This window comes from Notothenia rossii (assembly GCF_949606895.1).
Source record: "Notothenia rossii genome assembly, chromosome: 9".
NCBI classification, from domain to species: domain Eukaryota; kingdom Metazoa; phylum Chordata; class Actinopteri; order Perciformes; family Nototheniidae; genus Notothenia; species Notothenia rossii.
Window position 1 is genome coordinate 2,747,737 of NC_136907.1, and position 144,179 is coordinate 2,891,915.

Genomic DNA, 144,179 nt, shown 5'->3' on the forward strand with positions numbered 1-144,179 from the left:
CAAAAGCTATGATTATTAATCAAGTTATTTTAATTCTGACTGGTCCTCATTGAAGACGTGGAAGCTGCACAGTCATTGCTGATTGAACACTATTTATTAGCCGTTTTCATTTTCTCTTTATCAGACCGACTGTCACAAGTCAAGCTCGGCTGAGATTAGACATTTTTGCTAAACTTGCATTAAGGTTTTTTGGTGCAAATGGAAAATATACATGCCTACAGATAATTTAGTTATTTTCCCAGCTATTTTAGTGGTTCAAATGTGGACTGGAAGCATTAAAAGATCAATAAATGCTGCTAAAATAAACTAGTGAGTGTGTATAATGTATTTTTAGATATCTGCTGGGTGTGCCTGCTACTGATCAGCATCTCTCTTCACTTCAGATGAGGCGACTCCTATAAAAAAACCTCAGACAGCCGATGGTTTCTTACCATCATAACAAGTGCAGTATGTTTTCAAGATGAAAGATATGATAGGCTAGGTGTGCACTTTGATGTGGCTCAAACTGATGCAACACAATGTGTGGTGGGGGTCATGTTAGTCCATAAAGGATGTGCTGCAGTGCATTCACGCCCTAAAAACGCAACTTAGCTATTCTGAAAAAGATCCTACAGCATGCATACATTCATCACATCAGCTTATAGCAACAAACCCCAGCAGCTATTACCCTGCATACAAAGTCTATCTGTTGCTATTACATATTGATTCTTTAAATGGTGCAGGCTCTATATGAGAAGGGTACATATCTGGACCTTTCAGGGAGCTACAGACAATGAGAGTGCAAGACATTGGTTGAAGGGAAACCTGCGTGTGCACTTTGCTGCATTTGCATTTACAGTCACCGCCGTTAGTTTAGCGGTGGTGACGTGAAGTCATGTGACCGTGCTGTAGTTCCTTTATAGCCTAACGTTAGCTTTTTACTTCATATCAATCATGAAGTGGTGTTAACATGTGGAGATTATCCTGCTGAACAAAACTTGTAGGTATCATAAATGTTAGTTTGCCACAGAGATTATTTTCTGCAATAATCCAAAATCCATTGAAAAGGTCCTATTGCTTTTTGCTAACTTCGTGGTCGGCCTACAAAAATACGCCATCACTGCACCACATATCCCGGGAACAAAGACAAACTAGACGATAACATATCAAAATGTTATAGTTGCTGGCTTTGTGGAATGGACAAAGATGTAAACCCTCTGGTGTGAACTTTAATCACTCAATATGTTTTTCCATGTTCCTTTTTTTTTGTCCATTTCTATACTTTACAGGGTTTTTCTAGAAAAATATAGTAAGAGGGCGCCAACATCAAAATGACAGCCCCGCCCACTTTCCAGCAAAAATAATGCATCAGAGGAAGCAGAAGATAATAGTGTCTTCATGTCTTGAAGCTGCGGAGTCATATATTGGGTTACCTCAAACAACAAATAAATCTACCGTTACCGTTTCTTTACTTCCTCTCCAGCAAAAAGGAGAGTAAAAGAAACTCAGAAATCTCAGTGTCAGCCTGCTGCCTCCATCCATCCCATATTTATTCTACGTAAAAACCAAGCTGTCTCTGCCGTCCATCTGACACAGTAATTATACTGTTTTTGGCCCAACAGAAATATTGTTTTCTGGCATCACTTTGACATTTAACAGAGAAAATCTGCATCTTTGGACAAAACCCTGCTTTATCTGTAACAACGTAAATTCTCCCACTGTTGGACGATTACATGAATTCTGCTACAACACAGAATCAAACCTTAAAACAAGATGTTGAAGAGGAATGTCACTAATTGGGAATGCACCAAAAACCAGATGGAGATCTCTCTCAAACTAGAGTCTCTATTACTTGTTGGTCAGGTTAATTGAATACAAAAGTGCTTGGTGGGGCGGCTGGCTAGCATTAGCTCGATTTGAGAATTCATTTTTCGAACTCTGTTGCACGTTGCACAAAATATCAGAGGTGGAAGAAGTACTCATATACTGTAACTTAAGTAAAAGTAAAGTACTAATGACAAAAAAATACTACAAGTAACACTCATGCATTCAAAATCATACTCAATCAGAAAAAAAAGGAATATTGGCATCAAAATATACTTGTAGTACCAAAAGTAGACATTATGCAGAATAGTTTAACCTATAATAGTATAAATTAATTTATTAGTTCATTTAAATTGTGTATTTATAATTTAAATGGGCAAAGTAGCTAGTGATTACACCTGTAAAATTAATGCAGTAGAGTAAGGTATAAAGAAGGATACCTTTATTCTACTTAATCTACATGTATATAGATTTCTGCATGTATATAATGTTTGATGTACAAAAATACAAACAAATAATGAAAAAACAAAGAAGCATTGAAAAAAAGACATGAAAGAAAAACCACTATAAACACTTGTATTTTTTATAATAATAATAATTAAAAAATGAAATGAAATAAAGAAACACTTGAACAAATAATTACATTTATTAATGCAGTTGAATGGTGTGACGCGTGTCGGTAAAGAAAGGCTCGCTAGCCAGTTAGCACCTGAGCTAGTTAGCAATCGAGCTAACATTAGCCAACTGTCTCTAGAAATGAACGACTGGCTTTAGCTCACCAGCTACCACCAGCTAACCCCGGGCCATGCGACAAAAGCAAGCCAAGCAAAACGGCACTTCCCTTTGTGAGACGACACCAATCAATTATAACATTTTTATGATTCATTCTGCTAAAGAAACCTCCGCCATTTTGTGCCTGTGAAGTGTTTTAGCTTCGTCTCCAACTGATTATTCTTTATTATTCTCGGACTCACCGTCATATCTCTCCGCTTGCTCAGCCAGTTTCGCCTGGTACACATGGTTCTCTCTGTCCGCCATGGTGGTGCTGGGGGACGGGGGGAAGTCCTGCAGGAAAGGGTTATTCTGGGCAGAAAGAGAGACACTGGAGGCGGTTCAGCAGCTCCTGAACTGAAGACCCACCGGTGGATCTGCCGTAAAGATGGCGACGCTCCTTCATCCGGGTACCCACGCACCGGTAGTTTTTTCTTTCTTTTTTTGATCTGTTTATCATATTAATAATGTATGTATCATGTGTTGAACAAAAACGTCAACATTAGGGGTGGATATATAAAGTAATACAAAAGAACATACAATAAATACATGCAAATACAGTTAATATTTCATATTTTCACGCAACTGTCTTTTTTTTAAATATTTTATTCGAGAACATTTTATGAACACCATATTGTTTGCAGTGATGTAAATTATGATTATGATTATGATAACTATTTATTTTTATTCTTGCAGCGGTGTAACTAAATCGATTGTTAACGGAGATTTCCGGTTGGGCGTCTTGCCTTCAAAATAAAAGCACGATCAAAAATCACACCCAAACAAGTACGACTCACTTGTGCTGTAAAGTAAAGTACATTTACTCAAGTACTGTACTTCAGTTCAATGTTGAGTTACTTGTACTTTACTTGAGTATTTCAATTCAGAAGTTTACTGTAAGCAACCCTGTAGCAACCCGGAAATGCCCCGGCCATTGAAGCAGATTTTTATGAATGTCCTTAGTGGCCAAACGGTGGTACTACAACTCCCGTGACGTAATTTTGGCCCAAAAAGACGTTTTCCCGTTGACTTTCATTGGGGAAAGAGACGTCTGTAAATCAGTGGATAGTTGGTTTTGGGATTAATAAACTACCCAGCACGAACACATTAATAGCCCTTGTTTAAATATTTAGGGTGTAATAGGTGTAAAATGCACTAAAAGCTGAATCCAGAGGTATTTTCTCTCTCCATTCATCTGACTGACAGAGAGCGGGAGATTGGAAGCGGGGCTTAAGGGAAAACTGTACTGCGCATGCTCTGTGGGCCCACATACGGGTACGTTCTGAATCTACAGTAGTTTCATTTTGTGCTTCATGCGCCACTGAGAAGCTCTCATAGGGATGGACGGAGCTGTTCTCTTTTAACATTCATAATACACACCTTCCTGCCAAGTCCAGAAATAAACCTCTCTCCAGTTTCCCCCCATTTTAGAAAGGGACACAGCAACAATGCCTTATTAGATGCCCAAATTGTACAGACAATCCCATAAATTGCAGTGTACTAGTGCGGATAATGGCAAATGTCTATGTACCTTTAAATACAAATGCATTTAATAGAGACATCTTGCCTCAAGACGTGAAATTAAGCCATCATTTACACCGTTATGATTTCAAACTGAGGAAGTAATTTAATCACATTTAATACAGGAGTACTTTCAAAATAAAGTGATTTTAAGGGTTTCTTATTTCAAATGGCTTGAAAGATATTGCATATGATATATAGTTACAGTAAATGAGAAAAATGTACTTTACATGATATTAAATGTACAGAATACACATGTTGCATTCAATAATTTAACACACCAGTGATGAAAAGCCCACAATGACAATTTGGTATATTTTTATTGACTAGGTATATTTACACATTACATGCTACAGAAAATAAAAAAGGTACATTTTAACTTCAAACAATATATTTTCATAACACTTTTGACACATTGTACAATCTCTCTTATTTTGAAAATCCTATTCTGCTTGTTCCGGTCCTCTTCAAAGTGAGGGTGACATGGCACAAAAATATATATTCAATGCAAAAACAAAAACATTATTTGGCTTGACGAGACTCTTGAGCTGTAGAGGGGATAAGGTGCACATCGAAGGATCATCAGTGGTATTTAAAAATACAATTAAAGTATTCATTGGTCTTTAATTAACCGCAGCGGTGCAGCCAAGTTACAATAATGCCATGACTCTAAAAGGAGAATATTTTATCAAAAAAGGCAACGATTACTGATGCAATACCAGATGAACACTTTGCATAAAGGCATTATAAGAAATACATAAAAACAGAAAGAAAAGTTGTTTTAATTTCCAAATGACGCTGACACTTTTACATAGCAGTTTCATTTATTTCCTTAAACACTTGCAATACAAGAGGAGAGGAGTGGGGGGAGAGGAGTTGGTGGAGGGGAGAGGAGTGAGAGGAGAGGAGTGGGGGGAGAGGAGAGGAATGGGGAGAGTTTGTGGGAAAAACCACAAGTGAAATATATATCACTCCATTTCCATTTGATGTAAATTATGCAGAAAATGTACAGTTTTTGTTTGATTTCTGGATGCTTAAACGATTCTAAACATAACGTCATGTTTTGGGACACCAGATTTCTTCCATTTCATCCTAAATCTGCAGCAGCACACTTCATAATTATTAGACTGTGGTCATGTAGTGTCAACTGGTCACCTTTAAACCATAATGCATTCACACATATCAGACTTTTATCGGCACATTAACAGCTGAAAACCCATGATTTCATTATGTTGTACTGCCTTAGCAAATAAACATGGAATATTGGGAATTAGAAACGATTGCATGTGTTTATTAATACACACAGGGCTGTAAATAACCCACAGATGAGACCCCAAATACTTAATTAACATAACAACACAGTAATAAAAATATGGCATTAATGAAGCGTACAAAAAATAATTTCCTTAAATTTGGAGGGAAACTTTCACAATTTATAAACACACTGTAAACATATTAGATTTCATTATATCCGAGGTCAGATTGCAGACATTTCGTTATGTGTGTTATTCAGATTTCATCACAATTCTGTTTTCTATGGAATTAAAAATAACAGCAAAATTGAACTAAAACATATCAGTTGTATATAAAAAAAAAAAATACAGCTGGGGCAATTTACAGGGGACATGAAGCACACCAGAGGAATTCAAATGAATAAATGTGCCGTTGATTGCATGATGCATAGATAATATATACTGTCATATACAGTCATTCACACTGGCTCAAATGGGCTTTTAACCCAAAATGGAGCTTGGCAGGGTGTCACAAAAACATTTGATGATGTAAACTACTTTACATATGAGTGGATGTTATGCATAAGCATTGTTTACACGTCTGACCCCCAGGACTTTGTGAACGGTTGATTTAGAAACGAGGATAAAAGGGATTTCATTTTGTTAATTTAAACGGAAACAATACTGACATATCCAAAGGACAGGGAATTCTACAGAAGAGGATAAGGAACACATGAGGAAGACATTTTGATATCGGACCAGCAATTGTAATTATTTTTAAAAAGTCGTAATTCTGAGAAAAAAAGTCGTAATTCTACGAAAAAAAGTTGGATTCTACGAAGAAAGTCGAGATTCTGGGTAAAAAGTTAGAATTCTACGAAGAAAGTCGAGATTCTGGGTAAAAAGTTGACGTTCTACAAAGAAAGTCGGGATTCTGGGTAAAAAGTTAGAATTCTACGAAGAAAGTCGAGATTCTGGGTAAAAAGTTGACGTTCTACAAAGAAAGTCGGAATTCTAAGAATAAAGTCGGAATTATGAAGAAAAAAAAAAGTCGGAATTCTAAGAAAAAAAAGTCGGAATTCTAAGAAGAAAGTCGGAATCAAGAGAAGAAGAAAAAGCCGGAATTATGCGCAAAAGTCAGGGTTCTAAGAAAGAAGTCGGAATTCTGAGCAAAAAAAACGTAATTCGGAGGAAAAAAAGTCGGAACTCTAAAAAAAAAAAGAAAAACTGAATTATCAGCAAAAAAGTTTTCGGAATTCTGAGAAAAATCTGAGCAACAGTCGGAATTTTCTGTATATCTCAGAACTCTGACTTGTTTCTCAGATCAGATTTTTTGTGGCGCTCGTCCTCTTCTGTAAAATCCCTGCTCAAATCTCATCTTTTTCAACACGAGTCATGAGGTCGAGAGGATGTGACTCTGAAGATCCTCCCAAAAAAACGTATGTTCTGCTGAAGTTACTCACTCATTACGTTCCTACTGTAGTTTATTGCACCGTAGGAAACGTGATACACACGAAACCACCGGATGATCCTCTTTCTTACTAAACCGTTGCTGTCATTGTGTTTTTCCAGCCGCATAATGACACCAGATACATTGAAATAAAACACACTTCAATAAAAAGTAGTGATTATTAATGTCTTAATGTGTGGCAATTAGAGGAAATACCTCCTTATTGGGACATAAAAACATGGAGAAGCAGGTCAACATTAACAAGAGGAAGGCGAAGAGTTGGTATTCGCTCATTTTGCATTAAACAAACATGACATTAAGGAGAACCACATTCCTACAGTTATAGACCATTTCAAAAGTATGTTATCGTGGATTAAGATGATCACGGCACAAGAAGTGACATAAAGTGGCCGTTTCACCAGGAATACAAAAAGAAATGCAGAAGCGTTTAGCGTTTTCAAAGTGGAGTGACAATGTCATAAAAAACCCCGCTGGAAGACAAAAATAAAATCCCTCGACCTTCCTCCTCCTCCTCCTCCTCGTCTAAAAACAGCCTCAAAGCGTATTCTTGTTCGTTTAAAGTCGTCCACGTTGGCGCTGAATAGTGTTTCACAAGAATATAATAACAGGTGAACAGTCTCTGGTAACAAAATCAAATATAAAGGAAAAGGGAAAGTACAGTATTTAGCATGTAAGGTGTGTGTGTATATATATATATAGTCAATTCTATCGTAATATTTTCCACTTTTAGTACAAAAAAAGAGGACTTCGTTCGTAGTGTGGGATGTAAATGAGTCGGTGGAGTTTCCATCGGGAAAAGTCTTTCACTCCGAGGTTTCACAGGAACTTGAGTCATGATTCTGTGAGGAGATTTGTCTCTTGATGGTTTCCCTTCTGTGTGAATCAGTGGGTGGAGATACAGGAAAACACAGGAAGGGAAGAAGAAGTGTGTGTTCAATACTTGGCTGGAGGGTGTGGAAACTATACGGTTCGACTGATATCGGTGACTGACGCTAAATACTGCACATTTTGTTTTAACTATTTTCCATGCTTATATTCACTCTTATATCCTTTTATTCCAATCATAACAGTTGTTTCACCGTTAGCAGCTTCTGTTAGCATCTTACCTCCTGTTCACACAACTTTAAAGGGTGGTGTTGGGATGTCGTATTTTTGTAGCCGACCCTGAAGGCAGCATCTCCCTGGTTCCCTTTAGGAATAATCAATGGGATTTCTCCATGTGATTTTGGATTATTGCAGAAATAATCTATTTTTTGGCATTTATTCTCTGTATGGAGCTTCAATACAGGGTTGGTCGTATAAAGCCGTTTTGAAATAATATTATATTAAAAAAAATATTTTAACGTACTGGCCGATCTGGATTTAGAAAGGAAACATTGTTAATACAAATATATTTAATTATGAGTGTTTTAAATCGAGACTGGACCTTGTCTCATATAAATGATGTCCAATGGGTAGATTAAAAATAGGCATCTTGTGCGGTAAAATTGCTGCGTTTAATTCCCGTTTTAATGTTTAATTGGAAGTAGTTTTATTTTTCTCTCGACTTAGAAGCTAACTGCTAACATTAAGCTAAGCTAGGCTAATTTCGCAACTGACAATAACCGTGTTTTTCTTTCAAAAATTCAACATTAGAAATAAATACTAAACCAATAAATGCTTCATTAAATGTATTTGATGTCATATTTCGTAGGAAGTATTCAAGTAGGCAGAGGGCAGTGTGCAATGCTAAGCTAACATATGCTAACCGATATCAGTCTCACCTTAGTGTAAACTCTTCAAAACGACACGTCACGTCGTGTGTTAGATGTTTCCCGAGCGTGACATAAGAATGGTGTGTGTGTGTGTGTGTGTGTTAATGTGTGTGTGTGTGTGTTTCTCAGCTCTCGTCCTCGGGGTTGTTTAGTTCCAGCAGTCGGACGTGTGTGAAAGGGAAATGGCCTCGCTTGCCTTTACACTCTCCCTCCCACTGACCGTTCACGTTGATCTTGGTCACTTTCACCATGTCTCCCACCTGTGGGACAAAATAAAAGAGATAAGTCCACGGGTACGATGAGGGTTGTACAATAATCCCAAGATTCAAATGTCTTATCATATGCACAGAAGCTACAGTGTTGAAATGGCAATGAAATTCTTCTGACCTGAGCTCCTCCAACAATGCAACATATATAATAAAATAAAAAGTAGTGCAAGAAGTCTCGATACATGTAAATAGAATATGTACAAGACCAGAATATGAAATGCTTTTTATGTGATTCTTCCTCTCAGTTCATGCGAGAGGAACCTATCGCCCACAGTAAGAACTATATTGACGTTAAATGGATTGACCCCACTGCCACTGCCACACACACACTTTTGATTGACAGGCAGGAACATTGTGGACTGGTTGATCGTGCAGTGTCAATGACAGAAAGGTCATCAGACATCATGCAGCTGATGATCACACAGATCAAAAGGATCTATACCACACAGATATTTGTTGATAAGTCTGTAGAATACTATTTGTAGAGCCGGATATCTCTGCAGCTCAACAATAGATTATTCAAAATAATATTAACACATATTTTGGATTACATTTAGTTAATTGTGCATCCATACATGCTGTGACTACCTAAATTAGGATGACAGCTAACAAGAAACTGCATCAAGTGTTCCATCTTTACCGGCAGCAGTAATAAATGTAGTTTTTGAGTTGTGTGTTTTTGGCACGTTAAGCCCATAACCCACCATATAGTTGACTTTGTTCAATGAGTGTGTGTGATGTGGACACACTGTCTTTATATCACCGTTAGACCAACAACATTAACCACCACTATTGTTGGAGTTTACCGACTAAATAAACAAACACTGTTTATGTTTCTGTTCCATGAGAAAGCGTTGGACTTGGCGCTCCACTGCTAATGAATGTACAATGATACACTTACATATATCCACTGGGCCGTAAACAGAGTGCGTTCATAGAGAGGATCTCTATAGTGCCATCTCCACAGAGTGTGTTCATGTGTACAGCTTTCTAAAGACACTGTGTGTGTGTGTGTGTGTGTGTGTGTGTGTGTGTGTGTGTGTGTGTGTGTGTGTGTGTGTGTGTGTGTGTGTGTGTGTGTGTGTGTGTGTGTGTGTGTGTGTGTGTGTGTGTGTGTGTGTGTGTGTGTGTGTGTGTGTGTGTGTGTGTGTGTTCACATGCATGAGTAAGCCATTAACAACCGGGACAATCTACACTGAGAACCACAAACAAAAAACAGAGGATAGAATGGTGCAGGGAAGCTATATTTTAGCATCTTCATGGTTCCCACCACCAACAGCCAATGGGATTTCACCACCGCTAAGCTAAAGGCGTCTAATGTTGGGCTATAAAGGAACTACAGCACGGTCACATGACTTCACGTCACCACCGCTAAGCTAAAGGGGGCTAATGTTGGTCTATAAAGGAACTACAGCACGGTCACATGACTTCACGTCACCACCGCTAAGCTAAAGGGGGCTAATGTTGGGCTATAAAGGAACTACAGCACGGTGACATGACTTCACGTCACCACCGCTAAGCTAAAGGGGGCTAATGTTGGGCTATAAAGGAACTACAGCACGGTCACATGACTTCACGTCCCCACCGCTAAGCTAAAGGGGGCTAATGTTGGTCTATAAAGGAACTACAGCACGGTCACATGACTTCACGTCACCACCGCTAAGCTAAAGGTGGCTAATGTTGGGCTATAAAGGAACTACAGCACGGTCACATGACTTCACGTCACCACCTCTAAGCTAAAGGGGGCTAATGTTGGGCTATAAAGGAACTACAGCACGGTCACATGACTTCACGTCACCACCGCTAAGCTAAAGGAGGCTAATGTTCGACGTGATGACGTTTAGTCGTCTCATTTAGACACTTGTTAGCAACCGTCGATGCCGACTCATTACGGAGTTTAGGACTCATTCCTGCACTACACTATACAGTACCTACTAAATATGTCATCCAAGCTGGGCAGTAAGACAGACATAAACAGAAACACGTAAAAAAAAAGTGTCTATGAGACACTAAAAAATATAACATTAAAAAAGAAAAAAAGACTACCTCCAAAGAGAGCGCCGTCTTGTCGTAGGCGTTGGGAACTCTCTTCTGGATCGCTCTGGCGAAAACGGGTCCGTTCTGTAGATTGGGCAGCTGAGCGTTCACCACGGGCTGAGCGTATGGCCCCGGTTCCCCCACAGGGTTTCCTGAAGGGGCCCCCGATGGATCTGTGGGGCCTGAAACCCCTCCAGCAGCACCAGTAACTGGACTGGAACCAGTAGGTGAGGCGGGTCGGTACTTTTCAACGTACGGGACTGGAATCATCCCGGCACGACCTTCCTACGAATCAATACGATAAGAAGCACTTTATTGATCCCAATTTGGGAAATGTTTGTGTTGCAGCAGCATAAAAAGACGTGGCATTGTACAATAAAAATTAAAAGAAATAAACAAGAAAGTAGAAAATATACAAAATGGAGAGGATAGCATCATCCGTCACAAACTGGAACTATTGGATGGGGAAAGTGGACGGATGTCGTAAAACCTCATAGGACAGATTTTATTTTTACAAACGTATGTCCTGATTGCTTTTTGTACTGTTTTTAAGGCATTTCGGACAGACAAACTTAAGATGTACAATCGCTGTGTCTTGAAAAAACACTGTAATTGTTTGTTGCCAAATGTCAATAAAAAATATATAGATTTTTTTTTTAATAATAATAGATTACATTTGTATAGCGCCTTTCAAGGGACCCAAGGCCGCTTTACATGGTGAACAAACAAACAAATAAACAAACAAACAAACAAACAAACAAACGGGGCAAATAATAAAGTAAAGGGAAAGTAGAAAATATACAAAGTACGGACCACGGACCATTTTGAATCGGCATTCAGCTAATCAAAAGAGTATAATGAAATATGGCCCCCAAATGAAAGTTGTGCTCGTCTTAAAATGTAGTTCTTAAATATAAATGTAAGAATACATCACACGGTAGTATTCATGTGTTAATGAGACCACTTTTCAAATAAATTCAGTCAATTAAAGTTGGAAACATTCTCTAACAAATCTTAGTTGATAAGCAAAAAGCCCAATAACTTATTTCCTTAACAAGCTTTAAATAAACCTTTCCTATTTCTCCTTATTATAATCACTCTGAGGCGTGTTTTTAGGGATGAGCTGCCAACACTCACAAGCATCATGTAGCTGCATTTGATTGATTTTGCTAACTTAGAACTGAACTGATGAGGCGATATACCTCGAGTGAGCGGCCCAGCCCTCGCATATTTTTCTGTATGTGGCCCTCTGTGAAAAACGTTTGGACCCCCCTGATGTAGAGAAAGTAGAAAATATACCTGGTTCGCTGCGTTCCACCATTGCTCTTCAGGTTTTTCCAGAACTCTCAAGATGTCGCCTTTTTTGAAAGGAAGATCCTCGTCATCGTTTCCGGGGAAATCGAAAAGCGCCCGGACGAACTCGGCCTCGTCGGACTGAACGGGAGGGCCGGCCGACGCGCTGACGAACCCCGTGTGTTTGGATTTGTTTATGGGCTCTATGAGCGTGGTGGTGTCCAGATAGTGGATTTTGTAAAACTCCAGCAGGGCGGGAAGAGCCTCGAACTCCTGGTCGCCGATCCGAAACCGAGGAGGAGCCAAGCCTGGTGGAAGAGAGGGGGATTAGTTTTAAGTTTAAAAGGCTTTATTGTCATTTGCTCAGCAGCTCCAGTGTAGATATGACATATTCGACCTCATGGCAAACAAGCAGCTAGAGTGTAAATATTTAAAAGTCTTGTTAGATTCAAGGCTTTATTGTCATTTGCACATTAGCTAATGTTTTGAGATGTGCAGTTGAGATTGTTGTAGCATTCAATCAGGAGGTAGTGCAGATGGGTAAACCGAAGTCCACCTTAAAAAAAAAATCACATTTCCTGTTTTTTCTTTTCACATAATCTGAAGAAATCAGAATCAGAATCTCTTTATTAATCCGAGGGAATTTAGAATTTGGTAAAATGCTAACTCATACATGGGTTTAGGACTTAATCCTGCACCTAGTTATAACAGTAAATACTAAATAATGCTGGACAGTAGGGCTGTCCCGAATACCATTTTTCGGGCTCCGGATATTCGGTAGTAATCAGCAGCGAATATTCGACCCGCGGGGGGGGTAATAGCAGTAATCAGCAGCGAACCGCTTCAACACATGTATTTCAGTTTTATTCACGGCATTCATTTTTGTTATTCTACAGTATTGTTGTTTTATAGTTATTTGTATAATGTAACCCAATTTGTGTTCTTTGAAATTGAAAAGGATATCGCATTGTGTGTTTGTTTCTTTCGTTGCAGTTGTATATGTCTTAAGTGTAATTTGGCTTGGCTTCCTATTTTGTATGGACATGCTTTTATTTTGAAGGAGAGTTAGGACTGTTGACAGGAAGTTGTTGTTGCTATGGAAACAACGTGACAGAGATTAACGGAGAAAAGTAATATCTACATATAAAGACGGAGAAAGTAAACGACAACATTCAGTGTTAGCACCCCCCGAAGAGGCACAAGCTCTTACGTTGATATTGGAGATTTCAATAAAGTCAAGTTTTTTTTTAAACGAAAAAACAAACAAAACGAATACCCGAATAACGAAATTGAAACCCGAATAGTACTCGAACGAATATTCGGGTACCACCCTACTGGACAGTAAGAAGGACACAACAAAAAAGGTGACTTGTAGACAAGGGAACCAGCAGGGCTAAAATGCTGACTCATTCCCAGGTTTAGAACTCATTCTTGCACTACGGCGCTATAACATTAAATGCTAGAAATGGCTTCCCAGAAGGACATTAAGAAAGGCAAAAACATGTTGAAAAAAAACTAAGGAACCGGCAGTGTCTTTCCTCTTGAAATACTCAGGATAATAAAAGCCTAACTTAGTAGAAAGGCTAGTGAACTTGCCAAAGACCACATAACAAAGTCTCTACAGGATGACAGAAATAGATATACCACAGGATTACCCAATCCAATCAATAATAACAATCAATAGAGTGACATGAGGCCACAGCATTTTCAAGCGAATTTCAAACACTAGATAGTTTTAGCCAACATGTTCAAGCAGGAAATTTGCATTTGATTCGAGTGCCGGTTAGTTTGTCTGTTTGTTTTTCAGCAGGATTACAGAAAAAACACTGGCCATGATTTCCTTGTTGGAAGGGTGTTTCGATTAAGAAACCATTACATGTTCTATCAGACGAGTGGAAACACAGCATTGGTGGAGGTTTGTACTCCCTTCTAGTTTCACATGTTGGAACTATATCCTCTTCTAGTTTAAACAACAGCTAACACAACTGGGTAATGCTCCTCCCTGTCATGGCTCACAATGGATGATTTACTCATAAAAAAGGTAAACATGACCCATACGAGTTTGAGCCCCAGAGGTAAAAGCAGCAGACCTCGGGATCAAAAACATTCCTGAAACACCAATCTTCTCAATCACCTTCCAGTTGTGACAGCTCAGCCTGCCCAGTCCCATTCAATCCCTAAAGCATGTACCTTCCTACTTATTTGTATTCACTATGTTATCTGTTTAATTGTGTTGCATTGTTGGAGGAGCCTGTGACCTCACATTTTTATTGACATATCTACACTGTAGCTATGTACACATGACAATAAAATCCTTGAATCTACTGCTTGCATGAGGACAAGACACCGCCTCAAAACTACATCAGGAGAAGGTATAGTTCATAAAGTGGAATTTGAATTGTTTCTTGATAGTTAGCAAGTTAATTAGAAAACATACCTTTAAATGTGTTCTACACCTGGGGGATAAATGTATTTGACAGGCTGTGTCCATGTGTAAAATGTGTGTTTTAATGGTCTAATAACAGTGTAGCATGGGTATAATAAGGATATAACAATGGAGTAATATGGCTGTGATAACTGTTACAGTGGTGTAATATGGGTGTTGTGTAAAAAAATAGCAATTCATTAATGTAAATCAATGTGACGTCACAGACTGACACGGAAGTTGTAGTACCGCAGTTTGGCCACTATACTACAATTTACATCAACGTCCGGCGCACTCCCATGGAAAAACTACACCAGACTCCATTTAAAAAGTAACCCATGTAACTTAACGGCACTATAACAGAAAAGTTACCATACATATTTAGTTCATAGTGGTACTCGTGGCTTCCTCTTAAACGGTTACTTTAATCGGCTTCATAAAAATACCAACATTTAGTTTCAGTAAAGAGTAATAGCACTATATACTCTCCTTTTCTAACAGTAGCTTGCCAGTTACCGGTCAGAAAACACCACGGTGGGCGGGAACAACCACATGTTAAAGTTGTCATGTTTGGCCAAAATAGTGAGTATTATTACATGATATATAAGCCGATGTTGAGAATATATTCCTACAACATACAGATTTAAAAATAAATCGGAAAAAGACTCCGATTTATTTCAGATTTCCCAAAAACACGTTAAATCAGGTCATTCATAAAGGGGGGTTGGCGGTTGGAAGATAACGCAGCTAAATCAAAGCTGTTCAAAATGGAAAAACACTATTAGGAGTCTTTACTGAAATAGTTTGCTTTATAATTACAACCCGATGTTAAGAATACAATCCAAAAACACATATATATCTTAATTCCCCCTTAAAAAGAGTACGATTGTCTTCAGATTTCCTAAGAACACGTTAAATTAGGCATTTCATAAAGGCAGTTTGGCGGTTGGAAGATCAATCAAAGCATTCCACTGTTAAAAACGGAAATCAGGTGTGTTTTAGTGAAATCCCTTGCTATAAATAAACTGAACAGTTACCTGATCCAGACTGCCGGTTGTTGCTGATGCTGTTGATGATATAATGGGACACTTTTGAGTTTTCAGACACGGACAGGACGTAATCCCCCGGACTGGTGATGGATTCCCGGACTAAAAACACGCCATGCCGGCCTCCCTGGAGCAGAGAAACGGCTTCCTGCCTGCTCAATCTGCCCCAAAACCAGCTCCCACGGTCCTCAGCGTCAAAGTTACCCGCCATGACTGTGAAAATCCCCACCGAGGCTTTTAAGGCCTTTTATTCCTTATTCCTTCTTTTTGCAACCAGTGCTTTTTATTCACAGAATGGATGACATGCAGTAAAATTCGTCCGCGAGCAGGATTCGAACCCGGGTCCTGCTCAGCCTATAAATCCGAAACTCATGCAAAAACTTTCGTGGATTAACCAGCTTCCTCCTGGAAAAACAAGAATATACACAACACCAAAACTTCCAGGAGTAATGTATGATGTCGCTGTTAGTTGGTGGGACTTCTGCTGTATCCACAAACACGTTAAAAAGAGTCAGAAATGAAGTCAAAACTAAAGTGCAACTACAAACTCCGGGACTGAAATGGCGGATCTGGGGAAAAGTTGACCTCATCTACCGGAAGGGATGCATGGTCAATGGGAAGCGGTGCGTTCAAGCTCCCTAAAAAAACTCCGTAAATACGACTTAACGATTCTTCCACTACTTTTACATTACAACCCCTTTACAGTGCCGAGTGCTGACACTCATTATTTATTCAGTATGCCTTTCAACACGTATTCGTACTACTTACAACATAAACACATTAAATAAAATCATAAGGAATGACTCAAGCAGTGCGCTATTTCAAAATTACAACTTTAATTTGCTTCGGGTTAATATTAAACTTTGAAGCTGTGAATGCATATTGGAAAACTCCGTAGATACGAATGAACGAATCGGACATTCCTAAACAAATTAAGCATTTTTTTTACTTAGAGTTACAACAATATTGCACCACTATTAAAAATAAGAGGGTAACTAAAACCAAATGTCAATTTGATAAATATTCTACTACTTTATTTAAAAAATAAATCAATTTAAATCTACAGTTTTTTTTGTTTTTCCTTTTCTTTCAAATACCACATTGTTTTGAGTCATTCCTTAGGATTTAATGTTATTAGCAGGACAAATATGGCGTGAAAATCCTACTAAATAAACAATAACTGTAAGGACTGTTCAATACTCTAAACCAGCGGTTCCCAACCTCTAGGCCGCGGCCCACTAGTGATCCGCGAAGGCATTGCAAGTGGCCCGCCACTTTTTTTTTTGTTACAGGCTAAAGACACAAACATGGACATAACAAAAACATATGGGAGATAACATTCCCATCTCAGACAACAACAAAACTAAATCAGGAGAAATAAAGATACAGTCAGGAGGATCACTTCAACATTTCACAAACAAAAATAGGTTGACAACCAAAAACCACCAAAAACACAACATGGCATATGTATTGCTCCTTTAATCCCACTCTTCGTTAGAGTCATTATTTCCCATTTCATGGTGTGATGAGCCTCAGAATTTTTGTGGCAATAATTTTTTCCAAAATAAATTGTATTTTGAATCTACTCTTCAAACACCTTCAATTAAGATTACTCCTTGATTGAGTTTAAAAATATATATTTTAGCCAGAAGAAGAGTTGTATTTATTAACTGTGTGCGGTCTTCTATAAACCCAAATAAAATATTAAAGGGTGTAAATGTAAATTCAATATTTGCCGCCAAATAATTTGCAAAACATTATGATTTGTGTGGAAACTTTTTCATTATTAAGATTTGTTTCCCTCCGTATTGTTTATGGTTGAATGTGGGCCGCAGACATTTTTTGTGGGCCCTGAGTTGAAAAAGGTTAGGAACCGCTGCTCTAAGCCGTTTATGTCATGCTTATAACATTTAAATCCTAAGGAATGACTCAAAACAATGTGGTATTTTTTAAGTTACCACTTTAATTTACCACCTGGTTAATAATATTCTCTTAAGCCTAAACATTCACAGACATTGCATTTTGTGAGTACAAGCTAAATTATTGTCTTAACCTGTTAAGCCCCAAGGTTCCCGGTTTTTTTTTCTGTGTCTCAGGGGATCTTAATATTTAAGAACCTATTAATGTGTTATACCAGATTAACGGAAATAATCTCAGCTAACTGACGATATAAACAATTTTTACCAAAACAAAACACAAGTCTCATAAGAAGCATCTAAATGACCCCTTAGCGAAAAATGCTAACAGACATTGGCACAGAACTCAAGATAAAAGTATCCTTATTACTTATCGTAGCTGCACATACAATATATCCTATTAAAACTGAGGTTCCACAGATTATTTAGGTATATAGTATCATCACTGAGTGATCCGAAATTGCTACAGGGGAAGCAAACACAGACATCACAACATGTACCTTTACGGAGCTTCGAGGGAGATCGTCTCACCGTAGCTGTCAATCTGATCAATGGCATTAAAACGAGAAAAAACGCGGCTGAATCGGTTAATCCATAGGTTGATAACGTTTCTGGGCAATAATTTTAATTATTTATAATCCATAATTCCATTTTTATGTAAAAATCGGAGTGCAAAAGTTAGCTGCTAATGGTAGCTGCTTCCGGTCTAGGCTATGCGGCAGTCTAACACACACACATGTCCAAATAAGGACTTTGTGGGAGGTCCCCTCGATTCCATTGGCTCTGACGGATAGAAAGAGATGTCACCCCCTGTCGACAGGGGGGACGGGGGGTGCTAGTGAATTAATTTCAGTTTTCCGCACTCGCCTCGTTGCGGGGAAATTATACAAATGACTAGTCCGCCCCTGAACATTTCTATTCAAACGTTATTATTAATAATAATTTAAAGAAAAAAATTATTTAAAAAAATAATCAATTTTTTTTAATACATTTTTTATTTTTGTATTTTCCATTTTTATTTTATAATCATCTCGTGACCCCCACTCGGGGTCTCACGACGACCCCCACTTTGGGAACCCCTGTACTAACCCATCATCCAAGTTTAGTTTTCACTATAAGTACAAAATAAAAAATTTGGGACGGACACTAGTTTTTTACCATTACTTTGAGAAAAAAGATTATTAATTTAATCCTTTTAGAAGGGAAGATATGGTCATTTGTTCTGGGAATGTCATTTTCGAGCCTGAAACCTGAAAAACAGGCTCGTAAAATAAAAATGGCATCATCAAACACAGATCCCAAAAATGCGAAAAAAATGTAATCTTAAAAATGACTTGTAAGGAAGGTTAAAACATTAGCGCACATGGCAGGATAGAGGTAACACATTTGTTAAAGAGGCCATACTCTGCATTTTGGGTTTTGCTTTTCCTCTAGCGTGTTATATAGGTTTTAGTGCATGTAAATGGTCTGCAAAGGCTCAAATCCCTCCAGAGAGAGTTTCTCTTAACATTAAAGCCTGTATACATGTCAGAGTAACGGCACAACATACAAATATGACCTGAACATGAGCAGCTATTGGCCCATTACATGTGTTCAGCCACTAGATGGCAACAAACAGTCTAATATAAACTATTATTTATTTAACAAATCTTTCTCTGACACAGTTCAAACATTCAACTTTCAAAAGGTTTTATTTGCCAACACGACCACAATGCTATGTACAAAATCCATCAAGATTTGTATTAATGGTTTTCCAACAGCCCTGCATACTTATAATGAAAAAGCAGCACCAACGTCTTTTTCTTGATATTTAAAAGCAGATCGTCAGAATCACATTATTGCATAAACACATCAACGTTTCCCAGCATTACTCACATATACCACAATACACAACACCTGCCAATTCTGTTTCTGTTATTCCTCACTATCGTCTCTCGCTTCTGTCATTTACAGACGTACACTTACCATATGTCTTTTTGACATTTTAAAGTACATTAAAAAATAAAGATACCTTTAACCTCTGGGTGTCATGTCATACACTTACACCTTAGTATCCCTAAGTCTTTTCTTAACACTGATTGATCAACATACAGCAGTTTTTTAATCTTACCTTTCTTTGGTTATAGCATTTGAGAACTACAAAAGAATACAGCAATATTAGCGTCACAATACACGTGATAAGAAACTGAATCAGTGTAAATACTAAAGGAAAAACTGCTTTCTCAAACACTAAATTCTCATGTGGTTCAAACAGCAGTGGTTTCATGTTGAGCTTATTCAAAGTGTTCATGACACACGGTGGTTATTAAAGGTCCCCTATCATACTGTTTTTCATCAATATATCACAGGTCTCAGATATATACAGAACATGTCTCTGATTGGCTGAAACACCAAAAAGATCGTTGCAGCATTACCCATAATCCCCTCTGTTTCAGCCCTGTTTCCAAAGTGCTGATTCTCTGTCTGTTACTTTAGATGAAAATAAGGAGCCCCTCCCCACGCCCCTCTGAGAGACATTTGGTTACAAAGAACTCAATGGTGCTCTAGGAGGAGATTCAGGTGATAAGGTGGGGGGGGGGGGGGGGGGGGGGGGTTACCTTGGGGTACATGTTGATGTAGAAGAGACATGGAAAAAGTGGATTCTGCATAATAGGTGACCTTTAATGTATAATCTCCTCTGATACAGAGTTACTCGAACGTCTTCAGGTGGTTGTACAGAGACTGGACGTAGGTGAACACACACATCGCGTCCGGCCTGTCGCCCATCACCAGCATGTCGTCGACCTCGATCAGACGCAGACAGTCCGCCTGCTTCCTGAAACGCACAATAAATAAAGTGTAAATACTCTAAAGGTTTCACCGGTTCCTGCAGAAAGACAACAGAATTGCTCACATTAAGTTACAATTGATATGTAAATATGTAACCTAAAATATGAGTTAGTGATGTGTGATGATTGTCTATCTATTCAAGTTACCTATATGTTAAATAAAAAAATCTTAATCTTTAAATGTTCTGTTCATTTCCTAAAATATCTACACATTTTAAGGAAACAATTATTTCAAAGATACCTTAGATTTCGAAAAAAAGTTCCCTATTTTTTGTTAGATAAATAAATTACTTATTTTTAAAAACGATGTAATTGAAAAGAAATCGACTAATATTTAATTGAAAATAACGGACATTATTTATGATTCATATTTTGAAAAGATAACCCATATTAAAAAGAAAAAGTATTATTTGTATTGCTTTTTATATATCGTCTGTACATATATACTGTCGACCTTGAAATAAAGCAAATACATTTTAGCCTTGCGTTACTTTTTAACACCTTTCTGATTTGAATATCAAAAATACTCGCTCAGAAGAAACCAAACATTGGTTCCTTTAAAAGAAGAATTGTACTACCTTTACCATGAACTACTAATACTTATACTCATAGAACAGATACTCCAGAGTACTCACTCTGCGGTGGTGAAGGCCTGCTGCAGGTTCTGTTTGCGGTTCTTTGGTTCCAGCGTGTTGTAGTCAAAGTCCAGCGGGAAGAAGGAGTGAACGAGAGCGCAGAACGCCATCCCATCGCTCCAGCTGGACGAGAAGTTCTGTATATCGATGTTCTGAGAGAAAAAACAACATAAAAACAGCATCATATTTAATCTGATATATGGTTTATTCAGTTTCCTTTATAGACAGTTGAATACACAATTCTGATTGGTCTATTCTGACATTCCAGAGGTCTGCAATTTTCGCAAGCAGACCGTTGCTACGGGGAGCAGACTGTTGCTAAGGAGAGCAGGCCGTTGCTATAGAGAGCAGAGCGTTTCTAAAGAGAGCAGACCGTTGCTAAGGGGAACAGACCGTTGCTAAGGAGGATTAAGGGAATATGTCTGAACTAGGCTCAACCGTCCCCAGTAAAGAAAAAAGTGAATAAGAGAAGGAAAGAGGTTAAAAAACAGAGAGCTGGATGTCAGAGTAATTAGCAGAAGAAGACAGACAGGAAGTAAACACTAAAGGGAACAGCAGAAGAAGACAGACAGGAAGTAAACACTAAAAGGAACAGCAGAAAAGAGACAGGAAGTAAACACTAAAGGGAACAGCGGAAGAAGACATATAGGAAGTAAACACTAAAGGGAACAGCAGAAGAAGACAGACAGGAAGTAAACACTAAAGGGAACAGCAGAAGAAGACAGACAGGAAGTAAATACTAAAAGGAACAGCGGAAGACAGACAGGAAATAAACACTAAAGGGAACAGCAGAAGAAGACAGACAGGAAGTGAATACTAAAGGGAACAGCAGAAGACAGACAGGAAGTAAACACTAAAGGGAACAGCAGAAGAAGACAGACAGGAAGTAGACACTAAAGGGAACAGCAGAAGAAGACAGACAGGAAGTAAATACTAAAGGGAACAGCGGAAGACAGACAGGAAGTAAACACTAAAGGGAACAGCAGAAGAAGAGAGACAGGAAGTAAACACTAAAGGGAACAGCAGAAGAAGACAGACAGGAAGTAAACACTAAAGGGAACAGCAGAAGAAGACAGACAGGAAGTAAACACTAAAGGGAACAGCAGAAGAAGAAAGACAGGAAGTAAACACTAAAGGGAACAGCAGAAGAAGAAAGACAGGAAGTAAACACTAAAGGGAACAGCAGAAGAAGAAAGACAGGAAGTAAACACAAAAGGGAACAGCAGAAGAAAAAAGACAGGAAGTAAACACAAAAGGGAACAGCAGAAGAAGAAAGACAGGAAGTAAACACTAAAGGGAACAGCAGAAGAAGAAAGACAGGAAGTAAACACTAAAGGGAACAGCAGAAGAAGAAAGACAGGAAGTAAACACAAAAGGGAACAGCAGAAGAAAAACGGTAGTACGCAGTGGAACAGACCATTTTTTCTTAAGGAAGGCAACTCGACCATTTTTAAATCAATAATTTGAGTCAAGACTTTGGTTTATTTAGTACGAAGCTGTTATCGAGAAAATACTATTTGAATATGTGGAGTTTTACCTGATATCCGATGGTTTTGGAGCGGCACCACTCCAGCAGCATCTGTTTTATCCCGCTGGCGCTCGAAGGTCCGAAACTCTGAGAGCGCTTCAGCTTTGGTTTCGAATCCTTCGGTCTGTTCAACAGAAAGGAAAAATCAATGAAGGAAAACATGTCAGTGATATTGGATAAAATGGAAATCATTTTTTAAAGGTCCCCTATCATACTGTTTTTCATCAATATATCACAGGTCTCAGATATATCCACAGCCTGTCTCTGATTGGCTGAAACACCAAACAGATCATTGCAGCATTACCCATAATCCTCTCTGTTTCAGCCCTGTTTCCAAAGTGCTGATTCTCTGTCTGTTACTTTAGATGAAAATAAGGAGCCCCTCCCCACGCCCCTCTGAGAGACATTTGGTTACAAAGAACTCAATGGAGCTCTAGGAGGAGATTCAGGTGATAAGGGGGGGGCGGGGGGGGGGGGGGGGGGGGTTACCTTGGTTGCTAATTGGCTAATGGTTACACAAGCCAACACATCGTTATGACATCATAAAGTGGCCAACATCTGATCAGCTCATTTTCAGACAGGTTTTTATAGAAATGGATCAAAAAGAGAGAGAATCTTTGTTCCTGAAACTTTCAGAGTCTCTTTCCACAGAGGGGACACATGTTGATGTAGAAGAGACATCAAGAAGAGGGGACACATGTTGATGTAGAAGAGACATGAAGAAGAGGGGACACATGTTGATGTAGAAGAGACATGAAGAAGAGGGGACACATGTTGATGTAGAAGAGACATGAAGAAGAGGGGACACATGTTGATATAGAGGAGAAATGGAGAAGAGGGGACACATGTTGATGTAGAAGAGACATGAAGAAGAGGGGACACATGTTGATGTAGAGGAGACATGAAGAAGAGGGGACACATGTTGATGTAGAAGAGACATGGAGAAGAGGGGACACATGTTGATATAGAAGAGACATGAAGAAGAGGGGACACATGTTGATATAGAGGAGACATGGAGAAGAGGGGACACATGTTGATGTAGAAGAGACATGAAGAAGAGGGGACAAATGTTGATGTAGAAGAGACATGAAGAAGAGGGGACACATGTTGATGTAGAAGAGACATGAAGAAGAGGGGACACATGTTGATGTAGAAGAGACATGGAGAAGAGGGGACACATGTTGATGTAGAGGAGACATGGAGAAGAGGGGACACATGTTGATGTAGAAGAGACATGGAGAAGAGGGGACACATGTTGATATAGAGGAGACATGGAGAAGAGGGGACACATGTTGATGTAGAAGAGACATGAAGAAGAGGGGACACATGTTGATGTAGAAGAGACATGAAGAAGAGGGGACACATGTTGATGTAGAAGAGACATGGAGAAGAGGGGACACATGTTGATGTAGAGGAGACATGAAGAAAAGGGGACACATGTTGATGTAGAGGAGACATGGAGAAGAGGGGACACATGTTGATGTAGAAGAGACATGAAGAAGAGGGGACACATGTTGATGTAGAAGAGACATGAAGAAGAGGGGACACATGTTGATGTAGAAGAGACATGAAGAAAAGGGGACACATGTTGATATAGAGGAGACATGGAGAAGAGGGGACACATGTTGATGTAGAAGAGACATGAAGAAGAGGGGACACATGTTGATGTAGAGGAGACATGAAGAAGAGGGGACACATGTTGATTTAGAAGAGACATGGAGAAGAGGGGACACATGTTGATGTAGAAGAGACATGAAGAAGAGGGGACACATGTTGATGTAGAAGAGACATGGACAAGAGGATTTTGCACAATAGGTGACCGTTAAATGCTGAACTCACTTAATGGGCTCGGAGTTCATTCTCTCAAAAAGCGCCCGCTTGGCCTGAGCGCTGTTAGAGCGAGGCAGCGTTTGAGATTTCATTAAATCCTGTTTAAACTCAACGCCTGGCGCCTTATTCACCTTCCTGAGGACAAACAGAGGACAACATAAACAATGACATGTGAACTGAGGCTGCAGGCAGGCTTTAAAGAGGCCCTATAGTTCTGCTAGTATTAATCTAACATTAGTCATGACTACGTGTTTATCGGCACAACTCACTTGTCCAAACTCGGTGAGAAACCAGGTTTGATGATTGATTTGGAGGGAAGTAATTTTTCTACAGAAACAGAAAACAATCAAAGTGAATAGAGAGATTATTATTATTATTATTATATGTATTATTATATATCTTTTCGGAACAGGGACCATGCATACAAATACATTAATGTCCCAAAAACAGAAGAGATGCCAGATTATAGCAAAAAAGCTCATTTCCATTTGATGGCAGAAGATAAATTCAAAGAGTAAAAATAACCCAAATAATGTAAAATATCCTGCATTCAAAGCTACAACAACAACAACAACAACAACAACAACAACAAAAGGACATACTTTTAAACGCTGTTGTTGCTTTAATAAATGTAAAGTGTATCTTTACGGTGCGTCCACACAGCAGCGTGCATTGAAGCTTGCCGGTGAGCGTGTCTGGCGTGCGACCAACAACCAATCACATGAATCTCCCGCCCCAGACACACAAGCACGCGGTTTGATTGGCTAGAGCTTGGACTGGCATATGATTCGATTGGCTGACGCCTCCGTCGAGGCGGCAAAAGTGGAACGGAGCCTACACACGGAGGCGTGCGTTGCCGCTTCAACGCTCCTGCCCATTCACTTTGAATGGGGTGACATCACGATTCGCCGAACTGCATTGTGGGAGCAAAGTGTAGTTTCTCTCGCGGTGCTCGCTGCAAAAGTAAAGCAATGTTCTACTTTATAGTCCAAGCTCTAGCCAATCAAACCGCGTGCTTGTGTGTCTGGGGCGGGAGATTCATGTGATTGGTTGTTGGTCGAGTTTCAGCCCCCCCCGCCGGCAAGCGACAACGCACGCCGCCGTGTGTAGGAGCCGGAACATTGCTCTACTTTTGCAGCGAGCACCGCGAGAAGCTACGCTTTGCTCCTACAATGCAGTTCGGCGAATCGTGACGTCACCCCATTCAAAGTGAATGGCCAGAAGCGTTGAAGCGGCAACGCACGCCGCCGTGTGTAGGGGCCGTCAGTGTGTTTTACCTGCAGGCTGAGGGAAGCTCACACTCCTCTTCAGACTGGGACTGGGGGTCTTGAGAACTGGTACTAAATGAATGAGAAGAAAATGATTTATTATTAATTAGAAAGACACAAAAAAAAGTAACAAATGTAAAAGTGGCAAATGTTGGAAAACAGATAATTAAAAATATAGATAATTTTAAACCCTTTTAAAAAATATTATTGACTTAGTTTATCAAAACATGTATAAATAAAACAAGAAAAAGAAACAAGCTTAACTTTTAAAACCTTAAATGAAAAGCAGTTATTTTACCTGAAAAAAATAATAAGAATAATATATGTCAAAAATTGTAATAAGTATTATCAAATAATCATTGAAATACAATTCGAATTAGCCTTAAATCAAAATGTATTTTTAAATACAAATATATTTGTATTTGTACTTCGAGCGATAGAATTACTAACAAAGCACTTATATACTAATAAAGGGCTGGCTTATCTAAAGCCAGTTGAGCAGCACTTGAAATGTTTGGCTCTAAACCTGATGTACTTATATGATTCTGCTTTCTTCAAGGTTGTATCTTCCTGGACAAATGTATTTATTGTAAGTTGCTTTGGAAAGCGTCAGCTAAATGTAATGTATTAAAAATGAAAACAATTATTTTTCATTATTTAATTTTAAAGGCTCAAACATCTTTTTTTTAATAATACGTGAGCCTCAAACATAGACCGGGACCTTTTTTCCAGAGACAGATCCCCAGTTGAACTCACATCTCTTAAAGGGATATTCCCCCGGCTTTACGCTAGACTCCTTAGAAGCTGGGAGACTTGAAGAAGATACAGCAGGTGATGAAGATGATACAGCAGGTGATGAAGATGATACAGCAGGTGATGAAGATGATACAGCAGGTGAAGAGGATACAGCAGGTGAAGAGGATACAGCAGGTGATGAAGAAGCAGGTGATGAAGATGTTTCAACAGGTAAGGAAGATGATACAGCAGGTGAAGACTCTGTGTTGGGTTTGCTCATGGCCGAAAGAGGAAGTTGTGTTTTGGGTTCCACGACGTCTGAAGAGATAAAACACAAAAACTAAATTTCCCATGTTTTGATGCATCTTTCGGAAGATATATGTGCAGCAGAGATAAGTACACACATCCTTTACTCAAGTAGAAGTACAGATACTGGTGTTTAAAAATACTCTGGTAGAAGTAGAAGTACTGACTAAACTTCTTTACTCAAGTCAAAGTAAAGAGGCTTTGAAATGTACTTCAGTAAAAAGTACCCATAACTAGCAGCTGTTTTAAAGAGTACCTGACCTCCCTTTATATTAATAGAACAATAATGTCATTGTTAGCTAATGAATGTTTCCATGGTGACCAACGGCAACATGACAACGTTTTCATTGGTCCCTCTTCTTTAGAGAAGACCAGGAAATGATGGATACACGGATCGTGTTCAAATCAATAGGCACGCAATGACTCTAAATAATAATGATCACGCCACCAAACACACATTCAGACTAAAGGAACCAGCCTGTTTGGAAAATGTGAGAAGTAGAAAGTAAAGGTATTTGTGTTCAACATGTAAGAAGTAGAAAGTACAGGTATTAGTGTTCAACATGTAAGAAGTAGAAAGTACAGGTATTAGTGTTCAACATGTAAGAAGTAGAAAGTACAGGTATTTGAGTTCAACATGTGAGAAGTAGAAAGTACAGGTATTTGTGTTCAACATGTAAGAAGTAGAAAGTACAGGTATTTGTTTTCAACATGTAAGAAGTAGAAAGTACAGGTATTTGTTTTCAACATGTAAGAAGTAGAAAGTACAGGTATTTGAGTTCAACATGTGAGAAGTAGAAAGTACAGGTATTTGTGTTCAACATGTAAGAAGTAGAAAGTACAGGTATTTGTTTTCAACATGTAAGAAGTAGAAAGTACAGGTATTTGTTTTCAACATGTAAGAAGTAGAAAGTACAGGTATTTGAGTTCAACATGTGAGAAGTAGAAAGTACAGGTATTTGAGTTCAACATGTGAGAAGTAGAAAGTACAGGTATTTGAGTTCAACATGTAAGAAGTAGAAAGTACAGGTATTTGTGTTCAACATGTAAGAAGTAGAAAGTACAGGTATTTGTGTTCAAAGTGTAAGAAGTAGAAAGTACAGGTATTTGTGTTCAACATGTAAAAATTCAAAGTAAAAAGTCGTCAGAAAATTAAGTACTTTCTGATAATATAAAAATGTACTTAAGTACAGTAACAAAGTATTTGTACACCACTACTTCCAACCTCTGATGCGCAGTATGATATATTAAAGCATTGGCCTCACCTCGGTTGTATGGATATCCGCCTCTGTTCATGTTGGGGGATTCTGGGATTGCAGCAGGACTCAGATCAGATTTGAGTGAAGTCTCAGAGGTGACTCTGGTCGAGGCGGTGACAGCATGATGTACCAAACCCTGGGAAACTGATCCAGACTGATCCTGAGACATCGCAGACCTCAGCTCCTTCGCTACAGACGCAGCTGAAAAAAAGAGGATGATACAGAAGAAATACTGGGTAAGATAAGGAAGAAATTAACACAAAAAGACAAACAGAAAATGACAACGTTTCTCAAGAAAGTCGGTTTGTTTTGGACTCCTTTGTTTACTTCCGGATCATGGTGACATCAGTATATAACACTTGTGCTTCTATTGGTTAGTGCTCCAACACATTGTACGTAATAGGCTAAGGGGCAGGACATCTCTAAGCGGTTGACCAATCACTACAGGGCCGGCCAGCGAACCAATCAGAGCAGACTGGGCTCTGGTTTCAGACAGAGGGTGAAAAGAGGTGCTGCGGCACAGACAGTATGAGACAAATAAAGAGCTTTTTGAACATTAAAGCATGGAGACATGTAGAGACACTACATACTGATATACACCTGAACATCAGCAGGAGAGGACTCTTTAAAGTAGAGACACTACATACTGATATACACCTGAACATCAGCAGGAGAGGACTCTTTAAAGTAGAGACACTACATACTGATATACACCTGAACATCAGCAGGAGAGGACTCTTTAAAGTAGAGACACTACATACTGATATACACCTGAACATCAGCAGGAGAGGACTCTTTAAAGTAGAGACACTACATACTGATATACACCTGAACATCAGCAGGAGAGGACTCTTTAAAGTAGAGACACTACATACTGATATACACCTGAACATCAGCAGGAGAGGACTCTTTAAAGTAGAGACACTACATACTGATATACACCTGAACATCAGCAGGAGAGGACTCTTTAAAGTAGAGAAACTACAAACTGATATACACCTGAACATCAGCAGGAGAGGACTCTTTAAAGTAGACACACTACATACTGATATACACCTGAACATCAGCAGGAGAGGACTTTTTAAAGTAGAGACACTACATACTGATATACACCTGAACATCAGCAGGAGAGGACTCTTTAAAGTAGAGACACTACATACTGATATACACCTGAACATCAGGAGGAGAGGACTCTTTAAAGTAGAGACACTACATACTGATATACACCTGAACATCAGCAGGAGAGGACTCTTTAAAGTAGAGACACTACATACTGATATACACCTGAACATCAGCAGGAGAGGACTCTTTAAAGTAGAGACACTACATACTGATATACACCTGAACATCAGCAGGAGAGGACTCTTTAAAGTAGAGACACTACATACTGATATACACCTGAACATCAGCAGGAGAGGACTCTTTAAAGTAGAGACACTACATACTGATATACACCTGAACATCAGCAGGAGAGGACTCTTTAAAGTAGATACACTACATACTGATATACACCTGAACATCAGCAGGAGAGGACTCTTTAAAGGAGAGACACTACATACTGATATACACCTGAACATCAGCAGGAGAGGACTCTTTAAAGTAGAGACACTACATACTGATATACACCTGAACATCAGCAGGAGAGGACTCTTTAAAGTAGAGACACTATATACTGATATACACCTGAACATCAGCAGGAGAGGACTCTTTAAAGTAGAGACACTACATACTGATATACACCTGAACATCAGCAGGAGAGGACTCTTTAAAGTAGAGACACTACATACTGATATACAGCTGAACATCAGCAGGAGAGGACTCTTTAAAGTAGAGACACTACATACTGATATACACCTGCACATCAGCAGGAGAGGACTCTTTAAAGTAGAAACACTACATACTGATATACACCTGCACATCAGCAGGAGAGGACTCTTTAAAGTAGAGACACTAAATACTGATATACACCTGAACATCAGGAGGAAAGGACTCTTTAAAGTAGAGACACTACATACTGATATACACCTGAACATCAGCAGGAGAGGACTCTTTAAAGTAGAGACACTACATACTGATATACACCTGAACATCAGCAGGAGAGGACTCTTTAAAGTAGAGACGCTACATACTGATATACACCTGAACATCAGCAGGAGAGGACTCTTTAAAGTAGAGACACTACATACTGATATACACCTGAACATCAGCAGGAGAGGACTCTTTAAAGTAGAGACACTACCTACTGATATACACCTGAACATCAGCAGGAGAGGACTCTTTAAAGTAGAGACACTACATGCTGATATACACCTGAACATCAGCAGGAGAGGACTCTTTAAAGTAGAGACACTACATACTGATATACACCTGAACATCAGCAGGAGAGGACTCTTTAAAGTAGAGACACTACATACTGATATACACCTGAACATCAGCAGGAGAGGACTCTTTAAAGTAGAGACACTACATGCTGATATACACCTGAACATCAGCAGGAGAGGACTCTTTAAAGTAGAGACACTACATACTGATATACACCTGAACATCAGCAGGAGAGGACTCTTTAAAGTAGAAACACTACATACTGATATACACCTGAACATCAGCAGGAGAGGACTCTTTAAAGTAGAGACACTACATACTGATATACACCTGAACATCAGCAGGAGAGGACTCTTTAAAGTAGAAACACTACATACTGATATACACCTGAACATCAGCAGGAGAGGACTCTTTAAAGTAGAGACACTACATACTGATATACACCTGAACATCAGCAGGAGAGGACTATTTAAAGTAGAGACACTACATACTGATATACACCTGAACATCAGCAGGAGAGGACTCTTTAAAGTAGAGACACTACATACTGATATACACCTGAACATCAGCAGGAGAGGACTCTTTAAAGTAGAGACACTACATGCTGATATACACCTGAACATCAGCAGGAGAGGACTCTTTAAAGTAGAGACACTACCTACTGATATACACCTGAACATCAGCAGGAGAGGACTCTTTAAAGTAGAGACACTACATGCTGATATACACCTGAACATCAGCAGGAGAGGACTCTTTAAAGTAGAGACACTACATACTGATATACACCTGAACATCAGCAGGAGAGGACTCTTTAAAGTAGAAACACTACATACTGATATACACCTGAACATCAGCAGGAGAGGACTCTTTAAAGTAGAGACACTACATACTGATATACACCTGAACATCAGCAGGAGAGGACTATTTAAAGTAGAGACACTACATACTGATATACAGCTGAACATCAGCAGGAGAGGACTCTTTAAAGTAGAAACACTACATACTGATATACACCTGAACATCATCAGGAGAGGACTCTTTAAAGTAGAGACACTACATACTGATATACCCCTGAACATCAGCAGGAGAGGACTCTTTAAAGTAGAGACACTACATACTGATATACACCTGAACATCAGCAGGAGAGGACTCTTTAAAGTAGAGACACTACATACTGATATACACCTGAACATCAGCAGGAGAGGACTCTTTAAAGTAGAGACACTACATACTGATATACACCTGAACATCAGCAGGAGAGGACTCTTTAAAGTAGATACACTACATACTGATATACACCTGAACATCAGCAGGAGAGGACTCTTTAAAGGAGAGACACTACATACTGATATACACCTGAACATCAGCAGGAGAGGACTCTTTAAAGTAGAGACACTACATACTGATATACACCTGAACATCAGCAGGAGAGGACTCTTTAAAGTAGAGACACTACATACTGATATACACCTGAACATCAGCAGGAGAGGACTCTTTAAAGTAGAGAGCCTACATACTGATATACACCTGAACATCAGCAGGAGAGGACTCTTTAAAGTAGATACACTACAGACTGATATACACCTGAACATCAGCAGGAGAGGACTCTTTAAAGTGGAGACACTAACTTCTAGAGACACTCACCTGATGGAGCTTCTGCAATATGGGACTGGGCGGCTTTCAGACCCTCTTTGATCAACATGGCGGTGACTTGAAGATGGGGCAGGGGTTCATCAACAACTGAAGTTTCTTTTGGTTCTTTGGGGGAAGAAAATAAAATCGTTTATTAAAGTAAATTCAACAGCTTACAGAAGGCTCCCAGTGTCAGAATAATTTAAAGAAAGAGTTTCCTGATCCTTCACGTGAACTCTGAAACAGCTATAAATGCCTCAAGCATTAATACACAACATGTTAACGACTTCAAATCTGACAAACACACCGAACACGTTGGTAAAACAATGATTTCTAAACGCAAATGCACTCATGGCTTCAGAAGGTTTTAGTATATGAATGTCCATCAATAGACTGTATGTAAAAATATATCTTAGATTGAGTTATATAGAGTACACATACATATCTCTGTCCATATGAAGTAACCACTCTGAGAACCTCACTTTCTTTTTGGAACAATTGGAATTATTGCTTGATTGCTAGGAAGTTTGAGAACGTTTTAAAATACCAGCCGACCTTTTCTGAGAATTAGGGATCAAGGAACACGTTGTTAAAAAAATGATTTATAAACGCAAATGCCCTCTTACTGTAGTCTCAGAAGGATATAGTATATGAATGTACATGAATAGACTGTTTATACAAATATAGGAGTCAAGTACAGGAAATGATGTACGTTATCTAAGATCTGTGAATTTATAATTAGTTTTAGTTTATTTATTTATAGTGTCGTGGACAGTCCCCATCAATGAAATGTCACAAAAACAGTAAATGCTCATTTCCAGCTGTTGTCCCCGGCCAGATGGTAATAGACACCCTTCAAATTACAATATATCCACAACATTCGTTATAAGAAAATATATAAAATAAAATCAAGAATAAGAGGGGATAAAAGAGAATAATAAACAACACACGTTACTACAGACAGAACATGTCATAAGGGTTTGGAAAATCTCTTTTGTTGGTTTTCTTGCAATTAAAACACGTAGATCTTAGAAGCTCTTGTCTCCGGTCTCTTTCTTGAGTTATCCAGAATATATCCAGTCGAGTTACACATTTAGTCGGCCTCAGAAGACACAACCATTTCTGCCATGTGGAGATTCAAACTCAAGCTCTTGATCCAATATAGGCACCAAAACCAAAGGATAAACTGAATGGACTGACCAGGCATGTTGAGGGTTTCCACGTTGGACTGCAGAGAGTTGTTTATTCCAGAAGACTCTGTGGTGTGTTTAGTGAGAGACCGGTGGGACTGGGAAACAACTTCAACGACCTCTGACTCCACTGATGAGCTCTCTGAGAACCAAACAGAATCAAAAGTGAGGTCAACTCGTCAGATTACTCATGAGAAATGTAAAATGTTCCACCTACCTGCGTTCCCATTTTCCTGGAAAGCAACATGTCTTTCTCCCTTTGATTCAGTGCCCTGTTCAAAACAAAATGTATTATTAATCTTTCCAGGAATCAAACCAGGACATCCACACACTGGTAGGTGTAAGGGAAACTTCTGCAGCGATGGAGAGTCAGGACTCAGAGAGACACGAGGAGAGTTGGAGCTTTGATGTCAAACACTGATGTTTATTACAAGTATCGGCCGAAGAATTTCACATCACAAGTCACACAGCCAGAGGTTCTGACTGCACGGGTGGGTTGCCACGTCAAATCTGACCAGCCTCTCTCTCAATAGACCTGTTAACTAGTTTACAGAGAGTTAATCAACAGCTGGGAACACTGGAGACATCCCCAACATCTGGACATACTGAATCACTTGCCTGACTCTTAGGCTCTGTGACCGAGAGTTGACCGGTCATACAACGGAGAATGAGTGCAGCAGCACATTCTTTAAAGGAGATAACGAGTTAAATATCTTAGGAGTAAGACAGAATTATTCCCTCACAGTAGGGTTAGTCAAAGCCTCAAAGGAACTCGGAGTTAACGGAGGAACGATGTGAAACCACCATCCATCACCTATGAAGAAGTAGATCCATAATTAACTTGCCTGCTTTTTGTCGGCAGGATTTCCAACAAAACCACTGGCGCAATTTTCATAACATTTGGTGGAGGGGTGTAGCGAGGGTAGAGGCAGAACGCATTCAATTTTGGGGAATTCTGACGGAACTTATTTGAGGGAATTCTGCCTTTTGGGGGAAAATCTGACTTTTTCCGAATTCTGACTTTTTTTTCTAATTCTTTTTTCCTAGAACTCAAAAATAATAAACCCTTTTGGTCCGATGTCAATTCAAATTGTGGCCCTAAGGGAAGTGGAAGTTATAAAATGCTGTTAACGGAAGAACGATGTGATAAGCTAACATCATCCACCTGTGAAGCAAAAGATCCCTAATTAGAGAACTCGTCTGTCAGATTGATTTCAGACGAAACCACCGGCCCAATCTTCACACAATTTGGTGGAAGGATGTAGCGAGAGTAAAGGCAGAACATATTACATTTTGGGCTTGATCATCTTGGTCAATCATTAGATATTTCATTTTTTCCCTTTTTGTTAATTTCTCAATATAATTCATTCGCGGAGTTCTGCGTCCTCAAAGCTCGACTTGTAGTGTTGTGAAAGTCTTCCTGGCTCGGGAACACCGTAGTAATTTGAATTATAGTCAATAAGAGCGACTTCCCAATCATCCATGGGAAGCTGCTTCCTTGGTAATTGGTAATAGTTAAAGGTTTTATGTAATTTTAGGGTCCCAATGAGGTTCTGACTGATAACTAATTCAACTTCAATCGCCTCTGCTAGATTTGTGGACATTTGCCTGACGGTAAATGTAAATAGCTTAATGTAAAAGTGTGAGGGGGCTGTCGGCTAGTTTAACAAAAACATGTTTTGTATGATTTAAAACCCAGTGTAGAATCACAACAAACATGGAGAAAGACTGTGTTAGGAATTGTTTGCTTTTCCAGCCATTAGCCAGGGAGTTAAATTAGTTAGTCTGTTTGAGTCTATTTCTACATCTGTCTTAGCAACATCACTCATCGAATGGCTCACAACAAACAAAGATGCTTTCTTTTGTCTGTCAGGCTGCTGTGGAGCTAAAATGTATTTCAGGCCTCTATCCTCTGTGTGTGTGTGTGTGTGTGTGTGTGTGTGTGTGTGTGTGTGTGTGTGTGTGTGTGTGTGTGTGTGTGTGTGTGTGTGTGTGTGTGTGTGTGCGTGTGTGTGTGTGTGTGTGTGTGTGTGTGTGTGTGTGTGTGTGTGTGTGTGTGTGTGTGTGTGTGTGTGTGTGTCTAAATGTGTGATGTTCAGCTGTTAACGGCTGAAAGCTGCTCCTTTAATGACAGCTGTGGCCGACAAACCCGTGTTCTCACTGAGCAGCTATTTTAAATTCTGCAATCAGTCCCTTTGCAGGAGTTCCGCTCCGCTCTCCTTACCTCCCAATATAGACCCAAATGGATGCTTTGGAAATCTGGGAGTTAGCCTTTTCAAACAGCACCTCGATATATCTTGGCCTGTATTTGCCCCTTAAACACCCCCCCCCCATGCCTTCTGCTCTGATTTGATTAGAAATCCAGACTTTTTTGGGGGAATTCTAACTTTTTTTCTTCGAATCCTAACTATTTATTTGGTATTGTGACTTTTTCCGAGTCGGACTTGTTGGAATTCTACAAGAAATTCGGTTTTATAACTTTTTGTTTCGAATAATGACTTTTTGGGGTGAATTCTGGATGTTCCCCGAATTCTGACTTTTTCGTTTTTTTTTTTACTTTATTCGGAAGTCTGACTTTTTTTTGGGAATTCTGACTTTTTCCAAAATTCCTATTTTTGGAATTCTGAGAGCTTTTCGGTATTCTGACTTTATTCTTAGAACTCAAAAAGGATGATCACTTTGGCAGTTCTCGATTCAAGGAAGTGGAAGTTATGAAATGCTTCTCAGAGTCATTTAGGGGTTTTAGCTGCACCACCACAAGGCAACGAGCATCAGTGGTACTACGTCACATCTGAGGGCACTTTGCATTTGTGTTTGCTTCGTGGTAACACAGGACAACACCAGATGGGGTTAACGTTGACAAGTTTGAGGACAGCCTGTGATAAAAGGCTTTGGCACTAAGAATAACAAAAGAACATTCTGCTTTCCAGAGACACGCAGTGGTCTGGCAGCAAAGCAATAAAGACATTTCAGCCGGCCGTCAACTGGTCGTCAGGCGGGGATTATCACCGCGTTGATCTCTGGGCTCCATTATAGCCCCTGTAGGATCTCACAGTCTCACTCTCTCTGACCCGGTGATCCTCTCAACCCTGCCTGGGTTTACCTACACCTTATTTAGGCTCTTTCTTAGAAACATGCAAAGGGTTGGATACTGACAACAACGCTTTGTCTTTACCACTATGGACCAATGAACTGTTAAAGACACAGTTAAGGAATACCTCTTCCACCGTTACACTTGCAAATGTTCGATTTTTGCAATGTGAAATTCCCATTGAATTAATGTATTTGGCCTTCAAGTCCAAGTACACACTGCAAACAGCCCAATCACAATTTAAAGACTGAATATTGAAACACCCAAAACTGAATTTCAAACTAGAACCTCTAATAAAAACAGAAGCGAAAAGTGAAAAAAACATATTTTTCGTTCTGAAATAAAAGTCAGAATTTTGATTTTGAGACAGTCTGAGGGAAATAAAATCGGAATTTATTTTTTATTCTGACTTTTTTTCATGGATTTTGGATTTTTTAAATACCGAATATTGACTTTTTTTTCTCAGAACTCAGAAAAAAACATCTCTTTTGGTCAGATCTAAATGCAATTTTTGCAGGATTCATTCCTACACCCCTCTACGGCAGCAAGCATCTTGTGGTTATTTATTTTGCATTGATTTCTGATTAGTGGCAACAAATTGGGATGACAGTGCCAAAGTCTTCAGACAGTCTGTGATCGAATCATGATGTTGCAGTGAGTAGTTTAAGAATAACAGAAGATAGGACAGAAAAGTAAGTAATGCAAAGTACTTTTTGATGTGCTCCAAAGGTCAAGGTTCAAATGACAGCGTCTGACCACCCTTATTAACACTTGGACCCCCCAAAGAGTTCAAACCAACATGTCAGTGGGGTTGAACCTTTCATTATTAAAGTTTAATACATCCTTATTACCTGCAATAGTCTGGAAGACTCTTTCTCTTTCGAGTTTGGACACCCCTAAAGTGGACCATACCATCTCAAAACCAATGGAGACGCTGTAGGTTAAGTAGCTCGTTATCTAGATAGATTAATACTCCTTATATTCTTACGTTCAGAGTGTTCTGAATCGGATTGGATGTCTGCAGACATTACGTTGAAGAAGCTAATAAATGTAAGATTGTAAGACGTTATTAATTTCGGAGAAAACAGCTGGAGCGCGCTAGAATTTGGAAAAACACAGCCGGAAAAAATCTGCCACTTCCTTCCAGAGCCCCTCCTCCAACACACACGAACGAGCACATGACCAATGAGGGCACGAGATCAGTTTGTGCACAGATGGAAGGCTGACAGGCAGGTAGGCCATCCAGTTACTTTAGCCGGCTCAGATGATTGGTCGTGCTTGTTACAGCGCTACGGCTTCAACAGATGATATTTATTATGGATTTTTTGTCAAAGCACTTCAGATATTCATTGCTATCCGGATGTTAAGAGCATTCCATGGAATATAACAACAAGTGTATCTCGAGCCGGTTTCTCAAACTTACCTACCCCACCTTTAACTGAAGCAAGCATCTTTCCTGTACTGGGCGAAGAAGTGGACCCCTCTGATTGTCATTGTAGGATTCAGACTCTTTGACAAAGTTACTCAAATTGATTGGGAAACCTCCCCCTACCAACCAATGGACCTCAATAAAGGTTAACCATTACTCACTGCACTTCAGACCCCAACCCTAACTGATCTAATATATCATATCATTCCATTGACTTGACTATTCTTGCACTATTTCTATTTTATTTGTATTTACTTGCACACCTCAAAACATTGTACTGCACTTTTGTATCTGTTCTGTCCGCTCTATGTCCTATAGGTTGCTCTGTTGGAGGAGCCTGAGACTTCAGTCGTTCATTAACATATCTACACTGTAACAAATGTGCAAATGACAATAAAGCCTTGAATCTTGAAACCCTAACACACCAGCCTTTTTTCATAAAACTGACCTAAAATGAACCCAAAGTATTAGATGATGGATCAGAGGTTTATCTCGGTGTTAAATCGTGGTACGTCAGAGTGTGTGTGTGGGGGGGGGGGGGGGGAGTACTTTAGGTGATTTAAGCGCAGAGGAATTTTGGCAGGGTTTGTATTTCATCGGGACAGCTGGCTGTCACTCTTAGGGGTGTGTGTTGGGGTATTATTGACCGGGACGTTGACGTATTTCAACTTTCCATCAGGAGATTTGAGACTCCGATTGGCTGGGAGGCAAGATTCCTGAAAGATTAGAGGATGGGGATTTAGTTTATACCTGTGTTCAGAGAGCAGGGTGGGAGGGTTACTTTAAAAATGTAATCTGTTGCAACTGACCTCGTCACTCATAAAACTGTCAACATGTTCTTTACCGTACTCATAATCATTCATAATATCAATAACGCTCTATAGTATAATCATATTGATTCTGTGGATAGTGTCTATTTCATTGTATATCTGTATCCATGGTGTATTCCATTTCTACACTGCTGTTCATAATGTGTATACCTCCTTATAGTGTTCATAGTGTAAATACTTCCCTTTGTTTATATCCGTCACGTGTGTCTATATATATATATATATATATATATATATATATATATATATACATATATATATATATATATATATATACTTTATATTGTAGTTAAAAAACTCTGCACTTTCTGCTTGTTTGCATTCCTGTCAGAGAGTCATAGACGTGTCATAAATAAACAATACGTGGACTGTGAAGCATGACGTGTGGTTTACTGTTCCTCTGTGTCAGGTGGTGACCATGCACTTCCAGAAATGCTTCTTCATCGTGTCATCCTCACCCGGAGCAAAGGGTAGCTTGTGAGGGACTGAATGCAGTGATAGTGGAGATCTGGATTTGTACTTGTGATCATTTGAAGCAAAGCGTTGCATCAAGTTGTTGGTACTTTGCATCGCTGCAGGATTACCCTCCAAATATTATTAGTATATCTGGAGAGCTTGCTTTAGACGGTTTGTTTTTCAGCAGTTACTGCAAAACTGCTGCCTGGATTTCAGCGGTGGGAAGTAACAAGTACATTTACTCAAGTATTGTACTGTCGTAAGTACAATTTTGAGATACTTGTACTTTACTTGAGTATTTATTTCATGCCACTGTGTACTCCTCTAAATCAGACTTTAGTTTCACCTGGAGTAAATCCACCAGCTACCCTGCAGTATACAAAGTCATTCAAACTAGCTGCACCTTTACCAGCTTTGAGAACACTTTCATGATCAATCATTATAAAACATATCATATCTATTATTCTGAAATGGACCAATCTGCACAACGACTACTTTTACTGTCGCTACTTTCACTATATTTTGATGATAATACTTTTCTACTTTTACTTGAGGAACATTTTGAACGCAGGACTTTAACTGTGACAGAGTATTCCTACACTCTGGGACTATTACTTTTACTCAACTACAAGATCTAAGTACTTCTATTTTTACTCAAGTACATGATCTGAGTACTTCTACTTTTACTCAAGTACAAGATCTGAGTACTTCTACTTTTACTCAATTACAAGATCTGAGTACTTCTACTTTTACTCAAGTACAAGATCTGAGTACTCCTACCACCTCTGCTGGATTTCAATGAAACTTGTCACGTGTCTCTTTCCAGATATGTTCAGGACGTTATGAAGTGTGCCGTTATTGGCTCCAAAGAGCTGCAGCCAGTCCCAAATCACAAACCCCAAAATACATGTGCCCTTTGGAGGACCTGCGGTCATAAAAGCTGTCTGAGCGCTGAGTGGGTGGTGGGGGGGGGGGGGGGGAATGCATGTGTGTGTGTGCGTGTGTGTGTGCGTGTGTGTGTGTGTGCGTGCGTGCGTGCGTGTGTGTGTGTGTGTGTGTGTGTGTGTGTGTGTGTGTGTGTGTGTGTGTGTGTGTGTGTGTGTGTGTGTGTGTGTGTGTGTGTGGTTTTTACCTTCAGTTTTGGTCAAATATAAGGATATACCTCCCGCAACGCTCTATATCCAAGATTCAAGATTCTAGATATTGTGATAGTTGGTCTGCATCGGACTTAATGATATGATACATGTCTATAATTCAGCAGGTGATGAAGAGGCGTTGGAGAAAACCACTGGAGTCAGAGGTTAGACGTATATCACAGTTTAATCCTGACTCCTCACATGGAGCTATTTGAGGAGCAGTTCCTGAGCACGGCTGATCTTCTGATGGTTTATTTGTGCCCCACATGAATTTGTTGTTTTACTGGTGGATACAACATGTGTTTATTTATGTTTGGGGTGAACACAGTGTACCGTGGTTTGGTGTTGGCTGAAGACAGAGTTTGGCTGAACTTAGTTAACCTCGGGAAAGGTGTTTGGAAAGACTGAGCTGCAAAGATTCAGATAAAAAAGATACAGCAACACGAGTGGCTGATTAAAATGTTGACATACTTGTCAACCCTCCCGATTTTCGTGGGAGACTCCCGATTTCATTGCCCTCTCCCGGTTTCCTCCCGGGGTCATATTTCTCCCGCATTTCTCCCGATTTCTGACAAAATCAGATTTACACACCACTGTTTCCACTCGAACTTTAATGTAGCTACACCATTGTTTGGTTTCCATGGTAACACGTCTCTTTAGTAGCGCGCGCAACTCAAAGTCTGAGAGGGTGAGGCAGATATTCACAGACAACAGAACAAGAATCGACAACTACTCTACTCTCTGCTCACTCCTTTCCTGAAAAATACAGGTCCAGCCCACACACATGCTCCATCAAGGACGGTGCTACAGGCCGCAAGGCAGTGCACTTACAACTACAGTAAGCAGAAGAGTTAATGTTAATCTAACAGCTCCGGCGATCCACTAGCACACACCCCCCCCCATTTTGCATTTTGAAATGCTCCCGATTTCTGAGGTCTAAAGGTTGGCAAGTATGACATCTGGTAACTTATCTTTTTGTCAATATTGCACGAAATATGAAATGTTTGTAATCGTGAGAACTTTCGACGGTTGTAAAAAATCTGCTAAGTAGTTATTTTAACCCACTGCAGTGTTTTGCAACCGGAGAAGCCTTCAATCACACGGATCTATCAATCAGACCGTGGAGAGTTGAATGTCAGTGTCTCATCGTATCTGGAGCAAAGAGGAGATAGTGAATGTGCCTATTTTCAAAGCCATGTTGTCGTCTATTGATATCGGTGATTTAGATGCGACTATTTTGGAGCCTCCTGAAGGAAAGTGGTGCATCATTAGAATCCACTGCATGATTATGTTAGCACTTTTATTATTACTTCTTCAAGGAGCTGATGGTTCAGTTTCTTGGTTTAAGTTTCAGCAGAATGTGCAACCACTTCCCTAAAAGGAATAATAACAAACGCTTTTCTTGAAACTCAAAGACACAGAGTAAACATTCAGAAAAACAACACACTTAAAATATATATAAGGTTTAGGGTTAGCCTTACTCTAACCCTTAACAAGGCCCGGGACCCCCAATGACACTTTACCTCAGCCACATCATAGACTCTGAATTACATTAATGCACACAATGTAAACAATATCTTGTTCATCTTAAAGGTCCCCTATCATACTGTTTTTCATCAATATATCACAGGTCTCAGATATATACAGAGCATGTCTCTGATTGGCTGAAACACCAAACAGATCATTGCAGCATTACCCATAATCCCCTCTGTTTCATCCCTGTTTCCAAAGTGCTGATTCTCTGTCTGTTACTTTAGATGAAAATAAGGAGCCCCTCCCCACGCCCCTCTGAGAGAGATTTGGTTACAAAGAACTCAATGGTGCTCTAGGAGGAGATTCAGGTGATAAGGGGGGGGGGGGGGGGGGGTTACCTTGGTTGCTGATTGGCTAATGGTTACACAAGACAAAACATCGTTATGACATCATAAAGTGGCCAAAATCTGATCAGCTCATTTTCAGACAGGTTTTTATAGAAATGGATCAAAAAGAGAGAGAATCTTTGTTCCTGAAACTTTCAGAGTCTCTTTCCACAGAGGGGACACATGTTGATGTAGAAGAGACATGAAGAAGAGGGGACACATGTTGATGTAGAAGAGACATGAAGAAGAGGGGACACATGTTGATGTAGAGGAGACATGGAGAAGAGGGGACACATGTTGATGTAGAAGAGACATGAAGAAGAGGGGACACATGTTGATGTAGAAGAGACATGAAGAAGAGGGGACACATGTTGATGCAGAAGAGACATGGAGAAGAGGGGACACATGTTGATGTAGAAGAGACATGAAGAAGAGGGGACACATGTTGATGCAGAAGAGACATGGAGAAGAGGGGACACATGTTGATGTAGAAGAGACATGAAGAAGAGGGGACACATGTTGATGCAGAACAGACAGGAAGAAGAGGGGACACATGTTGATGCAGAAGAGACATGGAGAAGAGGGGACACATGTTGATGTTGAAGAGACATGAAGAAGAGGGGACACATGTTGATGTAGAAGAGACATGAAGAAGAGGGGACACATGTTGATGTAGAAGAGACATGGAGAAGTGGATCTTGCATAATAGGAGACCTAGAAAGTGAGGACCGAAGCAGTACTCACGTTAGTATCAGCGTGTCTCTTTGCTCTCCATGGGGGCGGAGCTGGGTTGTTCGTTGAAGCAGAGTTCGAGCCTCCGCTGGACCCCCAAACCTCCGAACACATCGACTGGCTGCACTCGGATCTTCCCGCTCTTTCTTCTCTTTGTCCATTCTTTAAACTCTCCTCCTCGTTCTTCCTCTCCATCTGCATCCCGGCGATGCTCTCCACCAGCCGGCCGAGACCCTCCATCTTGGCTCTGAGCTGCTGGTTCTCTTCCTGAAGCCGGTTCACCGCCTCCACCAAAGGTCCGTTGGGAATAATCAGCTCTCCGATCCTCTTCTCGATGCGTTGCTTGAAGGCACTGACGTCAACGTGGACCTCTCTGATGGCGGCTTGTAACGTTGCTCTGAACTCAACTAGAGCCTCGCTTTCCATCACTTCCTGTCGACCTTCTGTGGGTTCATCCATGGCTTCAATGTTGTCGTTTGTTTCTAATCTGTGAAGCCCACTGAGACAAACGTGTTTTGTGATATTGGGCTCGATTTGATTCTTTAGAGACCCTCGCCAACCCCGAGATTCAAGTGGCCGAAATGGAGCTCGGAAACCAAAACCTTCTTTAGTTCCTTCTCTGTTCGACGCCCTTAAAAAGAGTTCTTGAGAACTTCCTCTAGTAGTTCCTTCCGTTAGATAAATCTGTGGTTTTCCATGCCAGTTTTCAGTAATTTTAAAGATGTAAACAGACTTTTAACGGACGTTTTGCAGCACGAAGATCCCTTGGCGGCAACTTTCCAATCTACCTCCATGGAGGACTTCTCCCAAAGTATGTATTCTCTCACGCCCTGCTCCCATCTGCTGGAAGTCAGAACAGGCGTTATTTATAAGCTGTGGAAAACTCATGCTGAGTGTCACTCGAAACAGATTACGTACTGCAGGGAAGGATCAGGTTCTCAGAGCAGGCGAGAGCTGATGGATGATCAAAGTAACCTTTCAGAGAGATCCAGTTTGAGTGGTGCATCTACTACTAGTGTGTGTGTGTGTGTGTGTGTGTGTGTGTGTGTGTGCGTGTGTGTGTGTGTGTGCGTGCGTGTGTGTGTGTGTGTGTGTGTGTGTGTGTGTGTGTGTGTGTGTGTGTGTGTGTGTGTATTTCCTGAATGCTTCCCCCGCTGAGTGTTTTTGTCTAAGGGCTATCTGTGTCTCCTGAGCTGAAGAGCAACAGGTTCGCTTCTGTATTTTGGGACAAAAAGGGGGTGGGGGAATATCAAAATGTAGAGGAGGGGGCCGTGTTATTGTCCTGTGTTTGTCTGGGTTACTGGAAGTCCATTCCAAAAGGTTTTATGGGTGTTTTTTATTATGAAACGGACACAATATAATATTTAATCTATTCTTAGACGTACTCCAGTCTTCAGAAATACATGTTATCTTAGTTTCAGGATCTTTCGAGCACCAAACACAACCAGAGTGTGGGGAAACTGAAATGATTGCCACCTTTAAATATAAAGACGTTTAGCTCTTGGAAGGTCTTTATAAAAGGTCTTCCATAACGCACATTCTTAAATTAAGAAAAATGTAAAAAGGATGTTGCCTTTTTACATTTGATTGATATTAAAGATGTTTTATTTGACTTGTATTTTTCATTCTATCATGAAATCTAATCATATTCTGGTATAATTAGTTTTTAAATTGTCATTCTGAGACAAATGTGTTGATTTAATGTAATTTCAAAAATGAAATCTATGGTATTCTTTTAAAGCCGGCTATTTAAATAGTACATTTAGACTTGTGCCAGTATACAGTATATTCTATCCACATATCAGTCCTGAGCCACAGCGCCTCCCAGTGGCCATGACTTCACATTACATCTTCAAAAACATCTAATGCACCATAACCAGACACTAAATAATACAAAAGAGGAAAAACAAAGTGAGAAGAAAATGTAGATATTCTTTATTTAAAGCAGACGGATGATGATCTCAGGCGGTTTCGTTAATAAAATTAAAACTCCTTCATGACAGCAATGTGGATTTCTTATCTCTACCTTCAGGTTATGACACTCACATATATTGTCTTACCAGTTAAACACTGAGCTGTAACTCCATCCAGAAAAAATTATTCTACATGGTGGTTTGATATAAAAATATTGATTAAAGATGCTTTAATGTAACTGTTCCCACTCATACTGCAGCTTCTCTGTCATTCTTCTGTTGTATTCAAAACAGAGCTGATGCTACTGATGGAGGAAATTATAACAAAATAACTCCCCAATTAAGTCCTGACCAAAAAAAATGGGTGAACGTGCAGAAATGGAAATGAAAAATGAATATTTAAAGAGGATATATACTATATATATATATCAGTATGTAGTGTATCTACTTTAAAGAGTCCTCTCCTGATGATGTTCAGGTGTTTATCAGTATGTAGTGTATCTACTTTAAAGAGTCCTCTCCTGATGATGTTCAGGTGTATATCAGTATGTAGTGTCTCTACTTTAAAGAGTCCTCTCCTGCTGATGTTCAGGTGTATATCAGTATGTAGTGTCTCTACTTTAAAGAGTCCTCTCCTGCTGATGTTCAGGTGTATATCAGTATGTAGTGTCTCTACTTTAAAGAGTCCTCTCCTGCTGATGTTCAGGTGAATATCAGTATGTAGTGTCTCTACTTTAAAGAGTCCTCTCCTGCTGATGTGCAGGTGTATATCAGTATGTAGTGTCTCTACTTTAAAGAGTCCTCTCCTGCTGATGTTCAGGTGTATATCAGTATGTAGTGTCTCTACTTTAAAGAGTCCTCTCCTGCTGATGTTCAGGTGTATATCAGTCTGTAGTGTCTCTAGTTTAAAGAGTCCTCTCCTGCTGATGTTCAGGTGTATATCAGTATGTAGTGTCTCTACTTTAAAGAGTCCTCTCCTGCTGATGTTCAGGTGTATATCAGTATGTAGTGTCTCTACTTTAAAGAGTCCTCTCCTGCTGATGTTCAGGTGTATATCAGTATGTAGTGTATCTACTTTAAAGAGTCCTCTCCTGCTGATGTTAATGATCAGTATGTAGTGTCTCTACTTTAAAGAGTCCTCTCCTGCTGATGTTAATGTGTATATCAGTATGTAGCGTCTCTACTTTAAAGAGTCCTCTCCTGCTGATGTTCAGGTGTATATCAGTATGTAGTGTCTCTACTTTAAAGAGTCCTCTCCTGCTGATGTTCAGGTGTAGATCAGTATGTAGTGTCTCTACTTTAAAGAGTCCTCTCCTGCTGATGTTCAGGTGTAGATCAGTAGATGTCCCGCCTCTTAGCACATACAATGTGTTGCAACGCTAGCCAATAGGAGTGTGAGTTTTACATAATGATGTGACTATGTATATGAACTTTAGGATTTTAGCTGTTGCAGACCATTTACATGCACAAAAACCTATAGAATACACTACAGGAAAGGGACCACCCCAAAAAGCAATACCGTAGTTTAATTGACTTTGAAATACATTGAAAGTAACGAGCAAGGATTTTTTTTAATGGATGTTAATGGTTTTTAAACACAGATGGCAAGACAAGGAAAACAAAACACAGAGTTGTTCAAATCAAAATTTATTTAATTTTTTTAAAGGGGTGCTCTGAATTCACAAGTTGCAGCTACAGTACATAACTCCTCTCACATCAATAGTTTTTTAAGCTATTTTCGTAAAACAGTCCCACTATCTCTTTTCAGATATTTCCTCAAAAAAAGTCCAAGCTAACAAAGAAAAAAAAAAAGACTGATGCATCAAATGTGATATATTTATATGAATGAAAAATCAGAACGCTATCAAAAATAACGCGGGGCAGGACGTGTTAGAGGTCGTGACGATGCTTGGAGCAAAAAGTGATATATGGTCAATCTCCAAAACGTCCACAAATTAAAAAGGTTTAGAAACAGAAACACGGCAAACAAAAATCACAAAACACTGGAGGAGTTTCAACCTCAAATGATGCATTAGAAAAACAAGCTGGATTTGAATGATGATTTGAAAATAAAGATTAAATGCTACAACATATGAACTGCTAAATAAATATCAACATGAAGGCCTTAATTCAAAATAAGAGGTCATCTTTTATTCTCGCAGTAAATGCATAGCAGTTTAAATAATAATCATCTTGAGGATTGCAGTGAACATGAAGGATATGATGATGATGATGATGATGATGATAATAAAAATACAACCTGTAAACACTGCCTGCTGACTTTTTCACACTTGTGGGTATCAGAAATAGATGTTTTTCACAAGGCACTGGAGACCAGATTTGGTTCACGGTCCACAGATCAAAATCAGTCCCAGCCACACACACACACACCTGTTGTTTTTGCAGCACTTCAAATGCAAGCTTTTGTCAGAAATATGAATAATAAAACGTCCTCAAAGCTGTTTAATTTCACTATAGCCTAATGCCGCATTCACATCATATCAGTATCAAACATAGACGTTATTTTCAGTGTATTTTTAAGTGTTATATTGGTTTTTTGCTAGCATGTACTTTTTTATTTTATTATGCTCAAAATGTTGTTAGCGAGATAGCTAAAGGTATCCCAAATGTTTAGCATCAACGCTAGTGTGAGATGACAAAAATCATTTTCTAACCAATTGGGTGGGGACCAACCCTCCAAACAATGACGTGTTTTCATTTGTAGTTACTAGCAATGCCAGGATCTAAATACACAATATTTAATCCACAATAAATAATGTTTGGATAAGTCGGTCAAATATTCATAGATGATGTCCAAGAAACATGGCGGCGCTTCGGTAATCGTAACAAAACGACATATTTCACATCAACTTAAGTCACATTTTGTCACCATCAAGGTGGTAGATGAAGCCAAACTAGGTGAGAAATGGTTAATATTAAGAATCAATTGGTAAAAAGACAAATGGGTTTGATATTGTGTAGTTTGATCGCAGTGTAAGACAATGTGAAAAGTCAGTCTCCATCCATTACTTTTCATTTAACATGACATGAACGGGACATTAGACGGCCATTTTTAAACCTGCGCTAGCTTCAAAACCTTTATTCCGCCTCATGCAAGTCAATGGGAATGCCTAAAAAAACCATAACACCCCCAGCCCCCAAAATCTGCACTGCCAACCCTGAATACATGTGTGAATACAAAGCAGCAAAATTATAAAGTGTCATGGTGGGGAGGGGGGGAGAGAGAGGGGACCCCACATGCAATTCATATTCTCATTCACATCTCCAGAATCCAGAGGAACTTGACACGGTTGAGCTTATCGTGTTTGTTATCGTTGTATTAGCTTGCATGTAGAAGGACTAACTTCAACAGGGGGAACATGGAATCCAAAAATGTGGCGCTAGCTAAATGCTAACCCTTGATTTGCGAAGATCTCACCCAATGTTAGGGCTAAAATTGTTAAAATTAGTCGAGTAGCATCTACTTCAGCAGTTTTTAAACAAGTATAGGCCCTATACAGATATTTACAGCACCTTTCAGATATATGTTGTTCACCCTCAGATGACAGGAAGCCCTCAAAGTTTAAGACTAAATAAACTACAAAATAAAACATCATGAAAGTAGTTTTATTTTTTTTGTATTGTTTGACTGAAGGTATATTCTCTCAGCCGCCCACTTAGTGTATTGTGCTATAGCAGAGTACTCAAAAATATTGTTAGCAAGATGGCTCAAGTTTTGCCAAATGTTTAGCATCAAGGCTAGTTTGAGATGACTCGACAAAAATCAAGAATTAGCTTGTAGTGCCTCAATAGTGTCTCAATAGTAGCGTTAACAGGGACTCCATATTGATGCTAAAGCGTTAGCAGGGTACTCATACTCAAGATAACGTTAGCAAAATGATATTTTTGCAATCTTTTTTAGCATCAAGGCTACTAATCGTGTGAGATGACTCGACAAAAATCAAGTGTTAGCATGGATTCTACAGCCTTGATGCTAACGTGTCCACATGGTAGTTAGCAAGAAGTTGGCTATTGCTCAGCTACCGTTTTATTCAACCATCACTCAAAATATTTTAGCTTGGAGCTTGATATGGCTCAACAATGTAAGATAAGGTATTAGCATTTCATCAGCAACCACTTAGCGTATTATGCTAAAGCGTTAGCAGAATACTCCTTCTCAAAATATTGCTGACAATTGTTTAGCATCGAGGCTAGTTTGAGATGACTCGACAAAAATCAAGTTTTAGCTTGTAGTGCTTCAATAGAGTAGCGTTAACAGGGACTCTATATTGATGCTAAAGCGTTAGCAGGGTACGCATACTCAAGATAACGTTAGCAAAATGATATTTTTGCAATCTTTTTTAGCATCAAGGCTAGTAATCGTGTGAGATGACTCGACAAAAATCAAGTGTTAGCTTAGTGTAAAATAAAGTGTTAGCATGGATTCTATAACCTTGATGCTAACGTGTCCACATGCTAGTTAGCAAGAAGTTGGCTATTGCTCAGCTATCATTTTATTCAACCAGAACTCGAGCAGAAGGAGCTAAATATGGCTCAACAATGTAAGATAAAGTGTTAGCATTTAAGCAGCAACCACTTAGCGTATTATGCTAAAGTGTTAGCAGAATACTCCTAATCAAAAATATTGCTAGCAAATGTTTAACATCAAGGCTAGTTTGAGATGACTCGACAAAAGTCAAGTGTTAGCTTAGTGTAAGATAAAGTCTTAGAGCTCAACAATTTACGTTTAAGTGATAATAACGTTATGATACAATTATGCTTTATTGTTAGCATGTAGCGAAGCTTCAACTTAAAGTAGTGTGAGCAAGAAGCTAAATAGCGCTACAGGCCTATGCTAAACATCGTTAGCATGGTGTAGCGAGGCTTTTGTAGTTATTTTGGTGTCCATGTTCCCATGCTGTCCTTACATACAAGGAATACAAATCACATCTTGTTTTTTTAGCTTACTGTGTGCTGCTAAAAGTAGTTTCACAGCCAGTGTTACAGAGTTAAACATCCATGTCTTAAATGTACTTGGTGCGTGTTAGCGGAGAATCAACTATAGCCTACATCCACCACGAAAGGAGATGTTTGTTAGCTTTAAAGACAAATCATCTACAGTCTAAATGAATCACAGAGGGAAGCAGGTGGTTTTCTCTTCATGTCACGACTGTGAGTATCTGACAGTCTTTGGTTTACCAACCCTAAGAGAAGCTTAAATACAAGAACAAATCTACTTGGTAAAAACAAAATGATTTCATTCAGAAAGGAAAACAGCAACCATTGTGGATGTGATCGTCATTAGAATCTCACAGTTTAATCATCTTCACAATAAACCTCTACACACACATATAACAGCTTTATCAAACTTCATTAAACCCTGAGCAAAGAGGATTAAGACTTTCGATAACAAGTGAGAAAACAATAAGATTTGTGTACTCTGCATGCCTTTCCTAAATCTTTATATATATATATTTATCAATGATCCAGACAGATAGAAATAATCTGGCTTTTATAGTCTTCAGGGATAATCAATGTAATCTTTAAGGTAATGCCGTCAGCTGATATGAGTGTTAGCTTGAAGAAAAAGGGAGCTTTAATGATCATATTAAGGAATGTTTCTTATATTTATTCCATCATTTCAAAAGATATGCCTGCTTTTAAACCTCACAATCATCTCCTACATTGGTTCAATTGAAGATAACCCAAACACCTCAGGGAAATTAGAGACTAATCCATATTTTTTTTAATCAAATGTAAAACTTTTCCTCTGTCAAATTGGGTGTTTCCTGCACGTCGCCTAGCTTCGTGTCATAGTGATATAAAACAATGGCTTTTTCTACCCGAGGTAAACGAGAACGTGTTTAAAACACATGTAATAAAAAGCATTAAAACAAACATGTCAAGAGGTTGAGGTCATGTGACTGAATGCAGCAGGAGGTTGAGGTCATGTGACTTAATGCAGCAAGAGGTTGAGGTCATGTGACTTAATGTAGCAGGAGGTTGAGGTCATGTGACTTAATACAGCAGGAGGTTGAGGTCATGTGACTTAATGTAGCAGGAGGTTGAGGTCATGTGACTTAATGTAGCAGGAGGTTGAGGTCATGTGACTTAATGTAGCAGGAGGTTGAGGTCATGTGACTTAATGTAGCAGGAGGTTGAGGTCATGTGACTTAATTTAGCAGGAGGTTGAGGTCATGTGACTTAATGTAGCAGGAGGTTGAGGTCATGTGACTTAATGTAGCAGGAGGTTGAGGTCATGTGACTTAATGTAGCAGGAGGTTGAGGTCATGTGACTTAATGTAGCAGGAGGTTGAGGTCATGTGACTTAATGTAGCAGGAGGTTGAGGTCATGTGACTTAATGTAGCAGGAGGTTGAGGTCATGTGACTTAATGTAGCAGGAGGTTGAGGTCATGTGACTTAATACAGCAGGAGGTTGAGGTCATGTGACTTAATGTAGCAGGAGGTTGAGATCATGTGACTTAATGTAGCAGGAGGTTGAGGTCATGTGACTTAATGTAGCAGGAGGTTGAGGTCATGTGACTTAATGTAGCAGGAGGTTGAGGTCATGTGGTGACTTAATGTAGCAGGAGGTTGAGGTCATGTGACTTAATGCAGAGCCTCACTAATCCCTGAATGATGGAGTGTAAACTGCTGAGGGGACAGAAAGGTTATCCTGACGACAGATGGCAGCAGAGAGGAAGAGGAGGAGGAGGAAGAGTAGGAGGACGAAGATGGAGGACGGAGGAGGAGGAAGATGGAGGAGGATGGAAGATGGCGGATGGAAGATGGAGGATGGAGGTTGGAAGATGGAGGTTCAAAGATGGAGGTTGGAAGATGGAGGATGGAAGATGGAGGTTCAAAGATGGAGGTTCAAAGATGGAGGATGGAGGTTCAAAGATGGAGGTTCAAAGATGGAGGTTCAAAGATGGAGGTTGGGACAGTTTTTAAGAAAAGAAAAAAGGAATGATCTGCGGTTTTGACATCTTGGTTGAATTGAGTGGGAAAGGAGATTTGTGACATGTTTACACTTTAAAAATTGAAACTATTGACTTCATGGAACGTAATGAAAGCTAACAGATGTAGCATCCATGCTAGAGGAGTGTCCTACTGTTGTGTGTGTGACGAGGCGTTAGCTTTGGGTCAATCCACTATATTAAGAGTTAGCTTTGTTCCTGCTAGCACTCGAAAGATAAAAGTGTCGGCATACCCAGCCACCGCTTAGATCATTACTCAAAATATTGTTAGCAAGATGGCTACAGTTTGGCCACATGTTTAGCATCAAGGCTAGCGTGAGATGACTCGACAAAAACCACGTGCATGCTTCACGGTTATTGACGAATTGTGAGAAAGCAGAGCTAGAATAGTGTGTTAAACTCCCCCATGTACTTTTGCAGCTTCAAAACCATGACATCACAATATTCAAAGTCTAAGAGGATATGTAGTCTGATGTTGAGATGTTTCCCCCGATCCTAGACAAGATATTGATGAATATAGCATTCTCAAAATGTAAATGAAATGTGTTTTTGGGTGCTGAAACATTCCTCACCCTCCTGCTGCTCGTCAGCCAACAGGAACACTCATCACTGCTTTCTAACAAATGAATCTGCAGCACTACAGTACCCATAATGCAACAGTGTTCAGATTTGATAAGCAGTGTTGAAATTTGGAAAATGTACACATATTTAACATATCCACAATTAACCTTATCTGTAACAACCCTTGGACATTTAGGAAACTAGATTTTTGAACAATTGTATATTCCAAAAGTTGTATTAATTTAGAAAGTAATCTTCAGGTAAGCCTTATTATAAAGACCACCCAACACGCCATGCTTTGTAAACCAACGGGGTGCATCTTTGTAATTAAAGCAAAACTGTGTCATTCATAGAAGCAGAAAACATTTGAAACGTAGAATTTGATTCAACACATTGACTGCATTTGCTCGTGTAGCTTCTGTTAGCTTATTTAAACACGTCGTCTTTAACGACAGGAAACCATGAGCAAAAGTCACATATTTTCGCTTTAATGCAAAGTGGGAACATCACGAGACAAAACTATCCGAGGAACATTTTGGATTTGAAACCAAACGATGAGGTGCAAGTTAGATCCGTTTGCTGCCTTTAAAGAAATGCATTTGTGTTTTTATATAACAACAAAACTTGTAGTAGTTATTATAAAAGTGATTTTCATATTAGTTGGAAAACGTCAACTGAGCTGTAAACTTGTCTTTGTGTATGCTACAACAATCCTTACTTAAATGATCCATATGCATTTCATCTTTCAGCAGTAAATTAATTTATGAGAACACAACTGAGGTACATGTTAAAAAAAGACAACGATATGTGGTGTGGAGAACGGAGGTGCTATGGTCCCCAAAGAGACAAGAACAAAGTGAGGCTGACGGTAGAGTCTGAACACATGCCTCTTCTTGCATAGATTGAATCTGCAGGACATCGAAAACAAAGACATGCCATAAATGTAAGGCTTTTGATAATGTGTGTGTGACTGAGCTCGATGCAGTCTTAGGAAATCGTTGATATGAGGAAATGATATTCTCAAGATCAGAAGAAGTAGATGATGAATGTCTTAATGCAACTCAAACTAAACTCCTCTCAGGGGAAGCCGCTATATGTTGAAATGTGTTTATGTGCAGAGCATGACGAGTGAGAGTTCAGCACAGAACCACATCCCATACTGACGCTACAGGAAGAATATCTCCTGATATCCTTCATTTTGTTTGTAGCCTAAGCTCACCTTATTGCTCTGACACCCGCCCTGAGTTCACCCCCCCCCCCCCTCCCTCCTCCCTCCTCCCTCTCCTGACAAACATTTGACCCCAAGTGACCCTTCAACACTGCGGCGTCTCGACTTCAACGTTCACTGCCAGCAATGCAGCTGCAGATTCTCCAGTGTCATCAAACAGAGATCCACGAGGCATCTCTCAGTAGCAAGACCTGCCCCTCTGCACCGAGGAGACGTGCAGGTGATAGATTTTAGTGTTCTCTCAGAGGTCTGTTTCTCGTGGTAAATATGTGAACTTAACAGAGCTGCTGTGATTTCAACAAATTGATAATTGTATCGTAGAAAAAAGACCGAGAAGAAATCCAAACGCTTGCATCCGAAAACATAACATTTTGCAGGTTTCAGTCGTTCTTAATCGACTGAGATGTCTTCCAGATATGACCATTACATCAATTCATCAATTAATAAAGTCAAATCCTTTGAGTTTTATCGATTAAGGGTTTCTTTAGTAGAGAACCTTAATGTTTCCTCGTACAGGGCTGTCCTTTTATGTCCCTATCATGGCTTCACGATATCTTTTAGACACTGTTAGACTCATACAGTACTTCATACATTTAGCAGAAACACAAAATGAAAAGCTAGCATGGACTTCCCAATAAAATAACAAATAAAGTTTGTAGTATTATCATATCATGTAAAGACCAAGAGGACATTTCAAAGCTTGTACTGGGGTTTCAGTTTGTCCAAAAACAGAACATTTCGTAGTGTTTCTTAAATCCACCAAGATGTCTCACAATGGGTTTATGTTTCCATACCGGGCTGCATCTCATCCCATCATGGCTTCACAACACTACTTAGACACTGAGTGTGTATTTCTTTTCTTTTTCAAGTGAATTTCAACAGCCATTCAAACTAAAAAGCTAGCATGGACTTTAGCTGCCATGCATACAAGTCAAAACACTGAAAATGAAGACGGTTTTTCTACAACTGAGGTAATCTCTTATCAATATCAGTGCCACAAACTCCCACTCCAACGTAGGAGTGTTCCCAAAAGCTTTTTAAAATTAAAGTATTCCCAATTACATGAGAGCAGTTTTTAAATAAGGGAGGGGGGGGGGGGGGTTCACCATGCATACGGAGCGAGAACTAATTAGCCGGGGTTGTACAAGTGTGGGATTGAAAATGGGATTTGCAGATTTACAAACGGATGGAGAACATGCGGGATGGGAAGCTACACACATGGTGAAGAGTCACATTAACAGGTTAACAAAGTGAAATGTATCTCTCACAATAACTCCAACCGCCCACCTTCGATTCCTAATCCTTCCTGGTGTGATTATTGAATATCGGATGGGGGGGGGAGAGGAAACAGAAATCTTTAAAATAAATACAACCTGTCTCTCACACTCTGTAACAGGCCGGTCAGAAGAGACACAGTAGCAGTGAGAGGTCAGGAAACGTCTCTCCAGTGGAAGCTCCTCCCACTTTTTTTTTTGACTCTCAGTGAAGCAGAACATGACCTCTCTCTAGTGTTGTAAAATGTAGACGGACGCAGTAAGATCCAAAGAAGAAAAATCATCAGTAGTAGAGCTGGATCGACGGCGAGAGAGAGAGATCCACTTCAGGCAGAAGATATTTTTGTTTTTTTGTTTTAAAGTGTGCGGAAAGATGCCCAGGAGTTGTGGGAGAAAGAGCAGGCAGTCCTGGTGTACTACAGTACGATGGTGGAGGGGAAATGTCGAAATGTGTTAAAGTCAAAACTAGTGCCTTTTTGCAGAAGTAGTCGAAGTAGCGTTAGTAGCTGAAGTGTGCGGCTTTGAGCGAGCAAAAATAATAATGGTGAAAACGGATATCAATCAGCCTTGGGATTGTCCGCGAGGGGTTGAACGTCCGGTTGAACTTCCGGCATGCGGCTGCGTCGATAAAGACGGAATCCTTTCCTGCATAGCAACACGAACCAGTAGACCTGCGGCGCCAGGATGCACGCGTTCCCCAGGTTGGTGAGCAGCGGCAGGTGGAAGGGGACGCTGTACAGAGGGAGGTCGTAGTGGCGCCCGTACACCCAGTACATGTAGGGGAAGAGGGCGATGCGGCACATGAAGAAGGTCAGGAGAACCATGCCGCCATTTGCCTTGTGCAGCCAGCAGTCCTGGAGGCCCAGCTGGAGGAGACGAGAGAGGAGGAGACAAGAGAGGAGGAGACAAGAGAGGAGGAGACAGAGAGAGAGGAGACGAGAGAGGAGGAGACAAGAGAGGAGGAGACGAGAGAGGAGGAGACGAGAGAGGAGGAGACAGAGAGAGGAGGAGACAAGAGAGGAGGAGACAGAGAGAGAGGAGGAGACAAGAGAGGAGGAGACGAGAGAGGAGGAGACGAGAGAGGAGGAGATGGAGAGAGAGGAGACGAGAGAGGAGGAGATGGAGAGGAGGAGACAGAGAGAGGGGAAACAAGAGAGGAGGAGATGGAGAGAGAGGAGACGAGAGAGGAGGAGACAAGAGAGGAGGAGACAAGAGAGAGGAGGAGACAGAGAGAGAGGAGACAAGAGAGAGAGGAGACAGAGAGAGAGGAGACGAGAGAGGAGGAGATGGAGAGAGAAGAGATAAGAGAGGAGGAGACAAGAGAGGAGACGAGAGAGGAGGAGATGGAGAGAGAGGAGACGAGAGAGGAGGAGATGGAGAGAGGAGGAGACGAGAGAGGAGACAAGAGAGGAGGAGACAAGAGAGGAGGAGATGGAGAGAGAGGAGGAGACAAGAGAGGAGGAGACAGAGAGAGAGGAGACGAGAGAGGAGGAGACAAGAGAGGAGGAGACGAGAGAGGAGGAGATGGAGAGAGAGGAGGAGGAGACAAGAGAGGAGGAGAAAAGAGAGGAGGAGATGGGGAGAGAGGAGGAGACAAGAGAGGAGACAAGAGAGAGAGGAGACAAGAGGAGGAGACAGAGGAGGAGACACAGGAGGAGACACAGGAAGAGACAGAGGAGACAAGAGAGAGAGGAGATCCAGAGGAGGAGACGAGAGAGAGAGGAGACAAGAGGAGGAGACAGAGAGGAGGAGACAAGAGAGGAAGAGACACAGATGAGGAGACAAGAGAGGAAGAGACGAGAGAGGAGACGAGAGGAGGAAACAGAGAGGAGGAGACGAGAGAGGAGGAAACAGAGAGGAGGAAACAGAGAGGAGGAGACAGAGAGGAGGAGACAAGAGAGGAAGAGACACAGATGAGGAGACAAGAGAGGAAGAGACGAGAGAGGAGACGAGAGGAGGAAACAGAGAGGAGGAGACGAGAGAGGAGGAAACAGAGAGGAGGAAACAGAGAGGAGGAAACAGAGAGGAGGAGAGAGGGGAATTTAAAAATAAAGTTAGACGGGTCCTTCTTCTTCTACTGATCTAAAGCAGCTCAGAACAGAGATGATATATTCAATAGAGATAACTAGGTATATATTCTTTCACTGTTGATATGTACTTATTGTTCTGTTCTGTTTGTTTTTGTAACGTTTATACATAAATATTTGCTGTTTATGTCATTTTGTATTTGATTGCAATAGATGAGAACACCTGCCGGGCGAAAATGACGGCCCCGCCCACTTTTGGGGGAAAACAACGCTGTCATTTGAACAGCGGTCAATACACGTTCTGAAGTTTTTGTCAATCCGATCAGAAATGTAAGAAAACCGTGGATTGTCTGATCTTCAAAGAGCCCGGTTACGATGGCCAGACAGGCAAACAATTACATTACATCATGGTTACATTCAAATCAGTAGGCGAGGCCGTCATTTCGCCGGCTGTTACTCTCATGAGCGAGGCGGAAAATAATAGTTTCTATCATGCCAAAAGCTGCCGTGTTGTTTGTTGCACCTCAAACATTAAAACAAATCCAGAGTTATGTGCTTCTGTACTTCCTCTAAGAAGAAAGGATCTCTGTGGCTTCAGGCTTGATCGCCATTCAAATGACAGCGTTGGTTTCCCCCAAAAGTGGGCGGGGCCATAAAGTGACGTAGATGTTACTCTCATCTATGGACATCGATCGCCTACTGCTTTATTTAGCCATATATCGAGCTCGATCGTCGATTTCCAATTATTTAATGTAATGTTTGCCTGTCTGGCCATCGTGATCGGGTACTTCGAAGATCCTAAAATCCACGGTTTTCTTACATTTCTGATCGGATTGGCAAAAACTTCAGAATTGGAATTGTCCGCCATTCAAACGACAGCTTTGTTTTCCCCCAAAAGTGGGCGGAGCCGTCATTTTTGCCCAGAAGTGACGCATGTGTAACTCTCATCTATGCTTGTCTACGTGCTGCTGGGACAAAGGAATTCCCCAAACTGGGATGAATACACGAATATCTTATCTTGTGTATTTGTGTAGGCCACAAGTTAGCATGGCTAGTGTTCCCTTGAGAGGAGAGGGAGCAGGAAGTGGTCAAATGCTGACTCATTCCTGGGTTTTAGGACTTGTGTCTGCACCACTATATGATTTCTAGCATGCCATATTAGCATGCTCACCTTCATTAGCTAAAGCTGAGACAAAACACAGTCTCATGGTGTCGTAAAATCTGTTGGATTAGTTCATAAAACTCTCCTTTTTTAAAATAAAAACCTAAAAGATATTTGACCTCAGGGACTTAGTTATGAGATCTTAATGTCTGTGCCTTTTTGTAGCTTCTTCTTCTTTACTATTCTGTCATGCCAAACAGACCAAAACAAATGTGATGTTCTCCCGTTATATGATGCAGGAGCCACGGCTGCTCCACACTGAGATCGATAGGAATCAGCAGTAAAAGTGTCTGATGGTGCTGATGCAGGCCAAAGGAGGGAGACGAGCAGCGACAGCTCTTTCTCTCTGCCCAGCAGATGTCAGCAGAGACTTTGAAGCCATCGAGTCTATTCTTAGAGGAAGGCTTCACTGAAACACACTGACAGGAAGTCATGTGGCTGAAGCTAATGAAGGCATTACTGCTGTTAATGGGTAATCAGATTACATTTTTTTTTAAAAGGTGGATATCTAGAAGGTTTCACTTAAAATCTAAAAAGATGATGTAGTGTTTGTTGTAAAGGATCAGCTGTTCTCTCTTCTCTGTCAGCTGTTCTGTAGGATAATACTTTAAGGGTTAATCTATACGCCTACTGCCTGAATCTGATTTATGAGATCTTAATTTGTATTTATTTTGTACATGTGGCCCTAATCATGTCAAAATCCAGACTATTTTTTCTTTTTCTCTCAACTTTCATAATTGAAATGCTCCTTTTTTTGTAATTTTAATGTATTTTCTAAATTCTGACTTTTCGAAAAAATGACGCTGCTGTCGGCTTTGCGTGGTGATGAACATCTGGCTCGAGGGGCCCCCAGTGAATGTTTGCCCAGGGCCCCCACCGACTCTAGGATCGCCACTGGCTGTTAATCAGATTACTGTTAAAAATTTTTTTTTTAAATTCTATTTATTATCAAATTTCTGACTATTTTAACAAAAATCTACATTTTTTGAATTTCTTTTGACTTTTTTCAAAATTCAATTTTTCTTTTGATTATTTTTTCCAGAAATCTTACGTTTTTCAAATTCCTGACTTTTTAGATAATTCTCCCTTTTTTTTTCCAAAGTCTGATATTTTATCAAAATGTGACTACTTTTTTAAACTTTGAAAATAAATCTGACTTTCTACAAATTCTGAGTGGATCAGCTGTTCTCTCTTCTCTGTACGCTGTTCTGTTCTCTAATACTTTCAGAGTGAATCTCTACTGACTGAATCTGCTTCACGGCTTCCACTTTCTTTGCTTCATTTGTTCTTTTTTCATTCAGCAGGTGAACCTACACGTTCATAATATAGTGTGTGTGAGCTTAATTGTGTGTGTTGAACTAAAACGGAGCACTTTCAGTCAGCTCAGATTTTATTCATGCTTTTTTTTAAACTGTAGTATGTGCTCATTAGGGTGGTCCTTAAAATTGAAAGTGGGAAAGTCTAAGCTCCAACCCCCAGAATTAATTATTAATGCCACGGTGCTGCAACTGAGGCTACACTTCAAGGTCAATGGGGGGGGGTAAATGTTGTTGGAATTTCAATCAAATTCACCAGGAGAGTTTTCTTGACTCTCATAATGAATTCCGGTGGTTGGAGCTTAAAATAAATGAATTTGAAAATGTACATGGCTCTAAGGACCACCCTTGGGCTCATGTGTTTCAGTGTTAGGCTACTGCCTGAACATTCTTCATGAAAGGCAGGTTTTCCTATCAATAAAACATTTTTTTTAAATCTTAAATATCTTTGTTTCTTATTTTCTAAGGTCACATTGTTCTGTTGTCTTACTACACCTCAGTAAAAACATCTTATTGATATTTCTTTCTCTTGCGTTTGATATTGAGATAATCCCAACATGTTGATACTCAGGAACTGGTCACATGACTGATATGTGTTTCTGTTGTTGAGCAGTGCATCTTAAATTATTGATGAAATGGAGGTCACTGCACATCACCTGAGCAGTATTTGGATTTCCATTGATTTCTACCGCAACAACAGTACACTTCCCACGTTGTCTGCATGCATGCAAGTTGTCTATTCTTGCACAGTTTACAACTTGTGGCCGTGTTAACACCCACAATTCTTAGTAACTCTTTTAAACAATTATTCTTATAAGACAAACGCAGCTTTTGATTTCTTTCTTTTCGGGGTAAAGAGCAATGGGTTTGAGTTTCCCTTTGATCCATGTGCAATAAAGCCGCTTGATTTGCACCGAAGCTCCACATTCCTGCACAGCTCAGCAGCTCTGTACTCTATACAATGGATTTATTTTCATTATTTGCTGTAACTGTTGTGATTAATGCCGAATGTCCTCTTGTGTTTCTGCCATTTTCTAACAATAAGCTCCTTTGAGATCCTTGGTCAGGGAAATATTGACTACCGTAATTTTCGGACTATAAGCCGCACCTGAATATAAGCCGCAGCAGCGACATACCACTCTCGGTTCCACTTTTACTTTTGCGCGCTACCTGTCTCACTCTTTTCCGGCCTCCAGCTTTTCCTGCTGGAACCCGCCGCTTAAAGGTGGGGGTCCGCGGACCGGCCATAGAGCCCATAGAGTTAAAGGTGTTGGCCGTTAGCTGTAAAAATCCATAGATTAGCCGCACCGTTATATAAACCGCAGCGTCGAAAAATAGGGAAAAAGGCGCGGCTTATAGTCCGAAAATTACGGTAGTTACTTCTCTAGATATTAAGTTAGTGTGAGCCGAGACATTTTGCAGATGACGTCAACCTGTTAAGCCCCGAGCCTGTTTTTCAGGTCTCAGGCTCGAACATGACATGCCCAGAACAAATGACTATATCTTCACTTCTAAAAAGGGCTACATGAATAATCTTTTTTCTCAAAGCAATGATAAACCTGTGAGTTGGATGTAGGGGAGTCAGAATCAATATAGATTTTTTAAAGTAAATTCAGATTGAACATAGTAGAACAATTTAAATTATTGTGTCCGTCCAAAACATTTTTTACTTCTGTGCTAAAAGTGTGTTAGCATTTTTTTGCTCAGGGCTCATTTCGACGCTTCTTGTGAGACTTGTGTTTTGTTTCTGTAAAAAACGGTTCATATCGTCAGTTAGCTGAGTTTCTTCCCGTTAAGTGAGTATGACACATTCATAGTTTATTACATTTTAAGAAGCCCTGAGACACAGTTTCGTGAAAAAAAGACAACGCCTGTTAAGAGAACAATAACACACTAACATTCCTGTGCTTACATAAATATTTGTATTATTTTTTTAAAAGACATTTTACTTACTGTTTATAAAATATATAAAAATGTATCTATATTCGTGATGAATAAAGTGTTCTGATGACAGGTGTGTGACTTCCCAGCATGCATCTGGTGTCAGCACGTGTGTGTTTTCTCACCTGGATCAGTATCTTCCCCATGGAGACGAAGGGTGTGCTGAGCTCTGTTAGAAACAAGCAGCCAATGAAGAAGTCTCCCTGTTCCCTTCTGAAGAACTGAGGAACACACACACACACACACACACACACAAACTGTGAGCAAACAAACATGAGCATGGAAAAAAATAACAAACAGACACAGCTGACGTTCAAGGACACTTTGTGGAACAGTCTCAGAGGCATTATGCCCAGACCGGATTCAATAGACATGAAGATATCAGGTTTGAAACACGTCTATCGAGGTTTCATTCTCGTACATTTGGAATAAAGGTGGCATACAAAATCTTATGCAACAGTTGTCATTAAATCCAGAAAGACTCCACAGTAGTCAGGTAGAAATAAAGGTGTGCTATTGTTAAACAGAACTGCAATTAGTTATAATTCCCCGTTTACCTGTTGTGTCATAATCCGGTTTATATAATTACAGCTGCTTAATATAAGAAGAAACAGACTTAACAATTTCAGGTTTAACTGCAATATGTATGGCTGGAAAAGAAACAGGATAATTACAGAAGACTTCTGTTGCATTTTGAAGTTAAACGAACCAATGTGGATCAAAATGAAAACGTTTAAAGAGGACAGACATCTTTTGCTCTTGGCTGGCGTTTGTCTTGTTAAGCACATCTATTCATTTTTAGTAAACACACATTTAGTTGAAGACGTGCTGATTGGGTGAGAGCGTCATTTTGAACCCCTGCACACTTGTAACTACTCCAAATCCAAATACAAGCGCCTCGTAAAGTCGACGCGGCCGTGTGATGTCCCAACTTTACGAGTTAAGGGAAGTCGCCCGGCAACAACCAACAACAGACTGGAGCACAATGGACTACTCCACTCGTGTCTCCAAAACAAAAGGCATGGCTTAGTCTATTTAAGACCGACAGGAAGGACCTTGTATTTGGTCCAGGAGGTCAGATGTTGGAACATCACAATCTAGTCTAGACACTCTCAAAGTAAATATGGAAAACTCCATAGTGTGATTTCTCATCAAATGAAAGTTTAGGAATATCTTACTAACAGATGATATAACTTTATGTCAACCACTGATTCTAATATTGATCAGATAAGCCATGAGCTAAAAAACCTGACATCAAATTATAAAATCGATCTCATGCAGGGTTACCAACAATATGTATTTCTAGAATAAAACACAGTGGCAGCTTCAGTGTTAATCCTAGAATTGTAACCTGAGAACGAGTTAAAACTAACCCTCCGCTAGTTTGCCTGAAGCCACCGAGGACAAAAGGTGTAATTCTGGTTTTTAACGTCTAAAGGCCCGGACACACCGAGCCGATTTCGGCCGTCGATAGATGTCTGGCCGTCGATGAGCGTCCCGTCGCCCTACTCAGATTCTTGTGTCCAGCACCGTCGTGTCTTTTCAGCCTTCCGCCGCCGATTCAACATGTTGGAGGCTGTCGGCAAAATAAATCATTCTGATAGGCTGTTCAGCTTAGCGAATCAGTGCATGAGAAGCGAAACGGAAGTGAAGAAGACACACACAGACGGCTATTATTTTTCATTTTCCAGTACCGCACTTAACATGTTTTCGATTACAAGTTGCTATGTGAAACAGTCTGTGATGGACGAGAGTGAAAATGGAACGCACGCTATTTGTTGTTTGTTTATATCACGCAGTCTGTTGTTCTTCTCTCGGTTATCACGCAGTCTGTTGTTCTTCTCTCGGTTATCACGCAGTCTGTTGTTCTTCTCTCGGTTATCACGCAGTCTGTTGTTCTTCTCTCGGCTATAAAGCAGTCTGTCTTCCGGTTGCCTTTTTGAATTAAGAAAACTCACTACCGCCGCCTGCTGGTAAGGAGAGTTATTGCCACTCACGCATGTGCAGTTCGTACGTGCTACTTGGCCGTCGGCTGAAGTCTTTGCGGTGTGACCCAGAGCGACTTTTTGGCCAAGACGCAGGAGACGTGAGGCGACACAACAGTCGGGTCCGTCGGGACGTGTTCTTTGGTGTCAGTTTGGTGTGTCAGGGCCTTAATGCTAACCAACTGTGTGAGCCATTTAATAGTCCATCGTTAGCCATGAGCTAATAAACCAGACAACAAAAGATAAAATCAATCTCATGTAGGGTTACCAACCATATGTATTTCTAGAATTAAAAAAACAGACGTTAATGGTTTTTGGTTCATTCTTATAAATGATAATATGGGGTTGGAGTAAATTATGATCTGTATACTTAGTGGAGGAAATAAGTATTTGATCCCTTGCAGATTTGGTAAGTTTGCCCACTTGCAAAGAAATGAACAGTCTATCACTCTAATGGTAGGTTTCTTTTAACAGTGAGAGTAAGAATATCAAAAAGAAGATTGAGAAATGGACATTGATTTGCATTTAACTTTGGGAAATAAGTATTTTGGAGTAAATTGTGATCTGTATATGACGTACTCGTAAATCTCTTTCCTTTCATTCTCTGGTTGTGTTGGTACATTGGCACCACCACAAAAGGGAAGTATCTTATTCTACCACAACTTCACCATGGGTAAAGAGAGCAAGCGTGAGTAAGTGTCCTGAACATAAGTAATGAATGAAGCTTTCAAATATTGACCAGTGGCTGCGCGCCGTGTGGTTAGAAATCCTAGAACAGGTGAGTCAGTGAGGACGGATAGAGAGACTGCAGACAAAAGATGAGAGCCGTCTGGTGGAGGATGAATAAAGCATGAGGCCTCGCCATCTGCCCGGGAAATAAAGACTGAGACCACAGAGGGGAACTTTACACCACCTAACAAACTACCTCACCTCACCTGCCGTGGACGAGTGATACCTTACGCTATGTTGATCTGACATGTGGTATAAGGCATAATTAAAGATGCCATATTCGGGTTTTAATCCCTTTCCTGCAGTGTGTTCTATACGTTGTAGTGCATGTAAATGGTCTGCAAAGGCAAAATTCCCTAAGTTCTGGGACATTGACTGCAACCACTACTATTTAGAAATATTTATGTCTATTTCACTTCAAATATTTATGTCTATTTCAAATACACTACATTTATATTTGTAAATTTAACGTTTTTAGACTGTAAGTGTAAATATGCACATTCACATTGTATCTCGTTGCACTGTCATCGCTACGACCTCTGCTTTTACAAATCTTATTTATCTATTTATTTATTTTATTTTTTACTGCAGTGAAAGTGGCCAAACAAATGTTGTTGTACTTTGTATGATGACGATAAAGATATATTCTATTCTATAGTGAAATCCCTATGGAACACTAACACTTCTATTGGCTAGCGCTCCAACACCTTGTACGTGATAAGAGATTAAGGGGCGGGACATCTCTAAGCTCTTGAACAATCACAACAGAGCCGTCCAGCTAACCAATCAGAGCAGACTGGGCTCTGGTGCTGCAGAAAATGACTAGGATAGCGCACTTTTAAACTGTGATCTCCCTGCATATTCTACTTGTCAAACACTGTCATACACTCCTGAAAAGCTGTTAACTTGGGTGTACTTTATCGATGCCAAGCAGAGAACAATCAGAGGTTTCTTCAATGGCAGCTTCACTCTTAATCCTATAATTGTAACCCGAGAACGAGTTAAAACTAACCCGCGTTGTAAGCCCCCCTCCCCTCCGCTAATTCGCCTGGAGCCACTGAGCACAATAGGTGTAATTGTGGTTGGTAGCGTCTAATGCTTACCATCTGTGTGAGGATTTATTTAAAAGTTCCCCGTTAGCCATAAGCTAAAAAAAGATCACATCAAAAATATAAAAGCAATCTTCTGTAACACAGCACACCTCTATAAATACGTGATTGTCATAATGACTGTACAATCATTAGAAACCTGTGTAAATATCAGGATGTAGAGACTGCACACTTTGCACATTGCTAGGTGAGCTTCAAGCCCATCTTATACAAAAAAGGACGGACAGGAAGTAAACACTAAAGGGAACAGCAGAAGAAAACACTAAAGGGAACAGCAGAAGAAGACCGACAGGAAGTAAACACTAAAGGGAACAGCAGAAGAAGACCGACAGGAAGTAAACACTGAAGGGAACAGCAGAAGACGACCGACAGGAAGTAAACACTGAAGGGAACAGCAGAAGAAGACTGACAGGAGGTAAACACTAAAGAGAACAGCAGAAGAAGACCGACAGGAAGTAAACACTGAAGGGAACAGCAGAAGACGACCGACAGGAAGTAAACACTAAAGGGAACAGCAGAAGAAGACCGACAGGAAGTAAACACTGAAGGGAACAGCAGAAGAAGACCGACAGGAAGTAAACACTGAAGGGAACAGCAGAAGATGACCGACAGGAAGTAAACACTAAAGGGAACAGCAGAAGAAGACGGACAGGAAGTAAACACTAAAGGGAACAGCAGAAGAAGACGGACAGGAAGTAAACACTAAAGGGAACAGCAGAAGAAGACAGACAGGAAGTAAACACCAAAGGGAACAGCAGAAGAAGATAGACAGGAAGTAAACACTAAAGGGAACAGCAGAAGAAGATAGACAGAAAGTAAACACTAAAGGGAACAGCAGAATTAGACCGACAGGAAGTAAACACCAAAGGGAACAGCAGAAGAAGACCGACAGGAAGTAAACACCAAAGGGAACAGAAGAAGAAGACCAACAGGAAGTAAACACTAAAGGGAACCGCAGAAGAAGACCAACAGGAAGTAAACACTAAAGGGAACAGCAGAAGAAAACCGACAGGAAGCAAACACTAAAGGGAACAGCAGAAGAAGACGGACAGGAAGTAAACACTAAAGGGAACAGCAGAAGAAGAGGGACAGGAAGTAAACACTAACAGGAACAGCAGAAGAAGACGGACAGGAAGTAAACACTAAAGGAAACAGCAGAAGAAGACGGACAGGAAGTAAACACTAAATCAATAGATCAATAAGGTCATTTTAAATCATTATAGTGAGTGAAGTCATTGGTTTATTTAGTACGTAGTCGTGTAATAAGCGGGATTATGTGTTTCTTTAATGAAATAAGAACACAGACAGGGCGATCAGGATCTCATGTTAGAACAAGAGGAGAGTCGGAGGGCGGGCGGTGAGTTTAGAGACAAGGCAAGATGACTGCAGCTGAATAATGAAGGGTAATTTGATCTCATATTGCCACTGCAAACAAAAGGGCCGGGTTTCAGCTGCACCTGGTCTGCTAACCTGAGATAATACATGGAGAGGAGAGTGGACCCCTGTAAACTCTACGCTACATAAATACTAAGTGTTGGAGCCATAATGTATTTTGTTTCTTTTGATTTGATCTGTAATGTAACATGCAGTTCTGTCATTGAACACAGGATGGAGCATTCACGTGAGTGTATATATGGACATTCTTTCATCGTCTGGAACACGCAAGTTCTCCCGTCCGCATCGCTCAGTGGCTTAAGTATAGATTAGGTTTAAAAGTCACTACACTAAGTATGCAGAATAATCGTAACGTTATCGAAACTACAATTTTGACTAGAGGACTACATACTGATATACACCTGAACATCAGCAGGAGAGGACTCTTTAAAGTAGAGACACTACATACTGATATACACCTGAACATCAGCAGGAGAGGACTCTTTAAAGTAGAGACACTACATACTGATATACACCTGAACATCAGCAGGAGAGGACTCTTTAAAGTAGAGACACTACATACTGATATACACCTGAACATCAGCAGGAGAGGACTCTTTAAAGTAGAGACACAACATACTGATATACACCTGAACATCAGCAGGAGAGGACTCTTTAAAGTAGAGACACTACATACTGATATACACCTGAACATCAGCAGGAGAGGACTCTTTAAAGTAGAGACACTACATACTGATATACACCTGAACATCAGCAGGAGAGGACTCTTTAAAGTAGAGACACTACATACTGATATACACCTGAACATCAGCAGGAGAGGACTCTTTAAAGTAGAGACACTACATACTGATATACACCTGAACATCAGCAGGAGAGGACTCTTTAAAGTAGAGACACTACATACTGATATACACCTGAACATCAGCAGGAGAGGACTCTTTAAAGTAGAGACACTACATACTGATATAAACCTGAACATCAGCAGGAGAGGACTCTTTAAAGTAGAGACACTACATACTGATATACACCTGAACATCAGCAGGGGAGGACTCTTTAAAGCAGAGACACTACATACTGATATACACCTGAACATCAGCAGGAGAGGACTCTTTAAAGTAGAGACACTACATACTGATATACACCTGAACATCAGCAGGAGAGGACTCTTTAAAGTAGAGACACTACATACTGATATACACCTGAACATCAGCAGGAGAGGACTCTTTAAAGTAGAGACACTACATACTGATATACACCTGAACATCAGCAGGAGAGGACTCTTTAAAGTAGAGACACTACATACTGATATAAACCTGAACATCAGCAGGAGAGGACTCTTTAAAGTAGAGACACTACATACTGATATACACCTGAACATCAGCAGGGGAGGACTCTTTAAAGCAGAGACACTACATACTGATATACACCTGAACATCAGCAGGAGAGGACTCTTTAAAGTAGAGACACTACATACTGATATACACCTGAACATCAGCAGGAGAGGACTCTTTAAAGTAGAGACACTACATACTGATATACACCTGAACATCAGCAGGAGAGGACTCTTTAAAGTAGAGACACTACATACTGATATACACCTGAACATCAGCAGGAGGGGACTCTTTTTGTCATAACTATTGAAACTACAATTTGGACGAGTGCAATTTTCAAAACGAACATATCGAACTGCGTAATAAAGTGTATTGTCATTAAGACAACAGAAGGCTCTGAATACGACCAGTATGTGAAGTGGAGCATTTTCTGACCCAACACTGGAATCATCAGATTTCCATTTGACCTCTAGTTACTCAGAAAATGGGGTTCTTTAATGAACTTCATTGCACGCTTTACTGCTCACACTGTGTTCATAGTGAACTCCGGTTTAACGGTTCAGCAGGTTTCCAATTTGGCAATCATACCTGCACTACAGGTCCTCGTGGACCACAGTACCTCTGCTTCTGCAATCACTTAACAACTGACTTTACATTCATCTATTCAAATTGTTTTTCCGTGACTTATTGTGCATCGAGATGGCCTTCCTGTTCCTCGACACATTCAACCAACACCTGTACCCCAGCATTAAGCCTTTAACTCTCTTTGTCCTGACAGTTTTTATTGCATTAGTGCCTTTGCAACAACTTGAAAAGGAGGTGATAAGTCTGCTGTCTTAGAGGAGTGCATTCATAGGGTTAAAGTGTGAAGAATTTAAGAATAGTTTTTTTAAATGTGCTATACAAATGTATGGTTGACTTGGTAGTGTTTACTAAGGTTAGTTAGCCCACCACCAAAATTATAATCACTTCATCATTCAACAGTTTTTTGTTTATAATTTTTTTTTGATTGTTGGAGATTGGAGGCTCTGAGGTTCAATGCTAACGCTAGCAGCCACTTTGTTAGCACAGCTTCACATTTAAAGGGTGTTATATTTGAAACAGCTTATCGGTATTTGGGTACAGACCAATTAGGAAAACGGTACCAAATTTGCACCGTTTTTTCGACACCCATCGATACTCCTTTCTACGTTTCTGGCAGCTTCTAGTTTCATTTCCATCAGCAGGCCTTTCCTTTTGAGATCCAGCTTGCAAAGACTTGATTGTTAATCAATGAGAGTGAGCATCATGCCTGTTTTATTGTTGCCACTGAAGTAATCATTAGGAGATAATGCAGCCTTGAAAACAATGCACTCCATCTCTCTCACACACACAAACACACACACACAGATAACGCATTACTGGCAGAGGACAGCACTGAGGAAACGCATGACTTATCACAAACCAGTCTGAACCCTCACTGATCATTTCAGACTAAGTATTCACTAACTGATGACAAAGGACCAGATGTTTTGGGAAATGCACGACACACTATGTCCGAGTGATTCCTAAGAAACTCGATTATTAACAATATTTCTTGAAAATTCTTAGGAATTGATGCCTCGTTTAATCAATCTCCTCCTTAAATGTGTATTAAATATTAACTGATCATTTAAAAAAAAAGAAAAGACATTTAAAACGTTTTTCTATCTAAGAACAACTTTAAAATCTTTCCTATGAGAGCTGCTCATTGACGCATGAGGACAAAATGGCCCAACTTTTGAGAGCGAAACGTCACAGATTACCCATCATGCCTAGCTGTCAGAGCTGAAGAACCCGTATGTGCGCTCACAGAGCATGCGCCCCTTAAGCCCCGCCCCCGAGCTCCCACTCTCGGCTCAGTAGAATGAATGGAGAGAAAATAAATCGGCTTTTAGTGCATTTTACAACTTTAAGGATCGAATGATTCTAATAAGGGCTATAACATAGTCCATACTGGGTAGTTTATTTAGTTAAAAAAAAGTATCCGCTGATTTACAGACGTCTCTTTCCCAATGTTACTCAATGGGGGAATGCCTTTCTGGGCCCAGTGACGTCACGGATAGGGATGGGTACCGAGCCCCGGTATCAAACGGGCCCCGGGGCTGAATTATTAAAGACCGTGGTACCGTTAAGCTCCGACGTTATCGGTCTTTTTATCGGTACTGGAGACATGTAAAAAATATATGTCATGTGTATTATTGCTACACAAAAATTATATTGCAGTTTTAGTGTCGCCAACTCCGCTTCTAACATGCAAAAACTGCGAAATGCTTCTATGATTATTTTTAGTATTTTCGATCTCTCTCTCCCGTCTGTTTGGGAGGGGGCGGGGCAGTTTACACACACGCAGCTGCTACATGCAGCAACACACACAGAGGGCGGAGAAAACACTCCTCGAGGTGTGGTTAAACTTTACCCGTCTCGATGCTCGTTGCCAAAAGTGCAATAAGAGTTTATCATGTAAGGGCGGTAACACGAGCAATTTGTCTAAACATTTATCAAAAGTGCTCCACATTCAGACGGAGGAATGCACCGGGTTCGGCTGTCTTTCTAGTAGCTCTGTGGCCCCATCCACGAGTAACGTTTCCACCTCAGGTGTTATGTATGCTAGCAGCAACACACGGAGTTAACTACATTATACAAACATGGGTTAATGATTAGAGGAAACAGAGTTATTTATTTTGTTAAAGTTTCACAATTCTGTTTACAGTTCTGTCATCAGATTATTTAATACGATTTGTTAAAACATTGTTGTTGTTTTTTATGTGAAATATTATGTATTTAATTTAAATAAAAAGCAATATTCATTTTGTTCACAATTTATTAAGTTAGTTAACCTTGTTTTTCTCTCCAAAAAGAACCGATAAAAGACCGGACCGATAAGCGGTATCGATAAAAGTAGTACCGTAATTTTCGGACTATAAGCCGCGCCTTTTTCCCCATTTTTCGACGCTGCAGCTTATATAACGGTGCGGCTAATCTATGGATTTTTACAGCTAACGGCCACTAGGGGACCTCCTAAATCTATGGGTTTTACAGGTTACAGTCCACCACCTTTAACTCTATGGGCTCTATGGCCGGTCCGCGCCCCCCACCTTTAAGCGGCGGGCTCCAGCAGGAAAGGCTGGAGGCCGGAAAAGAGTGAGACAGGTAGCACGCAAAAGTAAAAGTGGAACCGAGAGTGGTACGAGAGACAGAACGAGAGCAAGACAGACAGACATTACGAGAGCGAGACACTTTGTCCCCGTACCACTGGTTGAAAACCACTGCTGTAGATCACTGCCGGTACGTGCGCTGGGAGCGCACCGTTTAAGTTTGAAAGTTGAAAAGTGTGTGTGTCTGAAACGCTATGTGATACAGTACAGTTTACACAGCACATGTTCTGTAGCTACTATTGCACTAAATGCTAACACTTGAATACGTTATGCAAATATGCAACTTGTTTGTTGAAATGTTAATAAATGGGAGCTTCCTCAAACAGCCATCTCTTTCCCGACAATCCCCTCTGTGCACGAACCCTTACATATGGTAATGAAACATTAAAACACCTGCGGCTTATAGTCCAGTGCGGCTTATAGTCCGGAAATTACGGTAGTACCGTTAAAACCTTAACAATACCCATCCCTAGTCACGGACTGATACGGAAGTGTAGTACCGCCGTTTGGACACAACGAATATGTTCACCAGAATCCGGCGCACTTCCTGGGGGCTTGAGATAGAGTGGTGCAGTGACGAGTCCTAAAACCCGGAAGTGAGTCAGCATTTCACCACTTCCTGTTCCCTCGTCTCAGAGCCAATGGGATCTCTCCATAGGATTTGTGAAAATAGCTGAAATAAGGTCTGTGTTTGAGACACATTGAAGAGACGGATCACGTTTTGTTCTACGACATTAAATCCATCAGCAGTGACCCCACTGGTGATTTCTGAAGAGTGTACGTGTCTGAAAAACGATGGTTGTTACCAAGTGGCTGAATAGGACTACAGAAGTTGTGGAGGCCGTTGTACGTCGTTACGCCGAACACGTAAACACTCCTCTGAGTTAGTTTCTGTTCTGCTTGAAAGCAAGTACCTGCCTCCTGCAGACTGTTCGAACAAACGCTTCAACTCGGACCATTTAAAATCTGTAGTTTGAATATGGATCTGAAGTTGGCGTGACGTTGAAGTCGTGCTGCTGTACTCGGCTGTAGTTCGTTTATATCATAACGTTAGCATTTTGCTTCTAGCGACTAGATTTATGATTCGAACATTATAAAAGTAGGGTAGACATGTGGAGATTATCCGGCTGAATAAAACGTGCATTTATCAAACAGCTTCGTTTTCCACAGAACTTATTTCCAGCTATTTTCCAAAATCCTGTAGAGAAATCCCATTGCTTTGTTGTCGAGGGAACCCGCAGCTTACTTCTGTGTAAATACGTCATCCCTGCACCTCTCTATAGGAGTGCTATGGATGTAAAGGGGAATGTGAGAAAATAACTAATAAAGAATAGGTTTAAAAAATAAAACCAATTCCCTCACCAGCGTGACGGGCAGCAGGATGGTTAGCAGGGCGATGTGATGCAACACCAGCAGGAACTCTCTGCGCACGAAGGTGCTTATCGTCCTCAGCGAATGGCGCTTGTAGTCCTCGTGCCCTTTGACGCGGAAGCGGTGGTAGTGACTGAGGTACATGGCGAAGATGTCGTACGTCATGTAGGGGACACCGAACCAGATGACAAAGTAGGTGGCCAGCCAGTGCCTGAGGAAAAACAAAAAGATCAATACAGGTTAATTAGGACAGAATATGGACAAGAGCGAATTGCAGGAAATGCAATATTTGGTCATTTAGTTGCTATCAAGTGTCTAAATGCGACTACTCAACGTCAACACGCAAAACATTAGCCGCCTTTAGCTTAGCGATGGTGACGTGAAGTCATGTGACCGTGCTGTAGTTCCTTTATAGCCCAACATTAGCCTCCTTTAGCTTAGCGGTGGTGACGTGAAGTCATGTGACCGTGCTGTAGTTCCTTTATAGCCCAACATTAGCCGCCTTTAGCTTAGCGGTGGTGACGTGAAGTCATGTGACCGTGCTGTAGTTCCTTTATAGCCCAACATTAGCCACCTTTAGCTTAGCGGTGGTGACGTGAAGTCATGTGACCGTGCTGTAGTTCCTTTATAGCCCAACATTAGCCTCCTTTAGCTTAGCAGTGGTGACGTGAAGTCATGAGACCGTGCTGTAGTTCCTTTATAGCCCAACATTAGCCACCTTTAGCTTAGCGGTGGTGACGTGAAGTCATGTGACCGTGCTGTAGTTCCTTTATAGCCCAACATTAGCCACCTTTAGCTTAGCGGTGGTGACGTGAAGTCATGTGACCGTGCTGTAGTTCCTTTATAGCCCAACATTAGCCTCCTTTAGCTTAGCAGTGGTGACGTGAAGTCATGAGACCGTGCTGTAGTTCCTTTATAGCCCAACATTAGCCTCCTTTAGCTTAGCGGTGGTGACGTGAAGTCATGTGACCGTGCTGTAGTTCCTTTATAGCCCAACATTAGCCCCCTTTAGCTTAGTGGTGGTGACCTGAAGTCATGTGACCGTGCTGTAGTTCCTTTATAGCCCAACATTAGCCTCCTTTAGCTTAGTGGTGGTGACCTGAAGTCATGTGACCGTGCTGTAGTTCCTTTATAGCTCAACATTAGCCTCCTTTAGCTTAGCGGTGATGACCTGAAGTCATGTGACCGTGCTGTAGTTCCTTTATAGCCCAACATTAGCCTCCTTTAGCTTAGTGGTGGTGACCTGAAGTCATGTGACCATGCTGTAGTTCCTTTATAGCTCAACATTAGCCTCCTTTAGCTTAGCGGTGATGACCTGAAGTCATGTGACCGTGCTGTAGTTCCTTTATAGCCCAACATTAGCCACCTTTAGCTTAGCGGTGGTGACGTGAAGTCATGTGACCGTGCTGTAGTTCCTTTATAGCTCAACATTAGCCTCCTTTAGCTTAGCGGTGATGACCTGAAGTCATGTGACCGTGCTGTAGTTCCTTTATAGCCCAACATTAGCCACCTTTAGCTTAGCGGTGGTGACGTGAAGTCATGTGACCGTGCTGTAGTTCCTTTATAGCCCAACATTAGCTTTTTCTCATTTGCAGATTGCATTTACCCTTTAAAGATCTCAAAGTGGTATTATTATAATTATAAGCTTATTTTCTGCAATATACCATTTTATTTTTGTCAAGGGAACCCTTGCAATGCTTCCGGGTCGCACTAATACATATGTCATCACTGCACTAGCGCTGACTGGACTAGATATAGAAACAATTTTGATACGTACACAACATAGATTTTTGAGATTCCAATACCTATAGTTAAATTATTTATCCTTAACACAGTGGAACTATTTGTTCAAAAATGTGGTCTGAAGAAAAAAAAGTGTAATCTTAAATGTTGCTTGGGAGCGTTTTGACAAAACAACCTGACTCCACATTTCTCAGAGTTACGTAATTGATGAGTTAATCATTAAGTGGTGATAGAGCAGATAGATGGAACAGTAAACAACCTTTAGCTTCAACACACAGGAACATGCAACCTATATGCCTTTTCTCTCAAACACACACAGGCTTGAAGGCAGGCTTATGTAAGTACAGTATAAAACACAGCTCGGATGGCTGCAGCACATTAATGAGCAGCGATTATTACCATGATGGTTAATTATGTGGACAGCATGGCATAAAGCCTCGGGCAGAGCTGAGCTACTGACCTCTGACCCCTCATTGGATCTTCAGCTCTTAAAGGTCGGTGCATGCAGATTAAGAACAGGAAGGCACAACAAACAGCAGAAACAACGCTATGTCCATTTAAAGACTGTATTAAGGGCAAAGGGACTGCCTTTTTAAAACACACAAAGAAACATATATACACCTCCCTAATGTTAATGTTACATTTCATTATGATATGATATTCTGTTACACCACTTAGTTGAATACTCGATTCTGATTGGTCAATTTGGGCATTCCAGAGGTTGTTAATTTGCAATAACAGAATGTTGCGTAAGAGGATCAAGGGAATAGAAAAAGGGACTAGGAAAAAAACAAGCAGTTTTAAGATAAACTTTTCCAGAATATCTAAACCACTTTGGATGTAAAAGCAAAAAGTTGGACCGAAATAAAACAAGCTAATGTGTCCGAAAATAAACTCAACGATATACTAGTGTAAGTCTTTTCATATACGTTGGTTGTTGTTTTAAAAGATACAGTATGCTTGAGGTAGTTTAAAAACTATGACAAGGCTCATCTTACAACAGGAAAAGTGTCTTGGGTAAAAATGAAATTAAGAGATCCTTTTAAAATGTTAATATTTAAAATGAATATCGGCCAAAACTCTAATTTATCAACATTATTAAAAAGGCCTTTATTGGTGCGCCCAATATGTTGAAAGCAATCTCTTACCGCCTACAGTGAGTCATATTTCCCCCAGGAAGTCGGCCTGTAAATTGTGATGTGGTTTATTTAGCTCATGTTTCTAGTCCCATCTCATTTGTTTCTGGAAATGTTTCAGCGTCCAATCATCACAGAATTGATAGCGTTTAGTTCAATATGTTATTATAAATCTGAGAAACAATGGCCGCTAGAGAGGGGCCCAAAGTGTAATAAATCCAGATTCTTCATTAAGAGACCACAATTATTCAGTACATCTGTAAGTGATATACATATATACATTATAAGCAGGGGTGCACACCTGGTACGCAGGTACGCATGCGCGGCAAATATCTGAAATGCGTACCGTCACTTGTGTCAAAAAGCGCATTTGCGTACCGGCGGACTTGTGAAGCATTTCCAGAAGGCGCTGCGATCACTGGGCGACAGAGCCGGTCGCCGTGCGCACAGACGGGGCTGCTGTTAACGTCGGTGTGTACAACGGATCTGTGCCACAACTTCCGGCGTGAGTTCCACTAGCGCCCACCTCCACCCCTCGACATTCAATACCCCCCCCCCCCCCCCCGTCCGCGAAACAGAGGGGCGGCCCTGAGGACCAAACATTGGCTCCAGGTACTCATTTGAGTAACTCAGTAAGAAAGTTATGTGCACCCCTGATTATAAGCCTGTTCCTGCTACTGCAGTATTTTTGACTTTTTTTACAAAGAACATTATTACATTACATGTCAACGCTTTTATCCAAAGTGACTTCCATACTCAATACTGTGGACAATCCCCACAGGAGCAATTTGGGGTGAAGTGTCTCAGGGACACGACGACATGCTGACTGCAGTGGGGTTTGAACCTGCTGTGACCCCCTGATCCCAACGCTCAACCCACTGCACCACACGCCTCCCCAAGAACATTTTAATCATCCAGAATATTTGATATACTATTTTATTTTTAATTGTTAACTCTTTTCCACTTTTAAAGTATTTTTATTTTAATGTTGAGCACGCTGGTTCTCTAACAAAATAATTTCCCAATTTGGGATGAATAAAGTATCTATCTATCTAAACTCCGTCTTTAAGGCCACAGGGTTTTAGTCAGGAGCCGTTCAGTGGTGAGAATATTAAAAGGATCCTTCTGTTAGCATGAGGTAGAATATGCACTCAGGGCATTACCCTGCTCTAAGCTGTTCCTCGGTATTGGAGGTTTCCCCATGGCAGAAGACCGTTAAACACCTGCACTTTTGAAACAACATCCATAACAATCATCCATTTGCAACTTACAAATGATTTATCTAATATAACATATTCCAATTACTTGTATATAGACTCTCCTTGCACTATTTCTATTCTATTGTATCTGTTTGATTGTGTTGAGAGGAGTCTGTGACCTGAGATTTCCATTGATACATCTCCACTGTAGCTCTGAACACATGACAATAACAGCCTTGAATCTTGAATCACTCGACATATGGGCATTAGCCTGCTCTCTCAGCTGTTTCCTCACTATTGGAGGTTCCCCCACTGAAAAAGAAGCATGGACAGCTAAATAAAGTGACAGATTGTGATGGAGCATTAAGAGTGTGCATGGGTCTGATTTTGGAGCATGTGTCTCCTAAGCTCCGGGCCGTGTGCATGTCACAGGACGGCAGAACTGAGCAGCGTTGTGAAGGGATTAATCTCTGTGGGTGAAGGGGAGGGGCGGCGGAGATTAGCAGCCCTGAAACTGGGCCTGCCCGCTGACTCAGGAGGATTAATACGATAGCATTAGCCTAGCGTAACACTTAGCTACACTGCACCAGGGAAGCTAATGCTAGGCTAACAGTAACCTTCTGTCAGGTGGCTGATGTGGAGCTTGATTGAAAAGCCTCTATTTAATTATATATATTTTTTTGTGTAGGTAAAGGGAAATTCTTTTTTTTACTGTACATGACATAACAATTGCTTACGCATTGAGGCCCCACTGTGCCGATTATACGATGGACATTGACCATGTGTTATGGGGTAAAGCCCTTTGACTTATCTGTGATATTAAGAGGTACAATCATAGTCTTGAGATAGTGTAGCTGTAATCAGTAAAGCAACTCTTTGAACGATACAGCACAGCGGTACAGTACGTCTTTCTTTGCAAAAATTACAATGGCGTAACACTTCCACAAACTGCACGGGGAAGCTAATGCTATGCTAACATTAACCTCCCGCCAGGTGGCTAATGTGGAGCTGGGCTGAAAAGAAAAGACTGTATTGAAAAAAGGAAATGGAGGATACATATTTTTGTTGAGATAAAGAAATAGTGTTTTTTCTTTGCCAGCATTAGGTTGGCATAACACTTGCCTAAACTCCACGGGGAAGCTAAAGCTAAGCTAACTATAACCTAACTATAAATCAGGTGAGGCACTTTGTTGAAATAAAAATACTCAGGATGTATATATATATATATATATTTTTTAGAGGTAAATGGAAAGTGCTTATGACATGACATAGCTTGAGCTCTGAGCCCCTGCTGTGGTAGATCGTTAATGGACATTGAGCGTGTCTCATGGGGTAAAGCCCTTAAACCTACGTATGACATAAAGAGCTCCAGTCATATCTGAAGATAGTCACGCTGTAATCAGTGTTGTAGCAACTCTCGTACAGATATAGCACCGCAGTACAAGTGTTTCTTCTTCAAGGGTATTAAGGGCAGTCTAAACCCTGGATCATCTTAGTGTAGGTACACTGGTAACCCTGTTAGCATACAGTGCAGCCATTATACTGTACAGACGAGGCTGCTGGGAACAATGGACTTTGTTGTGTTCCCACACTTGGTCTGGGCTGTTTTCCTGCTTAGTCTAGATACACAATGTTCTGTTATTGCTCAGCCTTTCAAAAACAAATAAATACTCAAATACTTTGAGCCTTTTCTTTTGCTACTCGTACATTTCTTGATCACTTACAAATCCACGTTGTTTCTGTTGTGTTACATGTTGAAGGTACAACTAAACATATGGTTGCATGCGACATCAAGGGCTATGATTGGCTGTTCATAGATAGATAGATACTTTATTGATCCCAATGATATCAAACAAAACAATATACAATATGAGCCAGGGAGGGAGTGTGCACCTTGTCCATGCAACAGAACTATAAGTATTTGTTTCTTTCCTTGCGACATTCATTTAATGCATTTACGTGAATTAATGAAAATGATGTCAAACAATATTCTTAAAACCATTTCTTATATGGCTTTAAAACTCGATTCCGATTGGTCAATTTGGACATGTTGATGCTGTGGGTACATCCGCAGAACAAAGTCCCTCCCCCTACATATTTATAATCTTTTTATTAAAGTCAGCCTTGTTTCTTGGCCTTGATGAGTGCAGGTACAAAGTAATGATTGAGTGTGGGGAAACAATGAGGTGCAGAGAAAAGTGTGAAAGGGATTTGTTGGGGAAATACTGAATGTCCTCTTCCAACATGAGAGTAGCATGATATCAAAGGTATCAACTGTAGCTGTGAACATGACAGGATGTGTGATTACCTAGCAGAACATCAGGACTGTTTGAGGCATATGATAGCTATGTGATTAACATGATGATTCAGCCTCTATGGAGAGAGACATATGACAAGCATGCTCATTTCTGACGTGGAGCTAATCTGAAGTAAACATTGAATACTGCTTTCTATTCCTCCATCTTGTGACTGTGGAACTCCCTCTCTTGGATATCAGCATGTGAAGGACACTGTTCAGGAACTACTTGATGCTCTGTATGTGATGACTACTTCCATTCTGGAGAGGATCACAGATACATGGATCCTGAGATTCAAGCCCAAGCCGGTGACATGGGATATTTTTCTAACAGGATGAATTAAAGTTAGTCCGACCTGTCACTAATGACGCTGCCCCGGCATGACGACACCACGATGACTCCCGCCGTGGTCGCCATAACGGCATGGATGGAGGACACGAGCCTGAGAGACACAAACAAAGAGAAAGTGTTATATAAACGTCAGCAAATACATTCATTAAACACACTCTAGAAATCTGATTTAAAAAATGTATGGCTTGTGTTTGTAACTAGCCATGGCAATGTAGGCATGCTAACAAGCTAAGCTAAGACGGTTTATATCATGTCAGATTAACATCAACATTTTTATACATTTCAAAAGGTAAAAAAATATATAGTTTTTTTTAACAGATAATTGTATTTATATAACACCACCATTAAACACATTAGGAGCAAGATGGCAACCAAGACCAACTCTGTATTTAACCAATGTTATTTAAAATATCTCGTTTTTTTACTTTGTGTACCCCTGATGTCAACAGTTGTGTGGATGTATATTTTATATATTTCAAAAGGTAACAGATAAATATTAAACATTTTGATCAGTTAATTTGATTTATGGGACCATTTAACATTTAAAATTAGACGAGTGACACTTCTCCCAAGAACAGTCATATGGCACTTCTTCGAAAACAACATTACGCCTAAGAATGAAACCAAAACAAACAAATATATTATTCGAAACACCATCTTTTGCTTTCCTTACTTTGTGCATGTACCTGTGTACCCAACAACATTGTCTGTGTATATAATATGAATACATGTCTTTCTATTTGTTTAAAACATTGTCTTGTTGGCATCAGCTCAAAGCACCTCTGTGCCGAGCTACACCCTCACTAAACAAATGACTTGTAAATTGAGTTCTCTTTGTGATTGGTCCGACTAAAACTTGAATAAATCTAGCGTCTGTTACACTGACCTACAAGTTCAGTACCATCATGAGATTAGCAGTGCTTGGCCTCATCTTTCCCCGTCTATAAACAGACTTGTCATAGGAGAACTTGGTGCGACTCCATTTGAAGTGTCGCTGTGTACGGTGGCATGCATCTGGCAAACATAATAGTGTTCTTACAACTCATAAACTCGTACACTAAAACCCTCCCTGACGGTCATGGAAAACGTGAGGAATGTTCAGCTTTCAGCCAAAGAGACGCTGGCAGATTTTCTTTTTCTAATTGAGTTCATTTCTGTCCATTTCAAACAGGAAGTTGGATTATATCACCAATTTGTTCAAAGTATGAATGACTGCTTTTTTTGCACAGACAAGCTCTCTCTTCCTGGCCGTCCTCCAACTTGGCAGCAGTGACAGTAAGCTGCTTTTGAATCAGAAAACATGTAATTTATTCCCCAACACTCACTGCAGCCATAATGGACAGTCAGCTCTTTAACAACGCCACAGTTTCAAGTTGTTCAGCTTTTTTTTTCTGGTTTACATTCCCCATCTACTCATCTCCACCAACAGCAATGAATGGAGACTTATGGCGCTTTTCCACTGCAGGCCCTAACACGGTTTAGCACAGCTTAGTTTGGCCTTGGTAGGCCAGGCTCACTTTATGCTGCGTTTCCATTACAGTTTAGTAACTGGGGCAGTTACTATAGTAACGCAGTGTAGGCGGGGCGATCGGCTGTTCGGCGGGCAGAGTGACGGTGTGTAAAACTGCCATGACGTCATCTTCAATGAGAACCACAGAAAAACAACATCAGCCGTTAGCTGTTAGCCCTCAGAGCTCACAGCTCCTCATATCTGTTCAGAAACTAGACACAAGTGAGACAAGTCCAAACCACAGACTGTCTGTGTCATGGAGAATACAGTCACTGGTTTGTTTATGTCTGTAGGCCGTTGTTGTGAGTGTGGACGGTCGGAGCATATACTGCGTTAGCTTAGCCGGTCTCCATTCAGAAAACACGTCGTCTGTCTGCAGACCGGTATCAGTATGTTGTTTCTTCGGCATCATTTTGAAACGTGTATTAAATTAAATCACGCTCAAATATGTTCATTGTGTTGTAGTTGTAGCCCCCTTGCCAGCAATTCTCTGACCATTCAGCAGTCGAGAGTGTTTGTCAATAGTTTAGTATATTCAGCCCGGTTGTTGGCCCGGTAAGAACCTAGAATTTTGAGGGCCAGAAAAAAAGGTGAAAAAGTAGCCCATGAGCCGGCACTAGTGGAAAAGCAACAAAAAAACGTGCCGCAGTGGAAAAGTGGAAAAGCGCCATAACAAAGGTTACCTAGGAAAAAAATGGCATCCAGTGCGGCAATTACTCAGGTAATGGTTATGGATGAGAGGCTTGTGTGGGACAGAAAGAAAGCTAATTGGAATTTAAACAAACTTTTGTGGTTCGTAGGCCTTTGTTTTGGATTAATACCGTTTTAGGAGAGGACACATATTGGATCTGAGGACTTCTAATTCACTTTAAAACCAGAAATGATCATATCGTCCCCAAACAGATTATATAGGAATCACGGGGTTTGAAGGTTTAAAAGTCAGAAAATGTAATCATTGATAAAGATTGTGCCCTGTTTTTCAAAGTGTTCAGTCAGCTGTTCTAGCCCGTTGATAAGATATGTCACGAAGCACAGGGTGGCTGATATCTGGATTAGACATTAACTGTCCTCAGTGGATGATTCCTAAGAAACCCCTTGACTTTTTTACTTCATTAATCATCGGGTTATAATGCCCCTTGACCATTGCATGGTGTCCCGAGAACAACAAATGTCATTAAGGTGTCCAAAATGTCCAGTTCATTCTCCCCAGGGGGACGAACACTTTATAATCTTCCCTTTGATACAAATGAGTGTATACATCGTATTTCATAATGTAAGAAATAGACTGCCATGAAATACACTCAGCAAAAATATCGCTTCTTAAGAGATTTTGACTTCAAGGTCCTGTCAAAGACACGTTTCTAGATCTTTAATGGTAGCAGGTATAGATGCTGCACGATTAATCGTAACTTAATCAATATCGCAATATGGACTAGTGCGAATATCCAAATAGCAGTAAGCACAATAAAATGAATATATATGAAAATATCTGAATAAAGTCTTTTAGAGGTTCGTATAGTCCCTGCCTTCAAATCGCTTTCTACAGTCATCATAAAAAACATCCTTGCTTGGTACAGATCCTCTCAAATCATGATTATTTGAATATGTTTGCCAGAGATATTATGAATTATGTTTAACAATGGCAATCTTCTCAAATATCACAACTCGTATGGCGAATGCAATATCAGTCAAAGTAATTGGAATTAGACTTTTCCCAAACCGTGCATCTCTAGTAAAAATGGAAATAATTTAATTCATAGATTGAACCATAGGAAACCTAATCAAAAAAGAGCCTATAAGGAGATCAGATTCCTCAGAGCCAAGGATATTCATACCTGATCTAAAATACAGTCTACGCAAACACACTAACGTAAAAACACCAACACTGGCAGTAGCATGATGATCCAGTGAATAAAAGCATCTGAAGTAGAGCTGGGCGCGATATGTAATATTGATATATCGCGATAGACAAGCCTAGATTTTGAATTAGACTATGGATAAAGTAATATTGTAAGGGCAGCCTTTCTCAGGTTTTAAAGGCTGACTCAAGACTCTTAAAGGTGGGGTGGGTAAGAATGGAGAAACCAGCTCGAGTGCGCTAGAACCTGAAAGTACGCAGCTGAAGAAAATCTGCCCCTTCCTTCAGACTTCCTCACAGAGCCCCTCCTCCAACACACACGAACGCGCACATGACCAATTAGGGCACGAGATAAGTTGGTGCACAGATGGAAGGCTGACAGGCAGGTAGGCCATCCAGTTACTTTAGCCGGCTCAGATGATTGGTCGTGCTTTTTACTGCGCCACGGCTTCCAGAGATGATATTTATTTATGTATTTATTGTCAAAGCATTTAAAATATGCATTGCTATCGGGATGTTAAAGGTGGGGTATGTAAGTTTTAGAAACCGGCTCGAGATACACTTGTTGTTATATTCCATGGAATGCTCTTAACATCCTGATAGCAATGAATATCTGAAGTGCTTTGACAAAAAAATCATAAATAAATATCATCTGTGGAAGCCGTGGCGCTGTAAAAAGCACGACCAATCATCTGAGCCGGCTAAAGTAACTGGATGGCCTACCTGCCTGTCAGCCTTCCATCTGTGCACAAACTTATCTCGTGCCCTCATTGGTCATGTGCGCGTTGGTGTGTGTTGGAGGAGGGGCTCTGGAAGGAAGTGGGAGATTTTTTCCGGCTGTGTATTTTCAAATTCTAGCCACTCCAGCTACTTTTTCCAAAATTACCTACCCCACCTTTAACTGTATTATTTGCCATTAAATCCACAGTACTGATGATTTTGTGAAAGTCTCATTGGTCAAGCCAACTACATCTTCACAACATCGAAGCATTTGGTCAGAAATATTGTGATTAGATTTCTCCATATCGCTAATCTGAAGTCTAAAAGGACAGTAGAAGGTTTTTATTTTGTATTTTACAGAATAAACGCTGACTACAACCTTTCCCAGAGTTCCCGTGTCAGGTCTCAGTAAGTAGGAACCGAGACTTCCGCAAAGTGTGGGAAAAGCTTAAGACCTTTAGTCCGGCTGCGAATAAAGACCGGTTTTACAAGGTCAATAAAGACCGGTTTTACAAGGTCAATAAAGACCGGTTTTACAAGGTCAATAAAGACTGCTTTCTTTCTCTTTTTTTAACGAGGTGTTGCAAAACGGCAAGATTGAGAAGAAACAAAGAGATTATTTGTTGTGACGTTGTTCCCTCTCTGAACCTGCCGTTAGTCGCACCAATCTGCATGGGAATGCGGCCATGACACCGGCATAGTCAAGGTCATGTGACCTGGGACTACAGAAAACAAAAGCCTGAGCAGAAAAATACTTACTAGCTCATTAAAATCAACACAAGAAATGCTCTTAAAGAGTTTAGCCCATTTGTAATGCCTGGCTAAATGAAGCAAAGATATCTGCATTATTCTCGTTGTTATTACTTTGTGTCTTTATTGTGCTCATTGTAAGTTACTTTGGATAAAAGTGCAGCTATATAAAATGTGATAATGTAAAAAAACAGTCTAGAGCTGCAACAATTAATTAAGTAATCACCAAATGTTGATTATAATTAGTTTAAGTACATTTTTGTGGGGAAATGGCATAAATTGTCGAACTAAATATCTTTGGGGTTTTATTGGGCTGGAATAAGAAGATACTTATAGACTAGACCTTGGACTTTGAGAAGCTGGAATGAATATTTATCCCACTAGACCAAAACAGTGAATAAAGAAAGTATTCTGCAGGCTTTGATTTTTGGTTAGAAAAACTACAAATTTAAAACCTATCAAAAAACACAGGCCTGAGCAGGAAAAACCTAACTGGCCTCTCTAACCCCCAGAAACACTCGCACACATTTTACCCCCACGCCTCGCTGCCTTCTATGGCCGCATACTTTATCACAAGACCCAGATTTTTACACAGCCCATTCATTGTGTGTCCGGCAATAAACCCCCCCCCCCCCTCTCTCTCTGTGCTGATGAGAGGTGGACGGGGTGAGGAGCGTGTGGAGGGGAGAAAGGGGAAGAATGCGTTCCAGCCTTGTTTCGGCAATGTTGTCCTTTATTTCCTGCTGTGTCAGGCCGGAGGAGAGCCTCAGCTTCCCTCTCACTACGACTCAAATCTCCCTAAAGTCTCTTTCCGGGTTAATGCACGGACCAACAGCTCTCATGTTCTATATTACTCGCCTCCTTCAGTAAATGGGCGACGTAACCAGAGCGAAAAGAAAAAGTGACAGCAGAGGCAGAAACAGGGTAAAGTGCATGTCTTAGAAATGTTGAAGTATAGAAGAACAAATAGTGTTTAAATCACTCATAGAAGACACATCACTTCCCCCTTGCTTAGTGCCTTAAGGCAAAAAAGGGGCATCACAACTATTTCACACCTATAAAAACTAAATGAAACATGCAGACGGACACGTACACGCTTCCCTTTCACCACGTCCTCCTAAATCAGAATCCCTTTATTAGTCCCACAGAGGGGCATTCGCAGCGTTACAGCAGGAAGGAGCCACAGACAGCTTAGTGTTGCATATCTTACATGCGTTAAAAAAAGTACTAAGTTATAATATAATAAACAATATGCTAAAAAAAGATAACAAGTTACATAATTTTTAAAAATACAGATCAAAAACAAATCAAATCTACAAATCAAATCCTGTAGCAGGTCTTAGGGTTTAGCAGCCCGGTATATATTACAGCTATTAGAGAGGGCATATGTATATAAAGACTCTCAGGGCTAATGCACGGACCGAATGCTCTCATGTTCTGTCACACGTTTCTTCCGTTTTTTTTTACACTCGCCTCCTTCAGCAAATGGGCTACGTAATGTGGAGTTGCTTTGCCGCTGCAGCAGAGCGAAAAGAAAAAGTGACAGCAGAGGCAGAAACAGGGTAAAGTGCATGTCATGGCAAGAAGGAACCCTCTCCATCACGACGGATGCAGCTCCAGCGATAACTGCATCGCTGCCTTTCCTTCTTGTAAATAAACACTGAATCAATAAGAAGCAGAGCATGGTGTCGTTACTTTTGTTGGTAAATTCATTGTTTAAAGACCGGCTGGTTGCAGCTTTTCAGATTTCATCATCAAATGTAACGCTGATGCCATTATTACTACGAATAGATTTACATATTATTATAAAGAAGACAATTTTAGAGATTTACCAAAACGTGCAAAGCAGTAACGTGTGCATGCAAGGCGGTGATAACATTTTATTGACTTTAAGTTATATTTGTCATTCTGAGGCGAATCCAAATAAATTACTAAAAATATCAACAACAATAAAAATCTTTCACGTTTGAATGTGAAGAAAAAGAGTGATGATAATCCAACTACATTTGAAAAGTAATGTCGTTACTAAACTAATGATAAGTAGATATTGTGATGACTAAAAATGTATTTTGTATTTAAACCAGCGTTTCCGCCAGGGGGCGCGTCAACCGTCATTTGACGCCCTTATTCAGCTCGGGACGCCCTGAACTCGAGCCGAGGGCGTCCAAAAATATTAATAATTCCTGCATCCCTCTGTTGGAGGGGCAGAGGAGTCTGGTGGGATTCTTTTCGCCGCCAGCAAAGCGTGGTCCTGTGACGGAAAGTGTACTGCCAGCGAGCCTTGACGGGGGGGGCTAGTGAAGCACGCGCGTGAACTGCGAGCACCGGAGCCTCGCAGCGGCGAAACTGAGGCTCCGTGTTAAACTGTGGTAACATGAAGAGACGGCACTTCTTAGTGAGCCGAGCCAAATGAATTTCCATCACTAATACGGAAAGAGATATTATCTATAAGGGACGGCTCTATTCAAAATTCAAGTCACGTGACGCCGATTTAGACTTATCATGTAAATATGTCACAGACAGTAGAGGCACACATAATTAACATGAACATTAGTTGTACGAAACCCAAATGCTTACTGTGAGCGTAAGATTCTTAAACTGAGTCGGGTTATGTTGAGCAGAGTAATCCCTCGTGAAGTCAAGTGTTGTTCTCTAAAGTAGGTTAAAGTTAAACCTGGTGCTAAATACAAATCATTGTTATATTTAGCCCACCTTTATTCCTTGTTCCTCAGACATCAAAGTCAACACAACAAATAGACGGAAAAGGAAACACCAGTAACATGTCCTGCTTTTCTCCACTTTTAAATTAATATCTTTGGGGGTCTTAACTGACAAAAACCTTGGACTTTGAGAAACTGTGATAGAGATATTTCCCTCTGTTTTTAATGATAGACCAAACGATGAATAAATGTTAGTTGTAGCCCTGACAGTCATCACTGCAGGCTTTCATTTGTGGTGCAAAACAAAAAAAACGCTAGTGTTTGAGCACAATCCAGTAATGTGGTCAGTAACAGCGTTTCCGCCAGGGGGGCGTCTTGCCTTCATTTAAAAAAAAAAAATCAAGAGAAGAGTTTTTAATCGCTTGAAATGACGAAAAGGAAAAAGGGCATCCCTCTGTTGGAGGGGCAAAGGAGTCTGGTGGGATTCTTTTCGCCGCCAGCAAAGCGTGGTCATGTGACGGAAAGTGTACTGCCGGCGAGCCTTGACGGGGGGGGCTAGTTGAGCACGCGCAAGAACTGCGAGCACCGGAGCCTCGCAGCAGCGAAACTGAGGCTCCGTGTTAAACTGTGGTAACATGAAGAGACGGCGCTTCTTAGTGAGCCGAGCCAAATGAATTCCCATCACTAATACGGAAAGAGATAGTATCTATAAGGGACGGCTCAATTCAAAATTTAAGTCACGTGACGCCGATTTAGACTTATCCCGGGGCTTCTGATTTATTGATGTACGTTGTAGCTGCACAAAGGCACAGACATAGTTTGTGCTGTTTATAACGTTACCCGGGAATGAGGAGCATTTATTATTTGTTTATGAAGCGCTTTGTGTTGCCTTTAGTATGAAATGATCTATATAAGTTGGATTGAGTGATTGATTGATGAGGAATGGGAAGTGAAGCATCCATTAGGAGTTTGTAGTAGTTTCTATTTCAGGGACAAAGTACTACACCTTGGCCTCTTCCTATTTGACCCGCCTCTCTAAAGTCCTCTAGAGACAAATATATAATGATTTTACTTCTGAGATAAATGTTGATTCAAGTGGATATCTAACATTCATGTAAATGTTCAAACCCTATACACCAGGGATGTCAAACTCAAGGCCCGGGGGCCAAATCCGGCCCGCGACTTCGTTTTATGTGGCCCCACAAGAGCTTGCAAAGAATATAACACGCATATTATACGGTTACATGCTACTTTACAGAAGCAGGTTGCCCATAAACTACATGTCCCACAATGCATCTCGTTTTGTGACATGCACACTGAAGAGACTAGCAATTATTTGCCCTGGACCTCTGCTTCCAGACGTAGATAATTACTAAGTTATTATCCTATCCAATAATAACCAAATTCAGAGGCAATAATGTAATTTAATACATTGTTTTATATATACATATATGAATATTTATATAGTTACAACTCGCCCTTTGAGTGCAACCTTTATGCGAATGTGGCCCGCAATGAAATTGAGTTTGACAGCCCTGCTATACACTATCGTCCATTCATATGCTCCAAGTTACTGACGTTTGCTGCCGGCACACTTCACCACAATATGCAATAGATAGTACATTTAAAAAGCAGCATATCAAGCAAATTCAAAGACACTGGTGCGATCCAGGCTGTGGACCTGCTTGATACAGAAGAGTTCAGAGACTTGTTAAGTTGTGAACAAGAAGTGTGACATCCCCCGAGGCGTGTACGCTTGTAGGAACATTTTCCGTTAGATGAGCATTAGTAAATTAGTAGCGGCGTTATTCAGGAGCCCGGTTCAGTGTTTTCCATCGCAGAGCTAACTCAGCAGTCGACCCTGACCGGAGCTCAGAGGAGGATTAGCCGGAGTGACAGCGTACAAATGAGCATTGAACTGAGCTGTGCACATGTGAGAGAGTCACACTGACCCACTCACACTAACTGTGTGTTCATTATCACTATTTTGCAATACCCGTGAGATGAGCAAATGACTGAAAAGGCTGCTAATGAAACACATTTGATTGGTCACATGATATGTAACAATAAATGGATGGAGCTTGTGTTTTTCACAGGAATATCCCTTCAGATGTGGACAAGGCCCCTAGTGGATGCAGGGTTTTAATGATGTCCCAGGTTACTTAACATCATAAAAACATACATGCAAGTTAGTATATGTTTTTAGTAATAATGTTATTTCTAAGACAGATCAATTTATTACACCTATACAGAAATAAAACTTCTAATGGCATGTATATCAAGGCTAAAGGTGCGATTATACCATTTATGTGTTAGTCTTTTATCTAGCATGCATGTATATGATCCTACAGGGGAGTATATTTCTGGTTTATTCTTATTATTTATGTATATATGTGTTATTATTCATTTAAATCATATTTGTTCTTTATTCTTATTTTTCATCTTTTATTAAAAAATAAATCTATTCTTGTTTATACATTTTTTCTTATTTTAAAAAGGGATTTTTGTATTCTTGTTTAATTCATTCATGTGTGTCATTTTGTACAGTTTTTAGCTGATAGCATGCATCTGTTCCTACAGGGATGTGTACTTTTGTTGTGATATTTGCAAATCATCCTTGTAAAGATGCCCATTTTGCACTAAAGCCCAAAAAAACATTTACATTTACGTCACACACATTTCATTTAGGTTGTAACTGAATATAGATACCGGTAAAAGCAGTAACGTGACGTCACATACATATAAAATAACACATTAGCTAGCTAAGGGGGTAACCGTTACTAGCTAAGCTACCAAACAAGGTCAAATGCTACATGTTAGCTTTGAGTTAGGTGGTATTTTCTTAGGTTTTCAGTTCAAATAAAAGCATTAATTTAGCTAGGTTTTACCTCTCGCTGATCAGCACCACGTCGGCATCGCTCCAGTGTTTGAACACACACGGCAGGAGCCTCCTTAAGGCGAAGAAGAGACCGGGGAAAACTACGGCGCCACAAGCTAAAACTTGCAACATCCTGCCGTTATATTTCCTCTAATCTGCCCGGAGCCTGGATCTCTCCCTGCGCGAGTTTCGCCCGTTTACACGCGGCGATGAGGCATTTTAATTCGGCCCGTAGGTCGGTCGGTGGTGTGGTGTGTGGGTTTTTTTTTTCACCGGGAACAGTCCACCATCCACACACACTCTCTCACACACACACACACACACTGCTGAGAAGGCTCAGCAGCAGCACCACTGTCGAGCTAACGGCGAGGAAACACTCTGTACTTTGTAGGGCGGCTGTCAGAATAAAAGCCCTGACCCGGTGACACTTCCGGTGAGAGGGGTCGCTTTTATTTTTAAAGGGTGGCTCACTGACGGGTGCAAGCAACGCAAAGGTCTTTGAAGGTGGGATTTTTTACTCCTATTTAATTTTGTATTAAATCATTTTTCACTATTCTTTTATTTCCTATGTCTATTTTTGTGTTTCTATATTATTTTGTATTTATTTTTTATTCTTGTTTATTCTTATTTTATTTTTGTATTCTTATTTTATTCCTTATTTAATTCTAATTAATTTTTAAAAGTTGTTTTCTATTCCCTATTTAGTTCTATTTTTTATTATTATTTTTTATTTATTGTTTTATTCTTGTGTAATTTATTCATTCTTATTTTATTTTGTATTAATATTTTAATTCTAATTAATTTTTGTATTCTTGTTTTATTTTGATATCCTTTTTTTAATTATTCTTGTTTATTATTATTTTTTAATTATTGTCTTTATTCTTGATTTATATATTTTATTTTATTATTTTGTTGCAAACTTGCACGTTTGCTTTATACACCCATGACGCCATCACGCAGAGTTACGTTATTAAGGAAGTGGGCGAGGTTCAATCTCAACTGGCTGTCAAAATAATAGGGTTATGGCTAGAAAGGATCCGTCTAGTGTAAAACTCTCGCGAGAGTTTGCAAGTCACGTGGCTGAATGTTTACCTTTGGCAGGCAGCCTTTCAGTTACGATCGTTAACATCAGTGGGCCACAGCAGATGATCGTGAGAAGCTAAACTATCTATTAATTATGTCAATGAAAGGGAGCGTGATTGTTGAAATAGGGTGTTAGCGGTCTTGCTGTTCAAAGAAGAATGACAACACTGTAGATCGCCAACACTATGGTTTATTTTTTATTCACAGGCAAGTCAACGTTGTCGCAGTAAAAGTCCCAAGATAGCTCCTGGTGCAATAAAATGTTCCCTTTCAGTGTTTTCCTATTATCCTGCTGCATTAATGTGTATGTTGCATCATGTTACTGGTGTAGATGTGTTTCCGAGCCGCTCCAACGAGAGTTGAAACGAGAACGTGACGTCATATTTACACCAGACGGATCCTTTCTAGCCATAACCAAATAAAAGCCCTGACCCGAAGTCGGAATAAATGAGGCAGTTCCGGTGATAGGGAAATATTACACAACGCTTTTTATTTTTTCTTATTTTATTTTTGATTATTGTTTAATTCATTTTTATATTCTTGTGTTCATTAATTCATTCTTATTTTAATTTAAAACATTTTTTTTATTCGTATTTAATTCGTATTTAATCCTTCCCTTTTCATTTATCCCTTTTTATTATTATTTGAATTTAAATAGATTATTTGATTCTTATTTAAAAAAAAATATTATTGTGTTATTCATTTATCCTTATGAATAATAACACATATTTAGTGAGGGGTTAAAACCACCTATAAATACAGGTTTGTGTTATTCTAAGTGATAGTGATTGTAATTATCTTCGTCTAAATATAAACATTATTTTCTATTATCAACTCTATTTGATAGTGTTCATTGTATTGTAACTAACTAACTATTAAATCCTACCACCTGAGGGCAGTGCAGCATGCACCAAACTATTTATGACATTACCAAGGTTGTATAGTAGGACAGTGGCTGCCGTTGTCCTGTAAAGGGTTGGGAATGTAACCTGATTACATCTGAGCTCCGTTTTAGTTTAACACACACACTTAAGCTCACACACACTGTTTAATGAACATATAGGTTCACCTGCTGAATTAAAGTGCATGTCTGGTGCCTTGCTCAAGGGCACCACGGCAGGGCCCAGGAGGCAAACTGGGACCTCTCCAAGTAGCAGTCCACACTCCATATTTAGGTCGATCCGGGGACTTGAACCGGCGACCGTACGGCTCCCGCCGGTCCAAGCCCCTACTGACTGAGCCACTGCCGGATTACTTTTTTTTTTTTAAACTGAAAGGGAATACAGTTACCTGCTTTTTTGTATTCTTATTATGTAATCTCGTTACATGTAGTGTGTTACTCCCCAAGCCTCATAGCGTACCGTGGGTTTCTGAGCTTCTTAAATAACAACTTTGAGGACCACAGATGGAAATGAGCTATTAGTTATAATCTGGCATATTGCATCTCTTCTCTTTGCTGAGATTAATGTTTTTGTATAGATGGTCCTTCTATAAAAAAATACAAAAAAAAAAAAAAACTTAATCAGAATCAAAATTGGTTAAGTTTCACTTCCTCCAAAAACGAATCCAATGCCATCACAGACAGACAGCCACACATTTGATAGTTTATTGTTTCAGGGTGTGTTGACGCCATCAAAGCTTATCAGTCATTCTGTCAAACTGTGGTTGATTACAGTTTAAAAGAAGGCATGACCACAGCTATTTTAAAGATGTAAATGTTGTGTCTCTTAGAAGCAAAGTATTTAAGAAGTCAAATCCAGAATATTTTAAGAGTTAAGCAACATGGAGTCACCCAACTTTACACCCACGTGAGCCAAAATTCAGATTGGCTTAACGTCATGGTATTTTTGATTGTTGCCAAGTATGCTTACACATATATGGGATTTCCCTTGGTGTATATGGTGTATTAAAGAAGTTAAAGAAGATCAAATGTAAGAAAAACTATGAAAACCTATTTCTTTAAAGATAAGATATAGAAAAGTATTTATATGCAATCTGGATATACCAAAAAACGACATACAATATGACAAAATAAAAGTAATATTATGAAAAGCTGTGCAGATACTAAGAGAGGTATAGCTTGTGTACAAATGTGCAAAATACAAATAAATGTGCCGTTATACCAAAACAAAATGGTATCATACTGGAGAAATAAGAAACTGTAGCAATTATTTATGGCATTCATAATAAATATCTAATTCTTAACTGTGAATGGTTTTCATTTATTTAACATTTGAAATGTATTAATCTGGCCAAACTTGATGGCAACCTAAAGTCCCTCTCTTTCCGTATCTCAGATAGAAGATATGATTGGAGACGAAACAGCCAATCAGAATGGACCTCCTTGAGTTCTCCGATTGGTTGATTTTGTGGTGCATTTGTTTTGTTTTTTTACTATTGTTTTTATTGAGTCAGGCACAATGAGTTTACATTTATACAGTCAATATATTCCCCCCCCCCCCCGTTCCTAGCTAGTAAATTAAATAACTAACTAAATAAATAGATACATGTATAGGTAAAAGTAAAGTAATGTAGAAGATAATATTAAAAGAAAATTAATAGATAAGGAAATAAAGAATAGTAACAGTAATACATATACCCATATACTCATACACATACATGTGTGTAAAAAAAACAAACACATAAAAAGAGACACAATATACAGTATATTAAAAAATAAATAAAATAAAAACATACACTCGTAGTTCCCCCCCTTTCTTCTTGATTTTGTGGCACATTTGTAACGCTGTGCCAACTTGAGCGCACACAGGGTGAAGAGGTTGAGCGAGGAAGAGAGAGGGAGGCAGAGCGCGGTCTGCTTGTGCACGGAGCAGGAGTTTGTGAGAGAGTCAATTGGGCTTGCAAAATATATTTTTCTGTGCTCAAAAATGTTACATTTTTGCGTGCTCAATAAAATATTCTCTGCTCAAAATGTTTAATTGCGTGCTCAGCAGGGCCGTATCCAGGATTTCCTAAATACCGAGGTCCAAACATGTTAGAGGTGTTCAGCGGATACCCCCCGAGATTTGGGGGATTTTCATGATCTAGTTAGGTGCTTTTTAAGTCCTGTGGGGGGTCACACATTGGATAATATATAGATTTCAAACCATGTCAGCATAAATTATTTTTGAGAGTGCAATACATAAGAATCAGTTGATTGTTACTATTAATGATCTGGACATGCAGAAGAGCTAAAATGATCACAAAACATTGCCAACATTCATTTTCCATGTCTCTCTCCTTTCCATAACCTGCAGCCTCTCTTCCATCTTCTTTAGTCTCTCTGTCTTCTTCCTGTTCACTACTCTCTCTGTCCTCTACTCTTTCTCTTTGTTCAATCTCTCCCTCGTTGTTCACTTTTTGCTCCTCCTCACTTGTCGTGCCTGCCAGTGAATTAAAAGCAATTCAGCAATTTAGTTAATTTCACTTGTTTGTTTGCATTATTGTTTTTTAAAATATGTTTTGTTTGATTCTCAAAAGAGAACAAAGATCAAAGCAAATTTTGTTTTATACAATTGTATGTTATGACATCATAACTGCAATAGATAGTATGTTGTATGCCTATTGTAAATTAAGACTATTGTTATAAATATATAGATAGATACATGGGTTTATTAAGCCTACATTATTTTGTGTGACTGTAGCTGCAGTTCCTCCCTGATTTCCATCACTTTCTCTCTCTCTCTTTCTCTCTGCCTGTCCCGTCTCTTCCTTACCAAAGCTGAGCTTCGACTGACGTAGTCTTTTCATTATATCTGAGTCAGTGTAAAAAGAAAACCATACAATGTTATATCTTCAATGTTTTACTCACAGAGATGCAAACACAGGTATGGTGAAAAAAGAGAGAACTATTCGAAGCAGGAAAAAAGCAGCGTAATATACCATCTGACAAAGGCCTGTGCTATAATGCTTCAATGAACTGGCTATTCTTTATAATATACTCAGATCAATAGAGACAGAGATGTTAATTTATTATTTACAGCAGGGGTGGGGAACCTTTTTCCTTTCTATTTCTACAACATTCTCCGAGGGCCGTACAAATGATTGAACTCAACCTCTGCTTAAAAAAACTAAAATCACACGGTGTGGCATGACCACCAAAACAGAAAGATATGGACACAAGATGTGTGAAAATGTATTTAGTATCCATGTGAATATGATTTAAGTGGGGGGGACCTAACCTCCTCTAGGGGGGTCTGGGGGCATGCTCCCCCGGGAAGATTTTTTTTTAAATATTGAAGTTAAAAGCATCAATATGGTGCACTTTGAGAGCAACATGAGGAGATCTATGGGTACACCTTTAAACAACCATTTGAAACAGAACTGTAAGCAGATTTTTCTTTTTGGATATTTTACAAATCACTCTCCTTTTAAACTATATTCTTGTTATTTTTTAACAACTTTTTTGTTACTGTCATATAGTATTTTATACCTGTTTTTTATTTAGTCTCTAATGTCTCATTAATAATCATAATGATCATATCAAGGTGTGCCTTAACCTCACTGAGGTTATTTTAGCATAGCTATCTAACCAGATGCTAATAACAACAGATCACCACAGTGCTTACAACTAAAGACACAGCCACGCAAACACTGCGGTATGTGTACGGCTCCTTATGGGTACTGCAATATTTGAAGGGCTGGAGCGGCGTTCCGGTGCTCTCCGTAAGCAGTCTAGTCTACACTCCTTTCAGACGAGACATAACCACGTGAAAACACGTTACGCTCGTGTTGTGTTCAAGGAACCTGTCCTTGGCCAGGAAAAACAGGCACTCGCTTGTTTAATTATTTTTGCGATCTAGATTTCTTCTTCTTTTTTGAAGTGGGAAGTTGTCCGTCAGTCGGACGGACTCGATTCTCCACGAATTACACAAGTCACCCAAAGTAGCATTACAAAAGAGGGAGGCGCCGAAAAGCGAATAATTTGCAACACTGTACTCAAATGGAAGTGAAAGAAAAGCATTATAACGTTTGTTAAAAGGTAATCCTTCTGACATTGGATGAATTTAATTAACTTTAGCTCTCTAGCCAGTTTATTCACGCAATTTAAACCAAAGTTTAGCCTATAGCTGCAATATAAGTTAGTGTGCATCATAGCCGTGGGAACATGTTTCAAATGGGGGGTGCTGTGGGGATCACATCCTCTAGGGGGGGTCAGGGGGGAAGATTTTTTTTCAACATTATAAAGTAAAATGCTTCAATCTGGTGCACTTTGAGCTGAATTGCCAGAGACTAGATCTAAGGGGTACAACTCTAAACACCCATATCGAAAAGATCGGTTTACATTTTAATAATCAAATAAGTATGTGGACATAACCAATAACCTAACATAGCCAATAACAAGTAAATGTAACTTATTTTATTTTTGTTGTTCATTTATTTCTTATTTTACCAGTTAACATTTATTTATTTATGCATATTCTTTAATCTCTCCAGATTTAAACAATATTTTTGGTTTACTGTCCTATAGTATGCACTGGAATGATTTCAAACCTGTTTTTATTTATCCCAATAATTATAAAGGTTGCCTTGGAAATATTTGTTTACATAAATTGTTAACAAACCGTTTGAGACCCTCTGAGATAACTTAAGACTAAAGTGAATTATCAAAACACTCAGTCCTTTACCTCACTGAGCCTCTCAGTCTGTCTGGCTATCAGTCCTGTCCAGACAGCTGATATCTTTCCTGTGTGTGAGCTGCGGGCGCCTGATAAGCCAACATCCCCCACTTTCATCGTACAGGGCAAATGGAAAATGTAACCGGGGTGAAAAGGGTGTTATCTTTACTTAATTATGAATGTTGTTACATCAGGGCTGAAAATTCGTTTTTTTGTATTATATTTCCATTTAATCTTGTGGACGTGCAGATTCCCTTTCCTCCATCAGGGGATGCTGCAGCACCCTCAGCACCCCTACTTCCCACGGCCCTGGTGTGCATGATTGTCGGACGTCCACTGACTAACGTAGAGCGTTCACACAGGATCTGCTGGTCATATGATGTCCTGATGAATAGAAACACAAGCAGCCCGCTGGACTCAGATCTACCTCATCACTCCTCCACTGCTCCGATACAAGTCCGCTCTTTTGTGGTTTGTTGATACATGTCGTCTTCTTCTGTTTGCTTTAACCGAGGCTACGTAGGTATGCAGCGCCCCCATCGTCAGTAAATGGAAGTACTACAAAGAACCCCTTTTAGTGCAATTATTTCACAAGTTTTGTATACACAGCTCTAAAAAGATTACCGAGGTCCTGACCTGGGTGACCTCAATGATGGATACGGCCATGGTGCTCAGAATAGAGGAACACAAATAACGCCATAGAAGTATAGCTTCAACTTAACACTGTTAATGTGCCGTAACATCAAAACATGACTCAAAGGCGGCTTGTTAGTGCCATGGAGCTAAACTAAGTTAAATCCTTACCTCCGACACAGTCTTTGTGTCTGCCGTCCGTACTCATTCGAGGCTATCAGTCATTATGTGTTGCTATCAGCTTTCAGAAAACACTCATCAGAGTAAATCGATCTGATATTGTTAGGAGTGTTTGATAGCTGCTGGCACTAGACAGACGCTGCATAGCATGGTATAGATTAAATGTGTACATTGAGAGAGAGGGTTTGTGCATGTTGACCTTTGAACAGTTAATTATTGCTTCAATCAATCAATCAATCAATGTTTATTTATATAGCCCAATATCACAAATGTTACATTTGTCTCAGTGGACTTCACAGTTTGTACAGAATATCAGTATGACAATACGACACCCTCTGTCCTTAGACCCTCACATCGTCCTTTCAAGTTGTCTCGACTTTTGCTTTATTTTGCGGGTTTCGGCATTATGCCATGGAGCTAATCTATGTTGTTATATTTTCTTCTTTTTCAAAGGAGCAACAGAGTCTAATTTTATTTGCAGCGCATCTGTAGCACTATCAACAACATGATCAATTTGGGGTGGTGTACATTTTGTATAAGTTTCCTCCCTTACATGCAGACATGCTATCGAGTTAAGTATCGGTGGAATCTCTTCCTTAAATGTGGCTATAGCACTAACAGATAGGTTTCTGCTGCAGGAGCTTTTGGCTAATGCTTTGTAGTCTAGTAACAGTACTTCAAAAGTTACTAAGAAATGGTCGGATAAAGCAGGATTATGCGGTTCGACTAATAGTTGCTCAATTTCAATACCATAAGTCAGAACAAGGTCGAGAGTGTGATTATAGCAGTGGGTTGGTTTATTTACACTCTGACAGAAACCAACAGAATCTAATATAGAGTTAAATGCAACAGTAAGGCTATTTTTATCATCGTCAACATGAATATTAAAGTCACCTAAGATAATTACTTTATCTGTTTTAAGAACCAAAGCTGATAAAAACTCAGAGAATTCTGATAAGAATTCTGAATAAGGACCTGGTGCACGGTACACTGTAACAAATAAGATTGGCTGCAAAGTTTTCCAGGTCGGATGCGTAAGACTGAAAATGAGGCTTTCAAAGGAGGTATAATTTAATTTTTGTTTAGTATTGATAAGTAAACTTGAGTCAAAGATTGCTGCAACTCCACCTCCTCGGCCCGTGCCTCGGGCAATATGAGTATTGATATGGCTGGGTGGAGTGGCCTCATTTATGCTGACATATTCTTCATGTCTCAACCAAGTTTCAGTGAGACAGCATATATCAATATTATAATCTGATATTAAATCATTTACCAATATTGCTTTAGATCCTAGAGATCTTATGTTTAAGAGACCACATTTAATCTTCCTGTTTTGTTGCACTGTAGTAGTTGTTACATTTACTTTTAGTAGGTTATTATGTATGACACCTTTATTAGGTTTTACCTTAAATTGTCCTTGGGCAGACACACACACCGTTAATATTGGATATTTTATTGGGTTCGGGATTCCTATGGATGACTGCCTAGGAGAGAGCGCAGAGAAGCGTGTAAGACTGCGACTCCGCCTCCTGGTCTCAACTCCAGTTTGTCATGGATTAAGTCACAGAGCCCTGAAATGTTTGCCGAAATGAGATTTGCACCTTCCAAAGTAGGATGAATGCCGTCTCTCTTAATCAGACCAGGTTTTCCCCAGAAGGCTGTCCAATTATTTACGAAGCCCATATTGTTTGCTGGGCACCACCGAGACAACCAGCGCTGAAATGATGACATGCGGCTATACATGTCATCATTGATCAGATTGGGGAGGGGACCAGAGAAGATTACGGTGTTCAGAGTTTATAATGTGCATCCTCCAGACCTGATTGTATTACCTGCAGACTGATCATTATGATTACAATTATAATTCTGCACAGTGTCTTGAATGTGGACAACACATGACATTGTTTACTGACATTATATGAGGTTATTATAAATGCACATCTCAATATAAGCCACAGCGTGAATGTAAAAAAAGTCATAAGCAGCATTTGCATAATTCCCAATAAAGCTACAGAGCAAAGCGTCACTGTGTTATTTGAATGCAAAGGTGTTTTTTACATCAGGACCACAAAGCTTCTATGTCCCTCAAATGTGGAACAACTTTTATATTATTTAATTTGTATGTTTGACGTCACATATATAAAGGAATCTGCATGCAATGGTGGAAAAAGTACCATAAACATTGACTCCATTACATGTTAGCAGAGGTGTAAAGTAACTAAGTACATTAACTCAAGCACTGTACTTAAGGACAATCTTGAGGTAGTTTCTTAGACTACTTTTGTCCAGACCTTGGTTAAACCCAGAGGGGGGAAGTAGTGGAGTACAAATACATTGTTACTGTACTTATTTTTCTGGTATCAGTACTTTACTCCACTACTTATTGTTCAACGACTTTTTACATGTTGAACCCAAATACCTGTACTTTCTACTTCTTACTGTTGAACACAAATACCTGTACTTTCTACTTCTTACATGTTGAACACAAATACCTGTACTTTCTACTTCTTATACTTTGAACACAAATACCTGTACTTTCTACTTCTTACATTTTGAACACTAAACTTTCTACTTCTTACATGTTGAACACAAATACCTGTACTTTCTACTTCTTACATGTTGAACACAAAACTTTCTACTTCTTACACTTTGAACACAAATACCTGTACTTTCTACTTCTTACATTTTGAACACTAAACTTTCTACTTCTTACACTTTGAACACAAATACCTGTACTTTCTACTTCTTACACTTTGAACACAAATACCTGTACTTTCTACTTCTTACATGTTGAACACAAATACCTGTACTTTCTACTTCTTACATGTTGAACACAAATACCTGTACTTTCTACTTCTTACAGGTTGAACACAAATACCTGTACTTTCTACTTCTTACACTTTGAACACAAATACCTGTACTTTCTACTTCTTACATGTTGAACACAAATACCTGTACTTTCTACTTCTAACATGTTGAACTCAAATACCTGTACTTTCTACTTCTTACATGTTGAACACAAATACCTGTACTTTCTACTTCTAACATGTTGAACACAAATACCTGTACTTTCTACTTCTTACATTTTGAACACTAAACTTTCTACTTCTTACACTTTGAACACAAATACCTGTACTTTCTACTTCCTATGTTGAACACAAATACCTGTACTTTCTTCTTCTTACACTTTGAACACAAATACCTGTACTTTCTACTTCTTACATGTTGAACACAAATACCTGTACTTTCTACTTCTTACATGTTGAACACAAATACCTGTACTTTCTACTTCTTACAGGTTGAACACAAATACCTGTACTTTCTACTTCTTACATGTTGAACACAAATACCTGTACTTTCTACTTCTCACATGTTGAACACAAATACCTGTACTTTCTACTTCTAACATGTTGAACTCAAATACCTGTACTTTCTACTTCTTACATGTTGAACACAAATACCTGTACTTTCTACTTCTAACATGTTGAACACAAATACCTGTACTTTCTACTTCTCACATGTTGAACTCAAATACCTGTACTTTCTACTTCTTACATGTTGAACTCAAATACCTGTACTTTCTACTTCTTACATGTTGAACACAAATACCTGTACTTTCTACTTCTAACATGTTGAACTCAAATACCTGTACTTTCTACTTCTTACATGTTGAACACAAATACCTGTACTTTCTACTTCTTACATGTTGAACACAAATACCTGTACTTTCTACTTCTTACATGTTGAACACAAATACCTGTACTTTCTACTTCTTACATGTTGAACACAAATACCTGTACTTTCTACTTCTAACATGTTGAACACAAATACCTGTACTTTCTACTTCTTACATGTTGAACTCAAATACCTGTACTTTCTACTTCTTACATGTTGAACACAAATACCTGTACTTTCTACTTCTTACATGTTGAACACAAATACCTGTACTTTCTACTTCTTACATGTTGAACACAAATACCTGTACTTTCTACTTCTTACATGTTGAACACAAATACCTGTACTTTCTACTTCTTACATGTTGAACACAAATACCTGTACTTTCTACTTCTAACATGTTGAACTCAAATACCTGTACTTTCTACTTCTTACATGTTGAACTCAAATACCTGTACTTTCTACTTCTTACATGTTGAACTCAAATACCTGTACTTTCTACTTCTTACATGTTGAACACAAATACCTGTACTTTCTACTTCTTACATGTTGAACTCAAATACCTGTACTTTCTACTTCTCACATGTTGAACACAAATACCTGTACTTTCTACTTCTTACATGTTGAACACAAATACCTGTACTTTCTACTTCTTACATGTTGAACTCAAATACCTGTACTTTCTACTTCTTACATGTTGAACTCAAATACCTGTACTTTCTACTTCTCTCATTTCCCAAACAGGCTGGTTCCTTTAGTCTGAATGTATGTTTGGTGGCGTGATCATTATTATTTAGAGTCATTGCGTGCCTATTGATTTGAACACGATCCGTGTATCCATCATTTCCTGGTCTTCTCTAAAGAAGAGGGACCAATGGAAACGTTGTCATGTTGCCGTTGGTCACCATGGAAACATTCATTAGCTAACAATGACATTATTGTTCTATTAATATAAAGGGAGGTCAGGTACTCTTTAAAACAGCTGCTAGTTATGGGTACTTTTTACTGAAGTACATTTCAAAGTTCTTTACTTTGACTTGAGTAAAGAAGTTTAGTCAGTACTTCTACTTTCACCAGAGTATTTTTAAACACGAGTATTTGTACTTCTACTTGAGTAAAGGATACGTACATTTGCCTCTGGCTGCGCTCCATCAGGACCAAAACCTCTCGCCACCTGAACAGTTTCTTCCCCTGCGCTACCGGCCTCATCAACAAGACCCCCACTTTACCCTCAGCCACATCATAGACTCTATGCATCACATTAATGCACACAATGTAAAATCTATCTTGTTCATCATGTGAACGACATCTTGTTATTTTTCATCTTTTTTAATACTGTGAGCCATGTTTATGCTCAACTCTCTGACTGCTTTTTGCACATATTTGCACATGTCTGCTCTGCACAGCCCTCCACTTTAAAATACTGTAGTTTGCCATTTTATCATTGTCCTAAGTGTTTTTGTTTTTTAGCTGTTAAGGTTAGTTCAATCAGGAGAGACGGTTTTGATGGAATACGTATTTATTGCCAGGAATACAGAAATGAATGTGATGGAGTTTTGGCGATTAGGCCCCGTTGTGCAGGAGTACCATTCAGGAGGGGAGAACCGATCCGATGAAACCCCCCGGGGTCTAGACACTGGTGGTGGTGAACGGATAGTTGGGGTCGGTCTGAAGGGGAGGGGCTTAGCTTGACCCTGCTGGTGGTGAATGGATGGTTGGGTTCGGTCTGAAGGGGAGGGGCTTAGCTAGACCCTGGTGGTGGTGAATGGATAGTTGGGTTTGTCTGAGGGGGAGGGGCTTAGCTTGACCCTGGTGGTGGTGAATGGATAGTTGGTTCGGTCTGAAGGGGAGGGGCTTATCTTGACCCTGGTGGTGGTGAATGGATAGTTGGGTTCGGTCTGAAGGGGAGGGGCTTAGCTTGACCCTGGTGGTGGTGAATGGATGGTTGGGGTCAGTCTGAAGGGGAGGGGCTTAGCTTGACCCTGGTGGTGGTGAATGGATGGTTGGGGTCAGTCTGAAGGGGAGGGGCTTAGCTTGACCCTGGATTCTGAGGGACAGGAGGTGAAAAGGGGGGGAGGAGGGTTGCGTCGAGTCACCTGAAATGACAGCTGGCAGAGGGGAGAGCAGATTTATGTGAAAAAGTGAAATAGTGCAATAAGAGTCTTGTATAAATACTTGTCTTTAGCATCCTTTTTTAATACTAAATTGTTTCTTAAAAAAACGTATTCTTATCCTTATATCTTTCTTTGCAACTTATTGTTTTTAGATTGTTTATGTTCGCACCATCAGATACCAAAGAAAGTTCCTCTTATGTGTAAACGTACCTGGCAATAAACTCGATTCTGATTGAAACTGTCAGGCCTGCACGACCCTCTGAATTCTGCGCATTGCACATTGTAACCGCACACATTTTATTCCTATGGGTATACCTATACTTCAACAATATTCAATGTACATATTGCTATATTTTTAATGTTATTATAGGCTTCAGTGACGACACATGTCTTCTCTCTGGCCTTCTAGTCAGAGCCGAGCATGACACCTGACATTTCTCTGTGTCTTTTCTTTATATTTCTGTTGTAAATTCTTGTCTTTTCAATTTTTTGTCTTGTGTTATTGCAGTGTGCTTGTAGTACATGTACAGCACTTTGACTCGACCAAAAATCGTTTTTAAATGTGCTATATAAACAAAACTTGATTTGATTTGATAGGCTTCTTCAAATCGTTTGTTATCAGTGTTTTATTTTTTTGTTTTATTTTTATGGCTGCACCAAAAACACCAAGACTGTCACAGTCCAAACTGTGTCCCTGTTTGTTTCCCTGTGTGTGTGTGTGGAGAGGGTGTGGTGTCCCTTGCAGGCAGCAGCCTGATTGCTCTCACCTGGCCGTCCCACTCGGCTGTCCCTAATCATCTAATCAGGACACAGCTTATCTACTCCAGTCTCCCAGCAACTCACCGCCAGATTGTTTTCTACACCAGTGGTATTATAGCCTCCTGGCTGCCCATTCAGTTATCCTGTCTGCGTGTAAATCCGTACTCTTTGTAACTAGTTTCTCTTGTGTTTCCAGTGCAATCCCTCGGCCATCATCCACCAGAGCTTCCAGCCAACCTGCCTGCTTCTTCCTGCATCCTACCTGCCTGCCTGGTAATCAGTCCAGCCTCTCACTGCCTACCTCCACTCCGAACCTCCATAATCACCAAACCTGCCTGAGTCTCCGAAACAATAAACCATTTAAACATCTTCAGTCATTGCCTGCGCCTGGGTCCTGTTTAAAAACATAATCCTAACAAAGACGAATTCTTCCTATGTGTTAACCTATCAATCAATGTTTATTTATATAGCCCAATATCACAAATGTTACATTTGTCTCAGTGGACTTCACAGTTTGTACAGAATATCAGTATGACAATACGACACCCTCTGTCCTTAGACCCTCTGTCCTTAGACCCTCTGTCCTTAGACCCTCACATCGTACAAGGAAACACTTCCAGAGAAACCCCACAGTTTAAAGGGGAACATGGGAGAAACCTCAGGGAGAGCAACAGAGGAGGGATCCCTCTCCCAGGACGGACAGACGTGCAATAGATGCCGTGTGCAAATTGAAGAGATAATACATTTCACAGCGTAGGTAGACCAAATGTTTGGAAAGACCAAATGTTTGGAAATGCATGTGTCTGTAATAAGAAGATGAATCCACGAGGATGTCAACAATCTTGTCGGAGCCATCAGGGAAGTAGTATGATGAGAGTCAGGCAGGACCGCAGAGACAGGTTCAGCCACGACTCGAAGTCGAGGACTCAGATCAGGACTCAGGACACATGATTCAGGATCCAGGACTCAGGACCACAGCAACAGGATCAGCCACGACTCAGGATCCCGGCGTAGATAGACACCAAAAATAAATTTGGGGGAAGCTGGGTTATTGGGAACACGAGAGAACACAGGTACAGACAGAGAGAAGGAAGAAGTAAGGTGTCCCCCGACCTACTTGGCAATAAACCTGGTTCTGATTCTGATTCCATATAAAAACACAGAATATGCTTATATGTTATGGTCCAGAATAGTACTACTAATCTTCCAAGTATTTAAATAGAACATACAATTGGTTCAACTTTGACAAATACCACATTAAAATGCTTTGAAAAGTATGCGTTTGAGATAAAAGCTAAATCATATCATGTTATATAATAATGAAGTACTGTGATAAAAAGCCTTACCTACTGTACATTGGTAATACAACTTCTGTAAAGTAACATTTTGGATTCAGGACTTGTACTGACATGAACATGAGTATTTTTAGACTTTATTATGTTTTAGTTTGAGACTGTTGGAAATGTTGAAAAGACATGACATGTTGGCTGTGGCTCAGTGGATAGTGTGCTGAACTTCGAATCAGGGGATAGCAAGTTCAAGTCCCACTGCAGTCAGAATGTCGTTGTGTCCCTGAGTCACTTCACCCCAAATTGCTCCTGGAGGGATTGTCCACAGCATCGAGTATGTAAGTCGCTTTGGATAAAAGCATCTAACAAGTGACATGTAATGTAATCATAAGTTTTAACATTATTCTCGGTTCTGTTGTATTTTTCAACATTTTATTCATAACTTTTTTAGAGGATCAGGATTTTAGTTTGTCATGTGAAGAAATAAAGGCAGCATGTTTCTATGGAAGGTGATAAATTAAAGTTGATTTAATTCAACACTTAAAGGTGGGGAAGGTAATTCACTTCAGAAACCCTTGTTGTTATATTCCATGGAATGCTCTTACATCCCGATAGCAATGAATATCTGAAGTGCTTTGACAATAAATATATAAAAAATGTTCATCAGTGGAAGCCGTGGCGCTGTAAAAAGCACGACCAATCATCTGAGCCGGCCCGGCTAAAATAACTGGATGGCCTACCTGCCTGTCAGCCTTCCATCTGTGCACAAACTTATCTCGTGCCCTCATTGGTCATGTGCGCGTAACCGTGTGTGTTGGAGGAGGCCGGCCCTGACCAATTTGCTGCCCTAGGCAAGATTTTAGCTGGCGCCCCCCCCCCCCAAAATGCAGACATTCACTATGACTCGCGCATGCATGGTTGTGGCATGACCACCAAAACAGAAAGATATGGACACAAGACAAATGTATTTAGTATACTATCCATGTGAACATGATTTAAGTGGGGTGGGGGGGGACCTAACCTCCTCTAGGAGGGTCGGGGGGCATGCTCCCCCGGGAGGATTTCTTTTTTAAATATTGAAGTTGAAAGCATCAATCTGGTGCACTTTGAGAGCAACATTAAGAGATCTATGGATACATCTCTCAACACCCATATGAAACAGAACTGTAAGCAGATTTTCTTTTTATTTATGGATGTTTTACAAATCATTCCCCTTTCAAACTCTATTCTTGTTTATTAATAACAACTTTTTTTTACTGTCATAGTATTTCATAATACTCTTATTTTTTTATAACTATAATGATCATTTAAAGGTGTGCCTTTACCTCACTGAGCTGAGGTTATCAGAGCCTCTCAGTCTTTCAGGAAAGAGCTCAGTAAATTCCACTGTTAATAAAAGCTGTATACGTTCTTTGGGAGTTTGATTTATTTTAAATTAACACAAATACAAAATTAAAACCTATAATTGCACACTCAAAACAATTATTTCCAAATAAAGAACTATTTCACCCAAACCTCTGGTTTTTACTGGGGCTGGGGCAGTTCAACTTGATTTTGGGGGGGGGGGGGGGTACGCCATAGTTTATGGGCGCTGTACGCAATATAGGCGTAGTTCTGTTAGTATAAGATAATAAGATGTACTTTGTTGATCCAAAATCAGGAAATTGTGTTGTTATGAAATAAAAAAAATTATATGTTTTTAATTTTTTTTTTTTTTTTCGGCTCCCCCCATAGATTGATGCACCCTCAGCATTCGCTTATAGTGCCTATGCCAAGGGCCGGCCCTGGGAGGAGGGGCCCTGTAAGGAAGTCTGAAGAAAGGGGCAGATTTTTTTCGGCTGCGTACTGTCAAATTCTAGCGCACTCAAGCTGGTTTCTCCATTCTTACCTACCCGACCTTTAAGAACTGATCTATTTCAGGATTCCAAGAATGCATTAAAGTGTACTTTATTTTACCATTTCATAAATTACTCTTGTCGTCCATTTTAGACCAAAATGCCAGTAAACGTCATTTACAATTTCATGAAGCCGAAGGTCTATAACGGTACGTCCACACAGCAGCGTTAAAAAAAATCTTGGAGCTGGGCGTATCTGAAGCTTGGGGATTTTTTGCGAGCAACGCGACCAACAACCAATCACATGAATCTCCCGTCCCCGACATACAAAGCAATAGCAATGTTTAAACGAAGTAAACTGGATATAAACTCTCCAAACAGGCGAAAACCTACCAGTTTCACCCACTGTCTCTGCCACCTCCCTCCATGCCTGGTTCCTCCGGTTTGTATCCCGGTAAGTAAATAGGGAGTGGTCACAAAGAACCGGGTGATCTGCTACCGTAATAACTAATTTCTCCTCCATTTTCAGGAATATAGAAAATGAACTGCGGTATGTCTCTCCCAGCTTACACGGCTAGCGCTTGTACTGTCAGATTTGCATAAACGGGATTTGATTGGCTGATGCTTCCACCTCAGCTTCAAAAGTTGAACATTGCTCAACATTTGAATCCTGAGATGCCTGGAAATCTCTGCTTTGCTTCCCCACAATGCAGTTCGGCGAAAAGTGAGGCAAAGTGACGTCACCCCATTCAAAGTCAATGGGCAGAAGCGTTGGAAGTTTTTTTTAACGCTGCTGTGTGGAAGGGCCATAAGAGTCCAAATCTCTTATAAAGTAATTATGTGACACCACTAATTAAACTGTAAACTCAAATGAAGCTGAATTCCTAACAACGTAATTCTGCCATTATGAGCTAGAATTGCCCAACTTTTACAATGGCCTGCAACACATTAACGTTGTGAGGACTTTAGCTTTCAGAAAGTCGGGATCAAAGATTTACGTATCAAATCGCAGATCTCTATGTTAATTGGGAAGCTCCTGTAAAATTGTCCTCGGTTCCTGTTGTTATCTGTGACTCACAGATAACAACAACTGGATAGAATACTTCAGATAAGATGTGCCACCTTGAATATTCCTTAAGTTTCCTTATTGCTAGAACCACCTACTGTATGGTTAAGTTTCACTTCCTCCAAAAACGAATCCAATGCCATCACAGAGACGGCAACACATTTGATAGTGTATTGTTTCAGGGTGTTTTGACGCCATATCAAATCTTATCAGTCATTCTGTCAAACTGTGGTTACAGTTTAAAAGAAGGAATGTTTAAAAGAAGGCATGACCACAGCTATTTTAAAGATGTAAATATTGTGTCTCTTAGAAGCAAAGTATTTAAGAAGTAAAATCCAGAATATGTTGAGAGTTAAGCAGCATGGAGTCACCCAACTTTACACCCACGTGAGCCAAAGTTCAGATTGGCTTAACGTCATGGTATTTTTGATTGTTGTTGTACATTTTGCCAAAATATAACCTAATGCCTCGTCATAACCACGAGTTATCCTTTAAAAGTCTATGGGTGTTTCTCAATGTCGATGACGCTTCCTTGGTAGGATATGTCCCTCCGAGTCAGGTCCTTCAGAAGCGAGGCAAGAATCCTTCCTAGCCTCGGAAAACGAAAAATGGTGGAACAGGCTGACAGGTGTGCAGGTGTGCGTCATATGCGAGGCCCCGTCTTAAATGGAGCGAAATTGGTCCGTGTGCAAAGCATTGTGGGGATTTTAAGACCGCGGAGGATACACATGTGCAGCCTCGAAATTTGCCGCAACGAAGGACGCCGGCCTCGGTAGAATTCCAAGCATCCTGGACATTGGAACAGTCCTTCGGCGGCACTCGATGACGTAGCATCCTTGAAATAGTGGCTCTGGAGCAGCCTTCCTCGACATTGAGAAACACCCACAGTGAGTAAGTCTCTCTTAGCTGTCAATACAGCAGATTTTGGTGGAGTCTATTAACTGGAAATGTTAATGGGGTCCAGCCATTTTCTGTTGGTGGACCTAGTACTGTCCACCACAGAAGGGCAATGATAACCATTTTTACCCAAATGTTCCCATTACCCACTTACTAAAACAACAAAAATAAAACATTGAATGATTCTTGATCTAAATAAAGTCTAAATGGCTTCTATTAGCTGGGACTTTTCATGGTGTCCATCCATTCAAAGTCAAAGTCAAATCAAAGTCAACTTTATTGTCAATCTCAAAATATGTTTGTACACACAGAAAGGTCGAAATACTGTTTCCCACAGTCCCGAGGTATACAACAATGTACACATTAAGATGAAACGACACTCAAGAAGATGCAAGGACACTCAATCATTAATAATATGAATCATTCTGGGCTCTAGACCAAGGTGTTAAACCATAAAAGAACCAAAAATAAAACCTAATCTCATATCATAACCATTAATAACTCTCTAATAAAAATACCAGTCGGCAGTAAACTGCTCTCTTGTTCATGTTGGCAAAAACATTTGGTTATAAAAAGTACAAATTGTCCCATAAGTAAGGCGGTCTTTATCCTCTCTGAACGGTATTGAGAATGGTGTCACAGTATAACAACATCAAAAAGACAGTCCCTATTATTTTAACAGTCTTTAAAGAACATGTTTTGGTTGCTCTAAATCAGCTAAAAGTACTTTTTCAGGGGTCCCACAGGGGTCACTGCTTAGACATTTGCTTTTTTTTTTTTACTTCAAACATGCTTCTGCTTGGTGAGTGTAGATACAGATACAGCTTATCATTTATATTCTGATACAGAATAAACATACCTCTTCCTCATCGGGGTTATATGGATACCAATAAAAAGATTGTAAACACCACTGTAATGGAACGAACCTACTAGGAAATTACTTCATAATTTAAAAGGTATGAATATTCATATGTCAGCATGATTGTAGAAAGAAAAGTGCATTTGTCTCAGGGTGATAGTTTGTATTATTTGACGGAAAAAGAAAAAAATCGAAAAAAGCTTCGGATCAAGTCAAACACACAGTATTCAGAAACATAATCAGAATCAGAATCCCTTTATTAGACAGAGTGGACATTTGCAGCGTTACAGCAGGAAAGAGCCGCAGACAGCTTAGTGTTGCATATCTTGCGTTAAAAAAGTACTAAATTGTAATATAATAAATAATATGCAAAAAAAAAAGATAAAAAACTAAAAAAGTTCCATAATTTTCAAAAATACAGATCAAAAACAAATCAAATCTACAAATCAAATCCTGTAGCAGTTCTTAGGATTTAGCAGCCCAGTATATACAGTATTACAGTTATTAAAGATGGCATATGTATATAAAGTATATATTGCACATAAAGCACATATTGCACATAGTTTGACGGTATTTAACAGCAGCAAGTTACACAATTTACAAAATACAAGATACATACCTTGTAACAGTAACAAGGGTTTAGGAGCCAGGTATAAATTACACAGTTATTAATGGCATATATATATTGCACATATAGCACATATTGCACAAAGTTGGTTTGTATTTAGCAGCAAGGCGTTACTCCGGTACTTAAACCAAACAACTCAAAACTTAAACTAGTCTAGGAAGCACTTGATGGTTTGGCTCCTGAATCCATTTCTGACTGACTCACTGATTTAAAAACAATACAATCATAACGGACCAGTAATACTGTGGTTTTTCAAACTTGGATTGAAAGAAAATCCAAATCTTTTGTGAATTATTTTGGTATTTTTCTTTTATTCTCTGGAACAAAACTGAATAGACAACTGAATCCTTTTAAAACTGTTGTTTAAAAACATATACTTTTATTTATATTTTCTCCTGGAATTTGTGTTGTTTAATGGTGGGGGGCAGATGGATTATGTAAGAGAATCGATCCTAGAAATTAGTTAAGTAAGTAAGTAAAAAAGTAAGTAGGCAGGTGAGTAAATAAGTAAGTAAGTAGGAAAGTAGGAATCTAGCCAGGTAGTAGTTGGTGGGTAGTAAGTAAGTAAGTAAGTAAGTAAGTAAGTAATATAATCTTAGAAAGTAGGTAGTAAGTAAATAGCTGTAAATAAGTAAGTAAGTAAGAAACTAATTAAGTAGGTGTACCAAGGAAAGTAAGTAAGATAATAATTATTAGCAATAAAAGACCTTAAAAACACACAGAACTGTTCCCCACCTCATATCCTCTTTATATGTCTCGTTGTTCCCAAGGTCAAATGTTCCTTGTGTCAATATGTAGAAATCTTCCACCTAACTTTACAGCCTATTGATGTCACTCTCCTTTCCAGCTACGCCCTCAAATGTGCAGTTTTCTTAGCTTAGGACTCTCTACCGTGCCTGAACACATTATCTCCCTTTAAGCGGCATTTAAAATATCCCCCACCATTTATTCTTTTGCAATAGGAACTATGAAGATAACTATTTTTACATTATATGTATTTAGCAATGTTAGTTTATACGACCCTCCCACATTTCCCAGGCTTTTGCTATTGATGACTTCAATTGTAAAACTGCAGACTGTTTTACAAATAGAGTTAACATATTAAAGGGGCCCAACTCTACTAATTTTCCGGTTCATATTAGTATTGAGTGTCTCTACTGTGACATGTTGCACACATTTACATGCACAAAAACTTCTTTAACACGCATCAGGAAAGGGACAACCGCAAAAAAGCCTAATAGGACACCTTTAAAGGGGACCTATCCTGCAAAATGCACTTTGTTATGTCTTTTCTACATAAAGATGTGTCCCCGGTGTGTCAGGGAACTCACGCAGCGTCAGAAAATAAAACCCTCTCTTTTCCTCCGTACCCAAATCTCTAAAAACGGGGAACAACGGAGCTGATCCAGATTTGCGTCCGATATGACGTAATATCTGAAATGTGGACCCACGGCCCTATCAGAAACGTTGCTATCAGAAACAATGCCCGACTGTTTTGGACGTAATATGGTCGGTGTTTACATTAGCATGGCTAACACTCAGAGCTAACCTGTACTGGAGAGCCTGTGTGTGAAGAAGCAGGAAGTAAAAAGGAACTCACCTTGTGGTATAACCGGCAAGAGAGAAAGCCTTTGAGCTCCATACTGTTTCAGAGAGAATCCTTGGTGTGGTTTTGAACATGATATGGCATCAGCTCCCACTCCCCGAAAACAGGCCTGGAATAGAGGGATATGAGGCGTGGCTAGAATGGGTGATCTGTTTGGTATTTTGAGAAAAACATTTCAGAGACATGTTTTTATATATTTGTATATATCTGAGACCCATAATATATGCCTAAAACAGCATGCTAGGAGACCTTTAATGTAAACAGTCTCTTGAATACTGGCCACCCAGGGGGGTTGTTTTTGTTATTGTTGCAGATCAGTGAGTCGGAAAAACTGGCACTCTTTCCCAGCGTATCCATGTGAATGAAATGCTGTGGTGGTGACGGTGTGTTTTTAGTAACCGTGCAGCTCATGAAGCGGAGAAAAACTGAAGGAAATCAGACAGTCACCTCGGTCTGCTTCCCATTGGATCAATCTTTGATGAGACAGCTAATGATGCTCGTCGGCTAGTTAAGCTAGCATACCGCTAACTCAAGGACCAGCTTAAACTTCTCTGACGCCTGTTTCTGGTGAACCGTGCCATGGTGACGTTAAATCTGGTTGTTTTGGGAGTTGTGGGGAAAGAAAATTGGAAATAGAGATCACACATTTCCATTTGTTCTAATTTGGTTTGCATAAAGCAATGACATGTTACGAGAGGCGCCAGTCACGGAAACACAAATCGCTTTGGGACAGGTGACTAACACTCATTTTCCTTTAGTGCGGTCTCAATCCAGGTAATTACTCTTGTGATAATCCTCAGAAACGACCACAAAATATATCAGCTTGAGAGTTAGTCTTTTTTTTGTTACATTTTTTACATTTTTTTTTTGTTTGTTTGAGGAAAAGTAAAAAAAAAGTATGGAGGTAAATAGTAAATGATAATTAAACAGCAACTAATATAAACACATTTGACATTTTCTGACATGTTTAATGATTATTCACTCGTATAATTTGTGTTAATTTGACATTTGTTCTCAGATATTTACTCTTTAATGATGAATATTTGATCTACAATTGGCTTTTGAACTCTATATTAAGTTAAAAGGTGCATAAAGTGAGTTTAGGATGATTACCAGGTTTAGTTTTAGTCAACCTAGGTTTCATTTACTTAATTTAACATTTGCTGCTTGTGACCCAGAACGGATGAGATAGATTTCTCGACATATAGATGATTTGTCTTCATGTTAAAGTTAAAGATATGCCGTTGAATATGCAAAAAAGTGCCCATGCTTTCTATTCATTACAGGGAGATGTTCTTCCTGAGTGAGCCATAAAAAACAAATATAGCTCCGTGGTAAGTATTAATAAAACCTATTAAATCAATACATGCCTTGTACATTCAGCTGAGCAGGGACACACACACACACACACACACACACACACACACACACACACACACACACACACACACACACACACACACACACACACACACACACACACACACACACACACACACACACACACACACACACACACACACACACACACAAACACACACACACACACACACACACACACACTGCCATGCACACCCATCACCCGTAGCCCTCCACCCGTGTTATCCCCCGTCTCCATGGGGAGGTTTAATGAGGCAGACGGGACAGATGATGCTCCTCCCGGTGACGAACATCCAAAGTTTCTCAAACCGGCTTTTTTTTTGTGATTTGTCAACCGCTTAGAGATGTCCCGCCCCTTAGCCTATCACGTACAATGTGTTGGAGCGCTAACCAATAGAAAAGGGAGTGTTGCACGTTAATACAATTTAAAAAAAAATCAAATAAGTAAATACTAATAACAAACACCACGCTAAAAAACTTTAAGAAGCAGTATTTAAAAAAGATAAACGTACAAACTAATTTACTATTGAATTAGCCGGCAACGTCACATTGTAAATACATCACATGTCACTTGTTTGACACTTTTATCCAAAGCGACTTACATACTCAACACTGTGGACAATCCCAACAGGAGCACTTTGGAGTGAAGTGTCTCAGGGACACAACGACATGCTGACTGCAGTGGGGTTTGAACCTGCTGTGACCCCCTGACCCCAACACCAACGCACTAGTCCACTGCGTCACAGATAGAATAGATTGCACAGGAGTGTATACTTTTTGTTTTTACATGCAACGTTAATGCACATTACTCATATGGTAGATACTGCAGCAGAAAGTTGGTGTCTGTCTCGGCTCAAAATCAGAGAGTAAGAGTGTAAAGAAGGTTAGCTTGCTCGAGGGACGGAGGAGATAGGAGGAGACATTTTCTGATGTGGTTAGACACAGCCTAATGCAAAATGTACACACACACACACACACACACACACACACACCCCCCCCCCCCCCCCACACACACACACACACACACACACACACACACACACACACACACACACACACACACACACACACACACACACACACACACACGCACATAAAGATGGGAGGGCTACAGAAGATAAAAGTGTCATAAAAGCACAATATCTCCCTGTTTTACGGGCAGAGAGGAAAGTCGTGACCTACAGCCGCTCAGGTGAGTACTGCAGCTCTCCTCGTTACAGTTAAAAAAATTTTTTGCTAAAGAACATTAATATTTTCTGATAGAAATTAAAAAAAAAAAAAAAACTTTTTTTGCTCAATAGTAAATGTATCCTGCGCGGTAAGAACATTTGAAGAGAACAACGTTTTCAATAATCTGGTGATAACTCTCTAATGTGACCTAAACTAATCAGCTCGATAGTTATATACTTGTTTTGTTCTATTTTTGATTGAATGTGTTATTTTTTGTTCAGGAAAAGTAAAAAAGTATGGCGGTAAATACTTAAGGATCATCGAAAAGCAACTAATATGACCAAATGTAATTTTTTTTAATCTTGAATGATTATTGACTCGTATAATTTGTGTTATTTTGAAATTCGTTCTCTTATATTTACCGTTTAATTATGAATATGTGATGTTACATTGGCTTTTCATCTCTTTAAAGGTGGATAAGGTGAGATAAGGATGATAACCAAGTTTAGCTTTAGTAGAGCTGGGTGTAATTTATTTTATTTAAAATCTCCTGTTCGCGACGCAGAAAGGATTAGATAAGCAGAGATGCGCTTGTATGTACTACATGTGTGTTTGCACAGATAATAACTATTTGTTTCTTTGTGTTTCCAGAAACAGAAATCACAATCCAGAGAGTATCTTCTAAAACAGATTTATTCTAAAAAATCTGACAAAATGAAACTCCTTCTTCTGACTCTCTGCCTCCTGGGCTCAGGTAAAAAATAATTTCATTTTGTACAATAATATATATAAAAAACATCTCCTATTTTGTTGAAAGTCATTATTCATAACAGATGTGTTGCCAGGTAATTATAAATGACGATTGAACATTAACACATGTTCGTAATTCAAGGTTTAAATGACCGTAAAAACGTGACAATTAAAGGATTTTAATAATTTAGTCTGCACTTAATGGGGAAAAAGGATTTATGTTCAGATTTATAAAAGATACTAGTCTAAGGGATTTCCACAACCTGGCAACCCAAAAGTTGTCTTAATAAAACTGGCTTACAAAGCATTAGTGACAACATACAGTTTAAAGTGCCTTGTAAGAAAGGGATCATTGTTTTTTTAAACCATGGATATTACATTGAGGAATTCTTACAACACAGAATTGGTCATTTAAGGAATAAAATTAGGATTTTTGTGATATCTAAATAACAAAACAGACACAAAGCTCAGCAGGGGGTTCAAAGTGAGTAATCGTTTGATTATTTTTAAGTCATTTCATATAAAAGTGGAAAAAAACCAAATGTGAAACTCGAGGCAGTGAGGAGGAAATGGCAAATAAATGTGTGGATGGGCTTTAGTCATTCATTAACTTCACATCCCAGTTTATGACAGAGAACTTTCCAGATGGTAAAGGAGGAAATAGATATTAGTTTTTTTGGTACCACTTTACAATAAGACTATACAATAAGAAGGGTTTACGCATAGTTTGTAATTAATTAATTAATTAGGTTATGAACACTTTATAAATCATTAGTAAGCTTTTATAAGACATGAGATAAACAGGGCGACTGTGACCGGTTGCTTGCCAAATAGTGAGCCCACATGTATCTGTGCTGCTAAGCCTTATATTGGCTACCTAGCTTATTTTGTCTCCTTCATCAGCCAGCATCCTTGGTGTCTGTTGTTCACTGAGTTGATTCTCGCTAAGTAGCCAATATAAGGCTTAAGGCGAGTCATCTTGCCAAATAGTGAGCCTGTGTTGACGTATGAAAACTGTTAGAACTGGTTATAAATGGTTCTTAATGATTAATAAAGTGTTTACAATCTAATTAATAACCTAATTATGAACCCTTTATAAATCCTTTATAAGGGTAATCTTATTGTAAAGTGGTACCTACTGATATACACCTGAACATCAGCAGGAGAGGACTCTTTAAAGTAAAGGCACTACATACTGATATACACCTGAACATCAGCAGGAGAGGACTCTTTAAAGTAGAGACACTACATACTGATATACACCTGAACATCGGCAGGAGAGGACTCTTTAAAGTAAAGGCACTACATACTGATATACACCTGAGCATCAGCAGGAGAGGACTCTTTAAAGTAGAGACACTACATACTGATATACATCTGAACATCAGCAGGAGAGGACTCTTTAAAGTATAGACACTACATACTGATATACACCTGAACATCAGCAGGAGAGGACTCTTTAAAGTAGAGGCACTACAGACTGATATACACCTGAACATCAGCAGGAGAGGACTCTTTAAAGTAGAGACACTACATACTGATATACACCTGAATATCAGCAGGAGAGGACTCTTTAAAGTAGAGACACTACATACTGATATACACCTGAACATCAGCAGGAGAGGACTCTTTAAAGTAAAGGCACTACATACTAATATACACCTGAACATCAGCAGGAGAGGACTCTTTAAAGTAGAGACACTACATACTGATATGAACCTGAACATCAGCAGGAGAGGACTCTTTAAAGTAGAGACACTACATACTGATATACACCTGAACATCAGCAGGAGAGGACTCTTTAAAGTAGAGACACTACATACTGATATACACCTGAACATCAGCAGGAGAGGACTCTTTAAAGTAAAGGCACTACATACTGATATACACCTGAACATCAGGAGGAGAGGACTCTTTAAAGTAGAGACACTACATACTGATATACACCTGAACATCAGGAGGAGAGGACTCTTTAAAGTAGAGACACTACATACTGATATACACCTGAACATCAGCAGGAGAGGACTCTTTAAAGTAAAGGCACTACATACTGATATACACCTGAACATCAGGAGGAGAGGACTCTTTAAAGTAGAGACACTACATACTGATATACACCTGAACATCAGCAGGAGAGGACTCTTTAAAGTAGAGACACTACATACTGATATACACCTGAACATCAGCAGGAGAGGACTCTTTAAAGTAAAGGCACTACATACTGATATACACCTGAACATCAGCAGGAGAGGACTCTTTAAAGTAGAGGCACTACAGACTGATATACACCTGAACATCAGCAGGAGAGGACTCTTTAAAGTAGAGACACTACATACTGATATACACCTGAATATCAGCAGGAGAGGACTCTTTAAAGTAGAGACACTACATACTGATATACACCTGAACATCAGCAGGAGAGGACTCTTTAAAGTAAAGGCACTACATACTAATATACACCTGAACATCAGCAGGAGAGGACTCTTTAAAGTAGAGACACTACATACTGATATGAACCTGAACATCAGCAGGAGAGGACTCTTTAAAGTAAAGGCACTACATACTGATATACACCTGAACATCAGCAGGAGAGGACTCTTTAAAGTAGAGACACTACATACTGATATACACCTGAACATCAGCAGGAGAGGACTCTTTAAAGTAAAGGCACTACATGCTGATATGAGTGTAATAGGGTCCATTTGCAAAAACTGTTGAAACTTTCTAATGGAGACAAAGCGTTGATTGAGGTCATAGCTTCAGGGTCATAAAGTTAATAGTGTTTGTTGAAAGGGTGGGTCAGTCATATTCTTTATCTTTGACATCGCCCTCTGTTTTTTACAAACTTTTTACACACACGTTCACAAGCACTAAGTTTCTCCATAAATACTGTTTGCTTTATTTAAAGAGCAACACTTCTGGATTCATTCAACATGTTATGGACGATGATAAAAGGACTTTAAAGCTGAACTATGAGTCTGTGTTGAGATTTTTCAAAATAAAAGTCGAGATAAAGTCAGAACACGTGAGACACTACAGACAATGATATTGTTTTTTGATTCCATAACATCTTATTTTCACACATTTGCTTCACTAACTTTTGCATCTGCAGATTTCTCTAGAATTTACCAACGCCAGCATACCATAATGCCACATTAGCATATTTAAACATAACATTTCAGAAAACTTGTAATGCAAAAATTAATTGTCTTAATGTCGGTAATCAACTGAGGAGGTTTAATGGTGATGTCTATTAGTTAAAGGTGTTTCCCTCTTTATCCCAACCCTAACTTATAGAAACTTTTATACCTAAAAACTGGAGGAAACAGATCATTTTATGGCCGTTTGTAGTATTTTATGATTTATTCGGTGACAGAAATCCCCAAATCCCTCAATATCCAAAAACCTTTGACTATATAATATACAACAAAATAAAACAAAACTTCTCTCTCATGCGTATTCCGTTAAGACCCTTTAGGCACTCCTATCTAAACCTAACCAATCAGAGTAGGGGCGGGTCTTCGCGGAATACGCTTGGGGAACAAAATCAAGCTTTTTCACTGTTCACGTAAAGTCCAGTGGATTTATGGCAGGCAGAGAACCAACGATCAAAAGAACGGCTCTCACCAAGTACGACTCGGTTCCCTTTGTTCGTACCAAAGAGCCGTTCAAAATAATTGTTCGTAACATCACTATCTTGAACCGGTTTCTGTGTTTTCCTTTTACAGTCTCCCTGTGTGTTGGGCCAGCTGTAGTTCTTACAGCGCCCCAAGCTGGCACACCAGCCCCAGTTACCACACCAGCCCCAGCCCCAGTTACCACAACAGCCCCAGCCCCAGTTACCGCAACAGCCCCATCCCCAGTTACCACAACAGCCCCAGCCCCAGTTACCACAACAGCCCAAGTTACCACAACAGCCCCAGTTACCACAACAGCTCCAGTTACCACAGCAGCCCCCACACTAGCTCCAGTTACCACAGCAGCCCCCACACCAGCTCCAGTTACGACAACCACAGGGGGCCCAACTACAACAACCGCCGCAGCAGGGCTTTCATCTGGCGCTATAGCCGGGATTACCATCGGCTCCATCGCCGGTGTGGGCGCTGTTGGTGAGTACAATACACTAAGATAGAAAACAATACAGTCAGACACGATAGCATCATACAGTATCGTACAATATGATAGGATACGTCACGATAGGATACGGTACGGTACAGTATGATATGGTACGATTTGATACATTACAATACCATATGCTACGATACCATACATTACGGTACGATATTATACAGAATGATAGGGAACAATACGGAACGACACAGTAGAGTGTGTAACGAAACTATAGGATATGATAGGATAAGATACAACTTGGTACAGTATAATACAAAACAATACATTCGAAAACGATACGATACAAAACGTAACTAAGCAAAACAAAGCAATACGATATGATACAAATGATACAAAACAACTTGGTATGTTATTAGAGGAAACAATACCATACCGTACGAAGAAATACAACACGATACATTTCAATACATTATTAAACTAAAGAACAAACTAAAGTTACCATACGATCATTTATCTGACGAAAACATTTGATACACTACTTATTACATATAAGCACTAGTGCACATAACTTCCTCAGTGAGGTACTCAGATGAGTACCTACTACCTGGAGTCAGTGTTTGGTACTCCAACTTCTGGCTCCACTCAAAGTTATTTGATGAAGTCCTCTGTATCGCGAACGTTAACGGGGGGGGAGGGGGGGCTAGTGGAGTACTTCGTGACCACAGAGTGTGAACGTTGTGATCAGCTGTTTCAGCGCAGCTCTCCAGTGAAGGGGGGGAGTCTCCCTCCGCAGCCGGTTGGCGTAGTTTTGCCACAATTCCGTAGTACAGACCGACGTTAACAGCAGCCTTGTCTGTGCACACGGACACCGACTCTGTCGTCCGGTGATCTAACCGCCTTCTGCAAAAGCTTCACAAGTACGTCGGTAAGCAAATGCGCTTTGTGACACAAGTGACGGTACGCATTTCAGATTGTTGCCGCGCATGCGTACCTGCGCACCAGTTATGTGCCCCCCTGCAAGTCAATACTCAGACTATACTATGGATTACTAACTATGATAATTTGGCAGTATTTGAATTTAAAGTATTTTCGTATATAACATTCCCAGCCTTTCATCTAGATTAGTTCAGCGAATACATTCAAGATGGTAACGCCAATATCCTCATAAAGGATCAAATTCAACATAACAATTTTCCTTTCTGCCTTTTAGGTGGTGGCATCTTTGGTCTGCTGAAGTTCACCGGGAAGATCTGAGAGCAGTTATTCCCCGAAGAGGAAAATTATGGATTATAAGCTAAAAACATTTAACATCCTAAAATCAATCCTGATGCTTTTAACTGGACTCTGAGAAATAAAAACGTGTTGTCTGAAAGGCTCACATCGGAATGAAGAAATCACACGATGACACGAGCCAAGAGGAAGACAGAATGTAACACATTTTTCAGATAATTACAAAATAATCTATAATAATTTATAATATTTGTTTTTTTTCCTTTATTGACGGATGAAAGTATTTCTACTATAACTACTAATTTCCTTTATAATTAACTGTCACCTTTACGATGTAGGCATACAACAATGAGCAATATCTTATAAATTAATTTGTTTTTTTACGATGGTGTACAAAATAAAAAACATTTTATTTTAATATGTAATGTATTACTATTGTCTAGGTGACGTGGGGACTGCTTGAATGTTTTTCTTAGATAAAAGGCTTTGAAATTAAATTCAATAAATAACTTTCTGTGAACTACAATGACTCCAGCTGTCTGGCTTAAAGTCCATGTGTAGATTATATTAGGATCGTATATTTCTCCAACTTGTTTGTTCATGATATGAGTACTCAGTGTGCAGTATCTGGGTCTTTAATTAGTGTTTGCAGTATATGCAGAGGAGAGAGAAGTACTCAGATCTTGTACTTGAGTAGAAGTACTCAGGTATTGTACTTGAGTAAAAGTAGAAGTACTCAGATCTGGTTCTTGAGTAAAAGTAGAAGTACCCAGATCTTGTACTTGAGTAAAAGTAGAAGTACTCAGATCTTGTAGTTGAGTAAAAGTAGAAGTACTCAGATCTTGTACTTGAGTAAAAGTAGAAGTACTCAGATCTGGTTCTTGAGTAAAAGTAGAAGTACTCAGATCTTGTACTTGAGTAAAAGTAGAAGTACTCAGATCTTGTACTTGAGTAGAAGTACTCAGGTCTTGTACTTGAGTAAAAGTAGAAGTACTCAGATCTGGTTCTTGAGTAAAAGTAGAAGTACTCAGATCTTGTAGTTGAGTAAAAGTAGAAGTACTCAGATCTTGTACTTGAGTAAAAGTAGAAGTACTCAGATCTGGTTCTTGAGTAAAAGTAGAAGTACTCAGATCTGGTTCTTGAGTAAAAGTAGAAGTACTCAGATCTTGTACTTGAGTAAAAGTAGAAGTACTCAGATCTTGTACTTGAGTAGAAGTACTCAGGCCTTGTACTTGAGTAAAAGTAGAAGTTCTCAGATCTGGTTCTTGAGTAAAAGTAGAAGTACTCAGATCTTGTACTTGAGTAAAAGTAGAAGTACTCAGATCTGGTTCTTGAGTAAAAGTAGAAGTACCCAGATCTTGTAGTTGAGTAAAAGTAGAAGTAGGCCTACTCAGGTCTTGTACTTGAGTCAAAGTAGAAGTAGACAGATCTTGAAGTAAAAGTAGAAGTACTCAGATCTTGTACTTGAGTAAAAGTAGAAGTACTCAGGTCTTGTACTTGAGTAAAAGTAGAAGTACTCAGATCTTGTAGTTGAGTAAAAGTAGAAGTACCAGAGTGTAGGAATACTCTGTTACAGTAAAAGTCCTTCATTCAAAATGTTCCTCAAGTGAAAGTAGGAAAGTATTATCATCAAAATATAGTGAAAGACAGTAAAAGTAGTCATGGTGCAGATTGGTCCATTTCAGAATAATAGATATGATATGTTTTATAATGATTGATCATTAAAGTGTTCTCAAAGCTGGTAAAGGTGCAACTAGTTTGAAGGACTTTGTATATTGCAGGGTAGCTTGTGGATTTACTCCAGGTGGAACTAAAGTCTGATTTAACACTTGATTAGATTTTAATCCAGATCTGTAAAGTAACTAAAGGTAATGTATTAATGTTTTTCACGGCGGTTATAAAGGGGACTTTGTCCCTCATGAGGCGTTCACTGTTTTACGGCGTGTTCATTAGCCGTGGAAGTGTCAACAGAGGGATCGCTTGGTAACAACATGCAGGTAAATGACTGTTAATACTGCTGAGCTGATCAGCCCATATAATGTGGGCGGACTGGCCATCGGGACGTTCGGGACGAATCCCGATGGGCCGGTACTGAAGTGGGCCGGTCGGACGATGTGGGCCTGCCGGTAACCGGCAGGGCTCGGCATTATAAATGGCCCGCTGGCCCGGAAGCACTATTTAGACACCCCGGGCCAGCATAACGTACTTTCCACTTGCCCGCTCGGGCCACAACAAATATTGCTTTAAAAAAATGTGTCCTGTGGTATTGGTATTTTATTGGCATTTAGTTAAATTGTTTAGTTTATCACAACATAGCGTGCCGTGAGTCGGTTGCAGGTCGGTTGTCGTTGTTGGGTGAAGAGCAAACAGCTGTTTGCTGCGGAGCGCAGCCGAGCAGGCTCCCGTGAGCGGGAGCGCGCTCCTTCACTACAGACTATCGCTCCACCTAACCATTCGCCAAAATGTTTTTAATACCAGCGGTAACCGGCCAAGCACCGGGCAAAAAACAATCTGGAAATAAAAGAAAGTCACCGGAGGAGTTAAAGGAGAGTGACAGGGAGCATGAGAAGAAGAGGGAGAGAACGTTTCAGCCAGCTTGATCGATGGAGTGGTGCAGTGACGCGTCCTAAAACCCTTTTATAATCTATCGATTAGATTTATGATTTGAACATTATAAAAGTAGGGTAGACATGTGGAGATTATCCGGCTGAACAAAACGTGCATTTATCAAACAGGTTTATTTTCCACAGACCTTATTTCCAGCTATTTTCCAAAACCCTGTGGAGAAATCCCATTGCTTTTTGTCGAGGGAACCAGCAGCTTACTTCCTGGTTTTAGGACGCGTCACCTCTCAATATGATGTCAATATAAACAAGGTCTTCTGTCGGCTCTGTACATCAATGCCGACCTATGCTGACAAGTAAGTGAAGAGTATAAAATATAATGGTATTGGCTATAGGGAAATGTCCCAGCAGTTTAGGATAATGAAGGTTCTAATCTAATCAATTACATAGCCATTACATGTCTAACTCCTAATGACAGGAAGGCAGAAAGTGCATTATACAAATAATACTACTCATAATAATAGCAGACATTTTTTAACAATGACCACAATATCATTATTTGAATAAACCAAATATGAACAATTGAGGAAAATGAGGAAGAACTGATTATTCAAATGTTGTAGTACAAGTAGTAATGTAGTTAGTGCATACATTACTATTGCAACAAATGTGTTAATTTTCTTCATTATTAGTCGATTTTTTTTTTGGACGAATGCTCCGGGCCAGTGGTTACAATGGTGGGGCCAGTGATAATATAATGCCAGTGGCATTTTACCCTTAATGTCTACCTCTGCGGTAAGTCACGAGCACCGCGGTGGGCCGGCGGTACCGAAGTGGGCCGGTCGAGAGTCCCGGGCTGATTTGTAGTCCCAGTCCGCCCCTGTGTGTGTGTGTGTGTGTGTGTGTGTGTGTGTCTCTTGCTCTGTCTGTGTGTGTGTGTGTGTGTGTGTGTGTGTGTGTGTGTGTGTGTGTGTGTGTGTGTGTGTGTGTGTGTGTGTGTGTGTGTGTGTGTGTGTGTGTGTGTGTGTGTGTGTGTGTGTGTGTGTGTGTGTATTCAGGCGTGGGGAGTAATAGATTTCATGTAACAGGATAATCAGGATACAAAAAAAGAGTAACTGTATTCCCTTACAGTTGCATTAAAAAAAAATCAGATTACTAAGCAATGGGGATGAGTAGGATTACACTGTGAGTATAACCTAAAAACATTATCTAGCTGTTCTGTAGGATAATACTTTAAGTGTGAATCTATACTTCTACTGCCTGAATCTGCTTTTTGAAACACAGGTTTTCCTATAAATATAATCTCTGGGCGCCCTCTAGTGGACGTGGTGTGGAACTACCCACAACTTTAACCAATCAGAGGAGAGAAGATGATTTCTGCTTTACTTTAAACTGGTAAAGACGGAGCTCATTTTAACTACTTGATATACTGCTGGATATCTTTACCTTTAATTATATATCCATAGTTATTTATTAGTTGATATATATTTTTGTAGATACAATCGTTAAATCAAATAATGCTTATTAATTGGGAAATGTTACAGACTTTACCTTTAAACTGTTGTTGCTCTTCTGGATATATGAACAGATCGTTATATTATAATAATAATGATATTTTTAGCCTCATGAACTCCATAGGTTAAAACGACCAATTAAATCCAAAATAAATACACACGATGCATTGTAAGTTAACATTGTATTTTTAATCTTTCATAGACTCAGATGTCAGCAACATTATTTAATTGCTGGAAAAGCAAAACAAATATTGTTGATGCTTGATTTTTTATTCTAAAGCAGCTTTGGTATTTTTGGGCTTTCCACCACAATCAGGTACATTCACTGCGCTGTACATAAATACTGTACAAAAATAATATCTGTCCAAAACCACAAGGCTTCGCTCAATAGAATATACAGTTCACACTCTCAGTTACTACATGTTAAATACAATAAATTAGCTGTTCAATGTCGTCAAAGTGTGTGTGGATTCAGATCGAGGCACAGCAGTTAAAACTGATTTTTTTGGAGTGCATTTTAAGCCGTGTCTTGAGCTGAATTTTACACGTAGGTAATATTTTCCAAGCGTCCATCCAACTCACGAGCTCATCTTGACATCCTGAAGATCAAATGTGCAGAAAAATCCTCCGAAAACACACCGAGAGGAAGGTGACGTTTTTACTCATGTCTGTTTTATATCCATAGTCTGTAGTGGCAGGACTCCCTCCAGCAGGGGGCGCTGTCTCTCTTCAGCCAGTGTGTGTGTGTGCGTTTTTTATGCAGGTGAAAGAGTCTAAAGTCGACACGTCTGGTATTTGCTGTGCGTCATGGAGGAGGAGGTCATCTCGTAGAAAAGGACATAGGCGTTACTGCTGCGGACCTGACTGGAGGACACCGGACTCACCCTGCACACACACACACAGAGAGAGAGACACACACACACACACAGAGAGAGAGAGAGACACACATAGAGAGAGAGAGACACACACACAGAAGTATTGTAAATTAGATTTGATTTATTCAGAACATGTAAAACAATAATACAACACATAATAACAATCAGAACACACACACACACACACACACACACACACACACACACACACACACACACACACACACACACACACACACACACACACACACACACACACACACACACACACACACACACACACACACACACACACACACACACACACACACACACACACACACACACACACACACACACACACACACACACACACACACACTTCTGATAAGTGTACCTGCAGTCGTTGTAGTTGTACCACTCCCCCAGCGCGGGGCTTTTGCAGTAGGCGGTGTAGTGCCCCCCCAAAGCGCTCCCCGAATGGTTGGAAACTGCATAAAGGTTGTAGACAGGACGCTCTGCAGGGACACACAGCTGACATTAACTCACCACATTCAGACTCAAGTGCAAAGGGCAGGAGAGACAGAAACTCACCTCCGGTGTCCGAGGAAAACTCCCGCAGGTCGAGCTCTTTGAGCGGGAAGTTGACGTACGTGGAGAGTTTACTGGTCCTCAGGTTCGAGTCAGAGAAACGCTTCAGATCTGAGAGGAGCCGAGTCAAGGAGGCAACATGGCGGGGGAAAGGACATTACTGCTTCAAGTGCAACATTGGGTTTTGGGACAGTTTGTACATTTAAGAATGAATTAAAATGAAAAATACATTTGAAAAAGCCGAACACAATTGAGATATAAGAACGGTTTGGTAGATGAGATGTCAGAAACGTTTCTCAAAGTTAGGTGATGTTTCAGGCAAAGACTCAAAGACATCCAATTGCATGATTTAAAAACTAGAAAGCAGAACATTTCCAGATTTTAAAAACAAAATGTTCTGCCTTTGATGCACGACTTTTAAACATTTCAAATGTAGATAATTGCCAGTTCTTGGTCATTAATTCGACTAATCTTAGCAGCCCTGATATTGAGTACTACCTGCTTCTACTTTACTGCATTATATTAATGACATAATCAGTTTTATACCATATCTGTTTTATTTCCCTCCTACATCTCAAGTTTACAAATGAACCATACGCACTTTGCCGGCTTAATGACTGATAAGGAAATCCTCTTGTCCTTATCTAACATAATGTTTAGTACTACACGCTACCAATCACAGCTGTGGAGACATTGGTATAGTTGTCTCTTTGAAGGACACTGATTTAAATTATTCTTAAACTATGAATTTTTTTTATGCTGTGTATGTAATTTATTATGTAATGCCTTGTCTTCTATCTGGACCCTGATTGATTGATTGATTGATTGATTGATTGATTGATTGATTTCGAACAAGTAAAATAAATAATTACAAAAAAATGTAAGAGAAATCAAAAAAAAAAAAAAAGACATTTACAACAACAACAACAACAACAACAACAACAACAACAACAGCAACATAAACAATGCCCTGAGTCTGTAATAAAGTTTTCATTCATATTCAAATGCTGCCTAAGCTTAAATAAAAAAACACTTAACCCTCAAAGCAGTCCATCATATATTTCCCTTATTGACTTCGTGAATGCTGATTGGTTGGCAGTGATGTTGTGTAATCACGTCTGCATGCTGTAAGATGTGAGGAAAGGATACGAAGCACGAGGATCTGAGGAAACTTCTGGATGCTGAATCTTTTGGTGCATTTCCTCCTGGTTTTACATCTGTTGCACGTCTGAGAGACAAAGAGGAGAGGAATGTGAGAGACTGCTGCTGGATAATCATATATTTATAATCTCTACAGGAGGGTGTTGTCTGCTTCTCACCGGTCTCTCTTCTCCGTCCAACACGTCTTCTTTGGTAAAAAGCCTCAGACAGTCTCTGAGAGTCACCTCACCAGAGCTCTTCTGGGGAGAAACAGATAATGTCAGGAAACACACATTACACTTCTAATTTAAGGACTTATTAAGGAATTTCCAGACTTTTCCACAGTTTCAAATGGAACTAGTTTAACAGAAGCTAAAAAACTGAGCTTAAAAAGAGCCAGGAGAATACAAATCAACACAAACACATACAGGCCAACACAATGATTACTTGTTTTTCACTGCAGTATTAAAAGCCAACACTATATCCTAAAACATGGATGGCTAAATCTTTCCAGTGTGTGTGTTTACCTGAGCCACAGGTATGGATAAGTCCCAGAAAGGATCGAACACGGTGGATCTGAAGCCACAGAAGCTGCAGGTCACAGAGCTCTTCAGCTGACCCACAAACAGATCTGAGGAAATAAGAGACATGGAGGATTAAAGTTAGCGCTTCTATTGGATAGCGCTCCAACACATTGTACGTGATAGGCTAAGGGGCGGGACATCTAACCAATCAGAGCAGACTGGGCTCTGGTTTCAGGCAGAGGGTGAAAAACACGGAGAAACTCTTACCCACTACTTTGCTGTCCTCTCTCTCCAAATACATGTTCCACATCCGCTTCCCTTTCTCATCGTCTCTGTGAGTGAAACCAAAGTATTAATGAACAAACTGAAAAGGTTTGCTTATAAAGTGGCGCAGGAATGAATCCTAAAACCTGGAAATAAGTCAGCATTTTAGCACTCATTGTCACTTCATCTGGAAGTTTATTTTAAAATGTGTTTTTGGTTGTTAGCCTGAAATAAGATGTATGGTTAACTCAAGATGAAGAAATGTTAATGTTTTGTTCTACAAGATAAAATACGTCAGTAAATACCCCACTGGTGAATTTAAAAACAGCGGTTGCTAACAAGTGTCTGAATGAGACCACTAAACGGTGTCACGCCCAACATTAGCCTCCTTTAGCTTAGCGGTGGTGACGTGAAGTCATGTGACCGTGCTGTAGTTCCTTTATAGCCCAACATTAGCCTCCTTTAGCTTAGCGGTGGTGACGTGAAGTCATGTGACCGTGCTGTAGTTCCTTTATAGCCCAACATTAGCCACCTTTAGCTTAGCGGTGGTGACGTGAAGTCATGTGACCGTGCTTTAGTTCCTTTATAGCCCAACATCAGCCTCCTTTAGCTTAGCGGTGGTGACGTGAAGTCGTGTGACCGTGCTGTAGTTCCTTTATAGCCCAACATTAGCCTCCTTTAGCTTAGTGGTGGTGACGTGAAGTCATGTGACCGTGCTGTAGTTCCTTTATAGCCCAACATTAGCCTCCTTTAGCTTAGTGGTGGTGACGTGAAGTCATGTGACCGTGCTGTAGTTCCTTTATAGCCCAACATTAGCCTCCTTTAGCTTAGCGGTGGTGACGTGAAGTCATGTGACCGTGCTTTAGTTCCTTTATAGCCCAACATCAGCCTCCTTTAGCTTAGCGGTGGTGACGTGAAGTCGTGTGACCGTGCTGTAGTTCCTTTATAGCCCAACATTAGCCTCCTTTAGCTTAGTGGTGGTGACGTGAAGTCATGTGACCGTGCTGTAGTTCCTTTATAGCCCAACATTAGCCTCCTTTAGCTTAGTGGTGGTGACGTGAAGTCATGTGACCGTGCTGTAGTTCCTTTATAGCCCAACGTTAGCCTCCTTTAGCTTAGCGGTGGTGACGTGAAGTCATGTGACCGTGCTGTAGTTCCTTTATAGCCCAACGTTAGCCTCCTTTAGCTTAGCGGTGGTGACGTGAAGTCATGTGACCGTGCTGTAGTTCCTTTATAGCCCAACGTTAGCCTCCTTTAGCTTAGTGGTGGTGACGTGAAGTCATGTGACCGTGATGTAGTTCCTTTATAGCCCAACATTAGCCTCCTTTAGCTTAGCGGTGGTGACGTGAAGTCATGTGACCGTGCTGTAGTTCCTTTATAGCCCAACATTAGCCTCCTTTAGCTTAGTGGTGGTGACGTGAAGTCATGTGACCGTGCTGTAGTTCCTTTATAGCCCAACATTAGCCTCCTTTAGCTTAGTGGTGGTGACGTGAAGTCATGTGACCGTGCTGTAGTTCCTTTATAGCCCAACGTTAGCCTCCTTTAGCTTAGCGGTGGTGACGTGAAGTCATGTGACCGTGCTGTAGTTCCTTTATAGCCCAACGTTAGCCTCCTTTAGCTTAGCGGTGGTGACGTGAAGTCATGTGACCGTGCTGTAGTTCCTTTATAGCCCAACGTTAGCCTCCTTTAGCTTAGTGGTGGTGACGTGAAGTCATGTGACCGTGATGTAGTTCCTTTATAGCCCAACATTAGCCTCCTTTAGCTTAGCGGTGGTGACGTGAAGTCATGTGACCGTGCTGTAGTTCCTTTATAGCCCAACATTAGCCTCCTTTAGCTTAGTGGTGGTGACGTGAAGTCATGTGACCGTGCTGTAGTTCCTTTATAGCCCAACGTTAGCCTCCTTTAGCTTAGCGGTGGTGACGTGAAGTCATGTGACCGTGCTGTAGTTCCTTTATAGCCCAACGTTAGCCTCCTTTAGCTTAGCGGTGGTGACGTGAAGTCATGTGACCGTGCTGTAGTTCCTTTATAGCCCAACGTTAGCCTCCTTTAGCTTAGTGGTGGTGACGTGAAGTCATGTGACCGTGATGTAGTTCCTTTATAGCCCAACATTAGCCTCCTTTAGCTTAGCGGTGGTGACGTGAAGTCATGTGACCGTGCTGTAGTTCCTTTATAGCCCAACATTAGTCTCCTTTAGCTTAGCGGTGGTGACGTGAAGTCATGTGACCGTGCTGTAGTTCCTTTATAGCCCAACATTAGCCTCCTTTAGCTTAGTGGTGGTGACGTGAAGTCATGTGACCGTGCTGTAGTTCCTTTATAGCCCAACGTTAGCCTCCTTTAGCTTAGCGGTGGTGACGTGAAGTCATGTGACCGTGCTGTAGTTCCTTTATAGCCCAACGTTAGCCTCCTTTAGCTTAGCGGTGGTGACGTGAAGTCATGTGACCGTGCTGTAGTTCCTTTATAGCCCAACGTTAGCCTCCTTTAGCTTAGTGGTGGTGACGTGAAGTCATGTGACCGTGCTGTAGTTCCTTTATAGCCCAACATTAGCCTCCTTTAGCTTAGCGGTGGTGACGTGAAGTCATGTGACCGTGCTGTAGTTCCTTTATAGCCCAACATTAGTCTCCTTTAGCTTAGCGGTGGTGACGTGAAGTCATGTGACCGAGCTGTAGTTCCTTTATAGCCTAATGTTAGCTCATAAAGTGGTGTTAATGACATGTGAGGTGGAGGGTTGACTTACGAGAGATGGTCAAAGTCCTCGTCGGACACATTAGAGCGAACCGTCACACGGTTCACTTCGTTATGGAGGCCGTCCAATAAGAAGCGCAGAAACTCCTGGGCGTCCTGCTGACTGCGAGGAGGGAAAATGTTACTTTCTTTTCTCTGAAATCAGCAATAATGAATGGATGATAAAGTATTTGAAGCAGCTGGAGGGAAGACTTACTTGCAGCCCACAAATTTGGGAGCGTATCTCTGGATCTGGCTCCTGAAGTCCGAGGGACTGACGGCCTCGCTGCTCACTGACGTCCACAAAGTCTGAGTCAGCTTTGCAAACTCTGAGGCAAAAGCATAGAAAGAGATGACGGAAAATTCAAGATTAAAAAGGTTGAAAGGTTTTATTTTCATATGAACAATAGCTATAGCGTGACACAGCCAAAGTGCAACATGCAATTAAAAGACAATTTAACTGCAAGAAAATGAGACACTGGTGCAAGTAAAAGGCAGAAATAAGTAAACTATGCAAATGTTGAATAGCGTCAAATCAATAGAAGGTCAAACTGTGACTGCAACTGTTCGTGTTTGAGCAGAAACTGATCATTGGAGTATTATCTGAAGTGATTCCAGTGATCTTTCATCGTGAAGGTGATCAAGGTAAAGGGTTGTTAGAGCCTTCGTCCGTGCATCAGAGCAATATGAAGCTTAAGACGTCATAATTGAGTATAAAGTTCATAAATGAGAATGACTGCTGAGCCATAAAGTGACTCAACGCTAACACGTGTACAGAGTTTCCCTTTATGCTGACGATATGCTGCTTCTTTCTCCTACCTTCCATCAAAGCAGCGTTTGTGGTGCAGTTGTTGTTCAGGTCCGAGCGATGGACGTTTCTCAGGCAGTAATCTCTCAGCTCTGAAGTGTTACTCAGACATTGGAGGATGGAGTTCATGAAACACTGGAAATCAAACAATTTTTTTTTTTAAAAACAGATATAACGAGACAAAAAAAATGCAAGATTTAGCAGGTACCGTGTTGTATAATAAGAAGCACTCACGGTGTTTCCCAGGTTCCTCAGTCCCACCAGGCCTTGTGGATTCTTGTTCTGTTTCAGAACATAAAGAAACGTTTAGGGTATTCATGCATTCATTGGAGAATTGAACAGATAACAAAATAAGGTAGAAAGACACAGCAGGATTTCAAGTGACTATTTTTCCTTTTTTTGGGAGAAAACATTTAGCAAACATCATATTGATTGAACACATTATCACTTTGGCCAAAATGGGAATTAATCATAAAACCCCCTTATTGGCTTCACATCATCTGCAAATGAAGGTCACTAATAAAGCCAACATGAGCTACATGTTTGTGTGTTGCCATGGGGAACATTAAAATGAAATGTCTTCCCTCAATTGGGCAACTTTTGGATCCACTGACATAAATAAATCATAACTGGGTCATAAATATGAAAGGTAATCATTGTAGCAGTAATGGGAGTGGGTTTGACATGGGTTACCCTATCCCAAATATAAACCATAAACTAGACTGAGTGTGCAGACCTTTAAGAAGAATAGATAGAGAGAGAGATACCTGTAGATAGATAGAGAGATAGAGAGATAGATACCTGTAGATAGATAGAGAGATAGATAGAGAGAGATAGAGATAGATATACCTGTAGATAGAGAGAGAGAGAGATAGAGAGAGAGATACCTGTAGACAGAGAGAGATAGATAGATAGAGAGAGAGAGAGAGAGAGAGATAGATAGATAGATAGATAGATAGAGAGAGAGATACCTGTAGATAGATAGAGAGAGAGATAGAGAGAGAGAAATAGATGGATAGAGAGAGAGAGAGATAGATAGATGGATGGATAGAGAGAGAGATAGATACCTGTAGATAGATAGAGAGAGAGAGAGAGAGAGAGAGAGATGGATAGAGAGAGAGAGAGATAGATGGATAGAGAGAGATAGATGGATAGAGAGATAGATACCTGTAGATAGATAGATAGATAGATAGATAGATAGATAGAGAAAGAGAGAGAGATGGATAGAGAGAGAGAGAGAGATAGATGGATAGAGAGAGAGAGATAGATGGATAGAGAGATAGAGAGAGAGAGAGATGGATAGAGAGAGAGAGATAGATGGATAGAGAGAGAGAGGGAGATGGATAGAGAGAGAGAGAGAGATAGATGGATAGAGAGATAGATACCTGTAGATAGATAGATAGAGAGAGAGAGATGGATGGATAGAGAGAGAGAGAGATAGATAGATGGATAGAGAGAGAGAGAGAGAGAGATAGATGGATAGAGAGAGAGAGATAGATAGATGGATAGAGAGAGAGAGAGAGAGAGAGAGAGAGAGAGAGAGAGATAGAGAGAGAGATAGATGGATAGAGAGAGAGAGATAGATGGATAGAGAGAGAGAGAGATAGATAGATAGATAGAGAGAGAGAGAGAGAGATAGATGGATAGAGAGAGAGAGATAGATAGATGGATAGAGAGAGAGAGAGAGAGAGAGAGAGAGAGAGAGAGAGAGAGAGATAGATGGATAGAGAGAGAGAGAGATGGATAGAGAGAGAGAGAGAGATGGATAGAGAGAGAGAGATAGATGGCTAGAGAGAGAGAGAGAGAGATGGATAGAGAGAGAGAGAGAGAGATGGATAGAGAGAGAGAGATAGATGGATAGAGAGAGAGAGATAGAGATGGATAGAGAGAGAGAGAGATGGATAGAGAGAGAGAGATGGATGGATAGAGAGAGAGAGAGATAGATGGATAGAGAGAGAGAGATAGATGGATAGAGAGAGAGAGATGGATAGAGAGAGAGAGATAGATGGATAGAGAGAGAGAGAGAGAGAGAGATGGATAGAGAGAGAGATAGATGGATAGAGAGAGAGAGATAGATAGATGGATAGAGAGAGAGATAGATACCTGTAGATAGATAGAGAGAGAGAGAGAGAGAGAGAGAGATGGATAGAGAGAGAGAGAGATAGATGGATAGAGAGAGATAGATGGATAGAGAGATAGATAGATAGATAGAGAAAGAGAGAGAGATGGATAGAGAGAGAGAGAGAGATAGATGGATAGAGAGAGAGAGATAGATGGATAGAGAGATAGAGAGAGAGAGAGATGGATAGAGAGAGAGAGATAGATGGATAGAGAGAGAGAGGGAGATGGATAGAGAGAGAGAGAGAGAGATAGATGGATAGAGAGATAGATACCTGTAGATAGATAGATAGAGAGAGAGAGATGGATAGATAGAGAGATAGAGAGAGAGATAGATGGATAGAGAGAGAGAGATAGATGGATAGAGAGAGAGAGAGATAGATAGATGGATAGAGATGGATAGAGAGAGAGATAGATGGATAGAGAGAGAGAGATAGATAGATGGATAGAGAGAGAGAGAGAGAGAGAGAGAGAGAGAGAGATAGATGGATAGAGAGAGAGAGAGATGGATAGAGAGAGAGAGAGAGATGGATAGAGAGAGAGAGATAGATGGCTAGAGAGAGAGAGAGAGAGATGGATAGAGAGAGAGAGAGAGAGATGGATAGAGAGAGAGAGATAGATGGATAGAGAGAGAGAGATAGATAGATGGATAGAGAGAGAGAGAGAGAGATGGATAGAGAGAGAGAGAGATGGATAGAGAGAGAGAGATGGATGGATAGAGAGAGAGAGAGATAGATGGATAGAGAGAGAGAGATAGATGGATAGAGAGAGAGAGATGGATAGAGAGAGAGAGATAGATGGATAGAGAGAGAGAGAGAGAGAGATGGATAGAGAGAGAGATAGATGGATAGAGAGAGAGAGATAGATAGATGGATAGAGAGAGAGAGAGAGATGGATAGAGAGAGAGAGAGATGGATAGAGAGAGAGAGATAGATGGATAGAGAGAGAGAGAGAGAGAGAGAGAAAGAGAGAGAGAGAGAGATAGATGGAGAGAGAGAGAGATATCATAAGAAAGGAGAAACTCAAACTACGTAGAAGTGAATTCTCTGCTTTTCAATGTGAGCAAAAGTGAAAAATACGACCCCCCCAAATATTTAAAGTTAGATGAAATTCCAGGCACTCGTTCTTTCCCTAATCCTGTTGATAGAGAAATGAAAAGACAACCTGAGCTGAGGTAATGAACTGATACAGAAGTCTGAGCGGTCGTCATGTGTGTAACATTATGAAAAGCCTCTGATGCTGAAGACGTTTAGTAATAATCTAAAAGTGTCCTGACAGATCTGTATTGTTGATTTCCTCCCACAGTATGATGTAACCGTTACATTCCTCCAGTGTGAGTAACCCACCAGCTGACGGTCACATTTTTGGCAGCACGGCTGTTGATATGAGCTACCGTTCGAACGCTCAGGATGAAATACCACGTGAGCTCAACCCTCACACACCATGTGATGCTTCACAGAGACACAGCAGGACACATCGCGTGTTTGTGTGAAGAGTTTCAAATGTCTGCTTCAACAAGAGCGTGTGACTTATATCTGAGGAGTGTAGTTCTGATTATCTGTGCAGTTAGGGTGACTGATGCACGGCTCTGAAACATCACAAGCTTGACCAGCTAGCCTAATGTTGCTCTCGTCAGTATGGAAACTACATTTAGATCATCTTACTCACATGTGTCACGCCTGTGTGAGCTGGATAGGTAACGTGTTTGCAATGGAAAATAGAAATTCTGTTTAGTTTTGTATTGCAAACTTCATTTACAGTTACAAAGATGCAGTGGTGGAAGAAGTACTCAGATCCTTAAAGAAGAAATACTATGGTCATAAAATACTCCAACAAACCAACCAACTAACAAACAAACAAACAAACAAACAAACAAACAAACAAACAAACAAACAAACCAATTAGCTATTCCCTAGCCATCTAACCAAACACCTCACTAGTCTTACAACAAACCAACTAGCTATTCATGAGCTATTTAACCAACCAACCATCTCACCAAATACCTTACCAACCAACCAACCAACCAACCAACCAAACAACCAAACAACCATCTAACTAACCATCAATCTAGCCAAATACCTTACCAACCAACCAACCAACCAATCAACCAACCAACCAACCAGCTATCTAACTAACCATCAATCTAGCCAAATACCAAACCAACTATCTTATATTATAAAATACATAACAAACCAACCAACCAACTAGCTATCTAAGCAACCATCCATCTAACCAAATACTTAATGAACCAACCAACAAACCAACCAACCAACTATCAAACCATCTAACCAAATACCTTACCAACCAACCAACCAACCAATCAACGAACCATCAATCTAGCCAAATACCAAACCAACTATCTTATATTATAAAATATCTAACAAACCAACCAACCAACTAGCTATCTAAACAACCATCAATCTAACCAAATACTTAATGAACCAACCAACAAACCAACCAACCAACTAACAAACCATCTAACCAAATACCTTATTAACCAAACATCTTATAAATACCTAATAAACCAACCAACCAAAAACTAACTAATTCACAATGACCATAACGTTACTACGGTGTCGGTATCAAAAACCTCTTGGCTAACGAAGCAACCAAGCAACCAACTAACTAACTAGCTAATCATGACAACACTGTATGTAATGGTGTCTATTTTATATATATTTCTTTAGCTATCAAAACCCTCTCGGCTGAAATCCCATTAATTCCTGTGTCTCTTCTTCTTCTCTGCAGTATTTGAAAACGACCATATGGTGTTCAGTCTCTCTGCTGCCAGGCTCTCAGCAGGAGGCCTCTGATCTGAGAGAACCGTCCAAAAAAACAGAGGAGGCGTTCAGGTCATCTGCAGCTATCCAGAGAGGGTAAAAGTACACACATCCTTTACTCAAGTAGAAGTACAGATACTCGTGTTTGAAATACTCTGGGGAAAGTAGAAGTACTGACTAAACTTCTTTACTCAAGTCAAAGTAAAGAGGCTTTGAAATGTACTTCAGTAAAAAGTACCCATAACTAGCAGCTGTTTTAAAGAGTACCTGACCTCCCTTTATATTAATAGAACAATAATGTCATTGTTAGCTAATGAATGTTTCCATGGTGACCAACGGCAACATGACAACGTTTCCATTGGTCCCTCTTCTTTAGAGAAGACCAGGAAATGATGGATACACGGATCGTGTTCAAATCAATAGGCACGCAATGACTCTAAATAATAATGATCACGCCACCAAACACACATTCAGACTAAAGGAACCAGCCTGTTTGGAAAATGAGAGAAGTAGAAAGTACAGGTATTTGAGTTCAACATGTAAGAAGTAGAAAGTACAGGTATTTGTGTTCAACATGTAAGAAGTAGAAAGTACAGGTATTTGAGTTCAACATGTAAGAAGTAGAAAGTACAGGTATTTGTGTTCAACATGTAAGAAGTAGAAAGTAAAGGTATTTGGGTTCAACATGTAAGAAGTAGAAAGTACAGGTATTTGAGTTCAACATGTAAGAAGTAGAAAGTACAGGTATTTGAGTTCAACATGTAAGAAGTAGAAAGTACAGGTATTTGTGTTCAACATGTAAGAAGTAGAAAGTACAGGTATTTGAGTTCAACATGTAAGAAGTAGAAAGTACAGGTATTTGAGTTCAACATGTAAGAAGTAGAAAGTAAAGGTATTTGGGTTCAACATGTAAGAAGTAGAAAGTACAGGTATTTGAGTTCAACATGTAAGAAGTAGAAAGTACAGGTATTTGTGTTCAACATGTAAGAAGTAGAAAGTACAGGTATTTGTGGTTAAAAGTAGTCGTCAGAAAAAGAAGTAGTGGAGTAAAGTACTGATACCAGATAAATGTGCTTGAGTACAGTAATGAAGTACTTGTACTCCACTACTTCCCACCTCTCTCTGAGCACCAATAGGCTGGCATGACGTCAGATAGAAAGAGAACTCGGTGTCCTGAACTCAACACGGTGAAGGCCGAACAACATGTGACTGTTTCTGCATAAACAGCCAGCCATGCCACACCTTCTGGAGAATATTTAAACATAAATCTGTGTTACATAAAAGTAGGCCTGTCTAGGAAAGATCCAACATGCCCTGCTTAAAGTAGAAATATGGGTGCTTTGTGCTTTGAAACTGTACAAAAATGAATACCAATGTTCATACTTTTAAAGAATTTTAAAACGCTGACTGCTCTTCACTCAATGACCAAAGCAATGCTTGAGGATATGAGAAAATGAGCCACCTGATGCATGAACTCAACTAATGCTATTGGCTTTCTGAGGATGCACTTTAAACTTTAGAAAAGCAAAGTTCACCTCGATACTGCAAATGTTGTCTTTGCACTGAACTCCACCAGTTTAATATATTGCAGAAGTAAGCTACTGTCTACTTGCCGACGATAGGGAAAGAGTCTGGCGAGTGTAGATTGTCAGAAAGGAAATACTTAGCATGCCAGCAGCTCTGCAAAGATGTGACTTTAGAAAAAGGGAAATTTAACAATTCTCCTGTTGAACAGAAATGAAACGAAGCACCTTTTGAGTTGGTTTAGGCCTTGTATCTGATCCACCAGCACTCACTATGGTCTGCCTCGCTTGAAATGAATTTATCTGCACTTTCCTCGTTGTCCGGAGTTTGAATCTTTATGGTTTTTGCACTCATTGTACATTTCTTTGGATAAAAGCGTCAGCTAAATGATATGTAATGTAATGAAATGTAAGTGAACTGAAAAACCTGAGTAAAATAAAGCAGTCTATCATGACGGGTTTATCCAATCCCAAACTCACCAAACAACCAACCAAAGAACAACATATAAGACTGAATTGAAGACTAAATTGTTGTTCTCTTTGTTGACTGATTGATAAGTAAGTCCTTGTCCAACATGTCATGGATCCAGCATCCGAAACGTGAGAATTTGCTGCTTTTAAAAGAATCTTATGTGGTAGCAAACCTGAAGAAACACTTGGGGCATTTCTTTTACTATCTAGTGAATCTAACAGCCAATCGCCTTGTCTTAAAATGCCTAAATCTACATTAACGGAAAGTGCAATAAGAGACAGTTTGTCCGGTGTTAACACAAGCATGCATACCAGAGAGAATTCACCCTGCAGTCAAACCAAGGACAAAAGCTTGAAGTGCATCTTGTGCTGCCTGTAAACACACCAGACCCGTATGCAGTGTGTGTGTGTGTGTGTGTGTGTGTGTGTGTGTGTGTGTGTGTGTGTGTGTGTGTGTGTGTGTGTGTGTGTGTGTGTGTGTGTGTGTGTGTGTGTGTGTGAACAAAATGTCCGGTGCACATGATAAGGTGACAGTCTGCACACATTCCTTATCAGCAACGCTCCTTCTCGTTACGCAACACATGTCACACTCAGATTGCCGCTCTGCTCTGCCGGCCTTGACTCGTGTGCATTGTGTTTCGTATGCAGTGGGAGCTAACGGCGCTTTCATTCTCAACTTAACGTGCAGATAAAGGTCAGAGTGGACCTCCATAAAACCTCTGCACTGCTTTCACATGGTGGCAAAGTTGAATCAGAAGTTATATGGAATTTAAAGAAGGCTGTGGTTTCACTGTGTCTGTAAATCTCTTTGCAAACAGTCATTCAATACTTCATAAGCTCATTTAGGAAAATGTGTGTTGGGAACATTGCAATCTTGATATGACTTGCAGAAATAAATAGACATTAAAAGTGCTGTGTTGCTTGTGTTGTATACTGCTAAAAGAAATACAACTAATTGCTTGTTTAAAAGTAGAACAAATAGAACAAATTGAACTTAATTTTAATTAACTAAAATAGAAGAATGATATTTACATTTAAAATGTGCTTTTTCCACTGATGCAAATGTTTGTTTATTATCATTGGAACAACTATGGGGCGGGCCGAGGACAAATACACATGCGTTAATCGCACGTTAAAATGATTAGTGGCGTTAAAAAAAATTGCATTAACGCGTGATCATACTATCTCATATTTTGACTGGTTATGACTCAGTTTTTCAGCAATAAATGCAATTCATGCGTCACCAAATCTGCTTTATGATCTTCAGGCTAAAAACTTAGTTTGCCATGACAACGCTTTCCCTTTCTTAACAAACTGATATATAAATCAATAATGGAGCAAACTTTAACAAATAGTTGGGTGGAATATATTTCTGATATCAGATTTGAGGCAAAGACAATAAAACTAGTTCCCTTTCTGAGAGTTAACCCTAACCCATTGTTCAGGGCTGAGTCGGGCTGAGTTTGCTAAACTAGAGAGAGAATCGCTGTCAAGGGGGCTACAACTACAACAAGATGAACATACTTGACCGTGATTTAATTGTAATACACGTTTCAAAATGATGCCGAAGTAACAACATACTGATACCGGTTAGTAAAAACCATGAATTAATGCTTTGACAAGTCTACAGACAGACGGCAGGCGAAAAACCTTTTAAAATGCGTGTTTTCTGAATGGAGACCGGCTAAGCTAACGCAGTATATGCTCCGACCGTCCACACTCACAACAACGGCCTACAAACATAAATAAACCAGCGACTGTATTCTCCATGACTCAGACAGTCTGTGGTTTGTACTTGTTTAACTTTTGTCTAGTTTCTGAACAGATATGAGGAGCTGTGAGCTCTGAGTGCTAACAGCTAACGGCTGTGTTGTTTTTCTGGGGCTCTCATTGAAGATGACGTCAGGGCTCCGCCTACACTGCGTTACTATAGATACTACTTCAGTTCCTAAACTGTAATGTGAGCGCAGCATTAAAGTGAGCCGGGCCTAATGGGCTAACCAAACCGAGCGAGGCCTGCAGTGTAAATGCGCCATTAGTGCCCTGGGGTACTAAGTGCCGGGGCACTAAGTAGGGCAAAGAAACTTGGTGTGAACGTGGCTACGGTGTTCTTTGTAACCAAATCTCTCTCAGAGGGGCGTGGGGAGGGGCTCCTTATTTTCATCTCAAGTAACAGACAGAGAATCAGCACTTTGGAAACAGGGCTGAAACAGAGGGGATTATGGGTAATGCTGCAATGATCTGTTTGGTGTTTCAGCCAATCAGAGACAGGCTCTGGATATATCTGAGACCTGTGATATATTGATGAAAAACAGTATGATAGGAGACCTTTAATGAATGAAAAATACCGTCTCCCAACAGAAGGATATACCTTTTTTTTAAATAATATACACAAGTTCCCTAAAAACTTTGTTTGAGGATCAGGGTGCAGTGTTTTGGATTAATATTAATAATACAGTATACAATAAAGTTATTCTGATTCTGATCCTGATCTGATACAGGCCTTTAGGTTTTATTTTTAATTTTCAATAAATGACAAATACCATATCCCACAAGTAGGATACATATACCATTATTAAACTTAAATAAAAGTTAGTTAAAAACTGTGGAAGAGGATCAGGGTACAGTGTGTTGGATTATTATTCATATTAATAATACAGGTCTTTGGGTTTTTATTTAATTTTTTAAAACATATTTACAAAAGTTAGTTAAAACCGAGGAAGAGGAGGGTGTATTAGGGGATCAGGGTGCAGTGTTTCGGACTCACCTTGGCCTGGTTGATGATCAGTCCCATGAAGGTGGACACCAGCTTGGTCCGGGACAGAGGAGGGCTCTTCCTCCGCAGATTCGCTCTCTCAGAGCCGGGCAGAGAGGCCGGTTCCTCCGCAGCTGTGACCGTGTAGGAGTGTCGCAGAGACGGCATGCTGAGATTCTGAGAGTCGGTGAAATGTGCAGCAACTCCTGGAGCTCCGAGACAATTAATGAGTAATCTGTGAGCGTGTGTGAGAGTGTGTGTGTGTGTTCTGCACTTGCCTATGTTGGATAATAACAGAGGCGGTGTGTGTGTGTGTGTGTGTGTGTGTGTGTTGGGGGGGAGTTTTTACTGCGTGCTATAAACAACCCCTCCCACACAGGAAACACTGATGCCTTCAGGTGCTGCAAGGAAAACCAATACTCCTTGGTGCATTTAGTAAAGAAGGTGAAGGGGGTTTAAAGAAGTAAAAGTAGGATATTATGGTCTTTAAATACTCAGTGGTGGAAGAAGGAATCGGATATTTAAGTCTACTAAATTGCAAAAATACTCTGTAACAAATAAAAGCTCTGTATTTAAAAAATCTCAAGTAAAAGGACATAAGTATTTGCATCAATATATAGCTGAAGTACCAAAAGTAAAATACAACTGATTATAATAATTACACTCAACATGAAAAATGTCTTTATTATTGACACAATGGTTTTAAGAGCATTACAATAATTCATTGTGTGCCATAAGGAGAATAAATGCAGTCCTTAATTTGATCTGTTCTCCCCTGTAATGTAACCTATTGTGTATCTAAAACCAAACACTGTGTGGTTACTAGCAGGCAGGAGAATATGGTGTGCTGGCAGAAAATAAAAGCTCTCTTCAGCTTTAATCCAGCGTCCAAACACCAGGGAGCCCAGAGACGTGCCGACCTTGACTTCGATCTTTAGACTGTTTCTGAATCCACACAGAAACTGTCTGATAAGACGCTTGATAGCCAGACTGTAAACCTTCACATGTCCTTACAAATCCCTGAGCCCAGTGCTTTCGAATTAACACACCATACTCAGATAGTAAATCATGGTATACCAATATTCAGATATGGGGAATGGATTACATAGCGTCAGTGTTAAAGTATTAGTTTAAAGAACAGCACATCTTACAAAGAAGTAATATAATATGCTAGATAGATAGATAGATATAGATGGATAGATGGATAGATAGATAGATAGATAGATAGATAGATAGATAGATAGATGGATAGATAGATAGATAGAGATAGATGGATAGATGGATAGATAGATAGAGATAGATGGATAGATAGATAGATAGATAGATATTAGATAGATAGATGGTAGATAGATAGATAGATGGATAGATGGATAGATAGATATTAGATAGATAGATAGATAGAGATAGATGGATAGATAGATAGATAGATAGATATTAGATAGATAGATAGATAGATAGATAGATAGATAGACAGATAGATAGATAGATAGATGGATAGATAGATAGATAGATATAGATGGATGGATAGATAGATATAGATGGATGGATAGATAGATAGATAGACAGATAGATAGATAGATGGATAGATAGATAGATGGATAGATAGATAGATAGATATAGATGGATGGATATATAGATAGATAGATAGATAGATAGATAGATAGATAGATAGATAGATGGTAGATAGATAGATGGATAGATAGATAGATAGATAGATAGATAGATAGATAGAGATAGACGGATAGGAAAAAGTCCACAGTGTTGACATTTATAAAGACAAGTTAACCTGTAAATGTGGTATTTAGCTTGAAACATTAGCTAACTAGCAGACGTTAGCTATTTAGCTACAAGCTGGCTAGCAAACGTTTTCTATCTATCTATATATCAATTTATCTATCTGTCTAAATGTCTATCTATCTATCTATCTATATCTGTAAATCAAGCTACCAAACGGTCGCTATATATCTACCTAGTTAGCTAGCTTACATTAGCACATTAGTAATCAGGATACAAGACGATTAACTAAGTATTCCCTTACAGTTACATACAAAAAAAACAGATTAATGGTACATTTCTAAAAAGCATGGGTTACGGATTACAGTGTAAGTAAAAACCTAAAAGGAGCTTCTAGTGTTTGTTGTAAAAGGATCAGATGTTATATCTTCTCTGTCAGCTGTACTGTTCTGTAGAGGCTAAAACTTTACGGTTTTCACTTTCTTTGGTTCATTTGTTCTGTTTTTAATTCAGCAGGTGAACCTATGTTCATAAAACAGTGTGTGTGAGCTTGTGTGTGTGAAAGGTCAGGGGATAGCCAGTAATAGTATGATGATCTATCCTCTGGAGATCGTAAATGCTTATGTCAATGTGACCAGACTTTTGAGATAAAACAAGTAATCTTATCCACGCAGCTGCCACGTCATGGGGAGGATAACACAGCGAGGGAACACCTCTAACAGTTTCAAACACACCCAACACACAGTGAGGGAATCCCTCTCTGCAAGCCTAATAATTAAACTGAACACATTGAAGAAGAATGTGACGCGCTCACTTAAATACTTTCAATAATGAGATCACATTCCAGGTTTATTACAGTAAGAACAACTTGTTTAAGGGCACATCGAATCACTATGTACTCTTGAACAAGTTGTTCTTACTGCTTTGAGGTGGGGAGCTGGTGACAACGGTTTGTTTCCACTACTATAGAGAGAGGTGCAGAAATGAGTTCTCAAACCTGGAAATGAATCAACATTTTACCACTTCCTGTTCTTTTGTGAACATGTTTGTGGTGAGACATCCGAAACACACGCTGAAGAGACTTTCATGTATTGATCTGCAACATAAAACAGCCAGTGTGTAAACCCATTTAATTTTGGAAAGCTTCCTTAAATCAGTAATTATTTGACCTACCAAAGTCTGGCGACCATGAATGTGTGTTGTGCTAAATGTAATTGCTAATTATCTAATTGTTTTAAAGATCATTTAATCTGTGAACCAACTATCTAAAAGGCCAACACAGCATCCCTAATTTAGTTTTGGATATTAATTTCCTCCAGAGGATAAACCCATTATGTTTTGGAATGCTTTCCTAAATCAATCATTATTTGACCTTTCTTAACTTTTGTTACGACTGTATGTACTCCCTGTTTTCTGTTTCTGGAGGAGGAAGAGGTTAAACACTCCGGTGCAGCAGCAGAAGAGGGACGACTGCTGTGCCTCTGCCTCGAAGATTGATATTTGAACATTTGACATGTTTGTTGTTATACATTTTGTGGATTTGAGGATTTTAAAGGTGTCTTTTGTGTTGAATTTGAGCAGCGGTAGATTTTGTTAGCCCCATTGTGCAATTTTAAGGGTGGGGCGTAACACTTTCTTTCAAAAAATAGTAAAGTGCGAGAAAGAAAGATTTTTACTTTTCAAATGAAATATAAAACAACCAATATGGGTACAATTTTCCTGCCATTGTTAAACAAATAAAATAAGGAATGAGACAGCGTTAGACAAAGGGGG

General features: G+C 39.9%; 5 protein-coding genes across 6 annotated transcripts; 1 reads left to right on the forward strand and 4 right to left on the reverse strand.

Moving 5' to 3' along the window:
* Positions 1-4,396: 4,396 nt before the first annotated feature.
* LOC307019176 (adapter molecule crk-like) lies at positions 4,397-16,224 on the reverse strand. The gene is made up of 4 exons (XM_079649843.1): positions 15,614-16,224; positions 12,158-12,459; positions 10,868-11,143; positions 4,397-8,812 (listed from the first exon to the last, which is right to left on the reverse strand). The coding sequence occupies exons 1-4, from the start codon at positions 15,831-15,833 to the stop codon at positions 8,678-8,680; spliced, it is 933 nt and encodes a 310-aa protein (XP_079505969.1). The 5' UTR covers positions 15,834-16,224; the 3' UTR covers positions 4,397-8,677.
* Positions 16,225-19,206: 2,982 nt separating this feature from the next.
* Positions 19,207-43,617, reverse strand: LOC307019053 (uncharacterized protein). The gene is made up of 12 exons (XM_079649671.1): positions 42,617-43,617; positions 33,289-33,343; positions 33,082-33,213; positions 31,894-32,007; positions 27,934-28,128; positions 26,384-26,680; positions 25,637-25,699; positions 24,629-24,686; positions 24,369-24,494; positions 22,539-22,653; positions 21,002-21,153; positions 19,207-20,353 (listed from the first exon to the last, which is right to left on the reverse strand). Exons 1-12 carry the CDS (start codon positions 43,061-43,063, stop codon positions 20,227-20,229), a joined length of 1,881 nt encoding a protein of 626 aa, XP_079505797.1. The 5' UTR covers positions 43,064-43,617; the 3' UTR covers positions 19,207-20,226.
* A 2,531-nt stretch (positions 43,618-46,148) lies between these two features.
* Positions 46,149-89,611, reverse strand: LOC307019062 (TLC domain-containing protein 3A-like). Its single transcript, XM_079649681.1, has 6 exons — positions 89,213-89,611; positions 78,831-78,917; positions 72,092-72,311; positions 61,130-61,225; positions 48,775-55,424; positions 46,149-48,322 (listed from the first exon to the last, which is right to left on the reverse strand). The coding sequence occupies exons 1-5, from the start codon at positions 89,332-89,334 to the stop codon at positions 55,116-55,118; spliced, it is 834 nt and encodes a 277-aa protein (XP_079505807.1). The 5' UTR covers positions 89,335-89,611; the 3' UTR covers positions 46,149-48,322; positions 48,775-55,115.
* Positions 89,612-113,912: 24,301 nt separating this feature from the next.
* Positions 113,913-120,571, forward strand: LOC307017561 (uncharacterized protein). The gene is made up of 4 exons (XM_079647156.1): positions 113,913-114,016; positions 114,646-114,748; positions 118,473-118,853; positions 120,026-120,571. The coding sequence occupies exons 2-4, from the start codon at positions 114,709-114,711 to the stop codon at positions 120,067-120,069; spliced, it is 465 nt and encodes a 154-aa protein (XP_079503282.1). The 5' UTR covers positions 113,913-114,016; positions 114,646-114,708; the 3' UTR covers positions 120,070-120,571.
* A 3,719-nt stretch (positions 120,572-124,290) lies between these two features.
* Positions 124,291-140,988, reverse strand: LOC307018236 (ubiquitin carboxyl-terminal hydrolase 2-like). Of its 2 annotated transcripts, none has more exons than XM_079648375.1 (12): positions 140,685-140,988; positions 131,260-131,307; positions 131,037-131,160; positions 130,435-130,546; positions 130,231-130,341; positions 127,500-127,564; positions 127,236-127,339; positions 126,888-126,965; positions 126,718-126,796; positions 125,572-125,679; positions 125,375-125,495; positions 124,291-125,008 (listed from the first exon to the last, which is right to left on the reverse strand). In XM_079648375.1, the coding sequence occupies exons 1-12, from the start codon at positions 140,838-140,840 to the stop codon at positions 124,897-124,899; spliced, it is 1,218 nt and encodes a 405-aa protein (XP_079504501.1). In that variant the 5' UTR covers positions 140,841-140,988; the 3' UTR covers positions 124,291-124,896. The 2 variants fall into 2 exon arrangements, with proteins under 2 accessions (XP_079504501.1, XP_079504500.1); XM_079648374.1 differs by having other exon boundaries at positions 126,888-126,968.
* Between the last annotated feature and the right edge of the window lie 3,191 nt (positions 140,989-144,179).

Bases quoted from the DNA above. Each gene is read 5' to 3' on its own strand.
- LOC307017561 (XM_079647156.1), top strand. From the start codon at position 114,709: ATGAAACTCCTTCTTCTGACTCTCTGCCTCCTGGGCTCAG. The intron at 114,749-118,472 runs GTAAAAAATAAT...TTCCTTTTACAG, and splicing joins TCTCTGCCTCCTGGGCTCAG to TCTCCCTGTGTGTTGGGCCA. The intron at 118,854-120,025 runs GTGAGTACAATA...TCTGCCTTTTAG, and splicing joins CGCCGGTGTGGGCGCTGTTG to GTGGTGGCATCTTTGGTCTG.
- LOC307019062 (XM_079649681.1), bottom strand. From the start codon at position 89,334: ATGTTGCAAGTTTTAGCTTGTGGCGCCGTAGTTTTCCCCGGTCTCTTC. The intron at 78,918-89,212 runs GTAAAACCTAGC...TGTGTCTCTCAG, and splicing joins GTGGTGCTGATCAGCGAGAG to GCTCGTGTCCTCCATCCATG. The intron at 61,226-72,091 runs GTGAGGGAATTG...TGTGTTCCTCAG, and splicing joins TCCTGCTGCCCGTCACGCTG to TTCTTCAGAAGGGAACAGGG.
- LOC307018236 (XM_079648374.1), bottom strand. From the start codon at position 140,840: ATGCCGTCTCTGCGACACTCCTACACGGTCACAGCTGCGGAGGAACCG. The intron at 127,565-130,230 runs GTAAGTCAACCC...TTTCACTCACAG, and splicing joins GAGGACTTTGACCATCTCTC to AGACGATGAGAAAGGGAAGC. The intron at 125,496-125,571 runs GTGAGTTTCTGT...GTGTCCCTGCAG, and splicing joins GTTTTCCTCGGACACCGGAG to AGCGTCCTGTCTACAACCTT.
- LOC307019053 (XM_079649671.1), bottom strand. From the start codon at position 43,063: ATGGATGAACCCACAGAAGGTCGACAGGAAGTGATGGAAAGCGAGGCT. The intron at 32,008-33,081 runs GTCAGTCCATTC...CTTCCCCCAAAG, and splicing joins GGAAACCCTCAACATGCCTG to AACCAAAAGAAACTTCAGTT. The intron at 20,354-21,001 runs GTGAGTACTCTG...TGTGCGTTTCAG, and splicing joins CAGGCCTTCACCACCGCAGA to GAAGCAGGCGGACTGTCTGC.
- LOC307019176 (XM_079649843.1), bottom strand. From the start codon at position 15,833: ATGGCGGGTAACTTTGACGCTGAGGACCGTGGGAGCTGGTTTTGGGGC. The intron at 12,460-15,613 runs GTAACTGTTCAG...CTCTTCCACCAG, and splicing joins CAACCGGCAGTCTGGATCAG to GCTTGGCTCCTCCTCGGTTT. The intron at 8,813-10,867 runs GTAGTCTTTTTT...TTTGTCCCACAG, and splicing joins AGACGGCGCTCTCTTTGGAG to GTGGGAGACATGGTGAAAGT.